This window comes from Podarcis cretensis (assembly GCF_951804945.1).
Source record: "Podarcis cretensis genome assembly, chromosome: 7".
NCBI classification, from domain to species: domain Eukaryota; kingdom Metazoa; phylum Chordata; class Lepidosauria; order Squamata; family Lacertidae; genus Podarcis; species Podarcis cretensis.
In genome coordinates, this window is record NC_137176.1 from 26,582,272 (window position 1) to 26,726,450 (window position 144,179).

The following is a 144,179-nucleotide window of genomic DNA, read 5'->3' on the forward strand; positions in this document are numbered from 1 at the left end:
CTAATATTACTGTCTAGTATAGTCTTAATTCCAGTGCATCACCTGAATGCCTTGGCATTATAGACTAAGGGGAAAGTGGAACTGGGAAGAAAGAATAAATACGGAGAAAATAAATATTCAGCATATAATTTCCTTCATATTAATATTGCTTTTAAAAAAATAATAATAGTTTGGGCCTTTATTTTTATCCCTAGGATTATTGTTCCCCCAACATGTCTTACTATGCATAAGGATGTCTTTTACTTGGGTAACTCAGTGAATTTGTGCTCCTTGCACAGTATTCATGTTCTTACACTTTGGCCTGTTGCCAGAGTTTCAAACTTTCAATACGTTAGAAAGTTGCAATCTCCACACACACACAAACACAAACCCCACTGCAAGTATCAGTTCAACAACATTAGTTTATTTATTTTTTGCATCAGTTTTAACATCCCACTTGTGTGTAAATGCTCTGAGTCTGGACTATAGTTCCAGGAAGCTCCTTGCACATTGTTGGATGTTGTAAATAAATATTAACAAGTAGGGAAACAAGCCACGCTGAGCAAATCAGATGGGGTCATGTTGTACTGACTTCTGTTTCAGTGTATCTGAAGAAGTGTACATGCACACGAAAGCTCATACCAATAACAAACTTAGTTGGTCTCTAAGGTGCTACTGGAAGGAATATTTTTTTAAAAAATTTGTTTCGACTACGGCAGACCAACACGGTTACCTACCTGTAACTTGCACTGATAGAGGAATTCTATCCCTGCACTACCCCACTGCCCCTAAATTGCAGCAATCTGGGAGGAAGGTTGGCAACTCTGCAGGTCACCAGGGTACAGTAGATGGTTTTGCAAATTGCAGCACTTGCCGCCCTCCTAGCTTCAACGACCTGTCTCCTCGCCTTGTTTGAAACAACCACAACCACATTGCGCTGTGAACTTTCCGTCCAGAGCCTCTCGTGGAGGGAGCACTGCAAATACTGCAGTGTTAACAAGCTAACAGTGAAATAACATACTGAAATCTGGGGTAGCATACCTGAACCAACAGCATAAGGACAATTGTTTTCTGAAATGCTTTGCTACTGAACGAATAATTAAAAAAAGGAAATGTATCATTCTGCCACAAGGTAGATGGAGGAGAAGCAGCAATAACTCAATTTGCACGGACATAACGCGCGCGCTCGGCCCTGGCGAGGGACATGGAAAGGAGCGAGGAGGAAGGGCGGGGCAAAGAACTCTGCCGCTCCCTCCTTTCGCGAACCATTGGCTGCGGACGGCTGAGTGGCAGCGCCGGCTTAGCCAGCCAGCCGGCGCTCGCCCCGGTCACGTCATGTGCGTCGGCCTCCGCTCCGTCGCGTCACGTGCGTGGCGGCGTCAGAGCCCCCTCGCGTAGCGCTCCTTCCGCCCCTTTTCCGCCAGCTGCGCTTCCGGCGGGAGGTAGGTCTCTGCTTGAGTGGCGTTTTAGGGAGCGGGGCGGCGGCGGTGGTTGCAGGCTTCCTGCCTCAGGTGGCGGTTGACGGTTGGGAGAGGGTCCTTCTCCGCCACCTCAGTGAGGGCGCTGAGGGAAAGTGCGGCTGACGGGTTGGGTGGGGCTTTTATTTTTATATTATTTTATTTTGCCAAGGAAGAGAGTGGGGGAAGGGAGTTAACTGGGAGGGGTTTTTTGTTTGTATTATGCATTTTCTGTTTTTATCTTGTGTTTTTATGCTATGAACGGCCCTGAGATCTTCAGATGAAGGGCGGTATGCAAATATATATATATATATATATATATATATGTATATACACAAACACACACTACATATAATACAAGCACACACACATATGAAATAATAATACAAACATGCAATAGTAATAATATGAATTTTAATTAATATGAAATAATTATTCATATTATGAAATAATAATAATACAAGTACAGTCATACCTCAGGTTGGATATGCTTCTATGTTGAGTGCGTTCAAGTTGCGCTCTGCAGCAACCCGGAAGTAATGGAGCATTTTACTTCCAGGTTTCGCCGCTTGCGCATGCACAGACGCTCAAAATGACATCATGCGCAGAAGGGGCGAAAAGCAATGTGCGCATGCACAGACGTGCTGTCACTAGTTACGTTTGCTTCTGGATGTGAACGGGGCTCCGGAACAGATCCTGTTCGCATCCCGAGGTACCACTGTACACACACCATACATGCATACCCCACTAGCCGGCTCGTGGGGGAGCCTTGGGAGGCCACTGTGCGCTTTGGGCTTTCTGGGCCACTAGGCTCTGTCATGGGTCATGGCCAGCCTAGTGTCACAACTCAGACAGCGCGCATGAAACATGCTCTGGTTCAGCATCCTTGTACAGTCATACCTTGGAAGCCAAACAGAATCCTTTCATTTGACTTCCAAAACATTCAGGAACCAAGGTGCGGCTTTCGATTGACTGCAGGAAACTCCTGCAGCCAATTGGAAGCCACATCGGACGTTCCGAGTTCCAAAGAACATTCGCAAACTGGAACAATCACTTCTGGGTTTGCAGAGTTTGGGAGCCAAAACGTTCGTCTCGCAAGGCGTTCGACTTCCAAGGTACGGCTGTACTTGATCCAGCACTTGCAATGCCTAATCCTAACCTTGCTTCACTTGAAAGTACCGTTTCGCCATGCTCAGCAAGGCCTAGTGCAGAAGGCCTGGGAGATTTGCCTAGTGCAGAAGGCCTGGGAGATTTGCAGTAGATCTGCAAGGTTTCTGATTCCAAACTTAAGCTAAAAATAGCAGGAATGAAATAATGTCCCCCATGCCCTAAATTATGCTACAGAATTAAATAAATTTAGTACTCAGATTGATTTAATTCCAAGTGCAAGTCTTTTGAACCAGGCTCTTTTTAGTGTGTGTATCTGTCTTTCTAGTAAATGACCCCAAGCCCAGTACATAAGATGGACCACCGCTGCTATGCCACCCTCCAGGCGGTGATGGTGTTGCCACTTGCTGGATGCAGTGACAAGGGCAGGGGAAGCATTGAGTTGGCTGGCGCAGGCATTGATACATGCATGCTTTCACCTGTGACTACATCCCTTGCTGCCATACTCCCAAGTAACAGCAGCACTGCCACATGCAGAAGAATGGTGCAGTTGTGGTACCCCATCTAGCACACTGCAATAGTGCACACCTGAAGTCTCCCCAACCCAGATATATCCTGTAGAAAGAAGGGCACTGTGGCAGGTAATTTCATGCTTTCTTTTGATGTGAATCATTTTGGCTCATGGTTTGTTTCAGATAGCTCTGACAACAAACTGAATGCCCAATACAGTAATGTTGCCCTAAAAGTAGTTCCATTGGAGTTGCTGACACAAGTAAATGGAACTTTAATTCCTAATTCTCATCATAGGTGTGGATCTAAATGTCCAACTGGTATAGCAGGAATCAGGGCATTCATGTACAGTATAGGCCACCCACATGGAGCTAGCAGTTCACACAGACAGTGTTGGCTGGGAGCCTGGCAGTGATCCTGGGAGCTCCCAGGGTTTTCAGATGGGCACCCCCATGCATCTGACCCAGCCCTGATTCGAAAGTTGAGAAGTTTCATCTTGATACTCCTTAGGAACCATCAGCACTTAAGAATTAAACACACCTTATCAAGACATTTTAAATCACACAATTGAGCATTTCTAGGTTTTATCGTAATTGGTGCAATGTAAACATTTCACTTTTTTCTGATTTAGACTGCTGAATATATCAGTCTTTCATCAAAGAAGAAAGCTATAATGTCTCACGCACGCAAGCCCCCTCTTGTGACGGGCATTTCTCCCAATGAAGGCATCTCATGGACAAAGGTCACAATTCGAGGAGAGAACTTGGGAATGGGCCCAACAGATCTAATAGGTAAATTCAAGAAAGCTGTTTCCGTTTCGATGGCAGTAGAGTTTATTTGGAAATGTGCAGTTGCTGATAATTTACGGTAGTGGTATTATGAAAACAATTGATAGACAATAAAATGTTGTTGGTTTTTCTTCATGAAGTTGAAGAGATCCTTTCCTAAATACCAGGGTAGGAATTCAGTGTTGTGCTAAAACAAACGTTCAGTTAGCTCGAGTATTTCCGCTTGCATGACAGAACAACCCCTCTCACCCCACGCGCTGTTCTGGGGGTTCTCTTTGAGCAAGCTTGCTGTGTTGTATCTGTATCATCACTTTCACCCATTGGTCAAGACTGAGTATTTCAGTACTGGCTACTAATGTTTATGTATTTAGAGCAACACTTAAAAAATATCTTTCTGGAGTCAATCCATAAGACACTTGAGATGCGTTTGTGGGCTGAAAGCACTTCAGGTTCCCCCGATAATGATGAAATACAAAATATTCACTGTTAAGCAACATTTGTTCCTCTGCTTTGTGTGACTCTCTCAGGCTTGACAATCTGTGGACACAACTGTCTTCTGACTGCTGAATGGATGTCTGCCAGCAAAATTGTGTGTCGAGTAGGTCAAGCTAAGAATGACAAAGGGGACATTATCGTCACTACAAAGTCAGGGGGCAAAGGAACTTCCACTGTTTCTTTTAAACTCCTGAAACCTGATAAAATAGGTATGGTTGTATTATCCATTTATTTCTCTTCCTGTAAGTATTGTTCTGTAATAAAAAAGTTTTGTAAAAAAGAAAATCTTCATGGGATGTGCAAGTGGGTTTCTTGAACAAATCGTAAGACTGTATTTATTCAGATTTATACTATTGGCCCATCTAGTCCAGGTCTGTCAACTCTGACTGGCAACAGTTCCCCAACCTGTCTCAGGCATAGGTTTTATCCATGCCTGGTCCTTGAAGTTGGTATTGAACCTAGGGCCGTGTAGAGTATTCTGACCTCGAACGTCAGCTGTTCTTTGTAAAATCTTATGAATTCAAAATACTTGAGCTTAGGCTATTCTCATACTAGCACCTCAAGCTCATGGACTTCTGTATAGCGGTATGTTCTGTTGTATCCAATGGGCATTCCACTGAGTTTCTAATAAAACTGCTTTGATTATACTGTTATAAACATGATATACCAGCACTTGATAGCATAAAATATGTTTGAATCTTTCTGATGCTATTTGGGCACGTGTGCATTTTAAAGCAGGATGGAATGTAGAGCCAAATTTAATGTATTTTTTTTTTTTTTGCCAGTTGAAGTTTTCCTTTTGCAGTATAGATACAGGAAAGCAAACAACAACCACCCACCATATTTTGTGTCGTAGGTGAGAAATCCAAATAAAATCCTCTGAGAATCATATTGCTCTGTAACTCTTTGGCTGCAGAGGCAGATTAGGAGCAGTGTTTCGAGGTTGCTTTTACCCTATTTTCCCCCAGACAATTATCTTAAGTCTGCATTTTATACTTGTAGGACTTTTTGACTTAGTGCATGAGAACTTCACGATGCTCGACAGAGCTTGTTTTTCTAAGGATATCTCTTTTGTTTTCTCAAGGTATCTTGGATCAGTCTGCAGTCTGGGTTGATGAAATTAACTATTATGACATGCGCACTGACAGGAACAAAGGGATGCCTCCTTTGTCTCTGCGCCCTGCTAATCCTCTTGGTATTGAGATAGACAAGTGAGTACCAAGTAGTGTCAATTTACATTCTTACCTGACTACCCTGTAAGAATTCAAAAATATTTCAGAATGTGAGATTTGAAGAAAGCAAGACTATAGTCTGATTTCACTTTGCCATGGAAAGATAGTGTTTCTTCAGTTTCTTATTCTGGAAATGGGAAGAATAATTATATTTCTGTCTGAGGTTATGTCCTATCAATTCAAGAATTTCTGCATGTGCAACAGGTCTTTCCCCCTGCATTTGTGCCAGTCCCTCCCCAAATCTATTCTTGACAGTCAAGCGGAATCCCCCAGAACAGATCACGTTTTAGGCAACTAAGTCCTGCCCAGAGTAGGCTCATTGAAATTAATTGGAACTGTTAGTCATGTTCATTAATTTCAGTGCGTGAACTCTTGAGTGGGGCTGACATTGGCTACAACCCTTAGATTTCATAACATATTGAATATTAGTGTTGTTCAAATTTTTATTTATGAAAATATTTCCACACCACTTTTTATTTACAGAGAGGAATATGAAAGTGGTTCACAGTAATAAAACATAACAAATGTAGTTAAGACTTCATACAGTGTGAACAATTTTAATAGCTGTGGGGGATGACAGGATGAGGTGGCAAATGACCTGAGATTAGCTGTTAAAAACACTAGCTAGCTTTATGTGATTCTGTTTAGATTGGGATTTGCAGCAGGAGTTGCAGAGTAAAAATATATTTTCCATCCATCTGTCTTTTTTCTTTTAGTTTTTATTGAAATACTAATTTGTTTCCTAACCACAAATCTTAGTGTTTTTATACACAAATGCCACATTTATTCAAAGGTTCCAGTAGTTGCATTCATATAAAAAACAGTGTATACATATTTAAAACACTTGCTGTCATAGCAAGTTAAGTTCTGCAATGCTACTCTAATATTGCAGATGAACATAACCATGAAGAAGTAGATGCAGATAGCTGGGCACTTGGCCAGCGGCCCTGAAGTTCCTTTCTGGCGTACTGTCCTATCTACTTCTGCAGTCCTAGTGGTGAAGGAACCAGCCAGGAACGAGAACAATGGGTATAGAGATCTCTGGCCATGTGGTAGATAGACATGGCTGTGTTCAGGAGCTCCTTAGGGTCAGTGGTGGTACAGGGGTCTCCTGATGGCTCCTTGTCCTCCTCTTTCATTGAGGAGACAACCAGCTCCAGGTCTGAGCAAGGCTGAACCTTGATACTTGCACAGTAGATGGAGAAGGGGCAGGCTTTCAGACAAACCAGTGCAGCAAATAGTGCTCAGCTTTTTAAAAACAACAACAACAAAACTAACTTTAGGGATATTGACATACAACATATGACAACATAGTAGTTTGGGCTGGTATGTGACCTCAGTGCTACAATAGCAATTTTAACAAAAATCTTTCTAATCTGGGTATAGTGTTTCTGCTAAATATAGCAGACAGTGGTTACTATGTATTGTAGGTTCAATCCTGTATAAATTGGGTTACTTTATTTAATTTCCAAGAGGCCTATATGTATTGCAGTGCAAACGTTTACAGCAGTGGAGAACCAATTCTAGCAGGAAAGCCGTTCTGCCATAATGGCTAATGCTTGGATCCTAAAAAAATTAACTTAAGAAAGTTCACACAAGGAAAACTGCCTGTTCTCTCCTAACACCCACTATAGAACAAGGTCACTCAGGTTTCAGACTTGTTGTGAAAACCCAGACCGCAGTAAACCTATTTGCATTTAAAGTGTCATAGGACTGTGTTTTTGAGCAATACAGTTACTCTGTGCTGATAAAACTGATTTGTAGCTCATTTCTTTTCGGAGATGAATACACATTCCCTAAAATATGACAGTAATGAGCAATCCTACATATACTTCATCTCCCTAGGACAGGCTAGGAATAATAGTACAAAGCCTGTGTATGCTTTGTGTTCAGTTACTGTGTCATTCCTAGACATTTCTGGAAGTATTCGCAGTAGCACTACATGTCATTTTATTAGTAAATTTAAAAATGGTTTCCATCTGCAAGGTCTAGCTTGCTGAGCATACACTGCCACCTAATGGAGTATGCGAATCCTCTTTTGTGTAGGCAAAGTTGACAATTTTATCAGAGGTAGTTTATTTATTTTTTTGTTTATATGTAAATACAAGAAGGCTGTCATTCAGCAGCTCAGCTGGGAAGCTAGCTGCAGGTTCAGTTAAATATTTTGATTGTCAGCATCAGAAGTCAAAATCTTACAAGGAAAGAAAACTCTTCATAGCAATCTAGGCAAGGTGAGGCCTTCATAGGCCTAATCTGGCCAGTGTTAAAACATTTCCAGTGATTTAATTGTGCTCTGGGCTCTTCAGTTGAATGGAATAAAAGTGCTCAGCTTTGATCATATTTTGCCCTGTATTTGCCATCAGTTGAAGGTCCTTCTGTTGTCTCCCACTGTCTTATATGGATGCAGTCAGCAATAGTGAAGTGAGGTTCTGCCACATCAGTGTTGCCCTTAGGCTGGGTCCAGATTTGCCATTAGCTGTCCTTTGGACTGTTTCCAAAGGCCATCCTTGTCCTCTGTCCTACCACTGGAGAAAGTCCTTGTTAACACCTTTGGGTTTGTCCTGTTTAGTCTACTCCAGCGTCCTTTCTGCTGGTCTTCTGCATGCATGAGTAACAGAATACAGCTGGTACAAACGTTTGCTCCTATGAGTCTGGCGGGGGGGAATGTGAATGGTTACTTAGTTTGTTTATGGTGGTTGCCATTCAGTCTTTATTTACTTAAAATGGCTCTTCTTGACCTATAAAATCCTATGGAATCCAGTTCACGGGACTTTTCACTGACAGTGTCCAGTAGAACTGCCTGGTTTTAGTTTTTAAATAGATTTTACGTGGCTTTGTGCACAGAATCATTACCCCTGGGTGATAACTTTTTAAAAGCTTTATTTGTGAGGCACAGATTTACATTTCTTCTTATATAAACCTGTCAAATCCCTCCATATAACTAAATTCTCTCAAGGCAAGCAATAGTATTAAACTGTTTCTTCTCAAGCATTTGCTTAAATGGAGTATTCTCGCACCCAGTTTCCAAGCTAGGGCTGAAATCGTAGCCTGGCAGCACCTGGAGAGCCAGAGGTTCCCATGACTCAGGGAGAAGGAAAAATTACATTCCTTTTCTGTCTTCCCACCCAACCTCAAGAGCCCTGTTCATCCTTAGGGGGAAGTAAGTAACCCAGGCTACCACCTACCGTATTTTTCGCTCTATATGACGCACCCGACCATAAGACGCACCTAGTTTTTAGAGGAGGAAAACAAGAAACAAGAAAGCAACGCAACAAGAAAGCAACGCAAAGCCTCTTGGCTGCGCTCAAGAGACTTTGCGTGGCTATCCCTGAAGCCAGAAGAGCAAGAGGGATTGGTGCGCACCAATCCCTCTTGCTCTCCTGGCTTCAGCGATAGCTGCACAGCCTGCATTCGCTCCATAACACACACACACATTTCCCCTTACTTTTTAGGAGGGGAAAAGTGGGTCTTATAGAGCGAAAAATACGGTACTTTCTCCTTTCCTCAAGAGGTAGCCTCTGTCTTCTTCAAACCTCTCCTCTTCTTACCACATTTCCACAATTACTTCTGAGGCTTATGAGACATCAGGAAGAGTCTGAAGGCTTGCTCTCCTGGCTTCAGCGATAGCTGCACAGCCTGCATTCGCTCCATAACACACACACACATTTCCCCTTACTTTTTAGGAGGGGAAAAGTGGGTCTTATAGAGCGAAAAATACGGTACTTTCTCCTTTCCTCAAGAGGTAGCCTCTGTCTTCTTCAAACCTCTCCTCTTCTTACCACATTTCCACAATTACTTCTGAGGCTTATGAGACATCAGGAAGAGTCTGAAGGCTTTCCGAGTCTTGCCAGCCCCACCCCTGCGTTTTGGCATCCCATCCTAGCCAATTACTGGTCAGGCTACTGAAAGGCAAGCCCAGCAGCTCCTTCTCCACAGTTAGTTTTAGATGAGCCAAGCAGAGGCATCCAGGAAGAATAGCAATGACAGTTATAAAAAGAGAAGAGAGATTAGAAGAATAAAAGAAGCACTGCAGATTATCAACATACTGATAATGAATTTTAAAGAGGAAATCATCGTGACAAAAGGAAGGTGATAAGAGGTGGAAAGAAGATGGATTGTCCTTAAAAGCTATAAATCAGTAATAATGAAACATACATACACATCAAAAATCAAAGAAGAATTAAATGTTATGCGACAGTTTATATGTTACAGATTATATTTTAACCACTTTTGGGGCTGAACATAATATTAATACAAAATGCCAATATAAAATATAACGGTAATACAAAGTAAATATTAGTACAAAAGAAAAAAAGGCAGTACAGTCAATCAGAATAATATAGCAAATATCCAAATACCCACCATTCACTTTCACGGGCAGCTTTTGGCACAGATGTAATTCCCAGCATTCCTTTTGGAAACTGGGATAACTCACATTCCCCCCACCTTTTCCAGTCTCTCATTTCTAATCAAGTTCATTCACAACAGTAGCCATGGGGGAGTGGCCTTAGCCTTATCAGACAGTGAAAGAATGTCCCCCTAAGCAGTCATTTCTTTGGTGTCAGCCCCTTTAGGGTTTCCCTACCAGGACTGTCCTGCCAGGGGTCTCCAAGTAGATACGCTACCCCCCCCCAAAAAAAAACTACAACAACTAACCACAGCTATAGCAAATTCTTGTTCTTCATGGGTAGGATGAACTGGCCAAACAGAACTGGCTCCTCCAACAGTTAGTATCCTCTTTACAGCTCTCCATAGTCCTGTTACCAACTTGTCTATGACTCAATAAGCCAAGTTAAAAAGCAAATGACTGAATACTCAGTTTTGTGGATAACTCAATTTTTCAGTGATCTCTTAAGAGCACATTGAGTGGAATGACAGTAATAAGAACCAAACTGAAAGGGATCTGTACATGTTGCATAGTTGAACTTTGGAATTATTTACCATGAAATGTGCTGATGGCCACCAACTTAGAGGGCCTTAAAAAATTCATGGAGGATCTGGCTATCAAGAGTTACTATTCATGATGACTGTATTTTACTTTCAGGGTTAGAGGTACCATGGCTGATATCCAACTACGCTCTACTGAGAGTAGATCCATTTAAATTAATGGACTTAAGTTTCTTATGTTGATGGACTTCAGTAGGTTTGCTCTGAGTATGACCATCATTGGCTATCATCCCATGATTTTGAATACCAGTTGCTAGGAAAGAACGCTGAGAGAATGCCATTACCCTCATGTCCTACTTTTCAGCTTTTTGGACTAGATAGGCTTTTGGTCTGATCACAGTTGTTAAATCTGCATGTAATTAAGACATGAATAGCCTCTGCTGTATCTGTCTTCTCCAGAAGAGGCCATAACTTCCAAAACAGCCGAATCTCGTTAAAAATAAAGAAATCTATCCATAGTCACCACTTGACTATCCAGGAAAAGTAATGGATCCAGGAGCATCTGCAAGCTAAACCCAAATGGTGGAACTGCAGTCTAAAGTACATCAATCTGATTAGTTTTATCAGGAGTGTAAACAACACTCCCTTGGATTTATCTCAGAAAAAGTGATTGTGGAAGGCTGAGCTTCCCAAATTGTGTGTCGCGGCACATTAGTGTGTCAGTTACAGTGTGTAGGTGTGTTGTGCAAACACTCCCCGTGCTCCTCCTGGGGTTGGAAAGGGGTTAGTTTAACCTCCAGTTTGCTAGTAAAACTGAATTACTGTGTTGTGAAATGATGCATGTCTAAAAACTGTGTCACCAACATGAAAAGTTTGGAAAGCTCTCGTGTAAGGTGTGTTTACTGCTCAGTGACTGCAGAACCGAGGAGTGACTTACATTTGTGGAATAGATTAATCACTAAAGAACTCCCAATATGACCCCAAGCACAATGCTTTTTATTTCAATTTAATTTTAATTTTAATTCAGCATTGCAAATCATGGGCTCCTCATTCATAACGTCAGTATCATCGCTTAATGATGACGTAATGAGTGAACGACTTCCATATGTGAATGAGCCATAAGGAATCCTCATTACCATAGATAATCATGCCATAGCACCTCCACCACAGAGCTTTGTTGAGTGGTCATGTGATAAGAAATCAAGTGGTGAACATGCATGTGTGAATTCCCCTTTAAAAGGCTATTTTATGTGGAAACGTCCCAAAATTCTAAAGATGGTGTTGCTTCTCGACATACCTCCAGTGGAGCCAGCCAAAGCAAAAGCATTTGAAGTTGCATTCTTCTTGATGTGGCACTTCTATTTTGTTTTTAAGATAAATTAGATACATAATGCCATTTTACATTTTCCAGGCGGCTCAGCATGGTCACTCTTTGGTTACAAGCTGACGTTTGCCACCCCATATTTTGACTCTCACCTCTCAAGTAAGACAGATATCATAGACTCACCATTGTTACTGTTGCAGGCTGACTATGGTACTTGAGCCAGTAAGCAAGTCCTAGAAATTAATTTGACAGTGGAATTTCAATGAAAACATAACACACTTTGAGTGGAGCCAACTGTCTCATATACTGTCATCCAGTCCATTTGACAAACTGAGCTATGATAATCAAACCACTTACCAGAATACAATTCTGTTTTTATTAATGGACGTTGCCCAATGATCCTCATCCTATCACAGTCTCACTTGATTTCTTTTTGGCATGCTTTCATAAGCCTGTGTGTATTTTGTGATTAGCTTCCAGAAGCATAGAAATTGATACTAGGTGCTGTAGTCAACATCCTGAAATGTTATTTCATTTTTAAAGGGACTTCTACTTACTTATTTATTCAAACATTTTTATGCCACCCTTCAGCCCTAACAGTGGTCTCCAATGTGGTTTATTTTAAAAAAAATTAAGGGTAACGGGATTAAAACTAAAAAGAACACAGCTGAAAGTTTCAATATCAGTTAAAAAAACGAAAAACAACATTCAGAGCCAAGTGGAATCTTTGTTCTTTTTTTACTGCCCACTTTGACAGCCTCTGTTTTAGCAGGTTTTTTTTTAAATAAAAAATCCCATTTCCTTTCTTAGCATTTAAGATTGTCTACCTCTTGTTAATGCTTTAGCTCCCTTTTTAATTCTTGAATTGCTGTTTTTATATTGTCATTGGACTTTTGTGATTTTGCTTTTTATTTTTTATTTTTTATATTTTAAATATGTACTGAAATAGTTATTGTTTGAATAGTGTTTGCTGTCAGGAGACTAATACATTTAGTAAGCAAGTAAATAAAGTTTGCAAAATACAGTTAGTCTTGCCTTTATACGTAGCAAGATGCAGCTCTGCTGTCTATTTTTTGCAACATAACTGTAACATTATAGCCTTTGGACCCATAGCAAGACAGGAGAACAGGGGATGGAGGAAGGAAGGCATCCTTATTGCTGACAGTTGCGTGATTTAGATACAGTATATCTGTTCTTCAGTTCATTTGAGCCAGTAGAATCTCGTGAACAGTGAAGAATAGCGCTCATGTGGTTTCTGGTGATCTAAGCTCCACTATTCAGCTTTCAAGATGTTATCCATAGCTAGATGCATTAGATTTGGGTTTCCCAACCCTCCGACAGTTGAGGCACACATATGGAGGAGTAAGCAATACCTGTCCTCAAAACAATGTGAGTAGGTAATTTGGCATTGGGAGCAATAAAGGTTAGGGAAGGACCTAGCTCAGTGCATGCAGAAGATCCAAGCGTCAATTCTCTGCTTCTCCAGCTAGCTTTGGGAGGGACCCTTGTTTGAAATCAGTATAAGGTAACTTGCTATGCTTCTTTGTTATTGTGTTCCATAGTATCAGTGCGGTAAAGACGTCATTGCCCCTACCCTTAGTACATCATTGTCCCTTCCCAATTTAAAGGGTTCTTGATGGTGTGGATCCAATCTGCATGTGTTGCTTATAACCACATTGACCCATAATAAAAGATGTATTGGAGTAGGGCAGGAAAAAAGTGGTTCCAGATCTCCATCATGTCTATAGGCTAGCATTCGGAATTCACCAGGTTCCAGGCACTTTTCACACCTGGCTATCGGATAGAATTCTGTCGGTTATATTTTAATCAGCACAAACAGAATGAATTTCAGGAACCAAAAAGCCGTATTGAAAAATATGACTTTTGAGCCATCTGGGCCCAAAATGGCAACTAGGCATTCCATTTTGGCGACTGTAACCCTGGTTTAAGGGGCCATTTGCAGCCTAGCTTATGTATCTGAGTTTCTAACATTGCTATATAGGCTCTAAACTGAACCACCTGCAAAGGGCTCTAATTTTCATTGAACCATGTAGTTCCAAGGAAATAAATGGGGCATCCAATCCAACACCCTTCCCTAAGACAGAATATCCTCTTCATTTTTCCATTTCTGACCTGATGTTATAACACAGAGCCTTAAACTCATACCAAGTTATTTTGTTTTCTGTTTCTATTCCCATTTTATGAACAGGAAGAAGATAAATATAAGGGAATAAGGGGCAACCCAGTCAGATGGGTGGGATATAAATAATAAATTTTAATATTTTTATTCTGTAAGAAAGCAAATTTATTTATTACTGTAAAAGCTTGGGATCCATTTCCATGTGGTTCACCCTGCAATGGTAATGTCTGTACACAAAATTTGTGGGCTTAGGTTTAGCAGACATGGTTGCTTCCCATGCCTCAGTGGTAACATATGACTCAGGTCTAAGAACAGGATGTTCACTCAAAGGGGGTTCTGTTTTATTCTAAATGTGTCATGCACCGTAGAGTGTTCGCTTTTATGGCAGAGTTCGCTGGAGTAGTTTAGAAACAAGAGGCTTGGTTTCTGCTTGTTTTGTGGTCTCTCAGTGAATTTTCTAAACAGGTGATCCATAGCTAACTACTATAAGTAGAAGTGCAGGGCTGATTAATACAGGAAAACAAATTAGTCACAGGTTTCATCCATCATGGAACATAATGCAGTTGTTAAGTTTCACGCGAATCAAGGAGCTGTGTAATATGATAGGGCTTGCTTAAATGACATTCAGATCGGTTTAATGCAGTGTGTTGTATGTAGGGCTCTTCTTTCTTTCTTTCTTTCGGCAGTGGGTGAAGGAGAGACAGTTGAAAACTCCAGTTGCTTCAGAATACTTCTGCTAGATTGTTGACTGGGGCTGGTTGAATGGAACCTTGCCAGTTACAACCACACTAGCTTCCAGTCCCATTTCACAGCACAATTCAAAGTGCTGGTTTTAACCCTTCAATCTGTACCCAATAGACTGCCTTCCCCTACATGAGCCTACCTAAATGTTAAGTTTGTCTTCTGAAGTGCTTCTTCTGGGTGCCCCTGCCACTAGTTATAAGGGAGAATACCATTCTGGATGTGGTGCTTCCCCTCTGCCATGCCAACGACTTACATGCTCAGAGCTTTAAAAAATCCCCAGCTGCATTAAAACAGACCTGCAGACATTTGCATGAAAAGTGCCCTGAAATCCATCGATGCCCGTGACACATGCAACTTGTATGTGGGATTGTAATGTTAATGCTTGATACCTTCATTTGAATGACAATCCATTGTGTTTGTATATGTAAGAGAGCATTCTTCCTCCTGGCCTTGTTTCCGTAAATATTTTTTATTTACTTTTCAGAGGAAAGTTTCCACAAAAGGAGCTGGAAGCTCTGTTTCCTGGGATGAGTGCTGACTTCACCAGTGAAAACTTTTCCGCGGCCTGGTATTTGATAGAGAACCATTCAACTACAAGGTTTGTAAATACGAAATTTGTGTGGATGCTTTAATGCTATCCAGGAAGTATCAGTAATACTGGGTGTGAATTGGTGGTTGATGGTTGCAGATCAGTAGCTCATAAAGATTTGTGTCAATAACATCTTTTACTGACCATGTGAGGCAGCCTTCAGGTTGGTCCAGAGGCTTCAGCTTGTGCAGAACGTGGCAAGTTAGATTGCTTGTGCAGGCAAATTATCGCCAGCGTAAAGGTAAAGGGGCCCCTGACCATTAGGTCCAGTTGTGGCCGACTCTGGGGTTGCGGCACTCATCTCGCTTTATTGGCCGAGGGAGCCGGCATACAGCTTCCGGGTCATATGGCCAGCATGACTAAGCTGCTTCAGGAAAACCAGAGCAGTGCACGGAAACACTGTTTACCTTCCCGCCAGAGCGGTACCTATTTATCTGCTTGCACTTTGATGTGCTTTCGAACTGCTAGGTTGGCAGGAGCAGGGACCGAGCAACGGGAGCTCACCCCGTCGTGGGGATTTGAACCACCGACCTTCTGATCGGCAAGTCCTAGGCTCTGTGGTTTAACCCACAGCGCCACCCGTGTCCCTATCGCCAGCATATAATGCCCTAATTGTGGGACTTCAGGATAAGGTTACCTGAGAGATCTCCTTAACCCTTAAATACCTAGTAGTCACTGCAGAGCATGGGAGAGCTTCTCCTGCAAGTTTCAAAGATATCAAAAGCCCATTCCACAGGAACTTGGAGCAAGGCTTTTAGTATGGCTGCCTCTGTTTTGTGGAACAGTATTCCTGTCGAGATATGACAGGCGCCCACTCTCTGCACTTTCCGGAAACAGTTGAAGACATTTTTGTTCTGACAAGCTTTCCAAGCTGGATGAACAGATCTCTACCATGGGTTTTTCCTTCCCTCTCCATTTTCAACTCATCTGCTGTTATTTTCTATTATGTCTTTAATTGTTTTTAGCAGTTTTTATTATGTCGTGCACATCACCTCGAGACATACATGTGGAAGGCAAATAAATAATGAATAATAGTAATTGCAAAGGTTGTGGATTGCATCTTAACTCTGAGATTTGGTGTAAGTGTATTAATGTTAGCCATAAATTAATAACTCTGGGAACAATTTTCCTATTCATAAGATTTACTATCATGTTAATTGAATGCAAGAGATGAATGAAGAATGATTCCTAATACAACAGAATGCAATTAAGAAGAGAACTCAGAATGAAAAAAAGGATAAAATCCTGGGGAAAGTAAAGGAAGGAGAGAAGAAACTGAGAGCAAAACCAAAGTCACAGGAGATTCTGAAAGAGATAAAGTTATACCAAGTACAATATACGAAGCTGATGAATCAGGAAATAGAATGGAAGATTAAACAGATGAGGCAAAAGTCATTTGAATCGGCTAATAAGTGTGGAAAATTGTTGGCCTGGCAAATGAAAAAAATACAAAAACTGAATACTATTACGAATTTGGAAGTGGATGGAAAGAATATACAGAACCCAGTGGAGATCAGGAAGTGTTTTCAGAGGTATTTTAAACAACTTTATACACAGGAGAAGCAGAAAGAAATAAACATTGATCAATTTTTGAAAATAAATGAACTACACAAAATCTCTCAGGAAAAACAGCTAATGTTGAATTACAAAATAACGGATCAGGCGGTGGAAGGGGCCATTCAGAACATGCAATTAGGTAAATCTCCAGGACCAGATGGTTTGACTTCAAGATATTACAGATCTCTGAAAGAATGGTTAATACAACCATTGAAGGAAGTCTGCAATGAAATATTGGAAGGGAGAAAGGCACCAGAGTCGTGGAAGGAAGCTTACATTACCCTTATACCGAAAACAGAGACTGAAAAGACACAGCTTAAGAATTACCGCCCCATATCGCTGCTTAATGTGGATTACAAAATTTTTGCAGATATTTTGGCTAAAAGATTAAAAAAGGTGTTAGTAGAAGAAATTCATAAAGACCAAGCGGGCTTTCTCCCGGGCAGACACTTGTCTGACAACACGAGGAATATAATTAATATTCTAGAAAAACTACAAGTGAATATCAATACCAAGGCAGTTTTGATATTTGTGGATGCAGAGAAAGCCTTTGACAACATCTCTTGGAGTTTTATGAAGAAGAATCTACAAGGGATGGGGGTAGGTCAAGGTTTTGAAAATGGTATAGGTGCAATTTACTCAGAACAAAAGGCAAAATTAATTGTGAACAATGTAGTGACAGAAGAGTTTAAGATTGAGAAAGGGACACGACAAGGTTGCCCAATTCCTCCATTGCTCTTTATATCGGTCCTTGAGGTTTGTTAAATATGATTAGAAAGGACCAAGAAGTTAAAGGTATACAAGTGGGAGCTAAACAGTACAAACTGAAAGCATTTGCTGATGACTTAGTATTGACTTTACAGGAGCCAGAATCTAGTACTAAAAGGGTATTGGAACTGATTCAAGAATTTGGGCAGGTAGCAGGTTTTAAGTTGAACAAGATGAAAACTAAGGTTTTAGAGAAAAATTTAACTGTGAATGAGAGAGAGAAGTTTCAGGAGGAGACAGGACTAACATTGGTTAAGAAAGTGAAATATTTAGGGGTTAATATGACAGCCAAAAATGTGAATTTATTTAAGGATAATTATGAAAAATGTTGGATTGAAGTGAAAAAGGATTTAGAAATATGGACAAATTTGAAGTTATCATTGTTAGGCCGAATTGCTGTGATAAAAATGAATGTGCTGCCAATGATGTTTTTGTTTCAAACATTGCAAATTTTGGATAAGATGGATAAGTTAAAATTTAAGATATTAACTGATGCTAAAGAAAGAGGTGGATTTGCCCTGCCAGACCTTAAACTGTATTATGAATCAGCTGCTTTTTGCTGGCTGAGAGAATGGCTGCTTCTTGAAAACACTGACGTGTTGGATCTAGAAGGTTTCAATAATGCTTTTGGCTGGCATGCATATTTGTGGTATGATAAGGTAAAAGTACACAAAGCTTTTAAAAATCATATTGTTAGAAAAGCATTGTTTAATGTTTGGATAAGATATAAGGATTTGTTAGAAAAGAAAACCCCAAGATGGTTGTCACCAATGGAAGCAAAGGCACAGAAAAAATATGGAGGCCAAATGGCCGAAATATTGGGACATTTTGGAACAAGATGGAGACAGAATAAAATTGCAGAGTTTTGAAAAATTGAAAAATAAAGTGCGAGATTGGCTCCATTATCATCAAATAATGGAGGCATACAATTTGGACAAAAAAGTTGGCTTTCAGGTGGAAAAATCAAAATTGGAAACAGAATTGTTAGATTCAAAAATTAAGAATTTGTCAAGAATGTATAACTTGCTGTTGAAATGGAACACTCAAGATGAAATGGTGAAATCTGATATGATTAAATGGGCACAAGATGTTGGACATAACATAATGATGGCTGACTGGGAACAGTTATGGACCACAGGTATGAAATTTACGGCATGTAATGCCCTAAGAGAAAACTTAATGAAAATGATTTATAGGTGGTATATGACACCAGTCAAGCTTGCAAAATTTACCATTTGCCCGATAATAAATGTTGGAAATGTAATGAGATTGAAGGTACATTCTTTCACCTTTGGTGGACATGCCCAAGGATTAAGACATTCTGGGAGATGATTTATAACGAAATGAAAAAGGTATTCAAATATACCTTCCTGAAGAAACCAGAGGCCTTTCTCCTGGGCATGGTTGGCCAATTGGTGCCAAAGAAGGATAGAACGTTTTTCATGTATGCAACAACAGCAGCAAGAATACTCATCGCGAAGTATTGGAAGACACAAGATTTACCCACCCAGGAAGAATGGCAGATGAAGTTGATGGACTATCTGGAACTGGCGGAAATGACTGGCAGAATCCGAGACCAGGGAGAAGAGTCGGTGGAAGAAGACTGGAAAAAGTTTAAAGATTATTTACGGAAATCCTGTAAAATTAATGAATGCTAGAAAAATGTTGGAATGAAGTTATACGGCTTTAGTAGAAATGTTATAAGGAATTAATTAAGTATAAATAGATTAATAGATTAATAGAGTATTAAAGGAAAAAAATAAGGTTAGAATGTGCTAATATAATTATAGGATAGAAAACAGAGGAAGATGGAAAGGAATTGCTGAAACAATTAACAGAAGTGGAATACAAAAAGGGAGGTGTGAGGAGGTTGCGGAAATAAGTGAATGAAAGATACTGAAATTATTTGATGTGTTTTAAACTGTTTTTGTTTTGTTTTGTTAGTTTAATGTGTTAGTGTTATGTAGTGTTTTTGTATTGTATTGTATTGTTCTTCTTTTTGTAGTGTTTAAATTGTTGGAAAAGTAATAAATATTATTTTTTTAAAAAGAGATGAATGAAGAATGCAAGGAAACGTTCACCAGCTTGAATGGCTTTAAAAGAGAATTAGACAAATCCATGGAGAATAAGAATATCAGTTGGTACTAGTCATGATGGCTATCTGTTGCCATTATCACAGTAGGTGAACACCACTTCTTGGGGCTCATAAGTGGATGAGGGCTGTTACTGGGCTTCCCATAGACATCTGGCTGGCTACTGCGAAAACAGAATGATGAACTTCCTGGGTTTTTCTCCGATCCAGCAGAGCTGCTCTTACTTTGCTTGAAAAACCCAATAATTTGATTTTACCGTGTTTTTTTAAAAGTAAACCACCCCAGTACTTTGCCTCCGATATGTATGAAAAATTGTGCTTCTCATTTCACCATTTTAGTGTGTAGAATGCATTATTTCATACCTCCATCTATTTGAAATACCAAACTCTTTCATTTCTTGGAATGTAGCCCTCTAGACGGTAGCCATCATTCATAGCTGGAGTTCATTGTTAACGTATTTACTTATTTAAATTGAATATTCCTCCTCTTGGCATGTTTGCTGAACCAAGTACATTTGTCATTATGACAAGAATAAACAAAAGTACAAGGATAGAAAACCGAAATTTTAAAAGGCAAAGATCCAATTATTGTTTTAGACTAGTAACAGCAACTAGGAGATGAAAGATTTGTATGAATGACATTTTGGTTTGCTATATCATGCAGCTGTAAACAATTTTGTTAATTTGTCTATTTCTATTCTTTTTTCCTTTTCTTTCTCTTCCCGCCCCCTCCCCAAAATCTAGTGGTTGTTTTTTAAAAAAGAAAATGTAAAGGACCCACACAATACTTTGTGTTTCGGTTAACAATATTGTTTCTGATAGATATGGAGACCTAGCTGGTCTCACCTCTTCTGTAAATCTTCCTACTTTTTTTGTTCTGTTCTCTTCCTTCTCCTTACCTGTTCCAAATGTTTTTGGTGGTGCATTCACATAACCATGCCTTTTTCATGGTTGATTCTCACATTCCAACCTGGTAATTTACAACTTCCATCAAGTATTAGCAAGCACAACACTGCAACATGCCTAGTCAGCTCCTGCCACTGGAGAAATTAGGAAATTGTCCACTAGGCATTCTGGTGTCTCTTAAGTGTGTAGCTAGGGTTTTCAATCTCTTCATAATTTAAGTATCTCATTTCGTGTTTATTATATGAATGAATTTAATTTGTTTTCTTGCCTCTTGGTTTCAGTTTTGAGCAACTTAAAATGGCAGTTATGAATCTGAAGAAACAAGCCAACAAGAAAAATGAGGGAAGTCTACAGTATGTCAAAGGAGGTCTCAGTACTTTCTTTGAAGCACAAGATGCCTTATCAGGTAAGTGTCAGATGCAGTATACAGAAAACTATACTGTATTAATTGCCTTTATTTTTGCCCTGATTTCTAGAAGAATATGTGGATGGACATGGATTGGACAAATATGAACATTATAGATGACTAAGGTCACTAGTGGAGGCAGGAAGTTCTGAAAAGCTGTAAATCGATAGAGAAAAGTACCTGTTAGGTATTTCCAAAAGATTTTATAACTTCCCTCTCCAAAAATGCCAATTCTTACTTTTGAATAGCAATAACTCACGTGAATAGATGCTTACATTATTTTATTCTGGTGACTGAGTTAACAGGCTTCTCTATATTACTGAGGTAAGAATTGGCGTAAAATACATTTGTTTTCTGGAAATTAAATACATAGATGTTCTCTTTCAGCACAGTTTGTAGCAGGCCCCTTAATTCAGAGGTTTGCATAAACTGGATCCTTGCATAAACTGATGCTTACATCTCATCTTAAAACAATCTGTATGTAGTTCATACAAGGAAAAGCTCTCTTTAGTTCTATCAGAAGAATCTGAGGGAAGCTGCTATCTGGGATCAGAAAAGAAGTCCTTTACGTGAACATCTTTCATTACCCATTTGTTGAGAGTGTTTTGTTTTTTCCCCTCGTGGGAAGAATTACATTTCAGAAATGTGAGATTCTGGTCATGGAACATTTACAATGTGTTCAGCACTTTTATAGGCTTTCTTAACTGCCTTTATTGTTTAGTTTGTGTGGATGTAGAACTGGAGAGTAAGTGTGCTGCAGTATCTCATAGAAGGTGCTTTTCAGTATTTAAAAGCTTTTTGGGGCTTTTTGATAGTGCAAAGCAGAAATGCCCTATGCTCTTAAGTCCACACAGATAAAATCAGTATTGTGGCACTAATATAATAATAAATGTTTTCTTAGTTTATCTATTGTATTGTTTTGATCAGGCACATCTCCTGGAAAAACAAACTCTTGTTCGTAATTAGTGTTGTAAAATGGATATTGACTTAAGCATGACAGTTCTCTGCTTTTTATCTAATTGCCAGTCTATGTGAAAGCCACATAATCTGGGTCTTCTTCCCATTTGGCAGCATACAAAAAGAAATATATTTCTAATGTTTGCTGGTATAAGCAGGGAATAAAAATTGGGAAAGTAGGGATGCTATGTTACTGATGCTTCATAATCTAAAGAGTTGTAGCGTTACCAGTTGCCTTCATTGCTGTTGGACAGGCATGGTGGTCCAAATCCAGCCCTTGAATATATTTTATCTGGTTCTTGGTGGACATAGCAGATTTTAATCATGTGGGCAGAACATTTTTCAGCACTTTATTTTTCCATGGCAAGATCTTCTTATTTTGTAAGTTTGTTAGTGAATCGATGCCATTTGCAGATATGAAACTAGACAAGCTTGGCAGGTTCAAAGAGTTTAGCTTTGTTTACCAAATGCAAGTAATATAAACATACTAAATTACATCACTCGCTAGGGCATCAGAACATTTTCCTATGCAAACTGAAAATTTTCTGCTGTTAATTACCTATGCAGATCATCTTAATTTGCCTAGAAAAATTAATACATCTCTCTTGTCAGATCCTGTCTATAATCCCCTGTGTACTTTAATTGTAAAGTGGTTGCATTTAGATGATGCCAGCATTGGAGCGTGATCATTTGTGAGATGCAGGTAGAAATGGCATCTGTGTAACTGAGTGAACTTATGCAGGTATACAAACATGCAAGGTGATCAAGAAGATTTCATATTTTTACATTAAACGGATTCAGTAAAATATATCATTTTACCTGATTTGTAAATCCTTTGGGAATGCCAAAGCAAGCACTACTGAACTTCCTTCCAGTGAACATTTTGTTGTTTGGCAAAACTGTGTAAGATCAGCCCTTCTTTCACTTTCCCTTTTCACATCTAAAACAATAGTTTTGTAGACATTACACATTCCAAATTGGTATGGATAATGGCTTTTAATTCAGCGTTATTTAGTTAGGCATGTGATGTGTGACCCGGCACAAGAAGTCTTAACATCTGCTTTGGCATATTTTTGGCTTGCCCTATAGGTTTTTCATTTCTTATTTTCACATGAAAGTCAGTTTCAAAGCATAGGCCTGCAGAACAAGCTTCCCACCCTTGGTGTAAATTGATAAATGAAGGACTTTGGTGGGAATGAATTCAGCAAATATTCTCCCACCACCGTTCTCAAGCAAGAGGTCCCATTGCCTAAACTGGAAATATTCAAATGGTATGTTTTCAGTCCAACCGTTATTCAGAAATCCTGTGTGTGTGTTCTTCATAAACTACCTGTTGTAATAGGGATTCCTAGTCACAATAGCCCCTGAAATATGCTACAGAACAAGCAATAGTAGAGAATAATAGGACAAGAATAAAATTACTAGACATCAGGAGTGAAGGAAGCAAAGGGGGGGGGGAGTATTTTAATTTGGAAACTAGCATGGGAATCTTCTGGTAAGATACCCTAAATAAATAAATGAAGAACTCAGGCATGGAAAAGCTCTAGAGTTAAGGAAAGTCATGGCAGTGTGCCCAGGTACTGTTAGTGAAGACCAGTGGTTTGAGGAAGGCGTGAAAAGTTGGTGAGATAACAATTATATTTAGTTTATCCTATTCCACAGTGCCGCATTGACCTTTCTAAATTAGAGCACAGTAGGACCTACAAAGTGGTATAAAATAAATTTGCTTCTTGAGAGTCGGATAAAGCAAGAAATTATAGTCAATGAAGCAAAATAAAATATACGAAACAGAACTATTTTATACTACATACAATAAAGCCCAATATATAATAATAATAATAATAATAATAATAATAATATAATATATAATAATAATAATAATAATGTTAATTTAGAGGACTAAATAAGGAAACCTGGCCCCCCACAGGTTGATGACTTCAGCCGTACTGCCAAAGATCATACTGTAAGCTTGCAGAATAGGAGAGTTTAGAAGTCTGAAGTATCTGGCTCTTATCAACAGTGCCCGCTTCGCTAGATCCCTAATTCTTTTGTAACAAACACGTACCGCTCAGATGTAACAAGGGTACTGCTCAGACATGTTGTCTCACCCATTAAAATGGTTGGCATTTAACAAGATGTTTTATTTCAGCAATCCATCAAAAACTGGAAGCGGATGGAACAGAAAAAGTGGAAGGATCCATGACGCAAAAACTAGAGAATGTTCTGAACAGTGAGTTTTGAACACCCAGTAACAGCTATTTATAGACTTCATGTTTTATAACAAGTTGAGGCATATTTCTTGGACTTTGAAATTTTGGGGGAAACACATTTTCTTCCAGATTCTTATTTCCAAATCATGAGAATATATGGAGCCTAAGAATTTAACAAATGATAGCATTGCATAGGATTTAATTACAAAGGGCAATTCATCTAGATATGAGGCAGGTTTACAGAGCGTAGTTTAATAGCTTTTATTATATCATTTAACATTTCATATTCTTCAGAAGGAGTTTTGAATATCAATCGAGACATGGAATAATTTTGCAAGTACATGGTCTTGTTTCTCTACATTGGGTGCCATTTGTCAAAATATCGGATAAATGGTAGCCATTTGGGGAACAATCCTATAGCAACATCCTCTAACATGAGCAGTTTAGGATCTCTGGTTGATCATTGAGGTTTCCAGCATAGCCAGCTTACTCTGGCTGAACTCCCTCTTCCTCGGCTTACCTGGACATACACTGGCATTTCTCCTCCATCCTGACCCATCTGGGACCCAGCCAGCTGAGCCAAGCTTGCTAAACTTTAAAGGAACCCCTGACCATTAGGTCCAGTCGTGACCGAGGTTGCAGAGCTCATCTCGCTTTATTGGCTGAGGGAGCCGGCGTACAGCTTCCGGGTCATGTGGCCAGCATGACTAAGCCGCTTCTGGCGAACCAGAGCAGCACACGGAAACGCTGTTTACCTTCCCGCCAGAGTGGTACCTATTTATCTACTTGCACTTTGACATGCTTTCGAACTGCTAGGTTGGCAGGAGCAGGGACCGAGCAACAGGAGCTCACCCTGTCGCGGGGATTCGAACCACCGACCTTCTGATTGGCAAGTCCTAGGCTCTGTGGTTTAACCCACAGTGCCACCCGTGTCCCTGCTAAACCTTAAGCTGTGCAAACCCCGGGAAAGGGCTGTTCTGGGTGTGGGACGAGACAGGAAAAATGGTCACCTCAGTCACATGACCTGGCAACTCAGCAAAGTTAAGGCAGCAAAAAGCTCAAACCCTATTTTAAAGGCTTGATTCTCCTCTGCCATGCTTATTCCAGCTCAGCCAGCAGTAGCCTCACAGCTGAGCGGGGTTTGGATCTGGTGTAGTTTTACATCAGCTTAACTTAACACTGGCTTGCTTTGTGTATAGGATGGCTCCCTGAGTCTTTGATGTGTGCTGAAGACACTAACATTTCCATTTCTGCTATATCTGAGAAATTCCTTAGCCTCTTTAGGTTTCCAGGAATGCTCTGTGCCTCAGTCTGGTGATACCACTTTATTTATTTAAAAAAATTTCTGTTGAACTCTCTCTCTCTCTCTCCATATATATATATTTAAATGTGAACAACCCCTGTCCTAAATATAAAAAGCCTTCAAATTACAGAATGTGATTTCTAACACGAAACCTTTGTCACTTAATGGCATTTCTGAAAATACTTGGGAGATTTGCAGAGACACTGGGAGTTTTTGTCTCATGTTATATTCCACGGAAATAATTATATTATGTACGATCAGACTTCTTTCTTAGCTTTCTACTCAGCCAGAAGCTTAGATTGCAAGATCCTGCTACATGAGAGGGTTCACCAGTTCAACCCTGGTATCCCTGCAGGCCCTTGTACCCCTAGAAAGTTGACTCCAGAAAGTCAAGGACCCTGTGGACCACCTGTTTTGGGGGGACTGCAGAAAGGGCTGGAAAGTTGTGAAAACTTCCCTGCATGACCAGAAGTGGCTTCATTTTGCAGAATGGGATCTTTGGTTTCCTAGCACTAAGGGGGGGGAGCTATTCATGTTCTCTTAGCATACCAGCTTGAAGCTTTTATAGGGGTTTCATTTCAAACCCTGCCTGGTGAATACAGAGATTTTGCCTTCTCTGGATGAAGCCACGGCATTAGAGTAACTGATCCACTTCATAAGGGTATGTTATATCCAGGACATCCACACCCTACTCTTCCACTCGAACAATTTTAGCAGAAGATGTAACCTTTGTCTCACTTGCTTTGAAACACATATCACAAGTTAATAAATAACGGGATTGTAATAAACTACATTTTAAAGGAAGAAGACAAGTTAATGCTGAAATCTTGGATGATATAAAAAAAATTCATCCTGGCATTCTAAATCAAACTTAAATAGTGCTGTTAAATAGAGGTTCACGATTTGAAGGCTGGTTTCTAAATATGTGATTAGGTGTTGCTTTTCTCCATGTTAACCAGAGTTTAGTTGAAATAACTTGACTTCCAAACTAGGAAACATTTTTATTTGGCATTTTGTTCAAGAGACGGGGAGTCTTTCAGAAGAACCATTAAAATATGAAGAAAGTGTTTTTTTGTGGTGGTAAATTGCAATGGATATTATACTGGATAAATTCCAGCACATGGCTAATCAGGGTATTTGGTTAAAAAGAAAAGAAGAGTATTTTGCAAAAGACTCTTATTTTGTTTCATTGTGATGTAAGTTCTTTCACCTTCCTCAGTGGAAGCAATACTTCCCTTAAACTGTATCAGTAAGCACAGAACTGCATCCTGATAACTGACTCACTTTTTGAGGATATGAGGATATTGAATGAAATCAGAAAAGTGACATGAAGGCGTTTTCTTCTCCCTTTTCATGTCAGGATGTTTTGTTTGCGTATGATTAAAGTCTCACCACTGCAATTGGAAGTAGCAAGCTTTGAACAGCGGTATGCTATACAGAATCTCATATTTATAGTTTACTTGTCTGTTGGGACTCTCATTTCCCTACAGGCAAAGCTGGAGGGAAGCAAGTGTGAGCCAGAATTTCAGGCACAGTTTCTCACATCCCAGTTCTTTCAGTCTTAGGACATCTGGGAAAAGAACTTTATTTAAAACCAAAGTGATTTAAAATGCAGTTTTACCAACTTTTACAATATGACAAATGTAGCAGTTCTGAGGGTTTCAAGACAAGATCCAGTTAACCTCAGTTGTATAAAACAACCCTGTTTTAATAAGGTCAGTTTTTTAAAAAAATAAAAAAGTTTGGTTGACAATATTTGTTTTGTATAAATAAGATGTTGCATACTGTATACAGATCTCTAAAAAATACTAATTTCTTGCCAAATTCCTGGTCATCTTGGCCAGAATAGGTGCCATTTGCTGCAATAGGAAATGGTATAACATTAATTGTTGCAGACTATTAAAGAAAAACAAATTTTGAATAAAAATAGCTTTTCACTGTTTCTACCAACTGGAAGAAGGCTGTTTTTGAATATGCTGTCTTGGAGTTCCTTGACTATGCTGATCTATGTTTCAAAACTGGAAATTTAAAATCACTAAAATGTCAGTAAATTGTTCTGAGCTGACTATAAATGTTTTTGAATCTGCTTCAGACTTTAAATGAATAATGCCATGTGGTTTTTAATCAAAATGCATTTTGCGACACTTGTTTATCAGAAGACCACATTTGATTTGGCTCGATATCACCCTATTTCATTATTGGAACATTATTTTCTTCCAGATACTCATTTTCCAGAACCATTTTTTAAAAACAAAAAATGTAAAATATAATCCGGTAACCCATTTCTAAAGAATAGGATTTAGCAAAAATACCCCACTAGGTTTGAGACATCAGGTAATTGTGGTGTGTTGTTTTTCCCTCCCTAACAACCATGAAATGTAGTAGGACCAATTCTCCTGGCAAAACAAAGTTTCTTGCATCGAGGGCTTGAAACTCCATCAGTGTTTAAACATTATTTAGATATAACAATTATTTTACAAAGGCTACTTCTAACATGAGCAGCCCACCCACAGTGTTGACGAGAGAAAATGGCATGCAAGCCACCCAGTGAGACTGATGTAATTTTTTCATCTTTGCTTAAATTATAGTCACTAGACCAGATAATCTAGAAACGTTTTTTGTTGCTTTTTTTACAGGCAGCCATCAAAAGAGCTAAAAACATTCACCTTTTTCTGGTAAATTAAAAATAAGTCACAGGTTTGAAGGAAGGGGGGAAAGTAAAATGTCTAATACATCTCGTCAGTGAAAGAGGCAGGGGCATACTTTTGTCAAACTGAAACATGCTTTAGTATTGGATATACTATGTTAGGCCATGAAGATTAAACACAATTAACGGCTTGATCTCTCATAATTCAAACATTTAACACAGAAATTCTCATCCACTCAGGTCCTCAGGTTCCTGGTTCAGGATCTACTGAAACCAGTCTGTGTTGCTCAAAACTCTGGATCCGAAGAAAAGTCAGAGCTTGTAATTTGAATAATTTCTCAAACAGAATCATTTAATGGAAAATAATAAGGGCACCCTGCTAGTCACATTTTCCTAAATAATTGGACTTTTTAGGAAAATGTGACTAGCAGGGTGCCCTTATTATTTTCCGTTAAATTTCTGTTTATTATTTCTCTTCCCACCAAAGAACAAAATCTGTATTTTGTTGCTCATAACAATGGCATTAAAAATCATGTTTGCTTCATTGTATCCTTCTGTAATGAAAGGAATGTATTATGTGATGCTCAAATTGCCTACAAGGCTTAGGTAGAACTGCAAAATTCAGCTCTGTAGCCAAAGCAAACTCTAAATTCACCACAATGAAGTCAAAGAATTTGGTCTAAGAACTAGGGTTGCCTTAATTGTACTGTGGTTTCTGCCACATTAAAAGTCTTAAGTAATCAACACTTATAAAATATTGATTCAGTACCTTAGGTTTTTTTAAAAAAAAATTCTCTTACAGATTTAATATGAATGCTTGTGTGTGTTAATGTAGCTATAATTAATCACTATAATTAGCTTGACAGATACATAGTTAAAACTGATTACAAGCTACTTTCCATTGTAAACAACTTATTTACATGTATGTTACAATTTTATTTTATTTTTAAAAAAAGGAGCAAGTAACACTGCAGATACCTTGTTCCAGGAAGTTTTGGGTCGCAAAGACAAGGCAGATTCAACAAGAAATGCACTCAATGTCCTCCAACGCTTCAAATTTCTTTTTAATCTTCCATTGAATATTGAAAGAAACATTCAAAAGGTACTTGTTATTTTAAGATACAGTACAGAGATGATTTTTACCCGCATGAACACTATATATTTCTGGTGGCAAATCTTTTTTCTTTCCTTTTTGTATTTTTCAAGGGTGATTATGATGTAGTCATTAATGACTATGAAAAAGCGAAGTCATTGTTTGGGAAGACTGAGGTTCAAGTGTTCAAAAAATGTGAGTTTTGAACTTTAAGAAAGTCAGTTAGGAAAGAGTAACAGAACAAGCTAAGAAGCCCTCTGTGGCATTTAATTTCTGTTTCTGCGAGGCATTTTGCAATGTGTGGAATAATTACTCGAAACAACAGTGCAGATTCTACCTGAGAAGTACAAGAGAATGTACATTATTCTGTACTGCATATAGCAGGAGTTTGTCAGTCCTTTTGGCATTATGTAACATGAAACTAGTTGAGATATGGGGTGTCTTCTTTTGGTATATTTGTATCTTTTAAAAAGCTATGGAGTTGCAGCCTGCAGTTTTTAAAAATAATTTTCTTTCAAATCTTTCCAGGCTAAAATTAAAATATAAGTTGCTTGTGTATTTGCCTGAGTGCGGAAAAAGATTCTGAATCCTAGTACGAGTTCTTTCCTGATTCTCTAAAAATACATTGTTGCATATTACATGTGGTTTTGATATTCTGCAAGGTACATATTTCTAGATCTGTAAGTAAACTATCATTTCAGAGTGAAATGAAATTGGATGAAATTAGTAATAAAACAAATCAAGGATTTGACTGAAGAAGTAACAGAAATTCCAGTTTCTCTTTCTACTTGTAGTTAGGCATGAAAAGCAGAGAACTAACAAATGTAATGTATGAGGAAGAAAATTATATGAAGGTGATAGTAGTACAGATAACTCACAAATTATGCACATCTAACTTTCCTGTATTCAGCTGTATATGCTTGGCAATTTTAAAAAAATGTCTGGGGAAAAACTTTGGCAGTCCCATCCGCCATTGAACCCAATGCATTTTGACTATACACAGTTTTGGCTTTTCGCTCTGTCACCAGAATATACCCCCTGTGTAAGTTCAGAGTCACCTGTGTAATATCTTGCATTTTTTGACTACTAAAAGTTTTGCTTAAAAAGCTTGAACTAATAAAGGTTCTGTTTAAAAGGTACATATACATAACATTTTATGCTAAGGAAAACCAAATTTGTCCTCTTTACAACCATAGATTATGCTGAAGTTGAAACACGAGTTGATGCATTAAGGAAACTGCTTTTGGATAAGTTGCTCGAGACTCCATCAACATTACATGATCAGAAACGCTATATAAGGTGACCTTTTCACATTTTTGTCTTTTATATATGTTCTTTGTATAGATGGGAATATTTCTTGGATAATCCCTTTTTCTTAACGTAGTAATGTGTTACCATAAAATAATGGCAAAATCTCTATAATGTTTTTCTACTCCAGTGTTTTGTGTGTAACATTAACATCAGATTACATTTAATAGTTTAGATAAGTTTGAAAAAGTCTCTTTCCTGATTCATTTTTTCAAAGTGTTTCTGACGTTGTGTTTAACTGGAACACAATGCATTATTCTAATACTAGGCATACTGGTTTCATGATTGATTTTGTGCAATGTAAGAGGTATAAAGTAGCTTTCATCTGAAAGTGCGTATTAACAATACCTTTGAAATGGACAATACTGAAATTAGGAGAAGTTAATTATAGAAACACTTTGCAACCTTTGTATTGCTTTGTCCTTTAATACTCGTTTAATTTCACCCTTTCTTTTGGAAGACACATACAGAGCTTTGAAAACACTTACTTATGCAGCTAATCAATATTTTTCCTGCAATGCAGAGTATCTGGAAATTTGCACAGTATACAAGGCATCTTAAAGGAGCTATATATCACTCTGGGGGCAAGAAGTTTTGGTTTCTCTTGTTGTCCAGTTTATTCAGTTGGCTATATTTAACTTGGATAATTAAATATGAATTTAATGGTTTTAGAGATGGATATTAAAGCAAATTATTTTAGCTTATGCCATTTTATTTTAAAGAGGAGACAAAATAGTGATGATGTTTTGTACCCACATTGACCGCTAGATGCTACTGCACAAGTGACAGAGTTGAGTGGGGCAAACAGGGATTTGCTGTTTCATCTGTTGGCCTTAATCCATCTTGTTTCCTGCTTAGAAGCAGTGTGCGATATGCATCCCTGCAGCAACAGAGGACCCATTTTCATCATGATTTCTTTTTCATATTTTGCATCCTAAACTCTGAGACCCAGAATACTTACTAATCAATTTGGCAAGAGCTTGAAACGGCTCGGTGGGGCTTGTATTCAGGGCATTTTAAATTTGGCACCTAATTTAAGCCCCACTAGGATTGGTTCAAAAAGTGAGGTTTTCAGGCAATGTGTGCCTGCAAGCCCCACTAGGATTTGCTGCGACTGAAAATCCCTGTGTGACTCTGATCGCAGCTGAAGCAAGGGAACTCCCCAGTGCTGCCAACTTCAGCAAGGTTTTCAGGCACTGCTGATCAGCAGTGTGTATCGGGACACATTTCTAGACAAAATTGCACAGGTTTAATTATGAGGCAAACCTAAAGTTAATTTTGGATGTCCTGAAGCCTAAATATCCACAAGTTTCTTAATAAGGCTCCTGTTGCAATGGTTGGAAATATTGCATACTTTATATATGACTGACTGGAAAGAACCTTGAAGAACTGAAATGCTGTTTTAGGAACATATAGGGTTGGGGTTTTTTTTTAAAAAAGAAAGCTAGTAGCATATGCCTAACTTCATTTATAATGTCTGCCAGTTGCAGACAGGAACATAGATTGTCACCACTAGTCCCCAGAGAGCGCAGTGTGTCAGCCTCTCATTCACAGCCGTGCGCAAGGCTGTGAAAATGGGGAAGAGACACTTGAAGCTTAAGCAGCACTTAATTGGGTCAAAATCCCATTTCAGTTGTGGAGGAGCAGACAATTCTGTACATCCCATCACCACACTTACTATGTACAGTGGTACCTCGGGTTACATCGCTTCAGGTTACATATGCTTCAGGTTACAGACTCCGCTAACCCAGAAATAATACCTCAGGTTAAGAACTTTGCTTCAGGATGAGAACAGAAATCGTGCTCTGGCAGCGCAGCAGCAGCAGCAGGAGGCCCCATTAGCTAAAGTGGTGCTTCAGGTTAAGAACAGTTTCAGGTTAAGAATGGACCTCCAGAATGAATTAAGTACTTAACCCGAGGTACCACTGTATGTCATAATACCAGTGCTCCTTGCAGCCAGCTGAATGCATCTATGTCTGTGCAGTTCTTTCTTCTCAATGAAGAGACAGAAGATCACACAATTTGGCCCTCCCCCTCCCCTATGAGGGAGAATATTCCTGCTTCCCTTACTGTGTTGCATTATGAGCGTGATGGAGGGGAATATTCCTGCTTCTGTCCCACAGAACAGGATTTGGCTCAGATAAGCATCTGAATTAGGGTCCTGTGTATCTCCTCAACCTGCGAGGATGGATAATGAATCCTCTTGCCAAATACTCTAACTGCTCAGCTTGCTTAAGCCCCTGGAGCTGATGCAAGAACTTAGAATAATTTTTCAGTGACTTCCCCTTCGCTCCCCAAGAAATGTAGGGGAAGTGGTATCACAGCTGAGTAATACGGAAAGATGCAGTGAGGTAGAGTAGACAGTGGGAGGAGCCGCACCCCAAGACTCGGTGTACTAGCTAGAGACATATTTCATAATTAACTGCTTCTTTTTTTCACCCTCTATTCAATTTTTTGATTTTATTTTCAGAAATCTTGAATACTTGCCAGTGGGGAAAAGAAAGAAAGAATAAAAGTGCTCTGGCTTAACTATATCCCTTTATTTATATTATGTCAAACCCCGCAACACACATATACTGTGTGGGGATTTAAAATGGCTTAAAACTTCTCAGCTTGCTTTGGTGTATTACTAGGATATGAGTGATATAGGTGCCCCCCCCCTTTTAACATTACTATGCGTTTGTAAATATGGGGCTGCCTTTAGTTTATGTCTTGTAGTCTGCATCTAACACAGCAACCGGGCTGAAGGTGAGCAGGTCTTGTCACTGCCTGCACTACCTGATATAAGTGTAGTAAATAAGTTATCATTTGCAGAGTCTACAGACTCCTATAGCCTTGGAAAATAGTGTTGCGGTATGAATGCAATCCCATATAAAAATGTCATGGTGTTAGCTAGAAATAACTGCCTATAGTAGCGCAATCTGGCAAAACAAAACAGCAGACTGAAAGCATAATACCATAGTGCCTCCACTTCCAGATTCACAGTGAATTTACAAAAATCTCTCTTTTAAAAATAAAAATCAGTATTAATAACTACGTGCACATGCTTTGTTTCTGGATTGGTGTGTCTGCCTCTAGGCCAGTGTTTCCCAACCTTGTGCCTCCAGCTGTTTTTGGACTACAATTCCCATCATCCCTTGCCACTGGTCTTGCTAGTCAGGGATGATGGGAGTTGTAGTTCAAAAACAGCTGGAGGCACAAGGTTGGGAAACACTGCCTAGGCATTTACTAGTGAAGGTATTTTTTTGTATTTGGAAACTTAAAGCTAGTTGAATAGGCCACTTTTTAAAACGACTTCGAATGTTTGCATGTGTGACAAGCCTTAATCTCCAATTACCTGCGATTGGCTACCTTTCCATTTTGCTTGGGAACTGGGCCTGTCTTACTCAGAAGTCAGGATTAGTTGTACTTAAGTTGCAATCCTATACATACCGTTTTACCTGGAAGTATGCTCGATTGCACTCGGTGGTTCTAAAATGTCCATGTCTAGGATTGCACTGTTAACTGGAAACAGCTGCCTTGGAATATTGCAAAAAGATGCACATTTAACACAAGCTCTGTGGCTGTCTTTCTGTTGATTGTAATAGGCTAAAGCCATATCCCACTCACCTGGGGGTAAGCCCCACTGGCTGATTGGGACTTACTCTTGACTGGGATTGCACTGTTAATTTTCAAGTCATCAGTTCTGTTTCAGAACTCTGGTTTTGCTCCCTTTTGCCCAGGATTGGGGTGGGTGGGAAGAAAGGGGACTGATCCATGAAACACAGAAGTGGCATGGATTGGTTTTGAATCCTCATTTATTCAGCATAATAATTTTGCAGGTATCTTTCTGATCTCCATGCAGAAGGGGACCCAGCATGGCAATGTATCGCTGCCCAACATAAGTGGATTCTGCAGCTTATGCACAACTGTAAAGAGAGCTATATTAAAGAACAAAAAGGTAATTAATTTTTTGTTTGAAAAAGTGTCCTCCATTGAACCTGAAGACTGCAGTATAGGTTTTACCTCCGCCGCCTCTCTCTCTCTCTCTCTCTCTCTCTCTCTCTCTCTCTTTGTATAGATTTCGCATACGTAAACCTTTTCAGCTATTCAGTTTTGATCCATCTTATTTTACAAGAATTCATATTTCATATGAATTCTTACGATTCTTGAAACTGACAGGGAGGAAGATACAAAAACACAACTCCCTTCCTGGTAGGAATGATACCCAGCCACTGCTTGTCTTGCCATCCACTTTTTCTGGTGATCAAGAGAAGCAGTGACAGCTGGAGCTCCCATGAGAGCATTCCTGGCCTCTTCTTCCAGGGACACAAAAGCTGCAAAACCTTTTTTATGGAAGAAGGTAGCTTGCAATTGAGGGACTAGAAAGAAATAAGTAACTGTGTCTGGGGAAAGATGTGAGTGGGTTTAAACAGTTTATAGTGCATTGCTGTCTTTGCTAGGACCAAGTGCATGATTAAGGCATGCCAAGTTTGATCTGGTTTTAGATCCTGGTTAGTATTAAACCACAGTTCAAGTAAGGAGAAACTGTGGTTTAAATAAGTCACAATGTTAGTACTGCAGCTGGGCATGCAAGGGCAATACATAAAAGTGGAATACGCAGGCTCTCTGTTTGTTTGGGGGCCAATAAAGCATGGTTTATCAGCCTGAGATCATTATGTCTGAGTTGCGCTGAAGACTCTCCAGAGTGGCAGAAATCTTAGTGCTTAGTGCTGATTTCTGCTGCTGGGGAAATACAGTAATATGCTGTGGCTCTTCTGCCTGATTACTGCTTCTCTTTTTGTCTGTTGGCATTGTGTGAGGAAAGAGGGTTTCAAACGGACTTCCCAACGCAAGCTGTATAGCACAACAAACAAGAAAATCAGGAAGGGAGTGCTATGCAGTTAAGAAATGAAGTCTTTTAAACATATCTGTAGAAAAGCTTTAACTTATTCCTAGGTATGCTTGATATCATGCTAGCTCCTACAGAATCTCTGAGCACTTTTGCAAAATGTTCAACTTTGATAGAAAAGTATGAATATCAAGCAAATTGTGAAACTTGCTTCTGTTCCTGGAGTAAAAATATGTGTTTGCTTTTAGTGCTAACGTACCAGTAGCTTTGCCTAAGTGCTAGGAAATCAGACAGATCTTTGCCCTTTCATGCCTCCTACCAGACTTCTATTCACCTTGCAATGAATGATCTATCTTTGTTTGATCAGACAGACAGGCCAACAGGGCCTGTGTCAAAGGAGCCTTTTCAATTTGTTATCCTAGCAGCTGGTTCTCCTCTGTTGCCTTTGCATACTGTACATCTGGAAGAAGGCCTCTTGCAGCTGGGAGTTATTTCATCCCTAACTCACATCCCCTGTTCCTAATAGAAATATTCTTTTAACAGTGAATGTTCAGACAAAGCTTTAATGTAGTATCAGTTATGAAATTAAACTAATAATCATTATGCAGCTTGGCATTTGCTTCTTGAGCTCTTGCCAGCTTAGCAGACGTTTCACAACTTTTAGGTAGCTTACCTACTTCCGTCAGCCGCATCTTAAAATAGGATGAACATGACTACAAGTGCATTTATAGCAAAATATTGCAGATCTTAAAAAGTATAATAAAGCTCAGCGAAGGTCAGTATTGGTCAACTGGGTTCTTGAAATTTGCAAAGAAATGTCTATATAAACCCTGTTCAAATTAAACCAGTTCCAGTTCCTCTGAATTTTATGCAATTTAATCAAGACCAGCACTCAGAGGCACATGCTGTATTAAATAGATTTGGTATTGTGCAACTCTTTTCAGTGGGCCTTACATAAGAGAGGTTCATCATATAATCCATATTATGTCAAGGCATCTTAAAATAGGCCATACATAGGCTCCACACTGTCATAAAGCCTACCGCAGAGTCTTACTAAGTCTGTATAGGTAAATTCGCTCTACCACAATTTGAATTGGGTTCAGAGTAATTGCTGACCTCCTCCATGCTGAACAGAAGGCAGCAGCAAGTACAGCAGCAGTTGAGCAGCTGGATCCTATTTCTTCCCTTTCCCTCCAACGTTTAGCAGGTGCAACCAAAGAGGAGGCTTCTGACACGGCCTGTGAAATGGCAAGCTTCCCGGGGCATATGAGGCAGAAGGTGTAGGTTGCCTTGTTTAAAACAAACAAAGCTCTAAATTGCATTCACTGTAGTGTTTTGCTAACCTAGACATGTATACAACAGGAACAAATGAGTGGGCTGCTCATTCAAAAATGACATCATGATGAAGTTCAAGGACAATGTACAGTTATGCCTTTTCCACAGTTTCTTCAGAGGAGTGGCATGAGTCTGCGCCACTTGTATTGGCTATAACATGGTTTCCCAAACTTGGGTCTCCAGTTGTTTTTGGACTTCAACTCCCATCATCCCTAGCTAGCAGGACCAGTGGTCAGGGATGATGGGAACTGTATTGCAAAAACAGCTAGAGACCCTAGTTTGGGAAACCCTGAGCTATAGTATTGGTATAGTTCTTGCTCACTTGCACTGGCATTTAGAGCTTAGTCCAAATATTAAAGTAACATGGAGGGTTTTTTCCCTAATTTTTCTTTTTATATGTTGTTTGTTTTATCTTCATTTTCAAAACTGCTCCATAATTTTCAATTCTTGACCATGGGGGTGGGGGGTGGAATATCCAACTAAGGCATATTCAGCGTACACCTATGAAAATAAATGTTAAGTAACTTGAGCCCATTGATTTTAGTAGGTCTATTCTGTGTATAACTAATGTTAGACATTTGCTGCAAGACTTTAGTTTTCTTGTGGCTTAGACTCTGACCCCTAATTCTGAGCCTCCCCATATTTTAAATGCATAAAATTCTTAGGAGGGCACATTCAGGATTTTACCATTCACCTAAAGCACTGAAAGAAGGAACTCAGAAACAGTCTAAATATTAATGGCAGGTTTTACTTCAATACACTTCAGAATCTGGTAACCCGGTTTTTTAAAAAAAAATAAATCATTTATCAATCAATTGATAGATATTAAAACCACTTTGTTCAATACCAAAATGTGTATTTGTTTTAAATGTAAAAAAATGTTTCTAAACTGAACTGAACTAGTTGGCAGTTATGATAGCAAAAAGCTTTGTAAATGAAAGGCATATTTATTTTTATTAGCAATATCTTTTTAATATGCGCTTCATAAATGGCTCGTCTTAGTTTCCAAATATAGGCAGATACGGGGAACAAACAGGACATTTAAAAATACATTGTTGATTCAAGTTAATTTTAAAGGAACTTCCTTAATTTCTTGCTTCGGCAAATTGAAAGTCTTCTGTGTGGCGTGTTTGAAAGGAATCCTATCCTACTTGTGTCGGTGCAGGCTTTAGGCACTGCCTGTTTGGTCAACAAGCAACGGTGGGTGGTCGGACTGTAGCTCAGGACAAGGGCCTGCTGTGCACAGGAAAAAATGTTCAAAGGTGTTTAAGGGCGGTAAGGAAGTCTGCTGCCCTTCAGAGAATCCAACAGCTATAGATCAGTGTTTCTTCTCACTATTGTAGCCGTTAAGAGAGACCACGATATGGTGTGCAAAGCAAGAGAAAATACCTCAGTTTCATCATGTTGTGACATATCTGTAGAACTTTCATAAACTTGTGTACAGACTCTATGCGTAACAGTTGATTTTTCTGTTATTTGACGGATTTTCCTTTATATAAACAAAGATCCGCTGGATAAGCCATGTACTTAAAGCAAGACCACAAATAATTCCATTGGAATGTTTTTGCTAAAAAATCAAAAACAGATAGAACTAAACTTTACATTAGCTCTTATCAACCACGTTAAACCGTGTGTCTCGCTTAACGTGAATTGTGCAGATGAAGTTGTGGAAAAAATAAAAAGTTCTGGGGAAAATGAAATTGCCACCAAACATTTGTGCGTTGCTTCTTAAAAAAATCAAAGCTTCCTAGTTCAAAATTATTATTCTTCCTAAACCTAGACTTCTAGCAAATTATATCTATAGCCACACTTTTAATAACTAATTCACGTTAATTTTCAGGGACCTGTATTGAAACCTGTACATGGATTGTGTAAATGTGAATTTTCCCAACACAGTTGCAGCTTTGTATAGATTATAAATTGCAGTCTCTATAAACGCCATTTTAAGTAGTATACCAAAATGTTTAAAAAGATTCCTTTTAAAAGGTAGGCACTTGCTCTGTTTAAGGTCAGTTGGTTTCTCCATTGTTCATAGACGTTTTATGTTATTTTAAACGGGTCTTGTGTTTTCTCTGTTACTCTTAGTTTTGGCAAACATATTTTTTAAAAAAGAATCATAGCAGTTTAGGAGTGTTTCACACACAACACACCTTCTTCCAGCATATCGCGAGCCCCCAAATTTCCCCTCAATTCATGTCTGAAGTCTGAAAGCTGCAATAACTTCTCCTGAATTTGGAGAAAACACAGCCAGCTAGATAATAACATCTACATCCAGTGCTTAAAATAGTTTTAAATGGCCACGCTTTACCTTTCTGTTGTGAGTGAGTGATGTTTGAATGCTGATTTGTACAAAAACTCTTTTTCTCCCCTGGCTGCAATGTGTAGTCCTGAAGCGCTATCTCCTGGACAACTTGGAAAAAAGTCAGCTTTGCTAATGCGCTCCAGATGTTCATTAGTCCTGAGGGTATATGTGCTGTTGCCATTCCCTGCTCCTGTGTTGTACTTTCTTGTAATGCTAGACAACCAATTAAGAAATTAGTTTCATGTTAAACTTTCTTTTCCTGGTACCACTGCAAACTGATGATGTGGTTTCTAGTGGAACAAGAGCGTATTCTTTGCTCTGTTTTCTATTATTGGTGAATAAACAAACCATTGGTGGGGTTTTTTGTTTTTTGTTTTTAGTGCAGGAGTGGCAATTTGGTGTAGTCATGCTCTCATCATATCAATCTAGTAACAGACAAGCTGTTTGGACCAATACTACAAAAGGATCACTTTTTGAGCTGGTGTATTTTTTTGAAATAACCATACCAGTATACTAAGCTATCTTTTTTATTATTATTTAAAAAAAACCTAATTACAAGAAATCCTTTGAACTTGAAATAGGGTACAATGCATAAATGAGAAATGTGTTTTGAAATATCAAAAGCACATAGGAGGCGGGAAACCCATAGTTTTTACTCTTTCCTTTTGCAATGCAAGTTGGAACATTCTGGAAACTTTTTTTTTAAAAAATCAACTAATACTAAAATGCCAGAAAAATGTTTTTGATGTGAATATGCAAAGAGAGGGATAATGTATAGCTTTAATGTATGAAGAAGAGCGTTTGACCTGGAAAAAGCCATGCCAAACAGAATAATTATGTTTCAATTTTGTTTTGTCTTACTATATTTTTCCAGTGATTTTCAGGAAATTTACAGATTATTTGACTTAGTTTTAAACAACAGAGCGAAAACCATATGTATGTAAAATGAGTGATTCAAAGCATTTAGAATTTCAACAGGGTTTCTAGAATACCCTTGTGAATTTTGGGTTGGGAAAGAAAAAAAATTATAATTAGCATGCTTTCCTTTTTGTTTGTTTTTGTTTGGTTTTCCTGTTTAAGAGAGGTTATGCTAATGCTAATTTAATTTGTTTAAAAGCCATTCTGCAAATATCGGTCAAATGCCCACACTCAGTATATACATCTGCATGAGTAGATGTGTTTTTCAAGTACTTTTGTAAATTCCCTGTACTATTTTTTTTTCTCCTTCATAGCATTGGTGCCTGAGCTTTACTCTTAAATATTGTTTTGCAGCTAACCTAAATAACAGTTCCTTTAGTTCGTGTAGACCTATTGCTTAAATCAGTCACTCCATGAAATAAAGGACTGAATGGCCAGGCTGCCAAATTGTTTATTTTTTGTTTGAAAGTAGGTGGGTGCTGTTTAATAAGAACATATTGACAGTATTTGAGAAAATTCATAACATTAAATTTCCATAAAGGTTACATTTGTAACTTTCTTTTGTGGTTGACTGAGCTGGTGTCCCAAAACAGTTAATTGACCTATCAGAAACATAATGTTTTCTACCAATCTTAGGCTGTGTTTACCAGAATAAGCACATCACATCATTTGGCACTTAGGGTCCTCTGCACAAGCTTTCCTGGTAGCAGTGGCAGCTAAGCCCAGTCAATGCCTGAACAGGGCAGAACTAGATTGAATAGATCCGTATTTTACAGCATAATCCTTTATACGCCTGCTTCTTTAAAAAGAAGTCGAAGCAGATTTACAAAGAAACTTGACACATTTTACATTTGCAGCCTTAAAATGACAGCGGTGCAACAACCAATCACAATCTTCTTTGCAGGAAAGCCAGGAGAGCTGATCTTCAATATTGCTTGCATGCCACCAATCTCCGAGCGGTGTAAGATTCCAGGAGTTCCAAGGTTCGGTTTTCTTGGAATAAGGGTCAGCGGAGACTGTGGTATCTTTAGGATACAGTGGTACCTCAGCTTACATACGCTTCAGGTTACACACTCCGCTAACCTCGAGTTAAGAACTTTGCTTCAGGATGAGAACAGAACTCGTGCTCTGGCGGTGCAGCAGCAGCAGGAGGCCCCATTAGCTAAAGTGGTGCTTCAAGTTAAGAACAGTTTCAGGTTAAGAACGGACCTCTGGAACGAATTAAGTACTTAACCCGAGGTACCACTGTATATGGTTTATTTACACATATATACAACCTGAGCCTGCGATAGAGGGGCTTGTGGCATTAACACCCCAAGAGGGTCTTGCTTCTTCCATGGCCACAGCCTTGGATCCTAGCAGAAATCGGACATGGTTCTACGGCCTCGGTCTAGTATATCTGAAGGAGTGTCTCCACCCCCATCGTTCTGCCCAGACGCTGAGGTCCAGCACCGAGGGCCTTCTGGCAGTTCCCTCACTGTGAGAAGCCATGTTACAGGGAACCAGGCATTACTTCTCAGTAATGACGCCCACCCTGTGGAACGCCCTCCCACCAGATGTCAAAGAGAACAACAACTACCAGACTTTTAGAAGACATCTGAAGGCAGCCCTGTTTAGGGAAGCTTTTAATGTTTGATGTATTACAGTATTTTAATATTTTTTTGGAAGCCGCCCAGAGTGGCTGGGGAAGCCCAGCCAGATGGGCGGGGAATAAATAATAAGTTGTTGTTGTTGTTGTTGTTGTTGTTATCATCATCATCATCATCATCATCATCATCATCATCATCTCCTCTCTGGCTTCTGCCAGCTTCACCTCTGGTCTTTTGTCTTTCTGACTCCCAGACAGTTGTGGTTGGAAGATGGACAGCACCCAGGGGTGTATGAAGGGGGGCGGGCGGGAGGCAGTTCACCCCAGGTGCCACCAGGGGTTTGGCGGTGACAAGATGGCCTGCTGCCTCCCCACCAGCTGTAGAGCAGCCGAGGGTATGGGCACCGCATGCGCGCCGCTCTGGGTGCCAGAGAGGCTTCCTTCGCCACTGACAGCACCCATTTGCCCTCTGGCACTGAGCCACTTCCTTTGTTACCTTAACAACAGATGCCTAGCCCATTACCTCACCAGGAAGCTAGCCTGGCTATTCCAGGAATTGAATCTGTGCTGGGTCCTGGAATTGGAAGGGGACTTAGGCATACAGCCTAGCCTCCCCCAAAGTCACAATACTACCTCCTCCCAGGAACAAGACATCTGTCCCCAGATGTACAAGCAAACAGCAGAATACAGAATTCCCTGCAGAAAAATAACAGACAAATTAATGAAGGTATTAGTGTACACAGCATCAAAAACAGATAGTCAAACACAGTTGTACCTTTAACCTGGCATAGTAGCAGCTTGTTCCTTTCAAGCAAGTTTCCATTCCATCATGATCTCTTCAGGCCTTCCTCTGCAACCTCCTATGCTGTGGAGTGAAGAGATCTATAAGCAGCAGCTCCTCACCTCCATTTTGCAGTTTGCTCTTCTTTTCTTTTCTCTTGCACCCCGTCTTCCACAGCAGGCTCCCAGGGAGTGGAAAAATCAATTGAAAGCAGCTCCTCAGCTCCAGCCAGCTCACCATTTGTTGTCTTCACCCTTGCCCCCCAAATTATGTTTTCAAATTAGCATTACTGGGAAGTCAGACATGAGCCCACTGATGGAACAAGAGAGATTATTCCAGCAATGGCATTCTGAAACTAAACTGATTGGTGCCTGAGCTTTAGAGAGACTGAAGGAAGGGCAGGGTGGATCTTGAAGATTTTGCAGAAGGGAATAGATGATTCTTGAAGATGTTGAGAAATTGTAGCAGTAATGGGTTTCTGTGGATAAGGGAAAGAGACACAGGTTGCATTAAGATTCCAAGAGTAATGTTTGCATATCCCTCTTTGAATTTACCGGCAATTAGGTTTATTTGTCAAGGTTCTGTGAATCACTCCGGCTTAATAGTGCGCTCATGTGTTGAGTGCCAAGAGAAATGGAACCTAAAGCGGGTTTCATTTTCCAAGTAGCCAGTGTTGCATTTTGCAGTAGGCAAAAAGCCATTTCCCAGATAAGTCATAACATTTGTATCTGCAGTGTGGATTGTGGGTTCCCGGGTGTTACTGGTGCTTTGTGGGTGTCACTTGTGACATAGCTTTTCCTCCCTGCTCAACCACATTTTGTTAATTGCTCAGACATGCAGCACTACTGTGTACATGTTTTGAAAGTTATTGTGAGGTTGTGAATTCCCCTGCTCCACCTTCCCAACTGTCTAATGCAGGCATGGCCAAACTTGGCCCTCCAACTGTTTTGGGACTACAACTCCCATCATCCCTAGCTAACAGGACCAGTGGTCAGGGATGATGGGAACTGTAGTTCCAAAACAGCTGGATGGCCCAGTTTGGCCATGCCTGGCTAACGTAACATCAACATTTAATCAAAGACTGTATTATTGGATGCTCTAGAACCCCAGCATTCAAACCCTCAATTTTTTGCTTAAATGTATTTATAGAATCATAGAATCATAGAGTTGGAAGAGACCACAAGGGCCATCGAGTCCAACCCCCTGCCAAGCAGGAAACACCATCAGAGCACTCCTGACATATGGTTGTCAAGCCTCTGCTTAAAGACCTCCAAAGAAGGAGACTCCACCACACACCTTGGCAGCAAATTCCACTGTCGAACAGCTCTTACTGTCAGGAAGTTCTTCCTAATGTTTAGGTGGAATCTTTTTTCTTGTAGTTTGGAACCATTGCTCCGTGTCCGCTTCTCTGGAGCAGCAGAAAACAACCTTTCTCCCTCCTCTATGTGACATCCTTTTATATATTTGAACATGGCTATCATATCACCCCTTAACCTCCTCTTCTCCAGGCTAAACATGCCCAGCTCCCTTAGCCGTTCTTCATAAGGCATCGTTTCCAGGCCTTTGACCATTTTGGTTGCCCTCCTCTGGACACGTTCCAGTTTGTCAGTGTCCTTCTTGAACTGTGGTGCCCAGAACTGGACACAGTACTCCAGGTGAGGTCTGACCAGAGCAGAATACAGTGGCACTATTACTTCCCTTGATCTAGATGCAATACTCCTATTGATGCAGCCCAGAATTGCATTGGCTTTTTTAGCTGCCGCGTCACACTGTTGGCTCATGTCAAGTTTGTGGTCAACCAAGACTCCTAGATCCTTTTCACATGTACTGCTCTCAAGCCAGGTGTCACCCATCTTGTATTTGTGCCTCTCATTTTTTTTGCCCAAGTGCAATACTTTACATTTCTCCCTGTTAAAATTCATCTTGTTTGTTTTGGCCCAGCTCTCTAATCTGTCAAGGTCGTTTTGAAGTGTGATCCTGTCCTCTGGGGTGTTAGCCACCCCTCCCAGTTTGGTGTCATCTGCAAATTTGATCAGGATGCCCTTGAGTCCATCATCCAAGTCGTTGATAAAGATGTTGAATAAGACCGGGCCCAAGACAGAACCCTGTGGCACCCCACTAGTCACTCTTCTCCAGGATGAAGAGGAACCATTGATGAGCACCCTTTGGGTTCGGTCAGTCAGCCAGTTACAAATCCACTGAGTGGTAGCATAGTCAAGACCGCATTTTACCAGCTTCTTTACAAGAATATCATGGGGCACCTTGTCAAATGCCTTGCTGAAATCAAGGTAGGCTACATCCACTGCGTTCCCTTCATCTACCAGGCTTGTAATTCTGTCAAAAAACGAGATCAGGTTAGTCTGACACGACTTATTTTTCAGAAATCCATGCTGACTATTGGTGATCACAGTATTCCTTTCTAGGTGCTCACAGACTGTTTGCTTAATGATCTGCTCCAGAATCTTCCCTGGTATTGATGTCAGACTGACTGGGCGGTAATTATTTGGGTCCTCTCTTTTCCCCTTTTTGAAAATAGGGACAACATTTGCCCTCCTCCAGTCTGCCAGGACTTCGCCTGTTCTCCAGGAATTCTCAAAGATGACTGCCAGTGGTTCTGAGATCACATCTGCCAGTTCTTTTAATACTCTTGGATGCAGTTCATCTGGCCCTGGAGACTTGAATACATCTAGACTAGCCAAGTATTCTTGTACTATCTCCTTAGTTATTCTGGGCTGTGTTTCCTCTGCTGAATCATTTGCTCCAAATTCTTCAGGTCGGGCATTGTTTTCTTTATCGGAGAAGACTGAGGCAAAAAAGGCATTGAGGAGTATTTATGCTCTTCCATAATTTAGGAAGGAGCAGTAGATTTCCTATGCTGCCTCTAACCCAATTCTATATTGCTTACCTCTATACTTGCATCATGGAAATTACCCTTATGTGCATCAGCTCATGCTCTGGAGTCCACCTCCAATGTTGCAGGAGCAGCAAAAAGCCATAAAGCTACTGGCCTACTGTCAGGGAACTGCCATCGGAAAGACAGGCGGTGGAGGGGCTCTCAGAAGTCAGGAGAGACTCAGCAGCGGCGGAAGGCAGCAGCAGGGGGAGAGTGGGAGATCAGGGAGAGAGAGAGACGAAGGAATGGCTCAGGGACTCTGAGGGACTAAGCTTTACGCACAAGCATCATCCCATCACACCTACCAAAGTACAGTGGAAATGAGCTAGTGTTGTTTATATCAGAAAGGTAAATTCCATGTGGGTTCTGAAGCATGGGTGTGCCCTTTGCAAAAAGTATATATCATAAAGAATAGAAAAGTATACATCATTTTCTTCATGCACCCGCCTGTCTGTATAGACCTCAGCACTATGCTATGTTTATTTTGCGTGTTTTAACACTGTTCAGATCAACAGATTGCTAATGCCAATAGCTGTATAATTCTCCTCCCCCCACTTCCCAGGCAATCCATTACTGCACAGTCCAATGTTGGATCTGGACAGTGAAGTACGCTCCTCCTCACTTGGCCATCTCAGTCGGAGTGCTTCACTGAAAAGAGGCAGCAGCAATCAGTCCAGTCGTGATGAAAGTAGGTGCTGAGATTTTATTTCTTGTTCTGCTTTTTGAGAAACCGGTGTTGCAATTTGATGCTGGTGTGATGCCCTGATCATGTCTGCCTGCTTGCACAATGGAAATCTTTGTGTGCAACAGCAATTCTGGTTTCTCATCTTCCCTACCCACCCCCACCCGTGTGCCCCCAGAATCTGCTCGAGGGGGGGGTGCTCCAACCCTCTGAAGCAGATTATTGGGTTGTGGGGAGAAAGTTTGGTCACGTAAGCAGATGCCTACTTTCTCAGTGCCCTTGTTTTTTATCCTTTTTGTCCTTTTGTAAACCACTTAGAGGTTTTCTTACAATCAAGTGATACATACATTATGTTAAATAAATCCATGAATCAGGAAGTTTTCCTGGCTTATTTCTCACCTAGAGAAACTCACTAGTTGTGTCTAAGCAACTCATACTGTTTATGCCATTTCCTGCAATTTCATCCTCAGACTTCAGTTGTAAGGATTACAGTAGACTGATTGTGTGAAGTGGTTTGAATATTCTATAGAGCTATGTAGATTGATGATGATGATTTTTTTTCTCTGCATCCTCACAGCATCCTTACAGTGTGCTGTCACCAGAACTTGAAATCTATGAGAAACTAATCAGATTATTTATTCTACCATGATGGAATCATGTGCCAGCCCCTCATAGTGGCATGTTCCTCAGATGGTTGTTATAATCAGTTAAAATTCCTTCTTGATGTGAGCACCTCTGTAATTGCCTAAAGTTAAACTTGTAAAGCAGACGAATTCCAATGACACATTTACAATTGAAAACAATTCCTTACCAATGATCCTGCAGTAGTTAACAGCTGATTTTGTTGCCCCTTTTCCAGCTTGGCGATTTAAAGCTCCTCAGCAGGTGGCGTTCGTCGAAAAGCTAACAAAGCTTGTCGTAAGCCAACTCCCCAATTTCTGGAAACTCTGGATTTCTTATGTGAATGGGAGCCTCTTTAGTGAGGTATGGCATTCAGTCTTTCCCATACTTTCAGCTATATACAGTTCTTTGAGGAACATGACATCTTTCTCCAGGTTTCTTTTGTTTATGTATCAGTCATGCTTTGTGCTCTCTCAGTTTCCTCTTGCTAGCCAAAACAGATGATCCATTCCGTGTGAGACTTGTCAGTGCAACTGGATTGAAACTGCTTCCTTACACTCCTTGAGATCCAATATGTCTAGTGGTTAGAGTATCAAATTAGCCTGGGGATATTGAGGTTCATATCTCCCCAAGCTCACTGAATGACCTTAAACAAAGCACTATTTCTAAGCCTAACCTATGTCTCAGGGCTCTTCTGAGGAAAGATTTGGTGGAGGAGAGGAGGGGGAAGCAGATCCAAGTGTACTGCTTTGAGCGCTTGGGGGAAAAGCAGAATATAAACCTAATACATAATAATAATAATACCTTTTTCTGGTTCTGCTGCAGGCCAGCATCAGTGATTAGCAACACTGATCAGCTGCCAAAGGTACAGGGAGGGCCCCTGCTACTCTGGCATGCCTTCCCTCTCTTGATGGTGGGCATGGCGGAGGGGATTGGGTTCCCTCTGTCCCCCTGCATGGCAGTCCTGACAGCAGCTCCCCTTCATTACTTTATTTCCACTACCACACCGAAGATCAGCCATAACTGCCACTGACCCTGGATTTCTGTACGGCAGATGAGAGGGCTGAAAAGGAGGACTTCTCATACCTATTAGAGGGGCATTAAACATTGTGCCCCCCAAACCTGGAGCCCCCCATCTTCTGAGAGGATGAGGGAAGGGTCCTCCATTATTTTCCTCTAGTACTTTTGACGTCTGGACTTTCATATGCACCCAGAGTTCAACATCCAGGACACTTCTGGGTGCCTTAAAATGAAGTCCACACTTAAGCAGGCAGGGAGAGAAACAGTTTGGGGTTTCATCCCACTTAGCCCATAATTTTTATGGCTGTTCCGAATTTCTGACAGTTTACAGCTAAAAGGACAGTTGCGCATAGACACTGAGGCACAAAGAAGCAAACAAAAAACCCCGCAGGGGCCTCATGTAGTCATGAAAGTGATGAGCAATGATTGAAAGGAAACGACCAGTAATAAAGGAACTGTGATTTATTTTCTCGAAGTTATAAGGATGATCTGTTTTTTTAAAAAAAACGCACACGTTTTGGTTAGGGTTTTCAGTTTTTTTCAACAGAAGGCTTGTAGCTAAACGGAGACCCATTTCTGTGTACAGATTGAATCTGTACACAAAACTAACCGTTGGTACTTATCACAGAGGTCTGTATAGGAAGGTGCATAACTATTCAGCAAAATCAGTGGTGGGTGGAAGGGAATCGGTAGCTTTGGTGCACCTTTATGTGTTTCTAGAATCTATAGGGTTAAGAGGGAGCATAGGACATCTAATTTTAACTCCTTGCACAAAGACATCCATTGCCCTGTCTCATTCTCCCTCTGATCAGCTTATCTAGACTGAACAACACAGGAAGTAAGCAAAACAGGTTTAATGAATATTGAAAATTTGCAAGGTATACAGACAGGCCGAGTTGAATCAGCTTCCTATGTTTAGCAAATATTTAAATGGGGCAGTACATACTTGGGCTCATTCTTAGTAGGCAGGGTCTGATTATTACTTTAGAAAGTGGAAAGTATAGAAAAAGGGTTTTTTGTAGCTGACAGACTTGTCTCTGTATACTTGAATATAATATAGGAAATGTGAACTCCATTACTGCCATTTTAGTTTCACCCATATTAGAAACATCACTTTTTAAAAATAAAAAAGAAATACAAGTTTTATTGTTTAAAATAATAAAATAATAAAGAGGCATTTTTCCAAACTCCAGTTTTGCAATCATCACTACTGTCCATGAGATGTCATTCACTTGTAACAATATGTGAAGGCTGTAATCCTAACCCCTGGACAGCAGCAGCAAGACTGGATAAAGTGCATCCACCGCTCTGGTTCTTGTGCAGGCCCAGGGCACAAGGTGGTGGAGGAGCCAGGGAAAATACGCCTTCACTGTGGCAGCTTCCAAGCTAGTACTGTGAAGAGTCCTAGATTGGACCTGTTGCCGTCACATGGTGGCAGCAGGGTCTGCACAAGTTCCAGCAGATCTGAGACACCCCATTGACTTCTGCATTGGGATGCTCCTCTCCTGCAGAAGCCCTGGTTGTCTCCCGCTTGGACTACTGCTCTATGTGCGGCTGCCTTTGAAGGTGCCTCAGAAACTACAACTAATCCAGAATGCAGCAGCTAGACTGCTGACTGGAAGTAGCCACGGGGACCATATAACACCAGTCCTAAAGGATCTTCACTGGCTCCCAGTACGTTTCTGAGCACAATTCGAAGTGTTGGTGCTGACCTTTAAAGCCCTAATCCAGGCATCCTCAAACTCGGCCCTCCAGATGTTTTGGGACTACAACTCCCATCATCCCTAGCTAACAGGACCAGTTGTCAGGGAAGATGGAAATTCTAGTCCCAAACATAGCTGTCAACTTTTCCCTTTACTTGCGAGGAATCCTATTCAGAATAAGGGAATTTCCCTTTAAAAAAGGGAAACGTTGACAGCTATGGTCCCAAAACATCTGGAGGGCCAAGTTTGGGGTTGCCTGCCCTAAAGAGCCTCAGCCCAGTATACCTGAAGGAGTGTCTCCACCCCCATCATTCAGCCCAGCACTGAGGTCCTTCTGGTGGTTCCCTCACTGTGAGAAGCAAAGTTACAGAGAACCCAGCAGAGGGCCTTCTCAGTATTGGCACCCTCCCTGTGGAAGGCACTCCCTTCAGATGTCAAGGAGATAAAGAATTACACAGCTTCTAGGAGACATTTGAAGGCAGTCCTGTATTGGGAGGTTTTAAATGCTTGATGTTTTTATTAGGTTTTTAGATATGCTGCAAGTTGCCCAGAGTGGCTGTGGAAACCCAGTCAGATATATAATAAAATTGCTACTGCTTCTACTACACTACTACATTAGTCTTCTTTGATTTATTAATTTGTGAAAGTTTTCTAGCATGTTGATAGGTTTGATCTAAGCATCAATTTTCTACTGTTTCTTAAACTAATCAGACTTTGTCTATTAAGAATTAACCTGAACATATAACATTACTAGGATAGAATTCATAGACCTGCTGATTTGTTCCAGGTGACTGTTTGCAATGGCTATCAGCCGTAGTATCTCTGTTGTTGTTTTTCTGTTTCCCAAGACTGCCGAAAAATCAGGCCAAATGGAAAGATCAAAGAAGAACGCTAGACAAAGACAGAATGATTTCAAGGTAAGTAGGTGTGCAGCCACCCAAAGTGGAAGGGTGTAAAACCTTTGAAGACCAGCAGAGGTTTATTTTTAATAATATTTTGTAATGGGATGGCCTAATAAGACATACAGTCCTCAGTGCACTCAAGCTGCTACCACCCGATCAAGAAGATACTGGCTTTAAAGCTCTATGAGCTCTCTATCCTTACTGGGCCTAGCACCATGCTTCAACCATTTGTTTGCCCTTCAGATAGATGGTGCAGTTAGGCAGGGCAGGAATTGGCTCTCTCTGACGTAGCAGATCTGCAGTAGATTCTCTGGACATTCACGTATTATACACATAATAGCCTTTCCATTGTCTATTTATTGCACATTAGGTATAAGTTAAATAAAATTGGAGGAGAGGATGGAATGAGCAGGAGATACCCCAGTTATGGTCTGTTGTTGTTTTAGTTGATATAAGCATTGAATTAGAAATAAGTAGAATAATTTAGCAGTTAGCTCACCATGAATGTCTCCCTTGTTCTCTTTTAATGGCAGTGGTACTGATCTGAGAGTGCTGGAACTGAGTTCCAGTGAGTTCCGCCTGAAAAAATGCCCTGGTCTTAGGAATTAACTGGTTACATAAAACACAACTTGTTACACATGTTCCGGTGTTTATCCACGAAATGTTTCCTTTTCCTGTTGTAGATGATGATTCAGCAAGTGATGAAGTCCCTGGTCAAACTGATCCGTGGTGCTTTGCTTCCATTCAGCCTTGGAGAAAGTGAACTGAGAGAATATGGTGGCTGGGAGATGAAATCTGAACTTTCTGGCCAATGGTTACCTCATGTCATCCAGACAGTTAGGTAAGTACTGTGGTAACTCAGTAGAACACCTGTGTGCATTGGGATAAGTGGCATGGGGTTAAGCTTCAGTAAGCTCTGTTCTCTGACCCAGTCGTGGGTCCTGTGTGAAGCCAAACAATTGGGAGTCACGGTGTTAGGACAGCTTGGCCCCGATCCAGATCAACAACCCAGGGAAATGGATGGCTGAGACATGGAGAGCAAAGGCAAGAAGGTGTAAACAGTATTTAAGCAGTGCAACTATCCAGGTGTCCGCTCAGTACCTTTACTGGAGTAGATTGTTGACAAATAGTATTTATAGAAATTATGGCAAGTGGGAAGCACTCAAAAGATGGAATCAGGCATCAGCTTGTTAGCGGGGGTTGGGGAGAAGATGGCTTACAGCGTTACCTAGCAACCGTGATTAAAAAAATAAAACAAAACCAGAGTGTGTTATCAAAGCATCAATATTGTCCCCTCTAAGCTTCTTGGGACCATGTAGTGACACACACACAAATAGGAGAAAATATTTATTTATTTAGAATGCTTAAATATTAGTTTATAGCTCCGGAACACATTCAAAACAGCTCTTCAAGTGATTCTACCCAAACAGGAATGGAAATTGTTACATCCATATGAAACCAGGGTGGAATCTACACACATATAAAAACGCTTTTTTAAAAAAGTTTAAAAAGTTAAAAAAAGACTCCCCTTAGCATCTGAACTACATCAAAAACTATAACTTCACATTATTTCCCTCATTTTCCAGGCTTAGTTATGAATCTCTTGCTGCGCTTGAAATACCAAATGATATGCTTCAGATCATCCAGGATCTTATTTTGGATCTCAGAGTTCGTTGTATAATGATCACATTACAGCATACAGCTGAAGGTAGTAAAATACACTTTTTTATCTGTCTTGTTGGGTGTATATAGACACGAGTGTCCTCCTGGTTGGATTTTTTCCCTAAATGTTGTTATCCTCTTTGTGATTTTTACCTTCATATATGTCAAGCATACCATTCAATGCTCTTATTTTCAAGTGTTTTAGTAAACTGGGTGTATGGCTGTGTCATATTAAAAGTAAAAATGACAATTCAGCAAAGGATTACAAGTATTGGTCTTCACAACAGTCATTTTCATTCTTGTGGCTTCAATATGCTGCATTAGTGTTTTATCATAAAACAACTATTTCATACATAATCTCTGTGACACAGCATGCTTTATATCCAACCTGTTAAAGGTAAAGGTAAAGGTACCCCTGCCCGTACGGGCCAGTCTTGACAGACTCTGGGGTTGTGCGCCCATCTCACTTAAGAGGCCAGGGGCCAGCGCTGTCCGGAGACACTTCCGGGTCACGTGGCCAGCGTGACATCGCTGCTCTGGCGAGCCAGAGCCGCACACAGAAACGCCGTTTACCTTCCCGCTGGTAAGCGGTCCCTATTTATCTACTTGCACCCGGAGGTGCTTTCGAACTGCTAGGTTGGCAGGCGCTGGGACCGAGCAGCAGGAGCGCACCCCGCCGCAGGGATTCGAACCGCCGACCTTTCGATCGGCAAGCCCTAGGCGCTGAGGCTTTAACCCACAGCGCCACCTGCGTCCCTATCCAACCTGTTACATGCCTATAATTAGCTGACTTGCCTTGCTGTAAGCATGTTTGGTGCGTAATAAAGCTGCTGCCGTCTTTTTAAGGTACCAGTGGCAATGTATTTGAATGACAAATCACTACAGTGATACACAGAGGGCTTTCCTCATTTTTATTTTTTTTTAATAGAAAAATAACCATCTAAAAATTTGTCTCCTTTTGCAGATGTAAAGAGATTAGCTGAAAAAGAAGACTGGGTGGTGGACAATGAAGGCTTAACCAGTTTGGTGGGTATGCTGCTATGTCTTTAGGCATCTGTATTGAATGATGGATTTTGTAGTCTAAGTCCAACTCCCTGCTCACTATGAAACTGTCTGGGGGGCCTTGGGCCCAGTCTTCATTTCAGCCTAAAATACTTCAGTGGGTGAGTTATGAGGATATAGTAGCTTAACCCCATGCATGAGTTGCTGGTGAAAAGTAGCCTCATTTCTTCTTACTCTTCTGTGAAGATCCCACCCTTTTCTATCCCCTCATATCAGTGAAAACTGATACATGCCCTAGTCATCTTGTCCTGATAAGCCAGGATCAATATTAGCAAATGCAATTACATTTATTTGAATTTATACATTTATCAGTATATGGAGAGCTAGTAAAATATCAGACTAGGATCAAGTTCCCACTCAGTCTTGAAGCTTGCTGTGTTACTATTTCTCAGCCTGCGATTTGTTAAGGAGAGAGGAGAGCCCTGTATTGTTAACTGAATAGATAAGGTATTTTTAATAATGAGATTGCAACATTGACTTCCAATTAACATGGCACTATAGCTGTTACACAAAATAACAAGCATATAAATCCCAGTATGGTCTGACTGGACATTGAGAGCGGGAGCTTTAAATAGATGGTTGATTGGAAACCAGGACTGTTCCACTGCAGTCATGATTTCTAGGTTTCAGAAGTAATTTCTTGTTTATTCTCTTCCTTTTAGCCATCCCAGTTTGAGCAGTGTATTGTGCATTCTCTGCAGTCACTTAAAGGTGTCCTGGACTGCAAACCTGGAGAGACCAGCGTAAGTCATGTCAGGTTGTGTTTGGGGAAATTCAAGGGTATGAATAGCATGATGGACACTGAAATCATCTCAACCTATTACGTGTATAGAACAATAATCTGTTCCTGCCTGTGCATTTTCTTCATTCTAACGTAATAACCAGGAATGGCATGAGAAAGAGCGAAGAGGAAGTTCAAAGTCTGGCCTTAAGATTTTACTGTTCTACCCTATCACCATAATATGCTGTCCTCATGTTTTTGTCTTATTAATTTAAAAGGTTTTTCCCCTGCTTGCTTTTTTCAGTTACCATTTTCTGTTTCTTTAGGTTTTTCAGCATCCAAAAATACAGGAAGAGGTGTGCCGACTGAGCACTGATATTATGCAGGTAATCTAAATGTGTGGCTTAAGGCAGTTCTCTAAGCAGTAAATGTGTGTCTGTTGAATTCTACATACTTGAGAAATCGAGGAGAGCATTCGCTTTTCATACAGTTAGCATATAGTCTAATTCTGTTAGGGGTGGGTTTGAGGGTTCAAGAGTAGGTAGCTCAGAATGTGAACTCTTCCCTCTCAAATATGAGTTTGTGTTGTGCAAAGCTCCCTTAGAGCTAGTCCTGACTCAGAATTGCATGCACCCTGCCTCTTCCATGTACAACTGGAGATCATGAGTAAGAGGGAGGCCTGGCTGCAAATGACCAAGCCATGTAGCTAAACAGAGGGGTCTGAACTGAGGCCTGCAGGTTTGAGAGAGGGAGGAGTTCACATTTCAAATACACAACTACTTTGTGCAACCAAGAACAGTGTGGTGCTATTTAAAACCTGCTTCAGGATTAAGCAACTTCTTCCACTGATTTCTTCCTGCAAGTCTATCCACTATCTTCATTTGGCTTATGAACAAAAGACAGAGCTGGGGTGTGTTTTCCTCATAATGTGGAGTTCTTGCTTTTAGCAACAGGCACAACTGAAACATGAAGAACTGCAACCATTGGTACAGGCATACACTTATTATAAAAGTCTGGGTTTGTTGTCATAGATTATACCTTCTATTAGTTTAATTTCAGCTCTCAAGTGGAGAGGTCTGAGTAATAAAATACAAAAACTGTGATGACACAGGACATTAAAATTTGGTTAAATTGGAGGTTGTGAGAGTGAAGGGGGGAAATGCTATGAATATGTGGTTTGAGAGTTTACCATTGGCTAATGATGTTCCTAACAATCAAAGTAGTGATGTTAAATAGTGATTTCCCCCTCCATTCATCCTTCACAGGTATTCATTGACTTCCTGGAACAGCTAAGTACCAAGCCTGATAGTGATGTAGATAATACACAGTAAGTAAAATAATCTGGTCATGGTCTTTTTGGCAGTAATCCATGTTCTACTTATTCCAAAGTTCAACAAGTGGTTTCTGGTTGTGTTACTGCAGGCTTCTTCAACCTCTGCCCTCCAGGTGTTTTTGGCCTACAACTCCCATGATCCCTAGCTAGCAGGACCAGTGGTCAGGGATGATGGGAATTGTAGTCTCAAAAACATCTGGAGGGCCAAGGTTGAGGAAGCCTGCATTACTGGTTAATGTGCATGCAAAGAGTAGAATACCATTTCCCCATGGAGAATGGTGCCATGCTTCTCATTAAGGGAAATCATCTGAGGCAGAGTTCCTGCTTATTCCCTCATTGTCTCTCAACTGCCAACACTAAAGCATATCTATTTAGCAGCATCTTTAGCTTGTCTTAGTTTACTGGTATTCTTCCAATGTTCTGGTTCTTGTTTTTGGAGTTGTTTCTGTGTTGTTGTTTTTAATTTAGATATTATGTTTCTGAATAAACGACTTTAAAATGATGGCTTAGGCCAGAGATGGCAAACCTGTAGTCCTCCAGATTGTTATTGTATGACAACTTCCATCATTCATGGCTGTTGGCTATGCCAGCTGGAGAAAATGGCAATTTAAATCTGACATCTGGAGGGCCACATGTTTCCAGTCCATGACAGGCTGAGATTGTTCATGAGCCGTTAACTCCAGAGGTCCCATTGTATTCCAGCCATACTCCAAAAGGTCTAAGTCAGGCATGTCCAAAGTCTGTTGCGGGGGGCCTAATCTGGCCCACCATTCGATCTGATCCCCGTGGCAGTATATGAAAAGAAGCTCACCAACTTTGGGGTAAAATTGTAAAAAAAAGCTCACCAACTTCAATCCTTAAAAAAAGCAACAACCTTGGTCAGCCCTCACGCATGTTCACTTCATCAATTCCGGCCGTCCTTGAAAAAAGTTTGGGCATCCCTGGTCTAAGTGCATGTCCATAATACCGTTAAACAGAATCATTCCTTCCTTGGGAGCTGCAGTTCTGTGAGGGAGGTTAAGAATTCTTACAGACCATTCTTAGCACCTTTTCTGAACTACAGGTTCTTCTTTGTGGGATCTGTGCAGTCTCATATAGGGGGTATGTCTTTCTATTTGAAATAAGGCCTAGCTCACTCCCCACCCACTGAAAGAGAGGGAACTGAAGATCCCTACAGATGCTGCCTGTATGACAGTGAAGAAAAAGAATTTGAACAGGAAGGTGAAAACCCATGCCCTTTGAGGTGTGGGAGCAGGCTTCCTGCCAAAACCTTTTATCACCAAGCTCTTAAAAGTTCTTTAACGGCGCTTTGCATGGGCATAGATCCCATACTGCACAGATGACCACTTGCAACAACCGCAGTTACAAATAGGCAACCTGTTTCTCTTTGGGTTTAAGTAGCGAAAACCCAATTTGAGTTAGTAACGTAGAGATACATTCTTAAGTATTTAGAACAAGTACTTCACCAGTAACTTCTTACAAAATCTTTCAGTCTTTCAGCTGATGTTTCATCTTCAGATTTATTTGGAAGTATCCATGAAGACTCCAGTTTGTCTTTGGTAAGTGTGACTTACCTTTACGTACACATGCGGGCAGAGTAATCCAAATGATAGGAAGCTAGCATCATATGTGCCAGTGTAAATTATGCTGGTGTAACAAAAAGCTGCATCACAATCCAGAAATCAAAGTTGTTAAAATTAAAGCAAAGGAATACTTACTAGGAATCCATGTGAGTGGTATCACTCTTACCTTTTCTGAGCCCTTCATTTATCTACTTAAAAGTTGGTGTTGAGTCTGAATTGGTTACTGGCCTGAAGGTAGATTAAAAAAATAAATAAATCAGAATCCCACGTTTTTTCATATTGCTCCGAAGATCCAAAAGGAGTTCTCCATGTTATTAAATTTTCAGGTACATTATTTCTCAGTCAGGTATTTGGGCATACATAGAACAAAAATCTAAATATGTATTTTTTATCATAAAGTATGGCCTTGTGTGGGATCAAATAAATAAGGCTTTTTCCAGGTGGAAGCTTAATCTTGCTATTATGGACAGATTAGTTGCAATTAAGATGAAAGCCCTATCAAAAATTATATTTATGTTCCGAACTCCCCTATTTAGACCTCTGGTAAGCAGCTTCAGTTATGGCAAAGAGAGATTAGCAGTACATTTTGAGGAGTTAAAAATGGCCTCTACCTTATGGAAGTGGTAGCCAAATAGCAATGATACAGAAACTCCACTGCCCAATCAAGGACAGGTAGGCAGTGTTGCAGCAAGAATCTCATGGTTGGGGACACTGCTGTATAACCAGACTTGCTGGTTCACCTATGCAAATAGGTTGGCAATTCATCTGAATACTGTGTTGTGTGCCCATGTTAAGGTTACGCTTGTCTTTCAGACAATTCTATTTTAAAGTCTCAGTATTGCCCCGTGGTCATAATTTGTAACCTTAGCGTGATTTCTGTCTTAGACAACAATTGCTTTCTTCTTAGCAAAATTGTTTAACTGTGTGCCTCTCTTGTACCATTAATTCATTTTTTTTTTGTTGAAATCTTCCTTGATTTAGGAGCGGAGACTTTTAATTGTGCTTAGCAACTGCTGCTATCTAGAACGTCACACTTTCCTAAACCTAGCTGAACACTTTGAGAAATATGGCTTCCAAGGAGCTGAAAAAATCACTCAAGTAAGTATTTGATCTCAGTTCTTTCAGTCTCAGTTTTCAGTAGGCTTCCAAAATAAATTATAAATAAGATTAGCACCACTGAATAGAAATTTAATCTGCAATTGCTCAGAAGCACATATACTGTAGTTTGTACATCTTGTTCCTAAACTCTATTTATTTTTTTTAATCTAGAGAATTTGGTTTTGTTGTTGTTTTTAACTTTCATTGTTACCAAGTTGTTTTTTGAAGTACTCAATCAGATTTCATATCTGGGACTTACAACTTTAGATTTATTTATTTTTTAAGTAGAATAAATGCACTACATCCATAGTCTGTCATATTCCACATTCATAAAGAAATACGTAGGTTGACATAAGAACTGCCTTGCTAAATCAGAGCAAAACTTAATTTAGTCCGGTATTCAGTGACAGCAGTCACAATACCTTAGGAAACTCATACGTAGTGTATGCTGAGCACAGCCATTGACTGTGTGGCCTCAGCATCTGGTAATCAGAAGTATACATCTTCTGCACTTGGAGACTACATTGTCCTGAATTATAGCTGGAAGTTCTTGTAAGATTTGCTATCTGCGAATTTGTCCAATTCTTTGTAAAAAAAATTGAATCAATGACTAGTGTTGCATCATTGTAGCAATTCCTTAAATGCATTGCATGCTGTGTGAAAAGGTAAAGTTAGATGAGTTTCAAGCAAATGCACATAAACCGGAGTCTCTAGCCACATCCCTGCAGAATGAAGCCAAAATGCTCTGTTGTAAACTGATCTGAAACTACAGGACTGATAAAAAGACAGAGACAGTGGCGTAGCGTGGGGGGTGCAGGGGGGGCCGGCCGCACCGGGCGCAACATCTGGGGGGGGCCCGCGCTAATCTAGTAGAAGAGACTCGAGTGCTAAAATCCACGGGTTAGGGGGCGCAAATTACTTGCCTTGCCCCGGGTGCTGACAACCCACGCTACGCCACTGGACAGAGAAGCTGGTCAGGAAAATCTGTGTTGTTTCTGTAGATGGCAGCTGGACAGCAACCAGCCTGGAGACCTAAACTAGCAACCCTACTGCAGAAACAGGTTGGACTTAGGATGCAAAGCCTACTAGCCTATTGGGGTCCAACTGTTGGGGTCCATCGGTTGATAAGCAACAGGCTAATGCAATAGAAAAAATGGGGTTAGAGAAATCTAGCCTATGGACTGGATTATGACATTTTCTTTTGCTTGTTCTGAACCTGCTGCTGGAAATGTATGTTAAGTGGATGCTTTTTTGTTACTAATTGGATAAACCTCTTTAATTTCTCCCCCCCTTCCCCCCCTTTTTGCTCTAAATGAAAAAGGCTCAGCTTTTTGAGCTCATGATAGGGAAGGTGTCTGCATTCATGTTCATCCATTTATCAAATTTCTATGAACAATTTTAGTCAGTGGTACATAGTTGTAATAGTTTTTTGTGGCATTAAAAAATTCCAAAGGTATATAAAACATTTTAAAAAAAATATTAAAGGTAAACTCCACAGCCAAGTGCTGGGATTTTGCTTCTTAACAAAGAAGAGAAATGTCAAAAGTGGGCGGGAGATGATGTCTCATTGTCCTGACTTTTTGTAAATTGATAACTTACTTTTTAAATCTCTAATATTTTGACTTATTAGGACTATACACTTAGTTTCTTTCACAGAAGTGTGCATACTTTTCATAGTAAGCCTGTTTGACATTTTCTAGGACACAACAAATGGTGGCTATATTTTTGTAAATTACATTCAACCATTCCTTTTCTTCAACCTTAACATTTGCCCCTCACGTAGGGTAAGTGGAAGTTGCCCCCAACGTGCAGCCAAGTAGCAAAACATACCTACCACCCATCCTTTTGCTCCACCCTGCTCACATGTACCATCACAGCTCTATTCTTGGAGCCTGTTCCAGCCCTTTGGAAATTAGATGTGCCAGAAAAATAACATAGTGCAGCACTATGGCACCTGCATGCAGAACTCTCTCCTTTTTTTTGAGCCCTAGTTCTCTGTGCTAAGGAAGAAAGACAGGGAATGTGCTGGCATGAGAGGCAGAATGCAACCATCCCATCAGTATTTATATTTGCCAGATCTCTATTGTATTTTACTACTCATAATTTGTACTGCTGCATGATTTTTAGCTATATTGGCCAAGTCTTACTTGTCCATTGGTTTGACTAATGTTGGTTAAAACCTAAATATCACTATCTATCCTGCAGTCTCCTTTTTGATAGAATCCTTTAATCTTTGCTCCTTTCACACTTACAAAGTCTGATGGCTAGTCTTTAGGACTCAAAATCATACTATATAGACATCTGTGATGTTTTGTCGTTACTTATTATTCCATTCTTGTTTCAGCACAGCTTCACCTGCATTGAATATAATAAGGCTTTGATGCACATCATCCCTAAGTGCCCAGTCCAACATACTTTTAATTTTGCCCTTTGGTTGTCACAAATTTATTCCCGGTGCCTTCATGCTGGGGAAGTATTGGAGCCAATGTCCTCTGTTGTGCATTTTGAGAGCCTCCCTGTAAAAGGGTTTCTTACTACCTTCATCTTACTACCAAATTCCTGGGTCTTCACTCAGTCAGGTTTCTATAAAAAGAAGAGAAATCAATAGGTAGAAGCTTTTCCGCATATCCTAGCAGGCAGGACAACATCTCAGTCCAAGTGAATGATTAAGGAATATATAATATTCTGGCTGGCAAAAAATACCATCCATCTGACTTTGAGGAATCTGCCAGCTTCTTATGAAGCTTCTTGGCTCTTTGTTCATTTTTTTAAACAAAAATATTGACTTCCAAAATATACATTGTATAACATTATAAAAGTATTAGATGCCTGGCTTTTTTTTAGTAAATGAGAGGAGATTTACACACAATAATACTATTGTAAATAATCATATTTGTACCTTTTTGTTTTAGGTTAGCATGGACTCACTAAAAGAACTTGATCAACGACTGTTTGAAATGTACATTGAACTAAAGGCTGATCCGATAGTAGGCTCATTGGAACCTGGCATTTATGCAGGTTATTTTGATTGGAAAGACTGTCTTCCTCCAACAGGTAGGAATCTTTAAGCCTCTGAAACTGTAGTAGAAACAGATATGATTTAAAAAATAAAATAAAATAAATTATATATCACTACTTAAAGCTTTTTTCCTTCAGTGGATCCATTGTATATAATTCTTAGAATGCTTTTCAAATAACCCATATAATTATAGCATCTTCTATCAGTGCTAATCTCTCTGAATTGTTGTTTTTGTTATCATCCACCTTCATCTTTCATACATTTTTGAATAGTTATGAAAAACAACTTTGCTGTTGTTTTTTTACAAATCCATTATATAAAATCTGGTCACTTGTGTATGATACCAGAATGCCTTTGTGTTAGAAAATGTGTGAGAATAGCACTTTTAAGGGAAGCTTGACCTGACCCACTCCCTCAGATGATAAAAGAAACTGGTATAAACGTGTTTAGGTATAAAATATGTAATGGGTGTTATTTTCAGTATTATTATTTTTAAAGATCGCTATTCATCAAAGCATATATTTAACAAGCAAATTATCTGTGCCTACTTAGAATTGAGTTTCGTTTAAAAATATGAGCACTCAAGGATCTTAAAAGTTATTTAAAGTTTGGTACGTTGTAGTCTAGTGATAGCATCTCTGCCCAGTCTGGGCGCATTCTGAGGCATGCCTGAAGTTCCTGCAGCTACCACTTTGTGGCAGCAGGGAGCAGGAGACTGTGAAGCAGGAACAGTGTAATGTGCCAGAACCAGCGTGCAACTTATGTGCAGTTTTGCCCATCGTGCTGATCCTGCTGTTGCCATAAACTTCAGGGATCCTGAAGGTTGCTACATTGGTGGATCTCTCAGTGCGGTTCCTCCTCTCACAATGTTAGCTAATGCCATTCTCCGTTTGCAGCGATATTTTTTAGGCTTCAGTTTTGTCCCCACTTACTTAGGAGTAAGCCCCATTGAGCAGAGCAAGAGTTTCTCCCAAGGAAACAGGGATGGGGTGAGGCTGCATGTGTTATGAAACTGAGTGTTCCAGAGTGTCCAATAAACATCTCTTTGCACATTGCACAGGAAGCTTGCTACTGGAGGTAGATTTTTCCTCCAAAATCTACATATGTGCATTGAGGCACATGTACACAGGACTCTTGAAATAACGTATCACTTTTTACCTCCTTTCTACATCCATTGTCCACACTAATTTTCAAGCATAGTCAATATAACATAGGTCCAGGTCTACAGGCATTTAAGTTGTGCTTTGCTGAAAGTAGTGGCAAGAGTCAAGATGTGTGAAGGTTTGTGTATGCATATGGACCGCTTCATTACTCAGTACTTTCGGATGTGCCACTGCTGTCCTTGATCAAATGAAGTGTGGTACATCTGTATTTCGCTTTCTGCAGTAGAGCTTCAGTGTTTTACCTAGATTAGATGGCGTACTTAAATCTATAACAAACTGTTGCTTGGCTAAGTAGGGCTTAGGAACTGTTGCCACAGATGGTACCATGGGCTGGGCGTTGGGAATAGACCAAGGAAACAGAAAATCAGATCCCTTCTCAGCTATGACACTTAGGGTTTTATTCAGTGAAACCATTGAGTACAATGATCCCCGCTAGTGTTACAGGATATTAACAGAACTGTTTTTCAAATACAAATTAATGTTAATTGTAAAAACAAATGAAGTCCTTATAGACACCAAAGTCTGAAAGACTTAAAGTAAAAGTGTTTATTACTTGAGACGTCTTCGGGGAAACCTTTTTTCTCTCTTTAGGATATTGCCCCTGCGTCCGCTGAAGTAGCTTTTACCTATGAAATTTTATGTCAGAAATGTGTTAGTGTTTTAAAATACCACATAGCTATCCCCCCCCCTTTTTTTTAACTTATAGACAGTTTTCAGATCGGTATACAAAATCAGATGTAATCAGGTATCGAGGGAATCAACATACTGGAAAGCAAAAGGGAGGACAGAAGAATAAGGGTGAAAATTGTCATACGGTTAGCAGGAGTTCTTGGACAGACTTATGTGAATATTTCAGTAAGTTGTAAGATGAGTTCATTCCAATAGTAAATTTGTGATCTGTGATAAGGAGTTGTTATTTCTCACTTGCCTATAATTACTAAGCACTGTGAGCAGATTAAGAACAAGACTGTCCCTGCCCTCTGGTTTTCAGTCTAAAAGTGAAGACCCCCAAAGGAAAAAGTAATGGAGACAAAAGAGAGAAACTTGGAAACTGGCATCAATCCTTTAAGTTGTGTAGGAATAACCAGCTTGATTGCAAATAGTTCAGAGAGGTGAGGATGGATCCAGTTGAGGGAGAGAAGGAGCCAAATGGCAGCTGATCAGTTGCCCTAGCAGAGTTGTCCTAGTTAATCCAGTAGGATCTGATTTGTGTCACCTTTTTCATAAAAAAATTGATGAGCAAGTTTGTTCTCCATGGTGATGTTTGTCCCAGAGTCCCTTATGCACACATTGGTATGGTCATCGACTTCCAGTGACATGCCACTGTTGCTCTAGCTGTTACCAAGAGATTTAAAATCAGAAATAATAATGTTGGTTAGTTGGTTGGTTGGTTGGTTGGTTGGTTTGTATATCCCATCCTTCTGACTGGGTCGCCCCAGCCACTCTGGGCAGCTTCCAACAAAAATACAGTCTAGCAGCTACATTCTGGTTTAATCATAGTTTCCAAGTTACCTTCTACAAGGTAGCCCCATGTAGAACGCATTGCAGTCATCCTTGAATAATATGCGGTTTTGCTCTGTCAGGCAACATACCCAGAGGTGCTAGGCAAGGGATGGCAAGATGGATGGTTTAGTGTCTGTCGCTGAGCCAACACTTTGTTTTAGAAACTTGACACAACAGGGTACCCTGAACTTTACAACTCCTGTACCTGTCATTTAAATTGGGTTTACTGGGCATTTGAGCTTTTATTGCCACCAAATCTCATCCTTAAAAGGGTACCCCTTGCACCTTTCCACTGATAAGATTTCAGTGGACAGGAGAGCAAGATTTAATCCCGTTAATATAGAATTGTGTAGGGTTGCCATATTTCTAAAAGTGAAAATCCAGACAGAGTTGTTGAGGGTTTCTTTTTTGCATTTTTGAGGGGGGGTTGACCCTGCCACCTTCCCATAGCCTGCCTGATTTTGAGAAAGCAGTGTAAGGGCTCTTGGATGCTTCTGCAGCCCTGGCACTGCTTTTCCAATGCTCCGTGGAAGCCCTCAGAGGGAGGGTGGAGTCTGGAAAGCAGAGAAAGGCAGAGAATGGAAGAAGGAGATGGATCCTGGCAGAGGGAAAGAGGGAAGGAAAGGAAGAGGGTCCAGAGGAGGGGGAGAGGGTACGGGGTGGGGATCCAGACAGGAGGCGGGAGGCAAAGGACTGAAAAAGCCATGCAATGGAGAGAGGCTGGGATGGGGGCAAGGGAATGCAGCAGCAGAGAAAGCGAGGGCGAGCATCAGAAATCGCAGCAAGAGGAAAACACTTCAAAAGCAACTTAAAATTTGCACAAGTTTTGCCATCCCAGCATCCCTATGTATGTGGGATGCCGTTATAATTTTCATTTTACAGACTGAGAATATGATAACTGGTGACTTGCCCAAGGCCACATGGGTTTGGTGCTGTATCCACAAGAGAGACAGAACCATAAATGGTTGAAACAGTTGTAGGTGAGGAGGAACCTAAGAACAAGTCTTTCTGCTCAGATCCATTTGGCACTGATTCTACTTAGGGCCAGCCAGTCAGTATGAGTCATGGTGGCTCAGGTACACAGAGCAGTGGCATAACTATACCATTGCATGTGCAGCTTGCTAATGGCATGGGGCCAAGCAACCCTAGCACCCATAGAAAGGAACACAATGCTTCACTATGAAGTCTCACAAATCATATGAACATGCTTGTAGTGCAAGGGGCATTGCTTTCTCCCAAACCAAGCTCCACTGCACTGCCATCTCAACAGTTTCTCAATATCCAGGATCAATAGTGGGCAAAGATGGTGAAATTATGGTCATATGGCAGTCCCCTGTGCACAAAAAATATACTAGGCTTAACCACCATAACTCAGAAATTTTTGAGAAGTGATGAGTAAGAAAAGAAGTCAGAATATAATATTCTTTCATTTTGAGGTCATGTTTATTTGGAACTTATGTTCCTTCTTTCATTATGTGTGCTAATATAATGCTGGTTGTTTAAACCCTTCTATTTAAGATTTAAAATGTTGTGTAAATATATAACCCTTGCTTTTATTAACAGGCAGTTGTATGGGCCCAGGGATGTACAATTACCTTCCAGGTATTGACTAAACACTTCACCATGGTTTTTATTTTATTTTATATTCTTTATTGAAAAACAAAAAGTACAAAATTACAAATGCACAGGGTAAGAAAAGACACAAAAAGAAGAAGAAACAAGAAATAGTACCCATGAAGAGAACAAAACAGAAAAAGATATTGTGTACCAAAAAAAGAGGGGAAATTGTTACTGTAGCTAACCAGACCTTAACCTAATATGGTACAGTGGTGCCTCGCAAGACGAAAAGAATCTGTTCCGCGAGTCTCTTCGTCTAGCGGTTTTTTCGTCTTGCGAAGCAAGCCCATTGACGGATTAGCGCTATTAGCGGTTTAGCGGCTTTTATCGGCTTAGCGGATAAGCGGCTTAGCGGCTTAGAAAAGGGGGGGGGGAACCGCAGGAACTCGCAAGACATTTTCGTCTTGCGAAGCAAGCCCATAGGAAATTCGTTTTGCGAAGCACCTCCAAAACGGAAAACTCTTTCGTCTAGCGAGTTTTCCGTCTTGCGAGGCATTCGTCTTGCGGGGCACCACTGTATTTATAAAAATGAATTCCAAATATTGTTAAATTTGTCCATGGCAAATCTGTGTTTGTATGCAACTTGTTCATGTGTAGCGAGTTTGTACATATCTTCCGGTTCATCAGTACCAGTCATTTTGCCATAGGAAGGACAGAGAGTCCATTCATATTGTCCCTTTGTTAGATTCCTTGTGTTGGGTATATAATTCGAAAGGGTGGTATGGGATGAAAATAATAAAATGTACGGGTCAGATCCAGTATCATAGACTTCCCCTGTGCAATCTTGGCCCCCATATTTTCTCATTGCTTTCCACCCTGCCAGATAGAATAATAGTAGGGACGTGGGTGGCACTGTGGTCTAAACCACTGAGCCTCATGGGCTTGACAATCAGAAGGTCAGCGATTTGAATCACTGCGACGAGGTGAGCTCCTGTTGCTCTGTCCCAGCTCCTGCCAACCTAGCAGTTCAAAAGCATGCCAGTGCAAGTAGATAAATAGGTACCACTGCGATGGGAAGGTAAACGGCATTTCCGTGCGCTCTGACACTCGTCATGGTCCTCCGTGCGCCAGTAGCGGTTTAGTCGTGCTGGCTACATGACCCGGAAAGCTGTCTGTGGACAAACGCCGGCTCCCTCGGCCTGAAAGTGAGATGAGCGCCACAACCCCATAGTCGCCTTTGACTGGACTTAACAATCCAGGGGTCCTTTACCTTTACCTTTTTACCTAATACAATAGTCCATGCAGCTCTTCCCCTCCCCACCTCCCAGCTTGTGTGATGATTATGGTGCACAGAATCTGAAGACCTGCAGGCAAGTTGAGTCAAAAAGATTTTGTAGCAGAGGGGGGAGTATTGCACAGCTGCAAAACCTGATTGACCAGAGACAATAGCACCCTGGACTTCTGGGAAGCAGAGGTGAGATATAAATGCAAATAAATAAAATTAACAATTTACCTGTAGGCAATTACTTTTTTTCCTGGATGGGCTACCTTGAAGTGACTGCTAAGCTTGACATTTCCCCCCATAAATAAAGAAATAAAATGAACTGTTTGAATCTTTGTATTGAAGCACAATCATAGCAGTGAACTCTTTTACTACATCAGAGTATTGTCAGGCACTCTTTAGTTTACAGAGTTGGGTTCACCAGTAAGTTAAACTATGAAAACTGTTTATTGGTGGGCAACAGGAAAAGAATTTGGTTTGTTTTGGGGGTTTTCCTCCCAACACGTGACTTTAGTAGCTTTCAACATAATGTTTTTCAATCCATAATTTTTTTGGTGGAGTTTTAGGTTTAAAAAAACCTTGGCTGGTGAATTGAATGTAAACCTTAGTCTGGAGCCAAGCTGTAATATTGGGAGATCGAATGATCCATTAACCAGTATAGCAGGGCCATTGTAATAGCAAACATTTCATTATTTTAAAATTTCTCTACACTCTGCTTAGCAATTTCAATTTAATGAAACACTTCACAATTTTATTAATGTTTGGATGAGATTAGAGCTCTGGACTTGTTCTGTAGCTTGGAGTGATTCAGAATTATTAAACCCTTAACTTTGAACTGTGAAAAATCTTCAGCTTTCCAGTTCTTTACTTCATTCATAAGGTTAGATAAGTTCCAAATGTTGAATTTTGAGCTGAGTGCCATAGCTCACACTAAAAAAACAAATCACTTTCCATTCTGCCACTCTCCCAAGTATATAAGATTATGGTTCATTTTGATGATGATTCTTTGGAAGTAGAAAATGAAGCTTGAACTGCTAAAAACATTTAAAGGTGTGTACTAGGAAAGTTTTGTAGTTTCCCTCTGAGTGGAGTAAATAGGAAGCTACTTAGAAACCATGTAGCACATAGTGTGTAAAAGTATCCCATTTTTATCAAAGTTTGCCAGTTCAAGCCTTCTAAACTGCAGTTTTGTCTTATTACCTTGTGGCATTTAATTAATTGTTTGCATCTCATTGGGCTTGCTATTAAAATCTTCAAACACATTGAGAGATGACATTCTTTTCAGGAAGTATAATATCTGAACATGCATAATGAGATCTTAATAGGCTGCCAATGTTTGCGCAGACTTTAATGCATGCAGCAGTCTTGAGACAAGGATGGGTGTTACAATCTGACTGCAAAAACTGAGGCTGCAATCCTAATCCTACTTACCTAGGAGTAAGCCTCATTTAATTCAATAGTAAACCTGGGTATACCTGATCAGGATTGTGCTGTAAATAACTGAACCCAGTAATGCACACAGAACAAGAGGGTCAGTTCACACACAAGCTCCCATAGCCCAGTTCTCTCTTCCCTGAGATTCCTTACACATGTGATTCCATGCAGACAATCCCCTTTGGACTGGAAATACATGTGTGCACTCTTGAGATTGAGCCACTGCAGTTGAATTTCTCTGATTCCCACACACCACATACGTCCTTTCTGTGTGGGACAATCTATTGGGCACATATATATTCCATTTGTGCTTGTAGTGCAGCCTCTTATGCAGCAAGTATGTACATGTATTTGCTTACATGTATTCCTGGCTTCCATGATCATCCCATTGCTTTTCTGAGATAGAAGAGTAAATAGAGATTTGACATATACTCATACTGTATACGTGTCTCTTGCACTGTAGACTTTGCATGCAGTGGCAGAGTGTTTGACATTGTGCATATGGAATTCACAATTACATCAGCACAAACAGTATCCTTGGCACCGTCTGTATTACTTTATTTCACAACAGGTATATACCATGAGATTGTGAGCAAATCTGTAGGCAGTTTGCGGAAATTCTAAGTGGTTTAAAAAGTCCACCTTAAAAAAATATCCCTAATTCATGTTTGTTCAGATTTTGGGATGTCCAAAGCCTTCATTCTGTGTTTGAAATACCTCTATGCACCTAATACCTAGAAACCCGCTGGTTTTTAATTAATCCACTTCTTTTCCTGTACCAGTAACTGATCTTTTAACATTTATGTTGGGTTCCCCCCCCCCCCCCCGGATGATAAATAGTCCTGAATGTTCAGCAGCGGTAGCATGTATTTGGTCTTGGTGATTTTGTTACAAAGGAACAAATGAAGCATCCAATTTTTCACAGTGGCCATCAAGATGCCTATGAGAACCCCAGGGCATGAGAGGAATAGCCCTCATCAATGATTGCTTCTGAGCAACTAGCATTCAGAGGCCTCCTCCTCTGATCCTGGACCAGTAACCATTGATGATCTTATCCCCCCACAAATTCCTGCAATACTCTTTTAAGGCTGTCTAAGTTGGGTGACCCTCAATACCTGGTGTGGTAGGAAATGTCATAGTTTGTTTATGCCCTATATGAATAAGTGTTTCCTTCTGTCTGTTCTGAATCATAGCATCCAGTGCAGCAGTGTGGTTTGAGTTAGTACTGGGAAGACCAGGGTTCAAGTCAATTAGGAGCCTCACTGGGTGACATTAGGCTGAGAGATAGTGACTGGCCTAACCTGCTTGACTGGGTTGTTGTGAGAATAAAAGAGAGGCGAGGAACCATGTGTGGCATGCCAGCTTGAACTCCTTGGTCCAGTTGCCCCTTTGGGTCTATGTCTGCTAATGTTAGGAAGATTAATTTGAAAGTGGTCCACCACAGGTTTTTTTACCCTGATCTGACTACCACAAATTGTAGTAGCTATTTCCCCCTTATGCTAGTAAGCTTGTAAGGTACAAGGAACATATTGGCAGATGTAACTGTGTACACAAGTTCTGGAAGCTGATTGTAACAGAAATTAGTATTATTATTGGCACACGGGTAACCTTGAACCCCAAGTTATATTTTTTAGTGGGGTGAGAGAGCTGAAAATAATGCCAAATATATTTCACCTAATGTGCCCCTTTGGTTTCAGATAGTACATGGGTAGACAAGTCTAAATACCATGAGACACAAATTCTCACAATCCTCTAGTGCATGGGTAGGCAAACTAAGGCCTGGGGGCCAGATCCAGCCCAATCACCTTCTCAATCCAGCCCGTGGACGGTCTGGGAATCAGCGTGTTTTTACATGAGTAGAATGTGTCCTTTTATTTAAAATACATCTCTGGGTGTTTTTACATGAGTAGATGTGTGCTTTTATTTAAAATGCATCTCTGGGTTATTTGTGGGGCATAGGAATTCGTTCATCCCCCCCCCAAAAAAAAATATAGTCCGGCCCCCCACAAGATCTGAGGGACAGTGGACCAGCCCCCTGCTGAAAAAGTTTGCTGACCCTTATCTAGCAGCTGTGGTGGCTCATTTACCAGAAATAATGTATTTAGCATTAACTCGGAAAGTGTATCCTCAATGTGTATACTTCTTGGAGGCTTAGTTTGGTCAGAATCAAGAACAGTCATACCTTGGAAGTCAAACAGAATCCGTTACGGAAGTCCGTTTGACTTCCAAAACGTTCGAAAACCAAATTGCGGCTTCTGATTGGCTGCAGGAAGGGGAGTGCCCTTCTCTGGGGAGTGCCTAAGTTGTGGAACTCCCGACAGAAGTGCGTCTGGCAACTTCAATTTACTGTTTTGGGTTTACCTCTTTACTCTTACTGTTTTGGGTTTACCTCTTTACTCTGGTCTTTGGCACTTGAGATGTATATTTTTAAGACCCGCCCTACTTTTGCAATTGTGATTTGTCTTAAACTGTTTTTAATGTTGCTGTTTTAATTGTAACTTGTTCTGGGACCTTAGGTTGAAGGATGGATAATGGTGGTGTTGTTATGTAACAGATGAAAACCTAGGCTGCTTGAGGATTCTCATTTTTCAGAGACAACTCGTAACACAATAAAAGGGACAGAATGGTTGCCCAGTTAGCCAGCTATTCTGACTTGGTTGCCTATATTGAATTTTCCAAATTTTTTGCCCCAAACCCAATGCACTATAGCCCTTGTCTCTCATCAAAGGTTTTGGCATTTTTATGGCCATGCAAGGAGAAGACAAGTATTTCAGAAAGAATTAGGCTTCTGTAATCTCCATCACATTCCAGGCATTTTCCCCCAGATGAAGTCCTTTTTCAGATCAATGGATTCATTTTCTTATTTTTCTAAAAAGTAATATTCATAATGTTTGAGTGACAACCAAACTAAATTCATAAACATTGCATATCTCTAAGCCCATTCTTCATTTGCAAAATTGCTGTCATTTCATCTTGTAAAGGCTATGACAGGTTATTATTATGGCAACAGCTAACAGCTTTATGGATTTATAAGCGCCTATCACTTTTCAGCTAGTTTGTGTATTGAAGATTTTCATATAATTTTTTATAAAATCATAGTGATGGGAGGGTTTGGAGAAAATAACACCTTGCACCCAGTGGATGGTTTATATTCATAAAAAGAAATAGTGGATTAAATGCCCAAACACTAAAGCATTATTTTTTGTTTTGTTTTGGTGGGTGGCACCTTTTTTAAAATAAAAAGTGGGTTTAAATTAAGATGTACCTATTACTGATATGTTTAAGAATAAGCACTCTCTGCTTGTAGAGTGGTGTTGTAAAGTAGATATTTAAGTAACTTAGTTTGTGTCTTTCAGACCAATGAAGACTGCTAATAGCATTTAAAAAATTGAATAGAGGCACCAGACTGGGGGAAAGAGGCATAGTTAAGCTCTTTGCATCTTCCATAGAGGTGCATATCAAGAGAGATGGGTCCTCCAGCTCCTTTTGCACCCATTCCCAGATTAAACCATGCCAGTGGCTTAGCCAGTGGTAGAAGTCAGCCAGCAACCTGCATCTCTCATATGTTTTGCACTTGGGTGTCTACTTGAGAAAGCAATTCCTGCTATTGAAATGTTGCTTGTGCTCACAAAATCAGAGTGTTACCCTACGTGTGTGGGTAAAATTCCTCCCACAGAACTTATGCTGGCAGAAGCGGGAAGTTGGTTTTTACTGGCTTTCACTACATTTCCTGTCGGAGGACCATCCAGAACTTTGTGACGGGTGGTGCTGGGGGTTTGGGAACTCTGCTGGAACTTGGTAGCTTTTTGTGCAGAGTAGGTACCTTTCTGCTTTCAGGAGAGCAATGAAAACTCCCTTTTTTAAAAAAAAGCTCAAAGCAAGGAGAGAGAAAAGAACCCTAGGGTATTTATAGCAACTGTTTTCTTCAAGTTATTTTTGTCAGGCTACAACTACGTTAGAATTAAGGAGTTAAAAACAGGAAATGTGATTAAAGTGGTGGGTAGTCCCTCCAAAGACTTTCCAGAGCTGGCCTACATGTTCACATTTTATTTTTCTAGCTACTATGATATCAAAGCAAAGTGATGCAGAGCATCTTGAGATCCTGCTATGATCAGTGGAGGAATGTTTCCATTAAAAGCAGGAAATGGCTCATAGAAGAAAATACTTCCTTCCTCATGCAGATGATCACCATTCGCTTCCAGTAAATGTTTTAAGCAAACTGTAACCTCTTCATTCTGGATTTCTGTGCATGTTGTTCAGGTTCTAAATTACAGTCAGGGTCAACCTAAACATGGCCACTCTAAATCTGTTTTTTCCTTTGCTCTTGGAAAGTTTATTCTCTTGAAGAGGAACAAAATTATAATCAAGGGTCTGTGAGCATAAATATGGAAGGCTGTGGCCTTACATTGCAATTATTAGTTTTATTCATGTGGCACCAGTTTACAAATAATTGGCATATTCATAAAATCCCGATTTTGATTGTTCCATTTTCCAAGAAATTTAAAGAAACCCTTTTAAGGTTTTATAGTGCGGTCTTTCAGCCGAAGACGTCAGTGAGGTTAGTATCACAGCCTCAGATTTGACAAAGTGCTTCCTCTTTGACTTCCAGAGGCTGTACCAGTTGAAATTGTTGACACTTCAGAAAATCACATGCTCTTACTCTTTACTTGATTGGAACATGCTTGGTCCCTGTTCTCACAATCATTACTATGGATTTGAATCAGCACCCCATATTCACCCAGTGCTTTTCAAGCTGCACTGGCTCCCAGTGGAGTACAGGATCAGATTTAAGGTGCTGCTTTTGACCTTTAAAGCCCTTCGCGGCCTAGGACCCTCGTACCTACGGGACCGCCTCTCCTGGTATGCCCCTCAAGGTCCATAAATAGCAACACCCTAGTGGTCCTGGGCCCTAAGGAAGTTAAATTGGCTTCAACCAGAGCCAGGGCCTTTTCAACTCTGGCTCCGGTCTGGTGGAACGCTCTGCTTCATGAGACCAGGGCCCTGCAGGATCTGATTTCTTTCCGCAGGGCCTGTAAGACAGAGTTGTTCCGCCAGGCCTTTGGCTTGGAGCCAATTTGATTCCCTCCCTCCCTCTCTTTCTTTTTTCTTTTCCTTCTCCTGCGATGAGGCTACATTTTAATATTTTAATGTTTCAGTATTTTAATGTTGTATTTTTAATTTTGTTTTTAAGTTGTAATCATTTAACTTGTTTTTATTATTGCTTGTAAGCCGCTCTGAGCCTGGCCTTGGCTGGGGATGGTGGGGTATAAATAAAATTATTATTATTATTATTATTATTATTATTATTATTATTATTATTATTATTATTTGTTAAATGCTGAAGTGCACTTGAGCATTCAGTATCCTTTCATCCTTTCAATGCGTGTTTAGAGGCATTTCTCCAGCTTCCTCCTTAATCCTTGGCTGATCCAGCATTGGTTGGCTAGAGTGCCACGAATTTGCAAGGGTGTCCCAGGCATGGGGAACTGTTTAGTGAGGGCTATTTTGCGTCCCCATTGTGCAGGGAAGACCTGCACATTGCAGTTTTCTAGCAGCTGGCTGAAGCTAGAATGATTGCACAGTCACTGACATGATCAGGGTCATCCTTCAAGCGTTCTTTGGAGTAGTCTATTCTCTTTTGCCTTTGCTCAGCATTGCAGTGAAAGATACGGTCCTGGGGCAGATCCTGCCTTCAGTCCCCACCAGGCAAGACTGAATGCCCCTGGAAATGTGACCTTGTTGAAGCCCATGCACCCTTACCACCACATCCCAGTGTGGTTTAGAAAGAGCTGCTGCTCTGTCTTTGTATATATTTCAGAGAACTCCTGCTGTTCCTCTTCAATAGTCAATGTAGAATTACTGCATGGATTCCTCCGCAAGGAAGATTCTTGCAAAGCCATGGAGCATGCAGTCATGCTGGCTACAGGCCAGCTCCAAGCAGGAGTAAATCATTTTTTAAATAAAACACCCTTTAAAAAAACAACAGAGCATTAACTCTGCACCCAAAATTGATTTATGGCCAGATCTGGGTCAGGTCAGTTGTTCCCCGGGTCAGCCCTGGTCATGGCCCTGATGTCTACAAATAATAAATGCTAGACTGGGAGACCCAGAAAGTCAGCACGGCCATACAGTGCCCATGGCAGAGGAGAATGCTGTTGTACTCAGGTCCTGCCTGCAGACATCCCATAGACATCTCCTTGGCCGCTGTGGGAACAGGATGCTGGGTGATGTGGGCATTGATTTGATCCTGCAGGGATGTTCTTTCAAATGTTGGGATTTAATTTGATTTTGCTAAAAGCTGCATATGAATAGTTCATTTTTGCTTGTGGCTGGATCAGGAGGCTGGCTGGTTGAGAAAAGGGTTCTGGATAGTTGAACGTTACAGGACCATTCTAATGTAATGCTATGCTACCTGCCCAGCCAGTAGTGTGGTATCTTAGTGAAGAATCAGGTGTGTTTTCCCCCCTTCTCTCTCTATCTCATCCATTTTCCTACTCGGTCGAATACAGCAGTCTATTTTGTGTGTCCCTGGGGAATTTCCCAGTCAGACTTCTACCTTCTGCTAAACGAGTCAGAAGGCATGTGGGTGGGGACAGTTGTGTCAAATACCATGACATCAGATCTGCTGCCTATGTCTGTCTTTGCATTTAGAAGGTTATGGTTTTTATAACTTGCACCTTCATCAGAAATACCTTGTTCATCACCGACTGACAAAAAAACCCCACTTGATTTACAAGGCTTCCTTTTCTTTTAAGGCAGTTAGGAAGACTTGATAAAAGCCCATGTCACAAAGCACAATAGTCACAGGTTTTTACACTGACCTGCACATTAATTGGGAGTGGTATTCAACTATGTTTTACTCAGAACAAATCTGTTGAATTTGATCTTAGTCATCTTCATTCATCTCCATGGGGTCTACTCTGAGGAAATAGCACCCTTTCTGCACCTTAAGGTGTGTTGCCTCCACCTCCGTTTATTTTCTTCTTTTCTTTCGTTGGGGGCGGGGAATGGAAAGACTCATTTTCACAGCATAATGTGATCACTGCTCCTCTTCACTGAACTGGGGAAATGGCAAGGAAATAAGCACTCCATCTGAAGGCCATACCTAGGGGCAACTTGGTGCGGCATTCCTCACACAACTTATCAAATTTGGCAGGCCTCCACCTGTAAGAAGTAAGCCATCACATGAAATTGACAAGATGGCTTTAGAGCTCTTAGGGCCATGAAGAGTAGTGTGACAATAATATGCACCACAGGAAGTACCTTAAGAGGTACTGTGATGCCACAAAAAACCCTCTCACTTTCCTCCTCCATTTCATTTCTGGAAGGGACTTCTGCTTGGAACCCATCATCCCCAGCTCATGGAGTCTTTCTGCTCCCAGCAGTGTGGTATTCCAGTTTTATGGGTGGTGCTAAAAAAAAAAAATCACACCCTGCGACATGTATGATGTGCTTTTCATGAGCTGTATATATGAGACAGATTTGGACCACACAAATTTGACATAGACTTTCCTCAGAGAAATGTTGGAGGGTACGGTGACGCTCATGTCATGGGCTGGGTACAGAAGGCCACAAAGTGAACCAGGCTTCTGGAGTTTATACCTGAGGCTAGTTGAAAGAGAATTGGAGAAGGTTTTTATTTTTCCCTTCAGAAGCTGTACATGCCAGCACACAGCTCCCAACCAGACTAGGATAGTGAATGCAGAAAGGGCTCTTCTGCTCCTGATGCACCCATAACTCAGTGCATTTGAATAAAACATAGGTCTTTTGCAAATTGGCAAGCAGTGCTATTTCACTTTTCAAGGTGGTTTGAGGGGTTTTGGTCTTGGATGTGTGGGTAAACTACGGATCTCTTGTCAAAGGGAAGTGCAGGTTGCACTTCCTAATTCAGCCAGCGTTGTTCATCATATCTTCAGACTGGGCAAACCTCAAAGAGCTTAACATACAGGGAAATTGAGTTGAAAAAGAATTCTTGCTTTTCCTGCTCTCTTGGCAGCATTTAACTCCGTTCTTTGCGCTCTTTGTTCTGGAAGGGGTTATAGCGTTTGAAGTTCATGCCCTCTTTGAATTCATCCCAGGTTTCTGTTAGATGTGTTTTGGCATTTGAAGGTGGTAATTTGCTGGAATTATTAGAGGAAAAGACTGCCTCCAATAGTCCCATGCTTCGGATGGGGGCTGCAAGAGAAACTTTAATTAACCTTCTAACATAAATCCATCTCACCCAATAACCCATTTCTGATACCTCAGAGCACAGCGAAGAACACAAACCTAGAGAGAGCATTCCTTCTCTGTGCCCTAACCAGGCACTCACTTCAAATAATAAAACTTCCAGCCGTTTATGCAATGTGATTTTGTTCCTACAACTATTCTGTGGAGCCTACTTCAGATTTTTACTCATTTCTTAGTTATTTATCAGTACAAAATGGTCTTCCAGGCTTAGCTTAAATCATAGTACTGTACCATTGTGCCTATGGGAGTACATTGGAGTTTCTTTACCACGGTTAAACAATAGGTTTTGTTGCAGTTAAAGATAATATAATGAGCACCTGTAACTATGTGTTTGCGCAGTCAGGAGCCTCCAGCATATAAAATGCTTTTTAAAATAAGAAGGCAGAAAGGATGCTGTCTGAGCCTGGCATCAGACCCATTGGGTACAGCATGCTTGTGCCAAGCTGGGTGCTGAAGACAGGCCTGTTGTTTTCTACTGCTCTGAAGTGCAGAGTGTTTGAGGACTGGGACATTCGCAAGGAAACCAAAATGCTTGTTTACAAAGCTATTGTACTACCAGCCTTACTGTATGCTTATGAAACATGGACCAAACGCCATCTCCAACTTCTTGAAATATTCCATCAATGGTGTCTCCGAAAAATCTTACACATCACTTGGGAAGATAGGCCAACTAATATCAGTGTACTGGATGAAGCAAAGATCACCAGTATTGAAGCAATGATTCTTCAACATCAGCTTTGTTGGACTGGTCATGTTGTGCGGATGCCTGATTATTGTCTTCCAAAGCAACTACTCTATTCTGAGCTTAAAAATGGAAAGCGTAATGCTGGTGGTCAGCAAAAGAAGTTTAAAGACTGTCTCAAAGCAAATCTAAAAAAATGTAGTATAAACACCAACAACTGGGAAACACTGGCCTGCGAGCGCTCCAGTTGGAGAACAGCCTTTACCAAAGGTGCCATGGACTTTGAAGACACTCGAACTCAGAACACAACGTGCTAAGAGGAAGGCACACACCGTGATCAACTCCCACCTGGAAACCAGTGTCCCCACTGTGGAAGGACGTGTGGGTCCAGAATTGGCCTCCACAGTCACTTACGGACTCATTGCTAAAACCGTGTTTATGGAAGACAATCTTACTCAGCTACGAGTGATTGCCAAAGAAGAAGAAGAAGTTGGGGTCTCTCAGGGTGTGGCTCCGACCATTGTTGCACCAGTGATTTTGGCTCTTAAAAATATATTTCATCTTTTTTTATTTTGATTTAGTTTACTCAGACAACCAGATGAAAGACTGGTTATGAAATGTTTATCAGAAGAAGGTCCTATATATTACTAAGTTCATGTCTAGATCAGCTAGTTGACTGTGTTACCTAAATGGAACAAATAGTACAATATTCTTGCTTCTCTTCCTTGCCAATTGTGCTCTGTATTTGAACAAGTCACATGACTATAATTAAAGACTAACTGATTCACAGTTCATCTTAGTTTCTGCTTTCCCCAGAATAATATCTTTCCGTTCTATTTATAAGCCATCACTGACGTTATTGTAGCACGTTTTATTTTTCTCATTCTAAACTTGGCTTATCTCCCTCCACTGTAAAGAACAATTTGAATGCTAAACAAACCCATGCGCTCTCAATGCATTTCACCAAACTCAGTTTAAAATATTCACAACAGAGCGACAGAAATATATGCACGGTATAAGCAAATGTGAATAAATATATTTACTATGTTAACACACACTCTTCCTGTTGAAACGTTCCGTCTGTTTCAATATTTTATTTACTTATAAAATGGATTGCCTGTCTTTAGAAAGCTCAAAGTGGTTTATAAGCTTTTTCTTTATATTTATTGGTAACAAGTAAAATATTGGTTCTGTTAAAATAAATGCTGAAAATTTCATGGCCTTTCTTTTTAGCTTGATTTCACTGTGCTTAGTGCCACAAGCTTTTTGGGCTGTTTGATCGCAGTTGTCTGCTCAACCTTTGTCATGAGTTACATTTGAAGCCACCAGCATAGAAATGAAATGGTTGTTATTGCCAGTGATTTCTGCAATCCTGTTTTCCAAGCTCATATTTCTCTTTAATAATAGCAATATCTATTTAGTAAGACAATCGCAGTTGAAAGATGCCTTTTATTGAACAGTATTTGAAAGAATGACCAAAAAAGCAACAACAACCACCCCTTGATGCTATTTTGAAGAGGAGGGAACAAGGGATGCCAGACGAGAATAGGAACTTCTGGCTTCTTTAACCTTTTGTGTAAGGAAATGTGCCTTTCTCCATTTCACTTTCAAAAAGGAAATAGATTTTAGTAGTGTGGTTGGGAGAAGTTTTCATTTTCTGTATGCTGGTATCGTAGTCAACGTTGTACCTGTTATAGGATAAAGAGGCCTGCTTGGCATGTCAAGTGATATTTCAGTGTAACAGAATGAAAATAACCAACTATTTTGTCATAATTTATTTTTTTTAATTACAGGTGTCAGGAACTATCTGAAGGAAGCCTTAGTTCACATCATTGCTGTGCATGCCGAGGTAAGGCTCTTTCAGACTATCTATGATGAGTGTCGATGTGTTTAAACCAAAACATATCAGTGGAACTGGAAGTTCAAGAAAAGCAGGCCTTTTTCAGTGCCAGAAAATTGTTCCAAATAAATATTAGCCTGGACTATGCTCTGTTGGTATTCAGTTTGTGACTTGTGAGCAGGCCCTGGCCTTTGGTGGGCTTTGCCAATAGTACTTCAACCATATTTTAGAGAGAGGCAGAAGAAGAAGACCTGATCTGGATAGAATAGGAGCACTCCTTTTTGAGAATGGCATGACACTGGTCTTTACAAGTGCTCACTTACTTTGCTTTTTTAAATACCTATTTTGGATCACTAATGGTCGGCAGGTATTAGGCTGCTTCTACATGACCTGTTCATTGAGCATTTATCCCAACTTGTTTGCAGGGAGACCAGATGCCAATGACAATTTAACAAGCATTCCTTCTTATTTGTGCGGAAGTTGGATGGTGCGGTGTCAAAGCAAGGGTTAATCCCACACTTTCAGGGCATTTCTCCATCACTTTCCTTACAGCAAAAAAAAAGAAGTCTTTTGGGGAAATTGGTTTGTTGCGCAAGACCTCCCAAGCAGCTATAATCATGCAACACAAATTTTCCACTATGCGATTGAGTCCCATCCAAACATGGGGCCACCTTTAGACAGGAGAAAAGGTCTTAATGGTGACAAGGCCTTCGGAGGGAAAAAGCAATTCCAGCTTTTGAGATTTCGGTTGTATTATTTTAATTTGAAATCTGCAGGTATTTGCCATCTCTAAAGAGCTCGTACCCCGAGTGCTGTCGAGGATTGTCGAAGCAGTCGCCGAAGAACTCAGCAGGCTAATGCAGTGTGTTTCATCCTTCAGCAGAAATGGTGCTTTGCAGGTAACTGAATTCTACGAGTGGCGGGCAAATGTAGCTTTTTTAACACAGTTAAGTCCTGTTCAGATGTTTGTATATTGTATTCATGGAGGGGGCACTCCCTCTACCCCCAACCAACCTGCACTGAGCAAGAAGTTCAGAAGGAGGTTGTAAGTTGGGGTTGCCATACGTCCAGATTTTTCCGGACATGTCTTGGATTCCAATGACGGAATTAGCGTCTGGGGGAATTTCGGGAAATCGGCAAAATGTCAGGATTTTTGTGTTCAGATTTTTTACTTCTCAAAATACGGCAGCCCTATTGTAAGTGCATTTAGCTGAACATGGTTACAGTCCTTTTCACAATCTGAAACCCTGCTTGATTTGCAACCACAGATTAACCACAGGCTAACTGTGTGCAGCTGAACACACACCACTCCTTTAAGACCTTTTCTTGCTAGGTGGAAAGGTCAGGAGTTTGAGGAGGTGTGGGCAGCCTTCAACCCCTGCACAGATACAGGAATCTCACCTAGACATCTTCACATCCCCACCAGTTGGGAATTCCAAAAATTAATTCGGAGTAGCCATTACAGTTAAACTGCTATGAAATGAATGCACATTTGCAGTACATGTAAATAGACATGTCTTAGAAGCCTGCAACGAGCAAGTCAATGCAAAAATGATCAAGTGTAGTCTCCAGGATGGAAGGGTGCTGTAGATTCATTTCTGAAGAAGTATTGGTGTGTCTGACACCCACACAGAGTTACTGCATTGTGACGTGCAAATTATTGTTTTTCTAAGTGTATCAAACCATGTCAGACTGCCTGGGGAGATGGAACTCTTTCTATGATCAAATTTTGCTCTCTAACAATTTGGATTCATTTGTGAAATTCAAAGAATATTTAGCTAAATATTGTGATATAATATAAATAGAAATTTTTTGGAAGTAACAAATAGGCCTAGGGGTAGAATAAGAATACGTGATAGTAAATATTAAGGATTAGAATATCAATAAAGGAGAAGAGGTTAGTAAATGAAAGGAGTTAATTTTATTAGAAATATGAACTTGGAGAACTGTTATACAGGAGATATAATGAAATTCAGTTAGAGGGGACTCGAGGAAGTCAGTTATCAATGTGATGAGAGTTGGATATTTGAAGAGATATTCTTTTTTGTGTGTATTTACAGTAATTTTTCTCCCTATAGGACGCACTTTTCCCCCTCCAAAAATGAAGGGGAAATGTGTGTGCGTCCTATGGGGCGAATGCAGGCTTTCGCTGAAGCCTGGAGAGCGAGAGGGGTTGGTGCGCACCCACCCCTCTCGCTCTCCAGGCTTCAGGAAGCTATCCGCAAGCCTTGCAAGCCCGGTGGGAGGTCCCGTGGGCTCGCAAGGCTTGTGGGCAGCAGCCTGCAGCCCACAACCTCAGGGGACAGCGGGGAGGCGCAGCGCCGCCACCCCGCTATTCCCCGACCTGATCTGGAGGCTGGCGGGGGGGGGGGGGGAGAAGCAAGCTTGCTTCTCCCCATCGCCAGTCCCACAAGCTCGGGGGACAGCGGGGCAAGCCGCTGCCCCACGGAGGCTAGAGAGGCTGTCCCTGAAGGCAGAAGAGGGAGACGGAGCGCTCCGTCTCCCTCTTCTAGCTTGGGGATGGCTGCGCAAACCTGGGGGGGAAATAAAATTTTTTTGCTTGATTCCCCCCCCCCAAAAAAAACCTAGGTGCGTCCTATGGGCCCGTGCATCCTATAGGGCAAAAAATACAGTAGTTTGTTGTAGTGTGGTGTGTTTTTCTTTGTTGTGTGCTTTGTTATGTTATTTTTGTGATAAATGTTGAAAATTGGAAAAAAATTGGAGAGAAAAAAACAATTTGGATTCATTTAGCCAGAGCTCAATTTTCTCAGTTTTCTTGATTCGCTCACATCCCAAGGAAGTTAGGAATTTACATATTTTTAATAGCGTATCACAAGTTGTGGAGGAGATAGAGAAGCCAACCTCCTTCTTACTTCATGGGCTCCAATAGAACTAGAATATCTAGCTGGAAGAATATAGCAGTGTGGTATTTGCTGATACTTTTAGTTTAACAGTAAGCGCTTAAGTGCACCACAGTTTGTCACCTTTTGTAATTACATTACACATGGTTTGGATATGAAAGAGGACCCTGCAAGATCCCACCCACTTTTGACTCTGGCCCCGCCCACCACTGGCATGTACCTACTATAGGTATATAAGGCCATTTATCCCTTTATCCTTCCCCAACCTAGTGCTCTTCTGATGTGCTGGACTACAACATTCATTAGTCTCAGCCAGTGATGGTCAGGGATGATGGGAGTTGTAGTCCAAAAACATCTAGAGGGTGAAGAAGGCTGACATAAATGAACTTCTTAAAATCACTGAATGTAAAGCATGTGAAGGGGTGGAGGGGAGCCTTTTGTTGTTGCTACTGTTCAGCAGCCAGAAAGTTGGGGGGGGGGGGAGAGAGAGAACAAGATGCATATTGACAGACTTCACCCTTTTGCACTTCCTTCCTCTTTGGTGGCACTGTATATTAAGAGGCCAGAACCTCCCTGGTAAGAATAAATGCAAGAACTTTCCAGGGCTTTTACTTTACATTTACAGGGCAGGGGTAGCGAACTTTAAGAAACTATATTTGCGAACTTTTCCTGATAGTCAGATTTGGTTTAATTCATTTCCAGAACTTCCCAGATCTCCTATTGTCTTTACAGCTGTTTCAGGACTGATGTTTCCAGCACAGGAAACAAATTTTCGGTGAAGTTCTCTTAACTTTTTGCCTCCTCCTGCTGCACCAGCAACAACATTGTTTTGCTTATGCAGCCAAACCTTGTGAAATCAGATTCTGAAGCTATAAATACACTGGCTTTACGTTTGAACATTTATGTCCTTTAGGCCCGGCTTGAAATCTGTGCACTGAGAGATGCAGTGGCTGTGTTCCTCACATCTGAAAGCAAGTAAGTGCAAAAGTCAGATGTTTGGCAAATGTGCACAAAGGTAAAAGGAGCCTATGCTGTTGTATTCTCACCTCCTGAGTAGCATAGAAGAGTTTGGATTTGATATCCTGTTTTATCACTACCGGTGGGAAGGTAAACGGCATTTCCGTGCACTGCTCTGGTTCGCCAGAAGCGGCTTAGTCATGCTGGCCACATGACCCGGAAGCTGTACGCCAGCTCCCTCGGCCAATAAAGCGAGATGAGCACCGCAACCCCAGAGTCGGTTACGACTGGACCTAATGGTCAGGGGTCCCTTTACCCTTTACCTTAAAGAGTCTCAAAGTGGCTAACATTCTCCTTTCCCTTCCTCCCCCACAACAAACACTCTGTGAGGTGAGTGGGGCTGAGAGACTTCAAAGAAGTGTGACTGGCCCAAGGTCACCCAGCAGCTGCATGTGGAGGAGCGGAGACGCGAACCCAGTTCACCAGATTACGAGTCTACTGCTCTTAACCACTACACCACACTACACACTACCAACAAGGATTGAGCCTCTTCCTGGGTAGCAGACAGACTTCTTGAAGCAATGACATCACCGTTGGGGAGAGGTTTCCCCTGGCCACATGAGCCACTCTCGTTAGGCAAGATTTTTTAGAACTCCCAACCAAGGGATTCCCAATCAGTCATCCGGTTCATTTAGAGATTACACAGATGCTCTCGGTCCAGAGGAGTTAGGCTCTAGCTGGGCTCTATCATTCCTTTTCTTTTTCGTTGATTGCTACCACACATTAGCAAAGCAATGGGAACTGCAATTTTGAACCAATTGTGAGGTCTTGTTGGTTAGGTAGAGTTCCTGGAATTGAAGTTTCTTCTCCAGGCAGCTGTTCCTTTTCTGTAGCAGAACCACAAATTACACTGTGCTAAGGGCTATAGTTTCAAGCAACGCACATAGACTGTTCGTAGCTGAATTTTGTATAATTTTGAAAGTGTGTTACCTTTTACCCTGCTCTACAAATGTCTAGCAGAGATTAAAAATTACTTGGCATTAGCTGAAACAGTCGGCAGTATGGTTCCTATTAGGCTCCCTTTCCCACACATCCATCAAGAACAGGAACGAGAGAGCCTGTGCGTTCATTTGTTTTGACCAGTTGGGTGCAACTGTTATGAACTCTTCTCTCCCATGAAAGCAGGAGCCTTAACATAGCACCTTCCTGTTTCTTTCTGTGAAGTACCCCTGCATGTTATTAAAATAATAATAATAATAATCTGTCATTTATTAAAAGGAATAGATGCGGAGGAATTCATAGAGAGCAGCTAGTTTTCAAAGCAAATAGAGAAATGGCTTCATAATCAAAATAACAAATGAAACAGGGAGCGGGAAACGGCTAAAGTTTTAAGCTTCTTTTCATGGAGCAAAATGCAGTCGCATGCATGTACACGTCTGCATTTGTACATGTGCACTGAATGCTAGCTACATGCTGGAAAGTGTTGTAAATTGAGGCATTTTATTGTGGTGTTAATTTTAGAGGGTAAATGCTTGTATTGTGGAAATTCATAACTATATAACCTGCATAATCGAAAAATGAGTCTATGCTTAAAGCATGGCTATAGGTTGGGGATAAAAAGGTCATTGTAGATCTGAGATACAATCAGTGTGTGTTTTAATGTTACAGCTCAAGCTTTAAGCAAGCTTTGGAAGCCTTGCCACAGCTGTCAAGTGGTGGAGATAAAAAGTAAGTTCATAAGTTAGAAAATGTGTTCTATGAACAGTAGGATGGTTAAAATGTTCCATGATGATAATTGATATTTCATAAGGTTAGTCCAAGAAGTAACCACCTTGCTGGTGGTTAAAGTGGTGATGTCTCTCTTATGACCCTTTTCTGCACACACATTCAATACTATTGTGATGCCGTTCATCTTTGAATGCAATCTGTGGGGCAACTTAGTCGAAGGCAGAGGTGGAGAAACTGGAGGCCTGGAGAGCTACATTTGGGCCTCAGGCTTAACATCCGCCACTCCTGACCTGCTAATTTAGTTCAGCACCACACAAGCAGTATCAGGAATAATGATCTTGTCCTTCCCACATCCAAACATGACATCCTGTCCACTTAACCAAACTGCCACCAAAAAGCCTGTATCTTTTTTAATTTTCCCGTTGCACCTAAGTGATGCCAAGAGGGACGTTTCCTTTTAGATGCTGGGAGGTCAACACACTTACATTTCCAGATGTAAGTTTGGGATTTAGTTTGCCTCCAGCAGCTTCAGTGCTGAACTTCGAGCAGCAATTGGCATACAAAAACGCTTGAGCTTCTTCCAGAACGCAGCTGGCAGACTTAAGGGTTATATTCCCTCTTCCTTATTATTTGCCCTCATACACTGCTGTCGCATCTGCAAGCTCGCTGCACACTTCTTGTAATGAATTCACATTTATGGAATGATTTATGGAATGTTCGTGTTGCCAGTGACATATTATATTTAATATTGACTTATTAAGTATTTGCCTGTGTGTGGCTGCCCTGCTAGTACCTGTTCCTGCAGGGTGTTATTGAGGAAGTAGATATTGACATGTTTATGTCTTTTCCTTGCTGGCCCTGGCACAGATTATACAGCTGTGGAATTTACTGCCGCTATTAAATGCTGCGTTTTTTTCAAAAGGAAATTGGTGGTGGCTGCCTAACAACTAGCTCAACCTTTTTTTAAATACAAAATTATGTGGTTTCTTCCCTTTTCTTTCCTAGAGTTTTGAGGGTTTTACTGATCCTTTAAAAAATGCACACACAAGTGTGCATGCGCACGCACACACACAAATTATGCTTACCACCTAAAGGCTTGGCTTTATCATAGGTATCTGGCAATCTGAGAATGTTTATTGAATCTTTGATTTAACTAATGAGTAAACATTGCAATCAAAGAGAAAGGAGCCCAAACAACAGGGTTTCAGTTTCTGGTTGTGCCACACAGTGAGGTTATGTAGGCTACTCCCATTGTCTGTCTGAATTTCCTCAAGCTGTTGCAACTTCAAACACACACACACATGCTAAAAAGATCTGTGAGCCTGCAAAACGAGACATAAGTTCTATGACAGGAATGGGGAATATGTGGCATTCCAAATGGACCACAGTTCCCATCATCCCTGACCATCAATTTATGCTGCCTAGGGCTGATAGGAGTTGGAGTCCAACAATATCTGGAGGACACAGGGTCTGCACCACTCATTGTGGTTCACTTCAGTGTAAGAATCAAGGACACTATTTAAGAACCCAGAAAAAGCAGCCATTTTGCCCAAGTTTCAAACCATGGGTTATACTATGGTTGTACTATACTATGGGGGAGGGTTCCATTTTATTGTGAACACATCAGAAAACAGGTCATTGAACCTTGCTATGAGTCTTCTCCCACCCAGAAAATTGTGTGTGTGTCCCATGAAACTAAACTAGCACTCCTAGTATGCATACATAGCAGATTAGACATAATCTTATATGTGTATATGCAATGCACTGTGTTCTTTACTATTAAATTTATATCTCATACTCCAGAGGAGCCCATGGGCAGCAATTTGTGGCACAATGTATTTCTGTTTCTGCCTTAATTCCCCCTGTGTATGAAGTTTGTTGGTTCTGTTCATGACCAAAATATTGCACAAGCCAGTCGAAACCTTAAAAGCATTTTCCTTTCGAACAGGTTGCTAGAAGAGCTACTGAATATATTCAAGAGTAGCATGCAGCTGCAGCTGACCTGCTTTCAAGCTTCTTCTTCCACAATGGTGAAGACATAAGGCAACTCTGAAATATAATCGCGTTAGGAAAAGGAAACAGTATCAGTCCTGATAATTGCTTTTTCTTCTCTATATGCTACTGTATTTTAGTTGGTCCATTTGTGTGAATTGTGTCTCTTGAATCCAAACTCCAGAGGTTGAAAAGATTTGCCAGCCTTTCATTGCCAGAAAGAATGCCTAACAGAAGCTTTCGTAGTTGGGGGTTTGTCTTGAAAATATGCCAATTGCAATTTTCTATATGGTAATTTACCACAGCACATGTGTTTGGCAAGCCAATTATCCTATCAAACAATGAGAATTTTCCGGCTTCCCGGGGTTTCTAATTAACTACAGAAATGTGGTAAAATTCTCCAGTTTATTGACTTACCAGGTGGCGACATGCAGATCGTGATTGTCATCTATATTCATCAACAGACCTCTCGGTTTTACTTACCCCGTTTGCCAGCTTTGTAATGATCTGTTTCAACCAGAGAACATGCTGCAACTTTTATGTCAGCAAATGATCAAACGGCTTTATTATCCAGGAGTTGGAGGACCAAGAATGTACTGAAATGTTGCTGTCTAATAAATATAAGTGTGTACTCGTGATTGAATGTGTGTTAAAGTTAGATGGCGGGAATAAAACCCACGCACACTCGCATAGACACTTATTTTTCCGAAGTTAAAAATATGGACGAAACTCCAGAGGCTCAGTATAGAGGTTACACATCTTCCACAAACTACAGTGTTGAGTTTCAGGCCTGGAGGATACCGAACCATTTGGCAGAACCCACCGGGTTGGGGCAGCTCCTAGCCTCTCCCTCACACTTAATTCATGAGCAGTGGTGGCTCTATAATGGGTTAGGGCGCTGGGCCTTTGCTTGGTTTCCCCATTCAGTTACTAAACCCATTCTGGAGAATTAGGCACCATTTTACATGAATCAGGCTTACCAGGCAGCAGAGACCATGGAGCTGTAACTGAATAGTGGAGCCAAGCAGTAAGGGTGTACCTAGTTTTTCCACACATGGCTTCTCCATTTTTGGCTCTCGCTTTTTTGTTAAATAAACCACAACACAGTGTAATATGTCATGTTGTTGTTCATCTGAGATTGTATTTACCTAATTTCAAGACCTCCTAAGCCAGGCATAGGCAAACTCGGCGCTCCAGATGTTTTGGGACTACAACTCCCATCATCCCTAGCTAACAGGACCAGTGGTCAGGGATGATGGGAATTGTAGTCTCAAAACATCTGGAGGGCTGAGTTTGCCTATGCCTGATTCTAAGCAGTAGATGATTGTTACCGTATTGGCCCGAATATAAGCCGCACCCACAAATAAGCCAGCGGCTGAAGGGAGGTTTGGGAGCCGCGGTCAGGACAGGCGCCGTTGTCCCGTATCCCCAATTGTGTTGTAAGGTCGCGCATATAAACAGCACTTTAACTTTTCACAGTTGGAATTGGGGGGAGGGGGAGTGCAGCTTATTTTCAGGCCAATACGGTATGTAAAATCATGAAATTCAAAGAAGGTCTGGCGCTCACACAGGGTCACCGGACGTTTCACCATCTATTGATCCCTGTGCCACCACTTTATTTCTCGCTGCCACTACCCAGGCCCTACCTGGTACAATACTGAGCCCAGTCAGAGTTAAATTGGAACATAAACTTCTGTTTATTTATTGCAGTTTAACAAGCGTGTGGTTTCATAAACGGTATCAGTCAATTACAATCATGGGATGCCTATCCAGACCTATATCTTCTGCTACCTGCTCTCACTAGCTAAACCATCTCTCAGATATTTACTTCTCTTCCCCTAACTGTTCCTGACTCAGCTTATTTCGCTGTTCCTGACTCAGCTTATTTCGCTACACGAACTCAACCTACCCACAGACTCTATCCCAATTCACTCCCACTCCAACCAACCACCCAACTCCCAATGAACTTTCCCCTTACGCCCCTCCCAGAGCTGGTTTTATAGTGCCTCTGACTCCACCCCCTGGGTTCTGATTGGGTAACCTGTTTAACTACTTCACCTCCAGCACTCTCCTATGTTACCATCACAGGTGTACTTTCTTTTCCCCATGACTGGACCTTGCATTTCTGCCCTCCATCCAGAATGAGAAATGGAGAAGGCAACTGCTTCCTCTCATTACCTACACCACCCCTGGCATAGAGTTCTGCAGGTGTGTCAGGGGAACAAAGGGCTTTGGATTTGGTGGATCATGTCCCTAACACATCCAGTCCTCCCCTCCCCTGCCTCAGAACATCTACACCAACAGTCCTCTCCAGAAAGGTAAGTGTCATCCCACAAGCAGAGCTCCCTCTCTGGCATAAGAGCAGCAACACTTGCACTACTTCCTGAAGTGCTTCTGCTGGCTGCCTGGGTTGGGGAGGCTCATAGCTTGAAGCCAAGAAAATCCCCAACACCTCTTCCCCACAATGATAGTCTATTGGCAACAGTTATATTGTAGGATAAGGGTGCCCTACATGCAGATTCACAACAACGAAAGCCTGTCAGTTACTGGCAGCCTTGTTGATGGGAAATAACATTACAGTGCACCCGAAAGACTGAAAAGAACTCTAATTTTACTCATCTTTTTGAATGGTATGATTCACAGTCCTGGAAAAGGTCCTTGAGATCATTAAGTCCATCTTCTGCCCTAAAACAGCATCCTGCACAAACGAGTCCTGTATTAAGCATGATTGCTCTCATCCTGCCGTCTCACAACATGGATTTTCTCCTAGTTTTATTAACACTAGAGATGATTAAACACATGCTAGGTCAGATTCATACTGTAAGTGAAGTCCTAAATGTTAAGTACGAAAAAGTGACAGAATCATTCAATCCTTTTCTGTGGATTTGTTTGATTGTGTCCTGCAAACAAAACTATAAATAGTTCACACATTCCTTTTATGTGCTTTTAACAGTAAGACCAGAAATAGAGCTGCCTCTATTAGTCTTTTCTTACCCCAATCCTAAAATGTAGCTATCTAATTCCTTCTCTCTTCCCAAATTTCAAAAGCAAGTTATGAGAGAGACAGTGTGTGTGTCTGTGTGTGTTTCTGGAGTACTTCGAGTCTGCCATTTTTTTAAAAAGGGCTAATAATGGTTTTGTTGCTGACAAACTTGTATGTCAGGGCAGAGCTTGAAAAGTTCATTTTTAAAAGGAACTTGTTCAAGTTCAGTGCGTCCAAAGAAGAACTAATTCCAATTCATTTTTGTCCGTTTACAATACAAACAAGTTTGTTCAGTTCAAGTTCAACCTTTTGGCAAAAGATTTTCAGCGTTCCAAATACAACAAGCAGTCTTGTAGGAGTATAAAATATACTTAAGACAAAGAAAACACCAAAACACACAAGGAAAGGTGAGTTTATTTTTCCTCACAATTGTTATATTTTAGCTTCAAGGCCCAAATACAAGTCAAAAGCATAACAAGCACCCGTAAGAGAATTAAGTTGAAAATGAATTTAAAATCGTTCTGCCCCCAAGTGATTTTAATTCAAGTTCCATTCACCTGGCAATTGTGGAACCTACTTTCAGGGGTAGTTTTGAAGTTTTTCAATGGATCCAGTGAACCTTGTTAAACTGAACTAAGTCATTCCTTGCACTGGTCGGGGTGGGGAACCTGTAGCCCTCCAGATGTTGGCCTAACAGCTATAATTCTTGACCATTGACCATGCTGGCTGAGGCTGATAGGAGCTGGAGTTCAACAACATCTGGAGGGCCACAGGTTCCCCATCCCTGATATATATGTCAAGATGTGCACCAACACAAATCATAAAATACTACAAACGTTTTAATTGGTTCAGAAGAATGTAATTAATTCACAAAATACATGCAGTACACTTATCAGCAAGAATGTAGTCAGTTCTTTAATTATCGTATATTTTCGCTCCATAAGGCGCACCTAGTTTTTAGAGGGGGAATTCAAGAAAAAAAATATTCTTTAAAGAGAGTGCTGAGCAGAGCCTGTATGCATCCCAGGCTCTGCTCAGCGCTCCCTTTCACGAGCCGCGTGGAGTGTGTGTGCGGCTCTTGGGGGCTTTTCCCGCCTGCCTCCCCCCTGCATTCGCTCCATAAGACGCACACACATTTCCCCTTACTTTTTAGGAGGGAAAAAGTGTGTCTTATGGAGCGAAAAATACGGTATACTTTGTTCAACAAGAAGGGAGTCCTATAACAGATCCAGTTTCATAATAAATCATCAATTTTTTGTGAGCTTGCAAACCTCTGTTCTCTGTGCTTACCCTGCTTTAGCTATCATGGTACACCTTTGGTCTGGTGGCCTTTGGACTGATCCATCATGGTAGTTCTTAGGCAGGCCGAGAAATTCAATTCATGGAAGATGTGGCTATCAATGCCTACTGGTTCTGATGACTATATTCTACTTCTAGTTACTGCATAATAAAATGGGAGAGGATTTGTGGTCTTTATAATTTTTGCTTGTTAGGCATCTGGTTGGCCACTATAGAAAACACAATGCTGGGTTGAATGGCCCTCCAATTTTCATCTTCCATTCTGTTTTCATCTTCTATTTCTACTTCATTGAATTCTGGGAATTATCATTTTCTGGGACCTCAGCACTTTGTCTAAACTGGAATATCTATGATACCATGGCCTAGTCTGTGATGATAAACTAAGTTTAGAACCCTTTTGGAGTTTACGTGAAGCATATTTTTTTAAAGGTTAAGGAGGTCACTTGCCTTTTACCTGAACTCCTACAAAAACGAGCAAGAGTTGCAGAATGACTCCTTAGGATTCTCCCCCTTTGAGGGGGAGAAGGTGTGTTGTTCAGCAGCCAATTGTGAACAAAAAAATCCTAGTTTAGGCCAATAATAACGGGGAGTGACCACAAAGAGGCTGGATTGTAGGCAGCTAGAGACATGAACTCTGTATTTCTCTGGCTCTCAAACAGCTGGTTTATAGGAATAATAATCATATTTTGCTGTGTGTTTTCAGTGTGGGTTTTTACATTAAAGCAAACCACGTGACACATTGCATAAGGGGATATTTAGAAAAATGTCATTCTTGATCTGGCAATCTATGCAAGAGCACATGTGGTTAAAAAAAATAACACAGCAGGAGGTGTCTTCAGGCACATCTGGAGTAATATTGATGGTGAGACTTTGCATCAGTTTCTGTGTGTTGCATTATCAATATGTAATGCGAGAAAGGTTATGGAGTCCAAAACCTAATAAAATGCTCCTCAACCACGTGAAAAATCCTTGCTGTGTGATTTGTAAACTCTTGTAACCTTTAGCCATTAGATGATTAAGTGGATTGTCCCTAGTAGCCCTCAAGAGTTTGCAGATAAGAAGCATTCTCAGAGCATTTCTATGAAACCTAGATCAGAATTAAAAGGAGTCATTCCAGGAAACTGGGTTTTTTAATTTATTTTTAAAGTCATAAACACTTTCAGTACATTTGACAGACATATTTAAAGAAGGAAAGTTCATGTCCCATTTGACAAGATGATTGAAGCCGCACAGTGCTGAAACACTGAGAGTGAATGTTATTTCCCTGTTAACTGGTGTGCCTGATTATTGACATGTCCATCAGCCAAGCCCTTCACACATGAAGGAAACCCAAAAGCTACGTGCCCCTTTTCCAGCACTTGATGGCCAAGAGATCTAGGCTGCAAATCACATAAAGCAAGTATACTCTACCCATGTGAAGTATGATGGGTGGGGAACATTTTACAGCTCTGAGGGCCACACCACCTCATGGGGGAACTTCCAACAGACTTATGGCAGATGTGTCTCCAATCATTGTATGATAAAGTACATTTCAGGTTCACAAAAGCCAGTGGTTTCTACATGCCACTGTCATGGACTGCTTGGACGCAGAGGAATGGTGGGAGCAACCAGTTGGGGAACACCTAAGGGAAGAAAGCTCTGAACCCAGGTATTGGTGGTGGGATGAATGGTCAGAGGGAGAAGCCTGGGAGGAGGAGGTGTCAGAAGCTGAGGAGGTAACAGGATTTAGTGAGTAGGGAGAGTCTGTGGCAGATGTCTAGAAGCAGGAGGGGAGGGAAGCCAAGAGGGAGAGATGAATCAGGCTGGTGTTATGGCCTGGGAATTGGATTCAGAGGCTGAACCTGAGGAATCCCAGCCTGCACAGGAGTCCCTGCCTCCAGGACCAGCTGAGCCGGGGCTGGGGCGTGAACCTGAAGGGCCCTCACCTGTGCCGGATCCTCAGGAGCAGACACCAGCTGAATCAGCTCTGGCTCCGGAGGTGATCAAGGACCCATTGCCTGCAGGTGCTCCACTCTCAGCCCCATCAGGGGAAGGTGAGGTTGCCTCTGGGTCCGGTAACCCTCCAGCCTCTCCTGAGCTGCAGAGGCTCAGGGCAGAGAGGCGGAGGGAACTAAGTTCCTGAAGGAGGAGTGCTCGCCTCCAGGCCAGGAGAGGTGAGTCACCTGTAGACTGGGGCCGCCCTATGCCTTGGGGCAGATAAAAGCTAGTCAGCCCCAGTCCCAGGTTGCGGGAGCAACATTGTTGGTAACCTGTTCATGCCGGCACCCTGTCCTGCTCTTCTGCCAGAGTTCCTGACCTCACCTGACTCCTTGGACCCCACTTCAGCCTTGATGGACAGCCTCCATACTGCACCATTGACCTCGGACTGGACTCGGACCACACCGCTCGGTAACCCCCTGAGACCAGCACAGTTGGTGAAGAAGCCAGGGTGTCTCCCCTCCTACTGCGACAAGCTCCCCTCCTGCCTGGTCGCCCAAGACCAGAAGAGGTATGAAGAGGGAGGAGCAGAGACAAGTGCATCAGCACAGTCTCTGATTGGTTGGAAAGGATGCAGGAGAGGCGGCTTAGGCAGCCGCGGGAAGGCGGGGGCCTTTAGTCTCCACAACTGCCTCATAGCGGCAAGATTTACCAAGAAAAGATGTTGGCTCCTTGGGCCTGCACTCCTGAGCAGCCCTTGTTTCTTCTAATACAGTGGTACCTCGGGTTAAGAACTTAATTCGTTCTGGAGGTCCGTTCTTAGCCTGAAACTGTTCTTAACCTGAAGCACCACTTTAGCTAATGGGGCCTCCTCCTCCTCCTGCTGCTGCTGCTGCTGTGCCACCACTGCATGATTTCTGTTCTCATCCTGAAGCAAAGTTCTTAACCTGAGGTACTATTTCTAGGTTAGCGGAGTCTGTAACCTGAAGCGTATGTAACCTGAAGCATATGTAACCCGAGGTACCACTGTAAAGAGTTAACTTCATTTACTAAGTGTGATTTATTGCAGGCCCACTCCTGACTCCCACACATTCATCTGACCTGCATCCAGGCAACCAACAGGCTTCCTCAGAGTTCAAGGATGCAAGCCAGTCAGGCAAAAGCACTCAAGGAGGGTATGGAGGAGCACCACTGAGGAGTGTAGTTTAAGGATAGGCCTGGAGGCCAGGTAGGGAGGCTTCAAACGTCACATTTGCCCCCAGACTGGAGGTTCCTCATTCCTGGTGTGTGCACTGTGAGAGCTAACCTTGTTCTAAGCCCCATATCCCAAGGTATACACATACTGAAGATTCTTGCGGAAGTCCAGTTTCCTTTGGGTTCTTGAACGACCACAGTCTTCCTCTGATAACCAGACTTCCCACTGCGGACTCACAGTAACATGTCAGTATGTTCTATCTAACTAAGCTGCCTGCTGCTTATCACTCAGGTTTCCTACTATAAAGCCTTCACCACAATTGTGTACCAAAGCTTTGAGGAAATCTGGGTCTTGGTTTTGAGCAGTGCTTTTTTTCTAGAAGAATAGGTGCCAGAACTCACCATAAAGTTATTCCAGTAAGTGCCACACTTTTTAGCAACTAAAAAAGAGGGGCCAGTACTGCGTATCCTTGAGTACCCCCTGGAGAGAGAGAAAACTAGTTTTGAGACTTAAAAACCTGTTGCTGAAATAAGAGAAGGGAAAGTGGCTGTGGGTTCTCCCAGGGGGGAAGAGAAGAGGATTTGGTGAGAAGAGATATTTTAGTGGTTTGGTGGATGATTAACTTTTGATCTCTGCTCTCTTATAAAAGGGAAACCCTTCTCCCATAAATGTACTTTTTTCATGAACCAAGTCGCTTAATTTTGACCAGTGAACAGATGCTGTTCTTGTAGCAGTAATGGTATCATTGCATAATTTGGGTGCAAATAACCATTGTACGTCAACAGATTCTCCCTATATTGCATGGTTGGTTTATAGCTGGCTTATGCAGTCTGCAGAAGGCAGTAGTAATGCCTGTCCTAGACAATATAATTTATGACTGCAGGTATTTTATTTATTTATTGACAACTATTTCATTAAAAACAACAAAAATAAATAAAACCATACTGTAAAAACAAGTTAAAAACTGACATCAATTAACCATTGTGGAAAGATGTATTCTTAATTGCCTGCATAAAAATGCATTAAAAAAAACACAAACATATTCAGTGAGCATTGAAAAAGTCAAAACAGAAGGCACCTGCTGGATCTGTTAGCAGAGTATTGCACAAGACTGGGCCAGTGACACTAAAGGCTCAATTCCTTGTTGTCATCAGTCAGTAGAGCAACTCAAGGCTGTGGGTTTGAGCCCCCCATTGGGAGCTATAGCACCACAGTACCAATACAGCCCAGTTTAGGGTGCTTCCTGGAGCATCTCCCAGGAGTTTCCGGGTTTGGGTGGGGAGTTCAGGTGAGCCTGGACTCAAGAATCTGTTGTGACAATCCATGCAAAGTTGGGTGTCTGGGTACAGAGACATGAGGAATAATGAAACTCAGACAAATCTAGCAAATGAATGACCTTTTATCTACAGTGGAAAAATTAACATCCTCAGTCAAGGACCACAGAACTTGAGTAACTGGGTACTCAGACCTGTGTCATCTAATACATTGTTGGCTTAAGCTTCTGCTTCAGCCACTAACTTGCAAGCTGCGTTTGATATTTTATTTCACCTCCTGTTGGCGCCCATTTCCAGGAGACAATACGTTGGTTTCATTTATCGGTCGTTTCATGATGCTTACTTTTCCCTGAGTCTAGAAACTGAGAACATCAGTTCAGTCCTAGGTGGGCAAACTCCCATGTCCTAAGACTGTGAGAAGAAATAATCTCCTGCAGCCTTTCCTCTCTTTTGGCCTATGAAATTGGGTGTAGAGAACATGGTGAGCCCAGCTAGACTTGCGAGGGGAGTCAACCTTTGTTACATGCTCACCTAAAATGTCACATTTTGAAATGTCACCCCTTTCCCTGTGGTTTTGTGGCATCCTAATGGCCAGGTAGTACAGCTCTCTGGGTGAAAGGCCAGGACTATACTTTACAGGGAGAAATGTAAAGTATTGCACTTGGGCAAAAAAAATGAGAGGCACAAATACAAGATGGGTGACACCTGGCTTGAGAGCAGTACATGTGAAAAGGATCTAGGGGTCTTGGTTGACCACAAACTTGACATGAGCCAACAGTGTGACGCAGCAGCTAAAAAAGCCAATGCAATTCTGGGCTGCATCAATAGGAGTATAGCATCTAGATCAAGGGAAGTAATAGTGCCACTGTATTCTGCTCTGGTCAGACCTCACCTGGAGTACTGTGTCCAGTTCTGGGCACCACAGTTCAAGAAGGACACTGACAAACTGGAACATGTCCAGAGGAGGGCAACCAAAATGGTCAAAGGCCTGGAAACGATGCCTTATGAGGAACGGCTAAGGGAGCTGGGCATGTTTAGCCTGGAGAAGAGGAGGTTAAGGGGTGATATGATAGCCATGTTCAAATATATAAAAGGATGTCACATAGAGGAGGGAGAAAGGTTGTTTTCTGCTGCTCCAGAGAAGCAGACACGGAGCAATGGATCCAAACTACAAGAAAGAAGATTCCACCTAAACATTAGGAAGAACTTCCTGACAGTAAGAGCTGTTTGACAGTGGAATTTGCTGCCAAGGAGTGTGGTGGAGTCTCCTTCTTTGGAGGTCTTTAAGCAGAGGCTTGACAACCATATGTCAGGAGTGCTCTGATGGTGTTTCCTGCTTGGCAGGGGGTTGGACTCGATAGCCCTTGTGGTCTCTTCCAACTCTATGATTCTATGATTCTATTCTATGATTCTATGACTATCCATATAGTGGCTGCCTACACAGACAATTCAGACCACAGGCAGAGAGCAAGTTTTTGTAGGAGATTCCTGTGCAGCAGATGACTAAAGCAAGAGAGCCAAGCCATACTCTGGAGCAGGAAGAAAGAAAAATAGGTACTGAGCAAAAGTATTTCATTCATTTCACTTGTGATTTGTGTACCGCCTTTCTATATTGCTTTACACAACGCTGTTTACAGCAACAAAATACACAACGAAGGACCCACACAAAAAAATGTAACTTTAGAATGAATGACTTATATCCAACAAAGTAATATTCAATACTCTATTAGTATATAATAGTACACAATGAAATTAACTCTCAAAACATCAGCAAGTAATAATTAAACTGACTCTTAGCACTTACAGTCAATATCTACTAAACTATAATCAATAAGAATAACTGCAAGTCACAATGCATAAAATACCACAATACACACAAAACCATGTAAAAGGATCAAATTGAGAAAGAAAGAGACACAACTTGGGAAAATATATATTTTAAAAGCATGGGTTCATGTTTTTTGATCCTTTTGCAGGACTGAATTTTCAAAAGATGAGAGTTGGGCTAAGATCTAGGAAGATTTGTGCCCACACAACAGTGAAGCTCCCTGGGTTAGCTTCTCTCAGCCTATTCTACCTCACAGGTTTGCTGGAAGAATAAAAGGGGGGAAATCAGGTGTGTGGGATATAAATGAAATAAATAAAACAGCAGTGAGTCTTAGCCAAATTCATGGAGGATAAAGCTCTCAATGGCCACTGGGATGGACCTGGGATACTGCAGTGGGTGGAGCAAGAGACCCTTCATTGCAGGGTTGCGGGTTTGAGCCCCACGTTGGGCAAAAGATTAATGAATTGCAGGGAGTTGGACTAGTTGTCCCTCGTAACCCCTTCCAACTCTAGAATTCTGTGATTTTTAGCTCTGTGATAATCTTGCTGACTATATGCTTGCCCAAGAAACAGAAGCAGCATGCCGGAGGATGCCAGTTGCTGGCCAACAGCAGGAGAGTGCTTTTGGCCTTGTGTCCTCCTTGCAGACTTCCCAAGATGACTGGATGGTGGACTAGGCAAGCTTTACGCCGGCTCCCTCAGCCAGTAAAGCGAGATGAGTGCCGCAACCCCAGAGTCAGCCACGACTGGACTTAATGGTCAGTTACCTTTACCTTTAAGCTCCATTGAACTGAATAGGAGTAAGAGAATATGAGTAACAGAGAAAAAGACAGAGTGGAGGGTAGCTAATAAAGAATGTGACATCTCTGGTCCTCACTTTCTTTAAAGCAGCATGAATAATACTATTTAGACACAGAGATAAGATGCTATCAGACTTTCATATCATTTTATGTCGCATTAGACATGTATAGGTTCTCTGGAAGTGATGTAATTCATTTGCTCATTTATTACAGAGAATCCTGGAGGCGTCACTGCCAAAGCACTGAGTTCAATAGTTTAAGTACATCTGGAGAGCAAAAATAAAATCGTTCACCTTCTGCTAAGATAATAATAATTATGCCGGCAATCTTACTGGGTTGCCCCAGCCCCTCTGGGCAGCTCCCAACAGAATCTTAAAAACACCAAACATTAAAAACTTCCTGAAAAGGGATGTCTTCAGGTAGTAGTAGTAGTAGTAGTAGATAGATAGATAGATAGATAGATAGATAGATAGATAGATAATACTTTATTCGGCTATAAGCCCACAAGGTAAAACAAATCAATAAATAAAATAGCATTTTACATTCTAAAATATCAACTAAAATATTTCAACGCATAATCTCCTTCACATTACTTACAATCTCTAGATGTACCGTATTATGGCCTTGAAGATAAAGATGGTGCATAGAATTTACTAGATTTTTAATAGTCATGCAGCATTCCATGAAGTCTTTTATATGAAAGAACTGAACACAGGAATCTGGCAACCTGTAATGTTCTATAAGAGTCAATGTCCTGGAGTAGATAAGCTAGATTCAGGTGGTTTAGCAGCAATTTCCAGAATGATTGAACTCAGAATCCTTGATCGGGGGACAATGTATAAAGGGCAATTAAACAATATATGATAAAGGGATTCTATTGATTTGTTGTCACATGCGCATAACACAGAGGTTTTACCATTAGAAAATCTATTGCTCAGCACATTTGAGGGGAACACATTAAATCTGGCTCTAACAAATGCGAATCTATGCGACGCAACCGATAGGGTAGACAGATATCGAGGTATCTGGGGCATAGATGTAATGCCCTGATTTATCGGAGAACATGTACCTCCACCTGTAGTAAGATTTTGTTGCAAATCAACCTCCTCCAATCTTTGTTTGATGACCTTTTTAGCTGTAATTAGATCTAAATTTAGTATATCGGAAGGAGAGATTCCATAAGACAACAGTTTGGAATGGATTTTTGTTGCCCATGGGCTGGTGAATTCATCTCTCCAAAGGCACTGAATAAGATGGTAATATGGCAATTTATGCCAGAGGGACAGCCAATAATTAAAGGCATGTCTCCACATCAGAATCTCTAAGGAGGGGGTCTTAAGTTCTAGTCGAATGGCAGAGTTGCTTACACAGGAGGGTAATTTCAAAAGGCGTCTGAGAAAAAGATTTTGCAATGTCACCAAAGGCGCCCCATAAAGGGACCGCATAGGCCATAGTTGCAACCACTTTTGCACTATAAACTTTTAAGGCGGATGGAACATGCATAGCCCCCTCAGTAAAGAAGAAGCGTAATAGAGCGTAGATAAGGGCTTTAACCTTATTTTGTAGATATGTGATATGCGCTTTCCATCCCATATTATACTGGAAGTAAATTCCTAGATATTGAAATTTGTAGACTTGTTCAATTGGCTTCCCCTCGAGTTCCCACCTATACAGTTTACGACTCCTGGAAAAAATTAAGACTTTATATTTGGAATGGTTAATAGTAAGTAAATTTGTTTGGCAATATAACGCAAAAATCTTAAGGGCCCTCCTCAAACCGATTCTTGAATATGAGAGGATCACAGCATCGTCAGCGTACAATAATAAGGGGCAGCGATAGTCTGCAAGCCTGGGTGCATGAATGGTGGTTTGGGCCTCAGCTAGGGGAGTTCTCATGTCACTAATATAGAGGTTAAAGAGATAGGGGGCAAGGATGCACCCTTGTCGTACCCCCTTATTTATTGGTACAGAGTTTGTGAGATCACCCTCAGGTGTTAACCTCACCCTAGCGGCCGTCCCTTCATGTAATTTAATCATAAGCCACAACAGCCTTTTATCTATTCCCCACTGAGCCAGTTTTTCCCATAACAGCTCTCTAGAGATACTGTCAAAAGCCGCCTTCAGCTCTATAAAAGCGGCACATAGAAGACCATGAGTGGGGGAAGAATACTTCCGCGCCAAATGATATAGAATTATTGCATGGTCAATAGAAGCACAATTTGGTCTAAACCCGGCCTGTTCATGGCCTATCAGATTGGAATCTTCGGCCCATTGGGTTGTAGTAGTAGTAGTAGTAGTAATATATTTATACCTCACCCATCTGGATGTGTTTCCCCAGCCACTCTGGGTGGCTTCCAACAAAATATTAAAAATACAATAAAACATCAAACATTCAAAACTTCCCTAAATAGGGTTGCCTTCAGATGTCTTCTAAAACTCAGATAGTTGTTTATTTCCTGGAAATCTGATGGGAGGGCGTTCCACAGGGCGGCCGCAACTACCGAAATGGAGAGGCATTTCTAATATTCTCAAAATTCAAAATGGCACCCGAAAGGCTAAGTAGTTGGGAGTACTTGTAAACAATGTAGTAAGTTGGCTTCTACACCTTGTACACAGGGGTGGCTATTGTTCCTGACAGATGCTTCTTCTCCAATGCATGCTTCCTTTGCCTGTGGATTGGGGCTAATACCAATAAATAAACACTTAAAGGGGGCCTCACAAGTTATTTTGATGCATGGGGTGGGGTAATTTCTCAACAGGGCCATTCTGTACATGAAGAGGACTGATGCAGCTGCCTCTGGAGCAGAGGCAAAGTGTGGAGGGCCAGGGAGGCATGACCCCGGGTGCAAATTTCTGAGAGAGTGTAACTAGGCACTCCCAGGACAGGCTCCTTCACTGAAGCTGGAGCTGCAGGGAGGCAAGCTGCATTTGGCCCAGCCCCTCGGGACTGGGGCAGCAGTGGCACCTCCTTCAACTCATGGCCACTGAGAGGAAGGGAGTGGGAGGGCAGCACCACCACCCACAAAGGATGTAGGAAGGAAGAGGTGTGGGATGTAAAAACAGGAGCAGTCAATGACAACATTCCTAGAGTGTACATGTTAGAACATGGGGAGGGATGTCTGTCCAGCAAGCAGGTAAACTTCCTGGGGACGGACTTCCTCCGCATGTGACCAGAGGTGGGTGTGGCCTCACCTGTGCAGGTAATGATAAAAGCACAGGGCAGGCAGCCATTCTCTCTCTTGCCTCTCTCATCTTCATCTTCTGAAGGAGCAACATGCCCTCTTGGCTCCCAGCCAAGAGAAGAGATAAGGACTATCTTGCTATAAGATAGATTCTAAGTGTATGTAACCTTTTTAAAGCTGTATGCCTTCTGGGATCACATTGTGAACAGAACGTGAGTAAACTCTTTTATACTTTTATAAAGACTGTGTCGTGTCTTGTATTTTAAGAGGGAACAAAAGGGGAAATTACCAGAGTAATTATTATAGAGGTTCTAGCGAACCTGTGCAAGCGTTACCGTTGCGAACTTAAAGGGGAATGTCATAAACTCTGCTGATATTTTGGGAACTTGTTAGCACAAGTTGGATAAGGATATAATTAGTTAATATATCCTCTCCTGAACCCCAGAACATTCCCGCAAGAGGAAGGTGGAAAAACACTGCCGGAGCTATGTGCATTGCCTGAAGCACCTTGCCAGAAGGATAGGAGGCCGAGGCGACACAGCGGCACACCTGGCTTCGCATTTCTCTGCCTTATCTCTGCTTCCAGGTCAGGGCTAGTTTTCAAGGAGAGGCTCCCTTGATTAGATGCTGGCCGGTGAAAGGACTGACCACTGCCCAGTCCACCAGAGGGGAGCAACACTTGCTCTGCCCCGGAAGCCAGCAACCCATGCTACACCACTGCCCGGGAAACAGAATCCAAGGGAAGTAGTGGTGGTTGTTTCTGGGTTCTCCAAGAGCCCTGTGAGATCTTGTAGAGGCCTCTCATGACCTTCCCAAGGCCCCAGTAAGTGAGGCGTTCTACCTTGCTCACTGGGGTCCCAGGAAGCTCGTGCGAGGCCTCTGGACGTGTCCGCAAGATGTTGTCGTGGGGCTCTTGCAAGATCTTGCCAGAAGCCACTGGCCAACCCCCTCAGGCAGAGAGACAGGACAAAGTCACTCCTGTCACTCTCTTCATTTGTTTTCATTTTCATTTCGTATTGATGCCTTAATCTGGATGCTTGGGTATCAGTGGAAGTTTCGTTTGCAGAGGGAAGAAAAAGACTTGATTGCAACAGAAACATTATATCTGAGAGACAGCAAATGCTATCTGAGGGGAAAGGTGACACCAAATGAAAATGAACTGACAAGTGGGTTTTCCTTGACTGTAAACCCCCCACTTCTGCTTTAAAAGACAAACTATCTATGGAGGTTTTGATGTGAAAAGAAGAAATCCACAGAAAATGTACCTCAACATTATTAAAATTGTATGTAGGCTTTCCTCATGTGCTGAATATTCAAGAGTGAAATGTGGAATGAGCAAGTTACACCAGAGTATCTTCAGCTGAGCTGGGATTGAGCCAGGAATCCTAAACTGCTCAACCCAGCAGTTCTTGCCATAGGAATGCCCCCTTAGTCTCTATTTTTTTAAAAAAAATAATAATAATATGCAGTGCTTTTTTCCCAGGGGTTACTCAAGGGTACATCGGCACATCTCTTTGTTGTTGTTAAAAAGTGTGGCATTTACTGTAACAACTTCATGGTGAGTACTGGCACCTATTTTTTTAGGGGGAAAACTAACACTGTTTGTTTTGTGGTTGGTGTTTTTAAGAAAATGCTTAGGTCATTGGACCTATCAGGAATCTCTCTCTCTGGTGTTATGTTTGTTTGTTCATCTGGAGTATTTGCTTTCTCTCCTCCCCTGGGAAAAAACCCTCTGTGGATACCCATGTTTGTGGGCGGGGAATCAAGAATATGATCTTTCAGCCTTCCTTTTGTCGAAACTTGTGAAAGCCAAACCAGTAAGACTTTCTTGGTTGGGCGAACCGCCTTCGTTGTGACCTCAAAGGAAGAGCAAGGCAACTATTCCATTCGCTCTGCAAATTATTTAGTAGCTCTGTAAAGGTAAAGGTAAAGGTAAAGGTAAAGGTAAAGGTAAAGGTAAAGGTAAAGGTAAAGGTAAAGGTAAAGGTAAAGGTAAAGGTAAAGGTAAAGGTAAAGGTAAAGGTGCCAGTCATGGATGACTCTGGGGTTGCGGCGCTCATCTCGCTCTATAGGCCAAGGGAGCCGGCGTACAGCTTCCGGGTCATGTGGCCAGCATGACTAAGCCGCTTCTGGTGAACCAGAGCAGTGCATGGAAACGCCTTTTACCTTCCTGCTGGAGTGGTACCTATTTATCTACTTGCACTTTGACGTGCTTTTGAACTGCTAGGTTGGCAAGAGCTGGGGCCGAACAACAGGAGCTCACCCCATCGCAGGGATTTGAACCGCCGACCTTCTGATTGGCAAGCCCAAGAGGCTCTGGTTTAGACCACAGTGCCACCCACATCCCTAGCAGCTCTGTAGGAACTGCTTAAAAAATATTTTGCACACACACACACCTGGTAGAACTGGATCCTATCATCATAATTTCAGCTCTGTTCCCACACTTGTATAATCTGTGTTACAGTTCGAAATACTGCACACTGTGATTTTTAGGTTTCTTTCAAATCCACAGGACTTTCAGTGGGTGGGGGAAATTGTGACCCATGATCAAGTTCTCAAAAAAGCATGAAAAGGAGAAACGTAAACTGATGTAAGGAGGAGGAGGAATTTAAACCTGGTTCCTGAGAGTTTACACTGGAAATGGGAAAACACTTAAGGAATAATGCCTTCCACATGGTGATAGCCACTATAATTAAGTTATTTTAAGTTCTCATCTTTGCCTTCTAAAACAAAGTGACAAGCTGTTGATGGCATGGTATAGATAAACATCAGTTTCGTTACAGAAGTGGGGTTTTTTAATTTTTAAAAAATGCCGCTGTTATCCTCACTGTTCTTATTGGTTTGACTTTTTCCTTTCTGTTCTGCATAAGGAACACATGCATTTTATAAATGAATAAGCTATGCAGCTTGAGAGTGAAGCCCTTTGCTTTTAACACAGCTCTCAGAGAAATCAATGAGATGAAGGAAAATTGAGCTGATTGGTTTCTCTCAAAAAGGAAGTTGATATTTACCGTAGCTACAGGCCGCCGTCAATCTAACTAGTAATCTGTGGGCGGTGGTTTTCTTTTCCTGAAAGCTGTTTTATGAGGTGTTTCCCCACCTCCATGCCAGTGACAAATGCTGATGTAAACAGCATAGATCTGCCAATTTGAAAGGCCACTGAATCTTCTGTTCTTTCCATAAATTGGTTGAAACATAGGGGCTCATAACCTAAAGCCCCTGCAGGAGATACAACATACTAGTCAAAGTTAAAAACTTCAAGTTCCATATATTTCAATGGGAGAATTAATTACCTACTTAATACTCTCCCATTGAAATCAAACTTTGGCTGGACAGTGTCTGAGGTTTTCAGCAATAGACCCATCACAGATCGATTGGACACATCCCAGAATTGGACACAGTATTCCAGGTATGGTCTGATCAAGGGAAGGGACACTCTGTTCTGTCTTGGTCACACCACACCTGGAATACTGTGTCCAATTCTGGGCACCACAATTTAGGAAGGATGTTGACAAGCTGGAATGTATGCAGAGGAGGGCAACTAAGGTGATCAAGGGTCTGGAAACCAAGCCTTATGAGGAACAGTTGAAGGAGATGGGTAATGTTTAGCCTGGAAAAGAAGAGACTGAGAGGAGATATGATAGCCATCTTCAAATATCTCAAAGGCTGTCATATGGAAGAGGGAGCAAGATTTTCTCCTGCTCTTGAGGATAGGACTTGAAACAATGGCTTCAAGTTACAAGAAAGATTCCAAATAAACATCAGGAAGAGCTTTCTGACAGTAAGAGCTGTTTGACAGCGGAATGGTCTCCCTTGGGAGGTTGTGGACTCTCCTTCTTTGGAGGTTTCTCAGCGGAGGTTGGCTGGCCAAGGATGTTTTAGCTGAGATTCCTGCATTGCAGTGGGTTCAACAAGATGAGCCTTTGGGTCCCTTCCAACTCTACAATTCTGTTTTATGCATGTTTTCTCAGAAGTAAGCCCCTGTTATCTTTAATGGAGCTTATCCCCAGGTAACTGTACATAGGTTTGAAGACTTACAGTGCAATCCCATACGTTTACGACAAAGCCCTATTGAATTAGATGAGGTGGAGTCCAAGAGAAGTGTATATGATTGCTATGGGGTGGGAGTATGTGTATATTAAACAATTTTGGAGTGACATTCAAGAGGAACTTTAAAAAATGCTTAAAATATCATGTAAAAAAAATACAGAGGTGCACCTTTTGGAATTATATCTACTGACATTTCTGCTGCTAGGTAAAAAGTTTTCTCATAAGCAACTGTTGCGGCCAGAATGATTGTAGCAAAAAATGGGAAGGGAGAAAAAACTCCCTCAATAAGAGAATGGCAAATAAGATTTTGTGAATATATAGAATCAGCAAGACTTACAGCAGTGGTAAGAGGCCAGTCAGACCAAAAACTGATAGAGGAGGGGACTTGCGTGAAGGAATACATCAAAAAATATTGTTCGGGTATTAATATATCAATATGCAATGAATGAAACTTATAGAGTTAAAAAATTAAGAAGAAATGGGTATAAGATGAGATAGTCAAAAATAATATTGACAACACAGTGAAAAGAAGGGGAAAAAACCAAAGAAAGCCACATATAGGTGGAAGGAAGTCAAAATTTATGTCTGTATTTTTAGTTTGTATGTTTGTTTTCTTTTTTGTAATCTAAGTTGAGAGGTGTATGTATCTATGTATAATAAGTGTGTTTAGTGTTCTGGTTTGTGTTTCTAAGTATTGCATTTATCAATAAAAGTAAAAAAACGAAGAAGAGAGAGATAAGTGTATATGATTGCATAAAACAATGGAATTTACTACCGCAATATATAGTAATGACTACCAACCTGGATGACTTTAAAATGGGTTTAGACAAATTCATGGAGGGTAAGGCTAGGCTACTAGCTGTGATGGTTCTGTAACTAGCTCTAGTAGCCAAGGCAATATGCCTCTGAACCCTAGTTGCAAGTGGGGAGAATGATGCTTCATTCATACCCTTCATTCATGTCTTAGCTGGTCTCTGGGAGAATTGGATGCTAGATTAGATGGTCTTTCTGTCTTATCTAGCAGGAATCTACTTACATTCTTATGAGCTGCTAAAAGACTTGAGATGAGATATCAACAGCAGGAAGAAAGTAGACCTCAAGAGGATATAAGCAGAATTTGAACAGAAACAGGAAGTTGTTCAGAAGCCCCCCCCCCCCTTTCAGCCATTGATGTGTTTGAAAGCAACACTGGAAAAGAGACTAAAAATTCATCACTTTATTATACAATATTACATTTCAAACAATGTCTCAAAAATCCAGCTTTCTTTTTTCACAATTATTAGTACATTTATAGCTCTGTTCTACTACTAGCCAATACAGTGGTACCTCGGTTTACGAACTTAATCCATTCCGGAAGTCCGTTCTTAAAGCGAAACTGTTTTTAAACTGAGGCGCACTTTCCCTAATGAGGCCTCCTGCCGCCAGAGCCCTTCCACTGTTCGGATTCCAAGATAAAGTTCTCAAACCAAGACACTATTTCCGGTTTTGCAGAGTTTGTAAACCAAATCGTTCTTAAACCGGACTGTTCTTAAACCAAGGTACCATACATAATCAACTTGATCCAGTATTTCTGTCTGTTCTATTACTACCTTCCTCGGCTGCTCCTGCAGAAACTAGACAAAATAAAAGCTTGAAACTAAATACTCTGAGCACACCTGTGATCCCAAATACTTAAAAGGAAGTTTCGTTTAAGAGCTATGGAACTTGCTTAAAAAAGAAATGTGGTTAGAAATTGTAAACACTGCACCTCAGAACAATACAGAAGGCATGAACCAACAAAACCCAAATAATTTTGAGATTTAAGCTTTTGCTTAAGGGCAAACTCAACATTACACAGAAAGGTCTGTTACATCAGCCTGACCTCTTTTAATTGGCAAGCAACTTCAAATTGATGAGCAGATTTTGAACCGAGGGTGGGTGAATGGAAACAGAGCTTCTCATCCCTTTTTTTGACATCTCTTTTTCTGCTCAAAATTCCTTCTCCCCAGTGGCTTTTCTCCCCAATGTGTTCCACATAGAAGCCGGGCACATATGTGGAACAGTGTGGGTAGGGCAGTTGGAAAAGGGTGGTTTTGAACAAAATAGTAAGCAGAAAATGGATTCCTTGGCTCAAAACTGCAGTCTTCCAAAGTTCATTTGTATTTATATACAAACAAATATTGCAGCCCATTGAAATAATACAGGCATCACTTTTCTGGATTCTGGAACACAGCTATTTGCATATATCACATTTGCCAAAGCCATTTCCAACTGTGGTTTCCATACCTTTCCCCAAAAAGTATTGGCAATCCTAAAACAAATTGCTAACGTTGAGCTTCCTTCCAATGCTAAAAATACCCCATAAGATAAGACACTGCAAAAACTCAATTTGCATAAATGAATCAGTAGGAAAAAGCACTCCCTTCTACCTTGGATATTCAAAACACAATTTGGTTCTTGGTAACCTTTGCAACTCCTTATAGTGAAGACTAGGCTGTATACAGAAATATCTTGGAAATCAAAATTACTGCTCATTCCTCCCTTAGCTCAGGCCTGAGTTCCTATGCCTGTAAAAGTCATTTGAAAGATGTACTGGACAGCAAACTGAACGCTACTAGTTCAGTTGGCCATCTTTCCCATTCTTTTCTACTACAGAAGAACCCTCTTAAAAAACAGCAGGAGTGTCCATTCAGTTGAAAGTTGGCTCAGTTCCTTATTTGTAGGAGAAAAAACGCACACACAAAGTGCTCATGCTATGGAAACCTGTATGCCACCTTAGATAAAAGTGTTCGAATCCAGTCTGAAGTAGTTCACAGCACGCACCAGCATTTTCCATTTATATATACATTTATTCCACAGTTGCCACTGAAGTGCTTTTTGTACCACTTGGAAATATCTTCCATTCAAATCAATAGGGCTGTCCTCCAAGTAGTGAATTATGAACCAGTGTGCTATAAACATAGATCTCACACGGCCTTGTTTGAGAAAAAGATGTAGTCATCAAGCCTTTGAAAACTAAACACAAGCCGCATTTCATAACTGGAATTCAGAAATAACATTTCTTTATACAACCAACAAAATAAAGGGGAGGCGGCTGCAAGCAAAAAAAAAAAAGGTCTGTCACACATGAGAGAGAAAAAGAGAGAGAGAATGTGCTTGTTCGCTGAATGGATCAACACCACAAATGTATATGCCTGAATATAACCAAACAGCTATGCAGCGCCTATCAATTTTTCAAGCTGAATAAGATTAATAGTACAGTCATATGCATGTTTACTCAGAAGTAAGTCCCGCAATGTCAATGGAACCAACTCTGTAGTAAGCATGGTAAGGATTGCAGCCTAAATACATCAGGAAAAATGTGCCAGGTGATAGGACTAGCTATTTAGGAGAAGAAAATGGATATTATATCCCAAGGCATCATGCATCTTTAAGATGTATAAATTCAGGGGGTGGGGGGTTAAAACATGGGTCTTCTGCCAATTGTATAAAAATATACAATTTGTCCCTGATTAGAAATTCAAGTAGAACACATTTTTAATTTTAATACTTCAATGCAGGAAAAAACACACACCTACAAATAGTTTTTAAGGAAGGAAGGGATCTTGATGACTATTTCCTATGATTCATTAGAATATGCTGCTTTGATACTGACATGTCTGATCAAGCAAATAACCAATAACCTGAAATTTCAGTCCTTCCTTTACTTTTAAAATTAAAATAGTGATGGAAAGAAAAACAACATGGAGGTAAGGGTGGGAAGTCAAAACATTAAGGAAAATGTGTGTTGATTTGTGTTTTTTTGTGTTTTGTTTTTTGAAATTCAATAAATTTTAATATTAAAAAAAGGAAATCACTTGTGGTCACTTAGTTACTTATGTAACCGGAGCACTTAACTCTGTCCTGAATGAGTGCCAACGTCTGTCAACATTATCACTCAGAAGAAATAATTCTGACAATAAAGTCAATTGTGAATTTGTCCAAAAACTGTTTTGAGTGCTTAGATGGCTCAAATTAAACTATAGTGCGCTTGTGAGTTCACAATCGGTTTGTATATAGATTTACACTGATTCATCTTAAATCTTGTGCAAACACGTGTTTCACTCTTTGGTAATTGTTTTTTAAAATGCCTGAGGCTGCAGGACTATACATACGTACCCTGGGAGCAAGTACTACTGAACTCTCAGTAGGCATGTATAAGATTGCACAGCAAATCCAGCAGTTATTGGAAAGAAGCTTTGACTGCTTACTAAGCATTAAATGAGTTTTATGAAAATGACATATAATGGCATAAATAACATAGCATGATAATAAAACATTTATCCTAGGAATAATCCTGATGCAGAGTGTGCTGCACATGTCCATTTTTCAAAAGAGCGACAATATACATTTTTTAAAAACGTGAAAAAATGTCAGAAATTATAGTTCTTTTTTTTAAAAAACCATACACCTGTACACTGCAACTTTCTTTAAAGACTATATAGATGTTTTTGAAATAGTATACTTATAAAAATTACAGAATAATTCCATTTCGTTGAATAATGTGCTTTTGAGTACCCCCTTATATCTTAAGTAAGCTGCTGCTTCGGTCTAGGAATTCTTGCCCTGAGATGTCTAATCAAATAAATAATTAAGAGTCTGAAATAAGTTCAAGTCATCTATAAGACACTGCCTCCCTTTAAGAAAATGTAAACATAGGAAGTATTTTGTCAGTTTCCACCGCTAACCCCAGTGTTAGAATCTGAGGTACAGCAATCCAAAAAAAGGAGGGAGGAGAGCATATGTCCATTGTAATATATTTTTAGGCTTGACCACAACCATTCTTTGAACTTAATTGTTGTTGTTGTTCATTTCCCAGGGGAAATCCAAGCATTTACTTATAACACGTAGCTGTGAACCAACGATTCTTGCATTAGGCATAACATCCAACACGATGCTTCAAGGCACCGATTTTCACATGCTTATTCTGGAACAGAGGAATGATGGAGAGCTCTATGGTAGTCTTCTGAACTGGTGACTTGTTCTGGTATATCATAGCCTCTTAGAAAAGGTCCAGTGTTTTGCTGTGCAAAGTAGTATAGCTGCCTTGCAAACATGGGCTCAACCTTAACAGATAGAAAGGTTAATGGGACACATAGCCAGATGGTCTGATTCATTCATATTGAATATATATATATATATATATATATATATATATATATATATATATATATCATAACAAGTCAACGGAGTTCCACATTAGAAAGCATTTCATTTGTGTTCTGTCTAGTTTTGTCAATTCCAATGGACTTGCTGAAGATACTGAAGTTTATCAGCACATGCTTCTTTCCAGTAGCAATCATATACAGTGGTACCTCGGGTTACATACGCTTCAGTGTCCTTACAGCTAACGCCTTTCATCCTCCTTTATTTAGGGCTATTTAGCCTATAATTCACAAAGGTGTTAAGCCAGAACATCAGTGCAGCAGTCTCCTAAATGGATTAATTAGGTTGTGAATCAGGTTGTTAATTATAAACAACTGTATATTATAAACAATACTAAGAAACATTCAGCAGAAGAATTAGCTGATCAAGATCGCATTATTTGACCAAGGTAATCTTGGAGAAATAAGATAATCTATGTTTTGAGCTTCAGCGTAAGTTGTTTCAAAGTACACGTAATACCTGCAATTTTCATATGAGTTACAGTGGTTCCTTGGGTTACAGACGCTTCAGGTTACAGACACTTCAGGTTACAGACGCTTCAGGTTACAGACGCTTCAGGTTACAGACTCTGCTAACCCAGAAATAGTACCTCGGGTTAAGAACTTTGCTTCGGGATGGGAACAGAAATCGCGCGGCGGCAGCGGGAGGCCCCATTAGCTAAAGTGGTACCTCAGTTTAAGAACAGTTTCAGGTTAAGAACGGACCTCCGGAATGAATTAAGTATGTAACCAGAGGTACTACTGTACATACATACTAGGAACAAGGCCCACAGAAATCAGCAGGACTTGTTTCTAAGAAACAGGCATGGCGTTGTCCAGCATTCTACTACAGTTTCATGTACACAGAAGCCTATACACATGTGCAAGTGCAGGCTTCAGAACATACCAGGTCTGAGATCCTTTATGTGTCTTGGACTAACATTGACCTGAAACATCTACTGCCTACAGGGAATGACGACAAAAATATATTTTCCCTTGCTGAACATGGTCTTTCTAAAAGTATGGAGCTCCTGCAGAGCCCTGGAGATAGCAAAAACTCCACACAGGCATCCCTAGTGGTAGGGATGTTTGAAATGTTATTCCTCTTCACTATGTGAATTGCCTACTTGATCAGTTGCAATAAGAGCTAAATCTTCCTCACATTGTCAACTTTTACAGTTGATAGTTGCAGCAGAAATTGTAAAAAAGAGAGAGAAAAGACCCGCAACCAAACATAGGGTGGTATCTACTTAAATCTACGAGTAAAATTATTTCTACCCACAATGGGATTTCCCCACTCCTTCCCCTGCACATGCCCTGCACCACCCCCAAATCAGCTCCAGAGAAAACAGATTTAGTTGGCAAAGGGGGGAGGATGGGGGGGGGAGTCCCGTTGTGCAGGCAGAAGTCAATCCACTCATGCAAGGAGTCACTCAGCGCTACATTGACACACAGCTTTCAGGACAAAGTTACAGTGGTACCTCGGGTTAAGAACGTAATTCATTCTGGAGGTCCGTTCTTAACCTGAAACTGTTCTTAAACTGAGGTACCACTTTAGCTAATGGGGCCTCCCGCTGCCGCCGCACGATTTCTGTTCCCATCCTGAAGCAAAGTTCTTAACCCGAGGTACTATTTCTGGGTTAGCGGAGTCTGTAACCTGAAGCGTCTGTAACCTGAAGCGTCTGTAACCCAAGGAACCACTGTAACTCATATGATAATTGCAGGTATTACGTGTACTTCAAAACTGCTTACGCTGAAGCTCAAAACATAGATTATCTTATTTCTCCAAGATCACCTTAGTCAAATAATGTGATCTTGTACAGCTTATTCTTCTGCTGAATGTTTCTTAGTAGTGTTTATAATAGAATGCACAATTAACAACCTGATTCACATTCTAAGTAAGCCATTTAGGCGACTGGTGCACTGATGTTCTGGCTTAACAGCTTTGTGAATTATAGGCTAAATAGCCCTAAATAAAGGAGGATGAAAGGCGTTAGCTGTAAGGACACAGAATGTAGGGAGAACTTGGTAAGTGGGAGGAGGGAATCACTATGGAAGTAAGGGGGTGAGATTTCCACTCATCCACTGTGCTCAAAGCATCATTTATTACAGCTTTGTAGAATCCTATAAAAACACCAACACAGTGCAAATAATTGGTGGCAAGCCAAAAGGCCCCTCTTTATAGTTCATGTCTAGTTTATTTAGCAGTATTGAAATAAACTGTGGTTTCCAATTTCAGAATATTTGAATTGTTGTAACATTTAGCTTAAATCAAAAGCGTAATCACAGATGTGAATCACTCAGAAACTGGTGTTGCATATTTCCAGGTGATTATCATACTTAAGGAAGTTTCAGTTATACTGTACTGCCTAGCTGTAAGAGTGGTGATTTACATTTCATTTCAATGCTCCTTTTCAACCTTATTTGAATATACTGGATTAACTTAATTCACTTTAAGCATTCACCTTACCCCCTTTAATATATTTGCATGCCCCAAGATTCCAGCAAATCAAATAATTTATACTTACATGGGCTGTAATTTGTTTTCTTTGCCTTTGTGGATCTGGAAACTCTTCACCGAAACACAACACAATCTGGAATCTAGGCAACGGCCGCCCATGGTGGGCAAATACTTGTAGTTCTGAAAAGCCAACAGAAAATACTCAAGCTATTATGTAGGACTAAACTTCAGAGCTATGGCAGAAAAACAAATATCATGGAAAATCAGCCTATATTACTGATTAAAAGATCCTGTGGCAATGAGGATGGCAAAAGACCTAACAAAATCTAGAATCCAAATCAGTAAATATCTGCAACATCCTATCCAGCCATGTTAAAAATTGTAAATTTCCCTGGTTTTCCAGCTTTCTGATCAGCTACATAAGCGTAACAAAATTTCTCTCAATTTGGCAGGACATTACTGTTTCCAGTTTATTGAGTGCTTCCAGTATGCCATGGTTGTCTGTATTTACCCTCAAGCTGGGATAAACCAGAGCTGGCTGGCTTTCAGAAAAGACCCCAGATTTTAGAGGAGAACCTCTAAAATATGTATGGAGAAGACACAAGTTTCCCACATGCCTTTAGCGGAGTTACAATTTATTATTTGTTCACTCAAAATTGTATAACTGGGGGTTGATAGGGATTTTACAATAAAGACTATTGGAATCCAAAAAGGCAAATCTATAAAATGGTGCTTCCATTAAAAAAAAAAAAACCCACTAAATAATCTGTTTAAAATATTCCACTTTCAAATGTGCTGGAGATAAGAAATGTTCATTTCAGTCCAGTTGTTTCTATATCCGGTCCACATATCACAGTCTCTAATTAAGCGGATGTGTTTATATTAGCCCATTTGATCTCACCAAAGTAAAACCTGAAGCTGCACAATCTTATATCAATGTTATTTTCATTGCAAAACAGCCAGTGTTGTACATACCAAAAGTTACACATACTGTATAAATGAAAGTGTTAGCACCCTGGACACCAAAGACTAAAGGAGCATTTAAGAATGCAGATAAGATAAGAAATAAAAACCTTCTGAAATATTGCACCACTGAAGAGCAGGCAAAAAAAAATGTGTGTGAGGAGCATTATTAGCCGACAGTAGGACAACTGGTGAGTCGACATTACATTTCTCAAGTGAAGGCTAATTAGAAATTTTTAGCAAATTAGGTAATATTTCAGCTCATGCTATGGTCAAATAGAGTGAATGTGCATCCAACTCCTTCTGAAACCCACTGCTATGACAAAAGAAGCAGCTTGCATCACACAACCTACAAGGATGCATTTATGACTGTAACATACGTACCTGACAAAAACTGCTGAGTATCAAAAAGTTTGCATGTCTGCTCCCTTTCCAATTTGTTAGGCCTGTCATTGCAAAATGCCAGAGGACCATCCCAATAGATCCTGCTTTGGCAAAGTCTCTTAGCATAGAGTCCGTCAGGTGTCATCCAGAGTATTACTCCCCTTTCCAGGTGGCTTAAGGATTTTTCAGTTATTTTCCTCTGGTTGTGATCTTCCGGATAAGGGAAAAGAACTTGGTCCAGCCCGCTGACCTCATAACTTTGGCCATGAGATATTCTGCACCCTTCAGGACTTGAAGTAGTGACTTCTTTCACAAGAGTTTCATGGTAATATAGACAGATGTGCAATCGACAATCTGAAAGCATATTTATGCAAAATTGTTGTTAACCATTGGACACCAGACAATGGCATGTCATGTAACGTCTACAAGGAAGCAAAGAAGCGTTGAGGTTGAGTTACACATAGCATCTCAGAGATGTGGCTTCAAACCACTTTTCAGTGGCAGACTTTGAACCTGAGAATGCATATACAATTTTAAAACCACTTGCTAGGAAATTAAGCACAGTGGGACTTAAACATGTGTAAGATTGTGCCTTACGGCAGATTAGCTGGGGAAATGCTGGTTGTGAGGGTATTGGCATTGTGATTCCTATGATTCACTGAGTTGAGCTATGCAGTAGCCTTGCTTGTTGGCCAAGTCAAATTGCAGGCTACTTGATAACTGACAGGTAGCTGTTCCATGGGGGTTTTTTTGGTGGTGGAGTATTGGAACAAGTAATAAATATGGCTGCTGTGCTGTAGGTACGGGCAGCAAGAGCTATAGTTAGTGAAATCAGCCACCCTTACACCAAGATAACACCAAGATAACCCACGCACATTCACTAGGCACTGCACAAAATTCCTTGTTCATGTTGTCTGTGAACATTCTCCACACTTCATATATATGTGCACAACCAACATTTATGCACACCCTGTATTCACCTTACATTTTTTTAAACCAAATCAGAGAACCAAACATTGATGGTCTCATTTGAGCTCACGGGGAAAGGGGGTGTGTGTGTGTGTTTGTGTGTGTGAAACTTATCTGGAAAGTTATGAGAGGGCTCTCATGAATTCAATGTTACTTGCCAGTTGTTGAATTATTTATATACCTGACAATGGAAGAGCTTCACCAGACCTTATGCTCGGCTCTATTGGGATCCCAGGAGTCTGTGCCTCGGGTGGCGCACAAGCGTAAAAGGTTCCAGTTACCTGACAACCTGCTTTCACAAACAAAAAGTTTCTGTTCACAAAATATGTTGCCAAGTGGTCCAAAATCCATTGAAGGCTTTCTCCCTCCAGTCTGAGAAATTCACCTTCCATTTCGACCTGAACACATTTTGTTTGTTTGTTTATATGCTGTCTTTCAGCAGTGCTCCCAGGTAGTTTATGAAAACCTTGGCAGATGCTTCCCTTCTCCTGGACTCTGGATGTTTCGGCTGAGTTTGGAGGGCCTTGTGATGGCTGCAGAGATGGATCCCTTGGTGCTTCTGTACTTCCTCGCACTAAGTGGTACCTCATGGATGCTTTAAACTAGCGGTTCTCAATCTGTGGATCCCCAGATGTTGTTGGACTACAACTCCCATCACCCCTGAGCTCTGGCCTTGCTAGCTAGGGGTGATGGGAGTTGTAGTTCAACAACATCTGGGGACCCACAGGTTGAGAAAGGCTGCTTTAAACCATTGCATGACTCCAAAAGGGGCATGGCACTGGGATTGACTTCAGGGGCTTATTTTCTAGTAAATGTGTTTAGTATTTTGCTCCTCCGAAGTGCTCAAAGTGGCACGTGTGGTTCTATCCACTTTATTCTCATAACAACCTTATGGGGCAGTAGTGCCAACTCGGGCCCCGGACTGTGGGTGCCCAGCGCATGCACGCTGTGATGTCATAATGTGACGCTGTGATGCCGTACCGCAATGCAATGTTATGGCGCATGTGCGCTCTGTTGCCACAGTGGTGACTGGCCCAGGGCCTGCACCTTTGTCGCAGGGCCTCTATTGGGGCCTGCTGCAGCAGTAGTCGCACTCTGGAAGCATGTCTGCAGCTGCAATGAGCCCCAACAGAGACCCTGCAGCAGAGCACGGGGCCAGTCGCTGCTGCAGTGCCACAGCACCAGAGGCAAGGCAGCAGGCGGTATGGGCAGGGGGCAGAGGCTGGGCACCCACAGCAAAAAAAAAAATGTGGGTGCCTGGGCCCCCATGGCCGCCTGGAATTGGCAGCACTGCTATGAGGGAGGCCAAGCTGGGAGATAGTGACTGGTCCAACGTCACCCAGTAAATTTTATGGTGGAATGGGAATTGAACCTGGGTCACTCTAATCCTAATTCAGCCCTCTAATTACTGTACTACATCACACAGGCTTTCAGCCTTAGAGTGAAGGCAGATTTAACATTTATACAGCATTGGGAGCAGTATGGAATGCTTTCACTAGATTGCTTTCACCAAATCTACCGGTACTTAGGCTAAGCGCTAAAGAAGAAGAAAAAAGAAAAAGAAAAAGCAAGAATGCCCAGTTGTGCAAGTTTAAAACTAAAACCTACTTTGCATAGGATCAGCTGGCTTTGTGATGTCACAGAGCTAGGAAATCCTTAAGGCATTCAGCTTTAATGATTCATGGTTAGGATCGAAAGAGATGCAAAAGCATCTAAGTGATAAACTCTCCCACAGAATTCAATAGGACTTAGAGAAGTGGTTGACTTGGGGGTGTATCATTGTGCCTTAAATATCTGTTCATTTATAATGTATCTTTGTATTGCATTGAAATCAGCCAGATTCACTCATGGGCTAGTAGATGCAAGAGGGAAGCCAAAAATTAATAAAGCAATATGCTTTTATTTGACAGGCTTCACTGAACACATTCCATGTTTCTGAAGCTCTTGGAGCAGCGATTGCCAATTTTGGAAACCTGAGTAATAGGCATTGGCACCGTACTTCAACCACACAGGCAGCTGGCATAGTTCATTTGGTACAGCATGAAACTCTTAATATAACGACCATTGGTTCGATCCTGACGCTGGGCAAAAGATTCCAGCATTGCAGGGGGTTGGACTAGATGACCCTCACGGTCCCTTCCAGCTCCACAATTCTATGATTCTATGCACACCCCATAGCCATGCAAATATACATGCCCCACAACCATCCATTCACAACCCCATCTGCCCTCCAACACTTTGGCTTGGAACAGTGTTTCAGCCTTTTTTCAAGCTTAATTTGTTTTTGGCAAGGGGAGGGGCGTCATCTTCCTGGAGAGTGCGGCTGAGCAGGAACTGGTTAACCCACTCTAGGAAGTTCTCTCTCTCTCTCTCTCTCTCTCTCACACACACACACACACACACACACACACAATTAAGCTTAGGGAAAGCCTTCTATTATAGTAAAAGGTAAAGGTAAAGGTACCCCTGCCCGTACGGGCCAGTCTTGACAGACTCTGGGGTTGTGCGCCCATCTCACTTAAGAGGCCAGGGGCCAGCGCTGTCCGGAGACACTTCCGGGTCACGTGGCCAGCGTGACATCGCTGCTCTGGCCAGAGCCAGAGCCAGAGCCGCACATGGAAACGCCGTTTACCTTCCCGCTGGTAAGCGGTCCCTATTTATCTACTTGCACCCGGAGGTGCTTTCGAACTGCTAGGTTGGCAGGCGTTGGGACCGAGCAGCGGGAGCGCACCCCGCCGCAGGGATTCGAACCGCCGACCTTTCGATCGGCAAGCCCTAGGCGCTGAGGCTTTAACCCACAGCGCCACCTGCATATTATAGTACTATAGTATAGTATAGTATAGTATAGTATAGTATAGTATTATAGTATTATAGTACTTTATTTTATTTTTAAAAAAACTAATTGCAGGAGGGGGAGAGTGATTTTTTTGGGTTGCAACAGAAAGGAAAGAAGTCTTCTTTCAGGCCTGACTACAATGGGTATGGTGTGAGGAGGGGTTACTGTGGGCACCAGGAAAAGCTTTGGCAGGCATAGGTGTGCTTGCATGCACCATGTTGGTGACCCTACTATGCAGAACAGGGGTGCCAACTTGGCTAAAATACTAGAGGATACAGTACATAATTGATCACATGATGCGGTGCACGCACACCATTTGAATAGCAATGCCCATGAAATTTAGAGGGCCCTGGCCTCCTGAAATATTTTATTTTGGGGAGTCAAAAAGACCTCAGCCCCTAGGGGTTGGCTCTTATGCTGCAGAATAACATCAGTTTTGTCAACACGGAAAAGCTTTCATTATGTGCACCATCAGAAATAGGCCCATTTGACTTACCTACTTTGCCTCGTCCATTATTCTGAATCTTCAAAGCAAAAGCACTCCACACCCCTGTGGAGATTGCACCATTTTCTTATACTGAGTGCTCATTGTAATGGAACCTTAGAACATGCTCCAAAGTTAACCACTTCTGCAAGTCCAATTGATTTCAGTGAGAGGCTCTTGCAAATGCTTGCCTATCCCTTAAATGACATTTTAAAGTCCTTACTTTTGGCTGCCTAATCTCATTCATACCATTGTACTTTCTTCCAACAGTGGAATGCACATATAGAGTTTTCCCACTTCCCAAGGTTTCCCCATTCATTTCAATGAAGAGGGGATGTTTACATACACAAAGTGCTGGATATACTGAGCAGTGTCTTCTAATTAAATGAATGAGGAAATCCGCTTTACTCAGGAGCACCTTGTTCACAACCCCATGGGCACAGCCACTGGGTCAGGAACCACAACTTCTTTCACAATTTAAATAACCACCAGATACAGCTCTGTCTAAAAACACTGGAATCTTCTTACCGTTCTGACATGCTGGGCTTTGCCAATGGTGGTTGCGAGCTGCAAAAGGAACACTTGCACACTGGTAGGAGATATCGGGGTGTGACTGCTCTGGCATATAGTCCCTCCAATTACGGTCATGAGACACCATGTAGCTTGGCACCTGCATGTTTAACGAAATATTACATAATGTGGTGTTGTTTTTTTAATGCATTTTTTAAAAAATGTTTTCCATCACAGTTCTAAGAAGGAGAAAGAAAACACATCAGCAAAGTATGTCAATTCACAATGCCATTTGCAAAAAGCAGGTATGTGTGGCCAAAAGCAATCATACAAAATAACAAAAGAGGATGGGGGAGGCATTGACAGATCTTATATGGCATGCAAGTCAGGCAAACAGCTCTGAGTAGGGGTCCAAAATCTCAGAATAGTTGTGATCCTCACAACTACACACAAAAATAATGTTCTCATATGCTGCAGGAGAAGAAAGGTCCTCTGACCAATGAGCTCTCAAAGCAGCTATGTGGTCCTTCCAGTGCTGTCAAACCAGTTACTTAGCCATGAATAAAGTGTGCAGGGTCAGGCTATGGTGTCCCACACATCACATAATGGTTTTAAGGTAAAGGGACCCCTGACTGTTAGGTCCAGTCGCAGACGACTCTGGGGTTGTGGCGCTCATCTCGCTTTACTGGCCGAGAGAGCTGGCGTACAGCTTCCAGGTCATGTGGCCAGCATGACTAAGCCGCTTCTGGTGAACCAGAGCAGCGCACGGAAACGTCATTTACCTTCCCGCCGGAGTGATACCTATTTATCTACTTGCACTTTGATGTGCTTTCAAACTGCTAGGTTGGCAGGAGCAGGGACCGAGCAACGGGAGCTCACCCCGTCGCAGGGATTCGATCCACCAACCTTCTGATCAGCAAACCCTTGGCTCTGTGGTTTAACCCACAGCGCCACCCGTGTCCCCATATAATGGTTTTAGTTATAGTCAATTGCAGACAGAATCTTCAGCTTCCCCACCCGGACTACATCCCATCCTCAAAATGTCCAAACACAAAATGCTCTCCAGAGTCTTGCACAGTGTTCTCTCCAAAACCTGCTACCAGAGATTATTTGAGTACAGGTGCCAGGGGGTAGAACATGGGACTCTATGCAAACAAAAGATGTGTTTCACCATCGATCCTTAGGTTCTCCCCTGCAAATAATGAAGATACAGCACCCAAGGTCCCCTTGGAAGAGGAAGCGCACACAAAACTGATGCATTGGTGCAAAGCCAGCGTCGTTAATTAATTTTTTTTAAAATGACATTTACAGGGGGGTGTAAATATTTGAAATGTATGAAGATGAATACTTGAACTGCAAATGATGAAACATATATGAAATGTAATAAGAGCTAATAGTATGGATTCAACAACAACAAAAAAGGATCACAGCAACACCTATGAACTCTTTGAGAACATTATTTAAGTTGTAGTTGTACTCTTTGCTACTCTTTTTCAATCTCACACTAGATCAAGGAATGAAATAGCAATGGTATCAGTACATGTTCATCATTTGACATCAAAGCTCAAATACATCCATATTATATATATATATGTATTTATACATACCTGAGGTGGTAGTGCAGAGTAAGACGAGTTCATGGTGTAAGTATTATTCATAATCATTTGGGGATCTTCCATGCTAAGCTGTTTTGCTCCTGTGTATATAAAACAGGGAGATTTACGCATGTGTATATTGAAGAACCTTGTGAGAAAAGTAGCTTGCACATTAAAAATGACATTGTTACTGCTTCAGTCTACTTCATAGCCACGAAGTTTGTTGGTACGCTTTACAGATAGGGGATAAATCTAGAAATCTGTCACTGGAAAACTTTATCAGGATAAAAGACAACATAAATGCAAATCACCCAAATTGTATAATTTATTTGCTTACAGAATCAGGCAGAACTGCATCAGTTATTTGAACCCTAGGTGCTTCTATTGTAAACCTATATAAACAAGCATTAGATTTTTAATTTCCCAAACCTCATTGCTTAAAGTAATTATAGTGCTGTTGCATATCCCCACCCCACCCCAGCACCATCTCAATAAATGGGATTGTTTTGTATAATGCAGGCTTACCTTTCTTTGCTCCTTCTGGTACTATTCTGTACACTTTATAGGGGTCTGATATATCCAGCTGGCTTCTTTCAACGAGTTCTTCAAAGTCATTGCTCTTGTTCAAAGCACACCGCAGTCTTGTTTTCCAGGTGGGGGGATCTGGCTTATCAATGCCTTCTCTGAACTTCCCTTTAAACAGAGCCCAAGCCTGGAAATATTGATGGTGGTTAACATCTTGTTTTTAAAAACTCCTTTAAACATACCTATACTCAACAATATAAATGGCACGCTGCGTGTGTTCATTGTGGAAGTTCTCTGATGGGACTGTCACTAGCTTTTCCCCTGCCACTATAGGATTTTCACTTCCCTAGTCATAGTTCAGCTACAAACCAAAGTGCACAGTGCAATTTTTCAGGACCCAGCAGAGAAGACTGCAGTAAAAGAACTAGATGTCGTTCTAGATTCATAGTAGATACTTCAGTTCTACAGGAAGTATATAGACCCTGTGCCATTCGCAAAGGCTCTGTGCTATTTAATTCACTGCAAAACAGCATGGAATAGCCACAACATGTTTTATTTCTTCACTTATGAATTAGACAGTTTCTATCCCGCCATTCCTCCAGTATGGAGCACAGGGCAGCTTAGAACAATAGTGTATAAAATGTGTGTGCGTGTGTGTGTGTAATTTTTATATGATAAAAATGCAATCCATTGAAGGACCTGTAATGCTGCATCACAATTCTGAATTTGCATGAAGTCATGGTGGGATAGGCCTGCCAACCTAGCAGTTCGAAAGCACCTCCGGGTGCAAGTAGATAAATAGGGACCGCTTACCAGCGGGAAGGTAAACGGCGTTTCCGTGTGCGGCTCTGGCTCTGGCTCTGGCTCTGGCCAGAGCAGCGATGTCACGCTGGCCACGTGACCCGGAAGTGTCTCCGGACAGCGCTGGCCCCTGGCCTCTTAAGTGAGATGGGCGCACAACCCCAGAGTCTGTCAAGACTGGCCCGTACGGGCAGGGGTACCTTTACCTTTACCTTTATGGTGGGATAGCTTGGAGGGACATTGAGAGGGAGGGAAGCAATTTTAAACAGTGGCATTGTATAAGGATACTTTGGAATATTTGAGGAATCCAGGTCCTTTGTTTCTCTCGCCTGAAGCAGCTGAGGAATGGAAGACGGAGAAGTTTGAGTACAGCATGAAAGGAGAGTCACTGAAAGTAAGGAAAGGTGGGTGCTTTAAACAACAGCAGACGTTTCAGTAAAGCATGGATGGAGGAACACTGAGAGGAACAAAGTAGTGATTTTAAAGAAAGGCAAAAGCAGAACAAGCGGGTAGGGGAGGAAGACAATGTGAGGGAGGAAGTAGTAGAAGAAAAAGAGAAGAGTTTGGATTTGATATCCTGCTTTATCACTACCCTCAGGAGTCTCACAGCAGCTAACAATCTCCTTTCTCTTCCTCCCCCACAACAAACACTCTATGAGGTGAGTGGGGCTGAGAGACTTCAGAGAAGTGTGACTGGCCCAAGGTCACCCAGCAGCTGCATGTGGAGGAGCAGAGACGCGAACCCGGTTCACCAGATTACGAGTCTACTGCTCTTAACCACTACACCACACTGGCATTTTAAAGCAATATTTGAGTACAGTAATAAGGGAATTTGGAAAGGCTCTGTTGTGTTTTATTTTTGCTGTTACCTTTTGTGTTGTACCCATCTCTGCTATTTCTTCTTGTTAAAATTTGTTTGTTTTAAAAAAGAATACCCTCACTGTTACTCCATCCCTGCTTTACTGTTGTTGTTTAAAATCACCATTTTCCTCTCAGTTTTTACACACTCCCCACTTTACTCAAACTTCTGCCACTGTTTAAAACAGCCACTTTTCCCCCTTTCAGTGTATCTTCCTTCTTGCTGTACTCAAACTTCTCCCTCTTCCATTCTTCAGCTGCTTCACGTGAGAGAAAGAAAGAACACAGAGCCCTGTGCAAAGGGAGTGTAGAATAGGAGAGAGGAAGCATGAAAATGGAGTGCTCTGTGCGCAAGGAAGAGTTGAGAAAAGTAAGGAGGAGGGCGGCAGGGAAAAGGAAGTAAAGGTGATAGCTGGGATGCAGATGGAGGGTGTGAGAGGCATGGGAATGGGGTTGAAGATGTAAGTAGGGTCATTAAAAGTCTGCAGAATAGGAGGGGGTAGCTTCATAACTGGGCAGAAGACGAAAAGGGTGCTTAGTAGTTGCAATGTGTGGGAGGAGGATACAGAATGTTACCATGCAAGTGGTTTGTGTGCAAGAGGAGTGTGTTACACAAAAGGAAGGGGAGGTGAAGGCAAGGGGAGAAGGTAAAAATGGGTGCAAAGCAGGACTTCAGAATAGAAGACAGAAGTGAGTTTGGGAAGGTGAAAAAGTGAGCATGATGTGAGAAGCTCAAAGAGGTTAATGAGGGAATGGCAGGCAGTTCGCGAGTGGAGAAAGCACTGTATTATAATACAGTGGTACCTCGGGTTAAGTACTTAATTTGTTCCAGAGGTCCGTTCTTAACCTGAAACTGTTCTTAACCTGAAGCACCACTTTAGCTAATGGGGCCTCCTGCTGCTATCGCACCACCGGAGCACGATTTCTGTTCTTATCCTGAAGCAAAGTTCTTAACCTGAAGCACTATTTCTGGGTTAGCGGAGTCTGTAACCTGAAGCGTATGTAACCTGAAGCGTATGTAACCTGAGGTACCACTGTAGATATATAAATCAGGCTGCAGTTAACCACCTATAAGCCTTCCTGTTTTTATTTGTGTATTTATTAACACATTTTTATCCCGCCTTGTTCCTCCAAGGAGCTCAAGGACACAGTGCTCCCCTTCTCTGTATTATCTTCACAACTACCCTGTGAGGTAGGTTGGACGGAGAGAGTGTGATTGGCCCAAAGTCACCCAGTTAAGTTTCAGGCCTGAGCAGAGATGCGAACCTGTGTCTAGTCCAGCGCTCTAACCACTATACCACACTGCCTCTCAGAAAGATGTCAGAGATTCTATGCAGGCAGAAGGAATGGTGGATTTTTTAGGACCTTAGGTATTTTAACCAAAGTCAGATTCATTGGTCCATCTGTTGTCTCCCCCAGCCCTACTTTGAGATGTCAGAGATCAAACCAGGGACCTTCTGCATGCAAAGTAGATGCTTTACCACTCAGCTATGGTCTCCCTCACTATATAAAAAATAATAATGCAGCTATGGTGGCAGATGTGATCCCAGCTTCTTCTAGTCTTCTCATTGTGTGTGGTGCAGAGTTCAATAAGAGCCCTGCTTGCAGACAGCACACGATGGGAGCAAGGGTGTAAAGCCACTCCATCTTTCATAATTGGAATGTGGAATCTGTGACCCTTTGGATGTGCTGTACAGTGGTACCTCGGGTTAAGTACTTAATTTGTTTTGGAGGTCCGTTCTTAACCTGAAACTGTTCTTAACCTGAGGTACCACTTTAGCTAATGGGGCCTCCCGCTGCCACTGTGTGATTTCTGTTCTTATCCTGAAGCAAAGTTCTTAACCTGAGGTACTATTTCTGGGTTAGCGGAGTCTGTAACCTGAAGCGTCTGTAACCCGAGGTACCACTGTAGTCAGGAATTATGAACTCTTGTTTCGTATCATGCTGAGGTGGAAATAACTTCTGCCAAGTCCAGTCTAGTCACTGGAATCTGCAGGTAGCTAAAAGGTAAAAACTATTTTCAAGTCAAGAGATGGCTTTTTAAAAAGCCATGTCACAGTATGAGTTCAGTACACAAAGCTAAGAAAGCCATACGAACATTTAACATTAAGGCTGAGTAATCAAGGAGGGAAGGTGTTGCTTGTGGATTCAACCAGTAGCGTAAATGGTTCCTTTTAAAAATGAGTTACTATTAAAAGTAATTAGCTACATTCATTTTAGCGGAAATGGAACAGTGTTGCTCCAGGTAATGCTATTCAATAACAATCAAGGGAAGGAGTTTTAGAAAGGAAGTCTTGCTAAACAGTTATTATGGTGCTTGCTGAAGTTTAATGACAAAGGCTGCAATCCTGTTCAAAACTGTACACAAGTTCCATTGCTGTCTACAGAATGCAAGTTTGTGCAACTCAGAGCATCATTGCAGCCATAAAGAGTCACGCCTTGGGGTAGTTAATCAAATAAGGAAGAGGGAATTGTGGAACATGGAAGGACTCTTTCAAGTGTGACAGGAAAGCAGCTTGGCTGGAATTTTAATTCAGAAGCATCTAGGATGCTAGTTGGGTAGAAAAGATAATTTCATCATTGACTGGTGATCATTTAATTTCTCTCTTAAAGTCGGAGAAAAGAAGTGCCCTAAAATAAAAGACCCTCCTAATTCCATTGTCCAGCAATTCTAATAGGGGCAGAGTCCAATCTACCTCTTGGTTTCTTGAGTCTACACACAGTTTAGGGAACATCTAATATTTCTTTAACTAGTCACAGGTGTGCCTCTACTGCTAGGGAAAATGTACTTGTTACAGGATAAAGGTTACAGAAGCTATTAGAGAAGGACCCTGCACCTTTGTGGAATTTGCCAGTGAGGCTGAAAGTGGACAGAGGGTGGAGTTGGACTAATGAGCCCTGGGTTCATATTCTAGATCAGCCACGAAGTTCACTGAGCGGCCTCAGCCAAACCTGTCTTCCAGTCCTATCTACCCTGCAGACTGTTGACAAAATAAAATAGCCAATTCCATGTACCTTACCCAATGGTCCTAAATCATCTAACTGCACCGGACCCTAAATCTGGAACCAGTTCCACTTAAAAGCACGGGCCATTTCCAAGCAAATGCACACTTTGCTTCTGATGGGAGACTGGAGCCAAACTTGCGCAAGGAAATGCAAACAGCCCCTTTGCCTCTGGCTGAGATCCGAGCCACTGGATCGCGAAATCTGGCGCGCGCCTGAACTGGGGCGAACGCCTTACCTTGAAAAGAGCGGCGTCCTCCTCTCGATTGTAGTCCTGCTTGCCCGCGTGCTTCCAGGGGATGCGGAAGATGCTCTTCTCGTCGTTCTCCCACACCAGGCCCGGGTACTTGCCGCTGTCAATCTGCTCGATCAGCCATTGGCGGAGTTTCCCGTTGCCGCAGCTCACCGAGCTCATCCCGCCGCCGCCGCCGCCGCCCTCGCTGGTGCTGTGGATGCCGCGCTCGCCCTCCAGGTTCATGCCACGCGCCCAGCCGACGTCGCCTGCTCCGGGGCCTCCCCTGCCGACGGGAGGGAGAAGGGTCACGTGCCACGCGCCAGACACGCGGGCGGGCGGGCGCGCGCTTCAGCACCTCGGGGCTCTCCTTTCTCTCGAGCCCACAGAACGCGCCGCTCCGCAAGTTTAGCGGGAGAAGCGCGAACTTCTTCTCCACACCCACCTTTCGCTAGCGGGCGAGCGAAGGTCGGGGGCGCCGGTGTCCACCACGGCTGGCTCCCAAGCACCCCCCCACCCCCAAATTTCCCAGGAAGGGGTCGGGCAACCACAAATTTCGGTGCCGGGGCCACCATGCACACTTCACGGCGTCCACGGTGGCGGGGTCAAGTTATCACTGCTGGTATCCAGAGTGAGAGAGAGAGAGAGACCCGTGCACGAGGAAGCAGAGAGACCGTTCGCTCGTTTGGCGCCAACGCAGAGTAGTCCCCGCTTATGCCGCGTCTCCCTCGCGCGCACCTCCTCTCCTCGCAAACACCTCAGAGCGGCCCCTGAGGCGAGCCACAAAATGGTGCCGCCCTCCCCGCCAGGGGAGAAGGACAAGGGGCATAGAAAGGGCGAGAAGGGGTGTCTGCTGCCCCTGAGGAACCTGCCGGCCCAAGCCGTCGCCTCACCTTCGCGTTTTTCCACCCCTCCCCTTCCGCCCTCCTGGTCACACTTCGCCCTGACGGAGCACACGCCGAATTCTCTTTCTCTCCGTGTGTGCCTGCTTCGTTTTGTGCACTCCTCCCCCCTCAGAGCCGTCTTTGGTGTGTTTTTTTTTCCCGACAGGCAGCCCACATGGCCCACAGCCGCGCCTCGCCCAGCTCCCACTTCCCTGTCGCCTTCCCTCTCCTGCAGACGCTCATCCGTCCCCGCTTCCTTCCTCTATTCTGGGCTTCCTCGCGGCTGGCACGAGCTGCACCTCTCCTCATACTCACAGAAGCCCCTTCCACTCTCTCCCCGGCCGCCGTCCTGCTCTCTCTCTCTCTCTCTCTCTCTCTCTCGCTCCCTCCTTTTTCTCTCTCTGTTCAAACCCCCCGCCGAGGCCTTTCCCCCTTCGCTTTCCCACCCACGCCGCGGACTCTCCGCAGGAAACTCCTCACATTCGCTCGCCGACGCGGCTGGCGGCCCTGTTACCGTCATTCCCGCCCGCGCGCCCCGGCCCAGAGAAGGCCGAGAGGGGCCTCGGCTCCGAGCAGCCGCTTCGCCCTCGTGACACATTTCCTCCCAGCCGCCCAAGAAGCGCCGGCTCACAAACCCGCGGCCGCCCCGGCTCGGCGGGATTCCCGCCCGCGCGGCACCAGGGGCGCCCGCCGATCCAGAACGCGGGGGATGGCGCTGCGCCAGTGGCCAGACGCAGCCGCCTCCGCCGCGGCTCTGGAGCGCGTTTTCTCGGGCGAGACCTAGGAAAAGGGGCCCCGGCCAGGATCGCGGCGTGGCCTTGGCGCAGCTGCGCTCAAACAGTACTATTTGGCCCCTCGCCGACTTGGAAGCACTTCAAACGCTTATGAAGCACTCAGCGCAATGCTCTGGGCTCCCACGGGGTGCGAGGCCACTGGCGCCCCCTTGGGGGCGTGATTTCCGAGTAAACGTGCATAGGATCGGCCTGCTCCAGCCCAATCCTGCGCCTATTTATTCGGCAGTAAGTCGCGCGCAGGGTTTGTTTAAGCAGCTCCCGAGTAAATGTGTGTAGGATCGCAGCCTGCGAGTCAGTGCCTTCGAGTTTCGCGGGCATAGCTGTCAACTTTTCCCTTTTCTTGCGAGGAATCCTATTCGGAATAAGGGAATTTCCCTTAAAAAAAGGAAAAAGTTGGCAGCTATGTTCGCGGGGCTTCCGAGTAAACCTAGAATCCAAGAGTTGGAAGGGACCTTGAGGATCATCTAGTCCAACCCCCTGCGATGGAGGAATATGCAGCTGTCCCTTACCCGCGATCTTGGTATTATCAGCACCATGCTCTAACCCAGTGTTTCCCAACCTTGGGCCTCCAGCTGTTTTTGGACTACAACTCCCATCATCCCTAGCTAGCAAGACCAGTGGTCAGGGATGATGGGAATTGTAGTTCAAAAAGAGCTGGAGGCCCAAGGTTGGGAAACCCTGCTCTAACCAAACGGAGCTACCCAGTGGTAAGAGGATCACGCGGCTAGGCTGCTACTGCCGGACATCTTCCAGCCACGCTGAAAATCCATAGGACTTGTTTCACATCAGTGGCGTAGCGTGGGGGGTGCGGGGGGGGGGGGCCGGCAGCACCGGGTGCAACATGGGGGGGGCGCTAATCTAGTGGAAGAGACTCCAGTGCTAAAATCCACGGGTTAGGGGGCGCAAATTACTTGCCTTGCTGACAACCCACGCTACGCCACTGTTCGACATTGAAATACATTGTGGGTATTATGTAACCAAGGCAAGGCAGGATCTGCGGAAATTCTGGTGCTGCGATTGAAGACATCAAGCCTTTGCTACTGCCCTTAAGCAACGAGGCCTTCCCACCCCAAAGCAGGTTTTCGCCCATAGAGATCAACGGTAAGCAAGCACACCTGCACAAATTCTACATTAACGAATATCCCAAAGGGCGATTACCGAAGCAAAGCCTTGTCCGGGCAGAGAAAGTCCTTTGAAAAGCCACACAGGCACATCTCCCCCTCCCCCCCCCCAAAAAAAAAACCAAGACGATCGGTATGTATATAAACATTATTTACACCAAAACACAAGCATACTTACTGAACCACGAAGCTAAGCACTATAAATAAACGCTGCGCACACCGCAGTGCTTACGTGTGGGCCGCAGGAGACTAACACAGGGAAAGGCGCAACCCCAGACTCACTTTCAGTGCCATTGGACTCAATGGGGCTTCCTTCTGGAACTGCACTGCTGGTGGAGGGTGCAATGCCTTAGAGAGATCGGCGGCTACATTTAATGATCTACATGCAAATAAATATTATTACCAACGGGTGGGTGCTGCCTTCCTATAGGGAAGCAGAGGTGGTTGAAGTTTAAAAAGGGAATATAGACTGTACAGTAAAAGTGAATGTATTATATTCAGTAGAGGCATTCATTGAATTGGAATAAATGGGTAATCATAGACCCCCGGCGGAGGCAGGAATGCGTTTGCTTACATCCATCGCTTGCTCTCGCTCTCCCTTCGCTCCTGGTCTTGTCCTCCCCCCCCCCCCGTCGAAATTTCGACGGGAAGCTCTCTGCAAAGTGCCTGGACAGGGGTTCATGCCCTTCTATAAACTAAAATCTCGCAGGCTGAAATGAATGTGAGCTGCAGGGCTAGTTATGCACTAAGTATCATCTGGTCTCCCGCTTCTTTCATTCTCCAGGCCCTTTTCGCGGGAGACCTGGCGCTTGCTGCGCCCCCCACCCCACCCCAAAAACAAGAATCACCTTCTCTTCATTCCTGCATTGCGGGGGGTTGGGCTAGATGGCCTATGAGGTCCCTTCCAACTCTTCCATGATTCTATGAACTGTTTGCTTTCCCTCTCCAAACTGTGGCCATTCCCACGAGATGACCGAGACCCGCATATACTTTCTCCCTCCCTCGCATCCCTCCTTGAGCTTTGCACAACCCACATTCTGCTTTCAGAGAACCTGAGCCGCCAAATTCGGGGGGGGGGGAGTGTCTTTCCTTTTTCTGTCCTCCTCTTCAAAGTTGGCCAAAAAAAAAGTTGTTGAAATTCAACAGCTGCCTCGGTTGGTCTCAGAATATACTTTGGTTCTCTTGTGCTGCGGGCAAAGTTTGTGCTCGACCTGAAGTCCTAGTCAAGCCTTAAACTGCTGCCGTTCCGCTTTCAACCTTAGAATCACAGAATTGTGGAGTTTGGAAGCGACCCCAGAGGGACATCTAGTCCAGCCCCTTGCAAATGCAGGGATCTTTCCGAACTCGAACCCACGACCGTGAGATGGAGAGTTCAGTGCTCTAACGACTGAGTTGTCCCAGTCACTTCTGTTGCTTGTTCTGCCGTGGCCCAGGGGGCTGCGGTCTACATGGCTGCCTCCTGCGAACCAACACACCCAACACACCTTTTTAATATGTTTCTCAGAAGACTTGGGGGGGGGGGTCAGTCGACTGCACCCATCTGTTATGCATAAAGAGAGTAGAACCTGAGAGTAAGCCGTGCAGGATCAGACCCAAAGTCGGCACGGTATCCTGCCTCCCACAGCAGCTATCCACACACTTACAGGAAGCACAAAAGGAAGGCATGAATGCAACGAGGAAAGGGCCATAGATCAGTGGAAGAGTGCGCAGAATCACAGAATTGTAGAATTGGAAGGGACCTCGCGGGTCATCTAGTCCAACCCCGCAGGAATGCATGATTACCAAAAGAACCCTGCCTAAAACAATGAGGAGAGGAGGGATCTACCTCCGGTTGGTAGAGCATCTCAGGGATTGTGGGTTTGAGCCCCACTCGGGGTGAAATGTGCCTGCATTGCAACGGGTTGGACTAGATGATCCTCGCTCGGGGTCCCTCCCAACGCTGCAATCCTGAGACTCTGTGACTTGTGTATTGGGAGCTGGAGTCCAGCAAGATCCGGATCGTGCCCCAGTGAGTTAGATGGGCTACTGGTCTGACTCGGTTTAAGCCAACTTCCTAGAAACCTCCCCTGCTGCTTGCCCTCTTGCAGCCAGATATACTGCCCCTGATTCCGGAGGTTCTATCTAGCTTTAGGAGAGGGTAGCTAATTAAGTACTTGCCTATAGGTTCTCCCAGCAATGGCTTCAGTTACCTTCCTCTAGGATTCACTCGCCCCACATGGCAGCTCACCTGTGCTCTCTGTGCGAATGGGTCTGGGGGCTGGAGGGACAACAGAGCCCCTTCCAACAAATTTTCCACTCTTCCAGCTGCGCGAGAACCCTACCGATGTCTTAATCATCTGAAGCAATCAAGAGAAATATAGATATATCTGAATACTATTTACCCACTGCTGCTGATCTAAAGAGCATGATTAGCTTGATATGAGAGTAAATAGGAAGGTCCTCCAAGTTTAGGTTACCAAGGTATTAAATGCAGAGTCTGGGAATCAAAAGACAGTTCTGGAATCACTTGATCTCCATTAAGATCGGGCAGCAGCTTTGAAGTCTGTCCTAGCAAAGACACAAACTTCCTACCACCTCCGAGGTGAGCTCTTAGGACGAAGGGCGGTATATAAATCTAATAAAAACAAAATAATTTTTTAATTTGTCCACGTGAGTTTTCCTGGGCCAGAAAGCAGCTCTGGTCCAGGGAAGCTGGCGATGACCAATCACACCTGTTCCCCTCTAAGGCATCACCAAGTTGATTTTTTTTAAAAAAAAAGCACTTCCGAAAAACTGCAGCATCAGAAGAGAAACTGTCCCCTACAGAGACCAGTAGCAGGCTTTTCCTTACGGAATTGGTCTAAACTTGCAGCAAGCTTTGGGGGAGCACATCATTTTCCTTTCCCATCCGGAAGGAGAGCTCTGTGCGGTTCGAAAAGTTGCTGAATGTAATAGAGCCAAATTTCTTATGCTAAAGGGATTTTTAGATCCATGCGGCTGTGCTGGAGACCAAACCTGCGGAAACTAAAACTGCAGAACTAAACACACTTGCAAGGCGTTAAGTCCCACTGAACTCAGGGTGGCTCACTCTGGAGTAAACATGTTTAGGGTTAGTGTCAACGTGCAGGCGTATTTATTCTGAAGTAAAACCCCTCTGTGCTTGGTGGGGCTTACTTTCGAGTAAGTGCGCGCTGGGCTACAGTCGTGAAGTGGAATCCTGTGCACATTATGCACTGCTGGGAAGGGTAAATGGGTGTTACTCTCTCGCAAGTGTGTTTAGGATTGCAATCTTAGCTGCTCCCTCTTTCTAAGTGAAGTGTATGGCTAGGGTCAGAGGAAAGAGTATCTTTGCAGAATATTTGCACAAATAGCGCTGAAGTCTCCTAGCTGAAGTCTGCGGGGGCGCTTCCAGACGGTCGCTATTTTCGGGTGGGACTTGATCACATCCTGGCAAAGTCAGTTTACAGGGCACTTTTCGGGGTAAGGAAAGAGGCAGCCGAATGCGCTGGACAGTAACAATTGTTATATGACGGAACATGGTATAACCTCCCCGTCGATCAATCGGAATGGACTAGGCTCGATAACGGGAGCCTCGCGAAAGAACGTGGCTCTCGGGTTGCGCTCAGAAATAAAAGAAATATCAGCCGGAGCTTTAACTTCTGCAGCCTGCAGCAGTTGTGGGGTGAGAAACCTCGCTTGGGCAGGCCTTAACAGAAAAGACTAGGAATCCGGTGGGTGATTTGCTTCCCAAAAACTTCGCCCGCCTCCCTCCTTTTTTACAAAACAGACCAAAAAGAAAGAGGGAAACGACAGGCCAGGAGCCACATCTTTAACCACCTTTCTTCTTGGGCCAGGATCAGACCCATATCTCTCTCCCGCACCTGCTCGCCACGCCACGCGGTCTCCCCGGAGTACTACGAAATGCACTTCATTCATAAAAGACGACGCACGCGATCTCGACTAGCAGAGATTAGGGAAGCGGAGCGGAGCCGCCGGAAGGGGTAGAAAAGCGATTCAACTTGCAAAAAGTGCTGCGAGAGGGAGAGGAGACGACGCTTTAGAACAAGCTCTGGAAGAGGATCCACAGGCCAGTTAAGCCCTCACACCACCGAGATGAACTCGGGAGGCGGGGGTGGGGGGTGGGGATTGCTTGGCAAATGGTCCGTATCCTGAACCCGTCGCTATATGGCCTTCCGATCATCACCTATGGCTGCAATAATCTTATCCAGATGGAGAGAAGTCCTACGGGATTCAAGGGGGCGAGGGCAGGACTGCGCTTTGCAGCCACGCACTGGTACCCATAGCTCAGTTGGTGGAGCACCAGACTCTTGATGGTCGTGGGTTCGAGCCTCAACTTGGGTAGAAGGTTCCTGCGTTGCAGGGCAGGGTTTGGACTAGATGACTCTGGTCCCTTTTAACTCTACGATCCTATGAATTCGTCCCCGGTTTACTCTCGTCACCACCGCGGCTGCCCGCGTTAAAGAGTCGACTGGCTTAAGATCACCAGGAGGGCTCGGAATTCGAACTCGGCTCCCTCAAGTCCAAACTCCAGGACTTCTTTGCTTTGCTTTGCCTCGCTCTCCGATGAGTCAACTCAGTTTTAACACAGGCTGAGGGTCCCCATGTGCCAGATCTATAGCGCACCTGAAGGCGGTCAAAAGGACCTCACTCCAGAGCGGGATGTCTGGAGCACGTTTACTCCGAATTAAGTCCCATTGGATACGGAACTGGCTCCCTCTCCATCATCAACTGTCCCCGCCACCCCCTGAATGAAAAGAGGGCGCTTTGGCAAACTTACCTCTCTCTCTCTTTCCTCCCTTGCGGAGGGCGAGCGCAGAGCCTTTTCTCCAAATGATTTTGGAGACGTGGAGAGGGTGGGGGGGAACGAGAGAGAAATCAGATTTCAAACCCGAATAAACTGAGCCGCGAGAGGGAAAGGGGAACTCTCTTTTATGACCCAAGCGGAGAGCCTGAGGAGAGGGCGGGGCTTTAGGGGGCGGGGCTTGAATGCTGGATGCGTCCCGTTAGAGGGCGTTTCAGCATCAGAGAAGATGCGCAGAAGAAGACGAAGGGCTCCCTCCATACATCCCCGCGTTTCCTAAACGAGATTTGCCAGGGACTCCCACGCCACGCTCTCCCTGGAAGCCCTAATCCTTCAAACCCCCGACGGCGGGTTCACACGTGCTTAGTTCACCCCACCGCGACTGTTGCGTCTCAGATGCTGACTTGTCTGGCTAAGGACCGGCCAGCGCAGAAAGAACTTCGGATGGATTCTGTTCACACATCCAACCGCTACTCGCATCGTGTATGCTCAGGAATCCGCTGCAGAGGAACCCATTACACGTGAACGTGTGAACCGGCCCCAATGCTGTGTTGCCCCAATGCCAGGGGCCCCCTCCTCCTGCCTTGACTGTTTGACTTCCCATGTCCCAGGGCTGAACAGGTGACAAGCCTAGAGAACACGGTTGCCACTCTCCTTTAGAACCAAAGAGCAAGTTACATTAGTCGAAAGAAAGAAAGAAAGAAAGAAAGAAAACGAAAGGAAGAAGAAGTGGGCGCTTTTATTCTGAGCAAAAAGTAGCGGCACGCCAGGTTTCTGTGGGAAATCTCCTCTCTCCCCTCTCCCCTGCCTGAAACTTTGGGGCAGCCGAAGGACTTGTACTCCTTCTGCATTAACAGATCTGTAGCATTTCTGTCCATCCGTCCCCCGTCCCCCGCCCTCCGGATCCGACCCACAAACATGCCACGAAACCGCGAGGAGCAATCACGTTTCTATTCAACTCCATTCCCTTTCGTCCGCCCAGTTTGACCCGAGTTCTAGAGGAAGCTTCTGTTGTTTTGAAAAACGCTTCTTCTAGACAGAGAGATATCTGGTTTCCATCAAATGGCGAAAGTGTTCACAAAGAGCCCTCGACAAAACCTTTCGTGTTTCATTTAAGTAAAGCCTAGGGGCTTTCTTCTTCTTAGTTTTCAGAACTGGATGACAACTGGAACTGAGAACAGCGCCACCCTATGCTGGGTTTGAGTCTCTGCAAAGCTGGGAGCATGATGCCACCACCCTGCTTATGTTCCAGATTGAGGAAACACGCAGCGTTGACCAATTGGTTGTATGTATCAGCAGCCTTGGGGGACCTGAGACGCTTCAGATGCTGCTGGAATAGAATAGCCTCCATCGCTGACCATTGCATGGAAGCTGGTGCCCAACAACATTGGAAGAGCCACTCAGGTCCAAAAAACCATCTGTGCAGCCTTGCAACTCCAGAATTACAGGGGAAGGCCCCACACCCCTTCATCTGCATGTATGCAAAGCTAGACCCATCAACTGACACTTTTTTTTTCGTTTGCTTGTCAAGCCAGTCACCAACTTTCCCAAGGTGGTCCTTTTGAAATCAGGCAGGGCTGCGCAAAAGAGAAGCAGGAAGATGCGGTTCATCGGTGCCACTGACCGTTTTAGGGGACATCTAAGAGTCATGGGATGTGGGTGGCGCTGTGGGTTAAACCACAGAGCCTAGGACTTGCCGATCAGAAGGTTGGCGGTTCGAATCCCTGCGACGGGGTGAGCTCCCGTTGCTTGGTCCCTGCTCCTGCCAACCTAGCAGTTCGAAAACACGTCAAAGTGCAAGTAGATAAATAGGTACCACTCCGGCGGGAAGGTAAATGACGTTTCCGTGCACTGCTCTGGTTCGCCAGAAGCGGCTTAGTCATGCTGGCCACATGACCCGGAAGCTGTACGCCGGCTCCCTCGGCCAATAAAGTGAGATGAGCGCCGTAACCCCAGAGTCGGTCATGACTGGACCTAATGGTCAGGGGTCCCTTTATCTTTATCTAAAAGTCATGCACACCCTTGGACGACTTAGGAACGAGCTGAGGAGCAGGCTGAAGTAGCTAGCCAGGTCTCCCTGATGGCCTACTTCTAGATACCCAAAGTGGTAATGCAAGAAAATGATGGCTCTGAGCATGTGCAGAGTGCACTCCTCCCTAACCCCTGTGGAAGTAGTGTCCACACATATTTGGGAGTCAATTGCAACATTTTTCTGGACACCACTGAGGATCTATCAGACCCAGACGACACTCTCCTTATCTCTCTCCACCCCTGCTTTGCTCTCCTTGCTCTCTGTGCTCTTTGAAGCATTACAGTGGTACCTCGGGTTACATACGCTTCAGGTTACAGACTCTGCTAACCCAGAAATAGTACCTCAGGTTATGAACTTTGCTTCAGGATGAGAACAGAAAGCGTGCTCCGGCGGCGCAGTGGCAGCAGGAGGCCCCATTAGCTAAAGTGGTGCTTCAGGTTAAGAACAGTTTCAGGTTAAGAACGGACCTCCGGAATGAATTAAGTACTTAACCCAAGGTACTGTATCATCATAACCCACTGTATCACCATCATTATTATCATGACCACTATTATTATTATTATTATTATTATTATTATTATTATTATTATTATGTACCTGCCCTTCACTCCAAGGTCCCAGGGAAGGTTACAACAACAATTAAACAATTCAATGAACTTCACTCCTATTGTTCTACCAGTCTTGTCCATCTGAAGATAAGAGATCTCAGGTGGCAAGAAGGGGTCAGTGAGTCTGGCTGTTAACCAGAAGGTTGCTGGTTCAAGCCCACCCAGGCATGGCTGTGAGCAAGATTCCTGCTTCGCAGTGGGTTGGACTAGATGACCATTGGGGTCCTGATTCCACCTCTACAGTTCTAGGATTCTAAGGTCTCTTGTGCCTCAAAAATATTCAGCCCCTTCTCCCTTGCTGCGCTTAATGCTTGGAGTTGCCTCCCAGAGCACTTCCTTCAAATGCTTTCTCAAGGCTTACTTGTTTCTATCCACTTGCTGCTATAGGTAAGCCTGGAACCAAACCAAAGCATGGACAACTGAAACAACTTCACATTCTTTCCCTCTTGAGCTTAATAATAATAATAATAATAATAATAATAATAATATTTATACCCCACCCATCTGGCTGGGCCTCCCCAGCCACTCTGGGCAGCTTCCAACAGAATATTAAAATACAATAACCTATTAAACATTCAAAGCTTCCCTAAACAGGGTTGCCTTCAGAGGTCTTTTAAAAGTTGGATAGTTGTTTATTTCCTTGACATCTGATGGGAGGGTGCTCCACAGGGCAGGCGCCATCACTGAGAAGGCCCTCTGCCTGGTTCCCTGTAACTTGGCTTCTCGCAGTGAGGGAACCACCAGAAGGCCCTCGGTGCTGGACCTCAGTGTCCGGGTAGAACGACACGGGTGGAGACGCTCCTTCAGATATACTGGACTGAGGCCGTTTAGGGCTTTAAAGGTCAACACCAACACTTTGAATTATGCTTGGAAATGTACTGGGAGCCAGTGTAGGTCTTTCAAGACCGGTATTACATAGTCTCTCCCCCCCCCCTTCCTTTGCCCCGACAACCCATGTCAAAGTTTCATTATAGGCTCCTTGTGAGAAGTTTCCTTATACTGAGTCAAACTACAGTAAACTCTGGTTACAAACTTAATTCGTTCCAGAGGTCCGTTCCTAACCTGAAACCGTTCTTAACCTGAGGTACCACTTTAGCTAATGGGGCCTCCCGCTGTCACCACGCCGCCAGCGCATGATTTCTGTTCTCAACCTGAGGTAAAGTTCTTAACTGGAGGTACTATTTCCAGGTTAGCGAAGTCTGTAACCCGAAGTGTTTGTAACCCAAGGTACCACTGTATTTGTATTATGTAAGCTGGCTAGCAATGGATCTCCAGGATTACAGACCAGGATCTCACCCTGTCCTTCTGGAGATGTCAGGCATCTCCCCCCACTGAGCCAGCACTGAGAGCCCCACCATTGAGAGCAAATGTGTCTCACTCACCTTCCTCAGCTTGTAGCCTACAAAGCTCAGGCCTGTTGGGCAGCCCTAAACAAGAGCATTCTTAAGTGAGGTTGGCATATACTGCAAAATTTTATTGCAATTGCCCCCAGTTATAGCACCGAATGACCATTCAAACGCACTTGTTGAAAATGGAAGGGGGCAGTTCACACAGTCAGATGCGGGTCTCAAGTGTTAAGAAATGAAGCAGCAGGAAATCAAGAGATAACGTGGATCTGTGAATGGCCTCACAACCGATTCCTGGGTTCAAACTGAGATAATTAGAGCAAATAGCTGTGGGTTAAACCACAGAGACTAGGACTTGCTGATCAGAAGGTCGGTGGTTTGAATCCCTGTGACGGGGTGAGCTCCCATTGCTCAGTCCCTGCTCCTGCCAACCTAGCAGTTTGAAAGCACGTCAAAGTGCAAGTAGATAAATAGGGACCGCTCCGGCGGGAAGGTAAACGGCATTTCCGTGTGCTGCTCTGGTTCGCCAGAAGCAGCTTAGTCATGCTGACCGCATGACCCGGAAGCTGTACGCCAGCTCCTTCGGCCAATAAAGCAAGATGAGCACTGAAACCCCAGAGTCGGTCACAACTGGACTTAATGGTCAGGGGTCCCTTTACCGTTACCTATACTTAGGATGTGCCAGGATGCCTCCAGTCAATTACCTTTTGTAATCAGAACATTCTCATTTTCCAACATTTTGAATATTAGAAGCGCAAGAAAAGATGCAGAATATATTAAGAAACTCGTCAAAGAAGATGAAATTAGGTAAGATGGAACCTTAAAACGCAACTGTATTTAATTTGGGTTATAAAAATTGATGTTGGGTGAGCAGGAAGTCACTGGTTTTGCTGTATTGGAATATAACCGTTGAGTAACAAATGTAACTTTCAGTATGGAAGAATAAAAAAATATTATTATGTAAAAATATTAGAAATATTCTGCCCTCCCCTCCGTTTTTAAGCTATTCATACCAATTTTACCTTGCTTGTGAATCCCCTCGGCATATTGCCATTTCTGGGAAACAGTTACTTTACAAAAGAGAGAGAGAGAGAAAATCTAGCACAGACAAACTATCTTGAGTAAGAACAGATGTAAAACAGAGTGTACTAATAGTGCTGTCCTATGAATGCCTACTCTGAAGCAAGTCTTATTAAGTTCAATGGGACTTACTCCCAGGGAAATTATTAAAGGACCTAAATTTTCAGCCTTTCAGGAAAGGTAGGAGGATGAACTCTACACACAGGAAGGCCCATTTCGCTTTCTCGTAACCACTTTGCTACTCTGTTAACCACTGGTGTTTTTACACTTCTTTTGAAGTCACTCTAAGCATTTGCCAGAAATAGTTATTGTTTCTTCTAAACTCAAGGCCTTTGAGTATGTGACTGCTGGGGGGGGAGGAGCCTAGTCTGTCCTTTAGCCTTTTTTTCTCTCAGCTAAGTCACAGGCTGAAATTCAGCAGGTGTCACTTTCCCTATCTCTACAAGGGGGGAACCACACCTGTTGAGACAATACCTGTCTCACAGCTCTTAAAATTGCTCCTGCCAGAATTAAAACTGCAAACCTGATTCCCAGCCTCAGGAGTCCCTCAGGATGGCATATTTATTTAGCATTTATTCTGATTTGCCTGCACAAAATTTACGCAAGAGTCAGACTATGTCCAGTCCAGCATTGGTTATACAGTGGCACCTCGGGTTAAGAACTTCATTCGTTCCGGAGGTCCGTTCTTAACCTGAAACTATTCTTAACCTGAGGTACCACTTTAGCTAATGGGGCCTCCCACTGCTACCGTGTGATTTCTGTTCTCATCCTTAAGCAAAGTTCTTAACCTGAGGTACTATTTCTGGGTTAGCGGAGTCTGTAACCTGAAGCGTCTGTAACCCAAGGTACCACTGTAATATGATTGCAGGGAGGTTATATGACAATGAACATCCTGCATGCATACCAATTTGCTTGTGAGGTGTTTAACCATTTGTTCCTTCCACACTTTTCAGTGTAGCCACTTCCAGACAATCTGTTTATTGAGTATTCCTCCCGCTCTGTTTGCAGGGAGATTAGGTAAAGATAAAAGGTAAAGGAACCATGGACAGTTAAGTCCAGTCAAAGGCGACTATGGGGTTGCGGCACTCATCTCGCTTTCAGGCCAAGAGAGCCGGCGTTTGTCCACAGACAGCTTTCTGGGTCATGTGGCCAGCAGGGCTAAACTGCTTCTGGCGCAGTGGGACATCGTGATGGAAGCCAGAGCGCATGGAAATGCTGTTTACCTTTCCGCCACAGCAGTACCTATTTATCTACTTGCACTGGTGTGCTTTCAACTGCTAGGTTGGCAGGAGCTGGAACAGGGCAACAGGAGCTCACCCAGTCGTGGGGATTTGAACCACCAACCTTTTGATCAGCAAGTCCAAGAGGCTCAGTGGTTTAGACCACTGCCACTGGCAGAGGAATGGGGGGCGGGCAGGGGGAGCACACTGCCCCTGGCACCATCGGGGAAGGGGGGGTACCATCGTGGCTAACCCTCTGGACATGTGCCACGTACACCCCCACTGCACTGAGTGCCACACCCCCACAGATGGCATGCCACGCCCCAGGATGCATGCCACACCCCCAAGGAAGCCACGCCTCACCCCCGAGACACACACCATGCCCCCTGGGATGTGTGCCAGCCACGCCCCTGCCTTCTCTCCGCCCCTGGTGTCAGAGCATGCAGCTTCGCCACTGACCACAGTGCCACCCGCGTTCCTATAGGGAGATTAGATGACATTGGCTATTCAACGAGTATTCACATTCTGTCTTGTTTGTGGGAAGGTTAGGTGACATTGCAAGAACACAAAAGTTATATCACATTTGCCAGTGCGTTTCCTTGTCACAGAAAGTCCTACATTTCGGGGAAAGCAGGTCTGTTGTGCAAGAATCAGAGAGTCATACAGATGCAAGGGACCCTGAGGATCATCTAGTCCAGGCATGTCCAAAGTCTATTTTGGGGGCCTAATCAGGCCCACCGGTCAGTTTAATCTGGCCCCCATGGCAGTTTATTTCCTGGCGTAAAATCCTAAAAAAAAACCCTCAACAACTTCAATCTGTGCACAACCCAGCAAATTTTAGGCACTTTAGAAAATTATTGTTATTAGAATTGATAATACCTATTGTGATAAAATTGTACTTGTAATTCCATTTGAACTGTGTCTTCTTCATGGTTCAGCACCGAGTTATACAGATGTAACTTGAATCCCTGGTTATCAAAAAGGCTTAGGGTGATATTTTGTGTTTTTTTATATATTTTAATTTTATGTTGTGAACTGCCCTAAGATCTACAGGTATAGGGTGGTATACAAATTTTAATATATACAAACAAACAAACAAACAAACAAACAAACGGACAATACTGGTACTGAGGACAAGGGCTTCTTATCTCTTTTCCTTTGGGCCATTTTTCAATGGCTTTTACCATATTTTTCGCTCTATAAGACGCACCAGACTATAAGATGTACCTAGTTCTTGGAGGAGGAAAACAAGAAAAAAGCAGTATAAAGTAATGGGTAGATTAAATACAGTGAGATTAATTGGAAGTCAGTTTTAGATTTCTTCTATATCAGTTTTATAATTGTGTTCAGTATCAGGAGTATATAGGATGATAATTATATTAATCTTCTTGTATATTATAGTGTGGTGGTTTGTTTGATTCTTCTGTTATTTGTTTGTTTGATTGTATGTTTGTTTACTTTTATGTACGTCTGTTCTTTCATAAATGTATTTATTTTAAATTAATAAAGCTATATTTTTAAAAAATGAAAAGCAAGAGAGAGAGAAATGTATTGATTTGGTTGTTGGCTGGTCAGCATCCATCTGTCTCGAGAGACAAAGGCGTGTGCACCCAGGGGTGAAGTCAAACCACTGAAAAAAGAAATTAGTGCAGCAACGAAGGGAGTGGGTGGTGTTACATTCATAAAGAATAAGTGTAGAGCCGAGCCCATGAAGAAGGAAGTCTAGGTTTATAAGGGACCACTGTATTTGTCCCAACACTTTACAGAAAATGATGAGTCACTGTTCTCAACAGCTCTTTGGGAAACGGCACGTTCACACAGAAGCTGCAAAGAGAGAAGGGCCATAGCTGAACAGATTTCTTGTCATAATTAATGCCACGAACCATAGAATCCGTTAGATTAGCATTTGAAATGATTTGAATAAGAAAACTGCAAATTTTAATAAGCGTCTTCACATTTCTTAAATATTTTCATTGGAACACAGGGTACTAAAACACATTTTACAAAAAAAACCCCAAAAACCTACCCCCATTTAATTTTAATCTTTTTAAAAATTCTTTACTCATTTATTGTATTTATATACGGCCCTATCCCCAGTGGTCTCAGGGTGGTTCACAGAAAAGATCACAATATATAAAATCAAAATAAGAACAATAACCCAATAAAATCCCCCCCAAAAGAGCCACATTTTAGAAGGGTATTGGATGTCAATCAGGTCAGCCAAAGGCCTGGTTAAAAAGGAATGTTTTTGCCTGGCCCCTTAAGGTGTATAATGAAGGCGCCAGGCGAACTTCCCTGGGGAGAGCATTCCACAGACGGGAAGCCACTGCAGAGAAGGCCCGTTCTCGTGTTGCCACCCTCCGTACCTAATCTCCATATGTGTATAAAGGTCCTGGGCTGTCCAGATGACAACACACACACACACCCCTCAGCCTCGCCGATGTGGTCCAAAGGAAAGCAAAGCAATACGTCTGGCACCAGCTTGGCTGCAGAAGTTGCCGGAAGGAGACGTGCAAAGAACCATCCAACCCTCTTAGGGACTCTGGATTTATGTAGGCTTACCCCCTGAGCCAGGCATAGGCAAACTCCGGCCCTCCAGATGTTTGGGACTACAATTCCCATCATCCCTAGCTAACAGGAGCAGTGGTCAGGGATGATGGGAGTTGTAGTCCCAAACATCTGGAGGGCCGGAGTTTGCCTATGCCTGCCCTGAACCTTTTCTCCTCCCAGTCGTACTACCTTAAAACTGCCTGTGCCCCTTCTGCCCCTCGCTTCCCCCTGCAGTGCATGCAGAAACCACCTTAATGACCTGTCAGCCTGCTATTGGTCTCGTCCGCTCAATCTGCCTGTCTTCCTATGCCAGGGATGTCTATTGATTTAATGGCTCTCTAATATGATACATGGGATGCGGGTGGCACTGTGGGTTAAACCACAGAGCCTAGGTCTTGCCGATCAGAAGGTCAGCGGTTCGAATCCCTGTGACGGGGTGAGCTTCTGTTGCTCGGTCCCTGCTCCTGCCAACCTAGCAGTTCAAAAGCACGTCAAAGTGCGAGTAGATAAATAGGTACCGCTCCAGCAGGAAGGTAAATGGTGTTTCCGTTCGCTGCTCTGGTTCGCCAGAAGCGGCTTAGTCATGCTGGCCAATAAAGCGAGTTGAGCACCGCAACCTCAGAGTCGGCCACGACTGAACCTAATGGTCAGGGGTCCCTTTACCTTTACCTTTAATATGATACATCCTTAAATGGGGTGGTGGTGGTGGGGTTAAGCTCATAGATTCTATGGCTCCCTTGAGATGTGACTGCTCCCTCATAAGCCATTTAAGTCAGGAAGGCATAATTTCGGTTTGTGGTTGAGCAAAGGTGGGGGAAGGCAGGTTTGTGCGATAGCAAAGTCCTTATATCTGCACATGACAGTTATCGAGAGGCAGAGGGACCTCTTGGGTTGTGGCAAAGGTGTGAGTTAAGCTGAGGACTTCCTTGCTCACACCCTCAGTCACTGTTCAGTACTAGCTCCCCTCTGTGAGAGATGCTGTTCCCCCAATACTGTGCCTCCTTCAGGGATTCCCTACCTAGCCTCAAACACCTACTGAGTTCTCAGGGGTTGATAGAAGTTCTTGAGCTGCAACAGAGGGTCCCACATACATTTATTTGCATCTGCAGGCTGTGTACATGTAGGGTTATAGCTTTTTTTTTTACAACCTTGTACTGTAGCTTAGTTTAGATGAACTTTTGCCTAAAAACAAAGGAATGAACTCCCATTTCCAAGTCTTTTGGGAAAAGGTCTCCCCGAAATCAATAAAGCGATCTTTGTATATGTGACTGTATAATGTATTATGTAATATGCATGACATGTATTACAATAGAGGAAAAAATAGATCTTATACTTGTACAATGTTTTGTACATTGTACAAGGTACAGTGGTACCTCGGGTTACAGATGCTTCAGGTTACATACGCTTCAGGTTACAGACTCCACTAACCCAGAAATAGTACTTTGGGTTAAGAACTTTGCTTCAGGATGAGAACAGAAATTGTTCGGCAGCAGCACAGCGGCAGCATGAGGCCCCATTAGCTAAAGTGGTGCTTCAGGTTAAGAACAGTTTAATGTTAAGAACGGACCTCCAGAACGAATTAAGTACTTAATCCGAGGTACCACTGTATGTCATAATACCAGCGCTCCTTGCAGCCAGCTGAATGCACCTATATCTGTGCAGTTCTTTCTTCTCAATGAAGAGACGTAAGATCACACAGTTTGGCCCTTATTGCATAGATTAATTTGAGGTTGCAGTTCGTCTTTGTTTCTGTTGCAAGCACCATAAAGTTTCCACATTGCTTTGATTGCACATTCTGCACAGTGATGATTTCTTGGTATCTGGAGAATGGATGGCTCCTGTTTTAGGAAGATTTAGGAAGTTCCAGGCAGCTGTAAACATTCTAAACAGTTCCATAAATTTTTTTAAAGCGCTAATACGTTACATATACAGTGATTTCAGCTTTTCGTTTCAAGGTGACCTTTTTTCACAAATGACAGGACTCCAAACTTCTATCAGCCCCAGACACTTTCTTGCAAACATGTTGTCAGGGGCTCAGGAGCAGAAGCACAGGGAAGAGGGGAGATGGAGAGCAAAGGGGAAGAATCTGAGGGCAGCGTAGGGGAAGATGACAGTGGCCCGAGAGATTCCATGAGCCTCTCCAGCGAATCGGAAGATTCACAGAAGGGGGCTCCGATGGCCAGGGCAAGGGGGGTCCCGGGAGGGCGCACCAGAAGCTAGGGGCCAGCAGCGACTCCCAAAGCAGCAGCTGGAGATCGGGACCAGTTTCCCCACCAGAGCGTAGCGGGGGGGGGGGAAGAGTCCCATGAGTCAGGGCTGACCACGCCCCTATCGCTGAGTGAGGGAACGGAGGGGAAGTCAGATCCAGCTAGCCCCCCCGAAGGGGGAAGCAGTGACAGGAGCAGTGTAACGGTCAGGAGGAAGGTGGCCGGGTGGGCGTGCGCGCCAAGTTCAAATGTACAGGCGCGCGGGACAGCAGGGAGCTCGGATTGGGAGCCAGGTCCTAAAGCACACCGGAGGCAGGGGGAAGAATCCGGGGACTCTTCAGCATCAGAAGAGTCCAGAAAGGGCAACACCCTGGCGGGCAGACGGACCCAGAGGAGGAAAGAACAACGGAAGAGGTGGAGTAAGGCTAGAGTCTTAAACTGGTGT

General features: G+C 42.4%; 2 protein-coding genes across 5 annotated transcripts; one reads left to right on the forward strand and one right to left on the reverse strand.

Moving 5' to 3' along the window:
- The first annotated feature begins 1,332 nt into the window (after positions 1 to 1,332).
- Positions 1,333 to 86,419, forward strand: EXOC2 (exocyst complex component 2). 2 transcript variants are annotated; one of them, XM_079984936.1, is made up of 28 exons: positions 1,333 to 1,421; positions 3,685 to 3,844; positions 4,369 to 4,545; positions 5,421 to 5,547; positions 15,148 to 15,261; positions 20,857 to 20,981; positions 24,088 to 24,168; positions 29,055 to 29,200; positions 29,305 to 29,386; positions 30,388 to 30,490; positions 34,321 to 34,439; positions 45,710 to 45,835; positions 46,689 to 46,813; positions 50,022 to 50,090; positions 50,759 to 50,916; positions 51,662 to 51,783; positions 52,702 to 52,763; positions 53,462 to 53,542; positions 53,847 to 53,906; positions 54,786 to 54,847; positions 56,346 to 56,412; positions 57,418 to 57,534; positions 60,447 to 60,588; positions 78,197 to 78,252; positions 79,020 to 79,142; positions 82,018 to 82,079; positions 83,730 to 83,789; positions 85,738 to 86,419. In XM_079984936.1, exons 2-28 carry the CDS (start codon positions 3,727 to 3,729, stop codon positions 85,829 to 85,831), a joined length of 2,778 nt encoding a protein of 925 aa, XP_079841062.1. In that variant the 5' UTR covers positions 1,333 to 1,421; positions 3,685 to 3,726; the 3' UTR covers positions 85,832 to 86,419. The 2 variants fall into 2 exon arrangements, with proteins under 2 accessions (XP_079841062.1, XP_079841063.1); XM_079984937.1 differs by lacking the exon at positions 1,333 to 1,421 and adding an exon at positions 1,548 to 1,570.
- A 19,090-nt stretch (positions 86,420 to 105,509) lies between these two features.
- On the reverse strand, positions 105,510 to 125,373 carry IRF4 (interferon regulatory factor 4). 3 transcript variants are annotated; one of them, XM_079985036.1, is made up of 8 exons: positions 125,098 to 125,373; positions 120,198 to 120,384; positions 119,685 to 119,773; positions 118,096 to 118,237; positions 114,429 to 114,536; positions 113,279 to 113,632; positions 111,999 to 112,111; positions 105,510 to 109,392 (listed from the first exon to the last, which is right to left on the reverse strand). In XM_079985036.1, exons 1-8 carry the CDS (start codon positions 125,335 to 125,337, stop codon positions 109,249 to 109,251), a joined length of 1,377 nt encoding a protein of 458 aa, XP_079841162.1. In that variant the 5' UTR covers positions 125,338 to 125,373; the 3' UTR covers positions 105,510 to 109,248. The 3 variants fall into 3 exon arrangements, with proteins under 3 accessions (XP_079841162.1, XP_079841161.1, XP_079841163.1); XM_079985035.1 differs by having other exon boundaries at positions 114,429 to 114,539; XM_079985037.1 differs by lacking the exon at positions 114,429 to 114,536.
- Positions 125,374 to 144,179: the final 18,806 nt, after the last annotated feature.

Excerpts from the sequence above, each read along its gene's own strand:
- EXOC2 (XM_079984936.1), top strand. The coding sequence starts at position 3,727 with ATGTCTCACGCACGCAAGCCCCCTCTTGTGACGGGCATTTCTCCCAAT. Across the intron at positions 15,262-20,856 it reads GAGAACCATTCAACTACAAG|TTTTGAGCAACTTAAAATGG; the intron begins GTTTGTAAATAC and ends TCTTGGTTTCAG. Across the intron at positions 53,907-54,785 it reads TGAGCACTGATATTATGCAG|GTATTCATTGACTTCCTGGA; the intron begins GTAATCTAAATG and ends CATCCTTCACAG.
- IRF4 (XM_079985035.1), bottom strand. The coding sequence starts at position 125,337 with ATGAACCTGGAGGGCGAGCGCGGCATCCACAGCACCAGCGAGGGCGGC. Across the intron at positions 120,385-125,097 it reads AGGACGCCGCTCTTTTCAAG|GCTTGGGCTCTGTTTAAAGG; the intron begins GTAAGGCGTTCG and ends CAATATTTCCAG. Across the intron at positions 112,112-113,278 it reads TACTCAGCAGTTTTTGTCAG|AACTACAAGTATTTGCCCAC; the intron begins GTACGTATGTTA and ends TTGGCTTTTCAG.